Here is a 124,740-nt window from a genome sequence, read left to right as displayed (position 1 = left end):
TACATGTATTGTTGTAGGGACAAATGAGGCAAGGCACCAAAGATAGCAGGAAACAGTTTTATTTGGCTGCAGCCAGGTATAGAGGGCACAGCTTTTGCTGTAATCAATTAATCCCCGAACCCCGAGTTCAGGGAGTTTCAGAGTTTTATACCCAGCATGTAAGGGTAGGGGTTCAAAAGTTCACAGTGTGCAAAAGTTCACATAAAAGCAGCTTTTTCTTTCACTGTTTTGGGCAAGTTAATTATTCAAGGACAACACCTGAGAAGGGGAGAGTTTCTTTTCCCCTTTCTTTCCCTGCCAGCTGTTACCAGAGCCCAATTGTAACTTATCTTAAAAATGTAGACATCTCTGTGAAGCCCAGCTCAAGGCCAGAGGCCTTGTTTGCACAGTTCTACAAAGTACTATACTGGATATGTTTGTGAAAAACTAGTAAGGAGGTGTCCAGCACCTGCAGTGTTGGTGTCTTCCCGGCCAGTGGCCAAGTAAAACAGGGAAACATGAAAATAGGAAGTTTATCTACATTGACTCTTTTGCAGAGACTCTTTTGCTGACAGTCCTAAAATCAGCCATGGTGAAGAGGGCTTTTCTGTGGAGAAAGGGGGTGCCACTTCAGTAAAAAGGCATGAATTGGCGTGAATATTCTATATACAAAGATATGAAAAATTGTACTCTATATGTTTAATAAGAACTGTAATGCTTTCCACTGTCGTGTATTTTTTAAAAATCAATAAAATAAAAAAAAAACAATGATTACACATAACAATGATTACCCTTGATGTGATTTGATGAAAATGACACTTTTCCTATGGTCTTTCTCTCCAAAAAAACCCCATAATCCCAGTCTAACCAGGAGAAAAATAGGAAACATATCGCAATGGAAGGATGTTCCACAAAATATCTCACCAGTCCTTATAACCATTGAGGTTATTAGAAACCAGAAAAGAGCTGGTTGTGGTGGTACATGCCTGGAATTGAGGCAGAACTACAAGTTGGAGGCCAGCCTGGGGCACTTCAAGAGACTCTTAGCAACTTGGGGAGATCCTCAGTGGTAAAGCTCCTCTGGGCTCAATCCCTACTACCTAAAGAAAGAAAAAAGAAACCAGAAATCACTGAAAAACTGTCCTGCAGTGTGGTGGCTGGACATTAATGGAAAAAACTGCAGATTGCAAATAAAATTTTTAGCTTAGTTAATAGTTTTGACAGTTTTGTACCATGATTATGTAAGATGGTAACATTAGGAAAAACTGTGTGAAGAATATACTACCATGGGCTTGGGATGTGGCTCAAGTGATAGCGTGCTTGTCTAGCATGCGTGGGGCACTGGGTTCGGTTCTCAGCACTACATAGAAACAAAATAAAGATATTGTGTTCACCTAAAACTAAATATTTTTTTGAAAAAAGAATATACTATCATAATTTTCTATAAGACTATAATTATTCCAAAATGAAAGTGTATCAAAAAAAAAAAAAAGATAATGGGGATGGCGAATATTAGTTTTCCTTATTGCTAAACTTTTAAGAGGCATTGTTAGGTCTCTCAGGATGGGGCAGAAGTATTGTCTAAAAAAAAGATTGAGCCAGCTCAGTGACCCAAGTCTATAAACCCAGAGGCTGAAACAGGAGAATCGCAATTTCAAAGTCAGCCTCAGCAAAAGCAAGGCACTGAGCAACTCAGTGAGACCCTATCTCTAAATAAAATACAAAATAAGACTGGGGATGTGACTTAATGATCCAGTGACCCTGAGTTCAGTCCCCGGTACCAATAAATAAATAAGTGCCCAGCTATTTTACTCTCTTTAGGCCAGCAATTCTACTTTGATATGATTAGTCTATGGTAAACAGAAACCCAAGCCAAAAATAGTTTACAGGGATATACATCATATATGTAAGAAATGGGAGTTAAAACAACCATTTCAAAAGGAACCAATGGCAAAAACTAAGAAGTTTATAGTAAGTATAACAAATATGTGAAACTATCAGAGCTCATCTCTAACTCAGGATATTGTGGCTTGGCAAACACTTTGGAGGACAATTTGGTACTAATAAATTTAAAGGTGCAGGTACCCTATGACCAAGCAATTCTGCTTCCAAGTAAATACCTCAAAGTAATATTTTTAAGCTTTTTTTTTCTTTTCTTTTTTTTTTTTTTTTGGTACCAGGGATTGAACTCGGGGACACTCAACCACTGAGCCACATCACCAGCCCTCTTTTGTATTTTATTTAGAGACAGATCTCACCAAGTTGCTTAGTACCTCACTTTTGCTGAGGCTGGCTTTGAACTAGTTATCCTCCTGTCTTAGCCTCCAGAGCCGCTGGGATTACAGGTGTACGCCACTGCACCCAGCATAGTTTTAAGCTTTTTAACCATCACCTAGGGTATAAGTTTACTTTATAATTTGGTACATAATTATATTAGGGTTCTCCAGAGCAACAGAACCAATAGGATATATATGGGTTACAGAAAGAGATTTAATATGGAATTGACGCATGATTATGGAGGCCCAAAGTCCCACAATATGCTGCCTGCAAGAAAGGCCAGTGGTTAGTTTCAACATAAACCCATAAGCCTGAGAACCAAGAGAGACAATGAGGTAAGTCCCAATCCAAGTCTGACCAGAAGCTCTGATGTCCGAGAATAGATGATAGCTGTTGGAGCTAAAAGAGAGCAAATTCACACTATTGTAGGGACAGACAAGGCAAGGCACCGAAGATAACAGAAAACAGTTTTATTTGGCTGCAGCCAGGTTCAGAGGGCACAGCTTTTGCTGTAATTAATCCCCAGAACCCCAAGTTCAGGGAGTTTCAGAGCATGTAAGGGGAAGGGCTCAGAAGTTCACAGTCTGCAGAAGTTCACATAAAAATAGCTTTTTCTTTCACTGTTTTGGGCAAGTTAACCCTTCAAGGACAATACCTGTGAAGGGGAGAGCTTCTTCTCTCCTTTCTTTCCTCCTCCTGCCAGTTGTTAACATAGAGCCCAGTTGGTAACTTATCTTAAAAATATGGACATCTCTGTGAAGCCCCAGCTCAAGGCCAGAGGCCTTGTTTGGTACATTTCTACAAAGTACTATACTGGATATGTTTGTGAAAAACTAGTAAGGGAGTGTCCAGCACCTGGAATGCTGGTATTTTCTCGGCCAGTGGCCAAGTAAAATAGGGCAACACGAAAATAGGAAGTTTATCTATGTTGAACTTTTTTGCAGAGACTCTTTTGCTGACTGTCCTAAAATCAGCCATGGTGAAGATTTCTGGGGAAGCCCAGTTAAGACTTTTCTGTGGAGAAAGGGGCTGCCACTACAACACTTCCTCACATTTTTGTTCTGTTTAGACTCACAAAAGACTGGATGATGCCCACCCACAACAGAGAGAGATCTTCTTTACATAGCCTAACAATTCAAGTACTAACATTTCCTAGAAACCCTTCACAGACATATCATATAAATACTGTCTTATCAGATATTTGGGCATACTATAGCCCAGTTAATTTGGTAGATAAAATTAATCATTTTAATTATGTAAATAATATTCTTTAAAACTGTTATAAAGCCAGGCACTGTAGCACATGTGTATAATCCCAGAAACTCTGGAGGCCGAGGCAGGAGGATTGCAAGTTAAAAGCTAGCCTCAGCAATTTAGCAAGGCCCTAAGAAACTTAGTAAGACTCTGTGTCAAAATGAAAAATAAAAAGGCCTGGGGATTTAGCTAAGTGGTAAAGCACCTCTGGGTTCACTCAGTAACAAAAATAAATAAACAAATAAAACAAATACTTACCCTTACTCTGTGCCATGCAGTACATTTTCTTATTCTGCAGTATAGTTCACTTATTTAAATGCAGACAATGAGCACAGTTGACTGGGAAGGTTGAAGCAGGATGATTGCAAGTTTAAAGCTGGCCTCAGAAACTTACTGAGATCCTATTTTGATCAATTTATCAATTGATGCAGACAATAACTCAGTAGTTTGATTTCATGACCTGGGACTGGTAGTTGGATTCTTACCCAAGACAGGCATGCTCTGACTATTATCACAAGCTGATGAAACCTCTAATTAGTGGAGTATAAGAACAGTTTATTATTAACATAACCTCCTAGTTCTCTGGGTTATTTGACATGAATATTGACTGATATTTTCATTTATGTTAACTGGTAATATTAAAGAGAAATAACTAGGTTGGGACCTCACTTGTCTGTTGAGGACATCAATGACTTCTTTGGGAATTGGGTAATAGTTTTTGAATATTATAGGAATATTTCCTAAATCATTTTTACTATTTATAATGTGATGGCTATAGACACTAGCCACTTCTAAGTTTAATGTACTTCACTAATATTCTCCCATCACATTCTTGACTCTAGAAAATCAACAAACAATAAATCAAGCTCTGATCAGTGTTTCTGATAAATTCCATGGGAATAAATATTCCTACATGGCCAATTTCAGGTTTTCAATATGGTATCACTAAGAGAGACCAGAAGATCAGCTGTACAAGCCTATACAACATGTTCACAGGTAGATGCAATAGATGCAGGCTGCCTTAAGGTACAGGTAATAAAATAATTAGGAAGGGATGAATTGTGAATATATATTTCCTTTGTTTTTAGTGTTAACTTTAAACAATCAAATTTCTGATAATGGCTGAGCTTGACATTTGTCTTGCATTTTGCCTTGCAAAATTCCTGGAAATTTGTCCTTAGGCTTTTACCAACAGTCCGGCATACCCCTGAGTTCATTTTAATTGTTCTTTTGATGATAGATGCATGGATGCATTCCAATTTGAGTCTATTATCAATAAAACTGATATGGACAGTTCTGTAAAAGTCTTTGCATGAAAATACTATTTCATTTTTTTTGGTGCAATTTTCAGGATAAGAGGTTAGATGTATTTTTATTAAAAAATGACCATATATATATTTTTGAAAGTTCTTAAACCATGTTGTGCTTTCTAAAAATATATATGAGCCAGGTGTGGTAGGGCATGCCTGTAATTCCAGCTACTTGGGAGAATGAGGCAAGAGAATCACAAGTTCAATGCCAGCCTGGGCAACTAACCAAGACAATGTCTCAAAATAAAAAAATAAAAAGGGTGGTAGAGCACTTGCCTAACATGTGTGAAGCCCTTGGGTTCAATCCCCAGTACTATAAGGAAAAAAAAGATTTATATTCATATCAAATTTCATTTTATAATGGGTAATACATTTACATGGTTTGAAAATTATGTGGAAATTATCTTTCTCATCTCTGTCTCCTATCTGCTCTGTACCATGGAGCATAGATGGGTGGGTTCTTTGTCTTACGAATTCAAAGAATGAAATCAACAGACACAAGGATGAGACCAAAGTAACAGAATTTATTAGAGAAAGAAAGAAAGTATAATTCCCAAAGAGGGTGGGGATCCGAAGAGAGGGGTGCCAACTGGTGCCTGTTGTCTAGGTGATTTTATGGGCTTGATTGGTCCCTGTAGGTGATTGGTGGGATATAAGATTTCTTCAGCAAATCTGGACAAAAGTGATTTTTAAGCTTTAATCAGCATAAGGGTGGGGGTGAGGGTCTGTTGGCATAAGAGGAAGTACCTCTTATAGTTGGTCAAAAGTCTAAAGGCTGTTAAGTAACTGTTCTTGAGGTTAGGAACATCTGGGGTCAGGAGCTCGATTTCCTAATCCTCTCTTCCTCCTTTCCTTCTCTGAGACCCTTTTTCTGGTTGCCTATAGGAGGTCTGTCTTACCACTGTCCCAGACTTATCACAGGTAATCATTGCAGTTAGTTTTTTTTAAAAATATATATATTTTAAGTATTTCTGTAAATATTACATATATGATGGTACTATATGTGTGTGTGTGTTACATATATGATGATACTATACGTGTGTGTGTGTAACTGGGAATTTAAACCACGAGTGCTTTTCCACTGAGCTACATTCCCATCACTTTTTTTTTATTTTGAGACAGGGTCTCACTAAGTTGCTTAGGGCCTCATTAAATTGATGAGGTGAGCCCCAAACTTGCGATCCTTCTGCCTCAGCTTCCTGAGCTGCTGTGATTACAAGCATGTGTCACCATGCCCAGCTAAACATTATATAGTCTGTAAATACAAATTAATACAAATTTCTTGTATTCATTTTTCAAACTTTTCATTCTTTACTTTCATTTTCTTTTCTTTTTTTTTTTAAAAAAAATATACAATGTTCTTTAACAAGAATCCTATCTCTTGATGTTTTCTATAAAACTGCCTACTTTGGAGATATTTTCATTTCAATATATACAAAAATTCCTCCTTCCACCACCCCTACCCCTGTGATTATAGAGTATTTCACTGTATGGATGAACAGATTTTTTCATTCGTTTGCCTAGTGATGGTCACTGGGGTTGTTTCCAATATTTTGCAACTATAAGCAATGCTTCAATGAATAAGTGTTCCATTTTATACATCTACAAGTATCTATAGAAAAACTCATGGAAGTGGAGTTGATGGGTCAAAGTTTTGTGTAGAATGCCCCCTTCCTGGTAGTGGCACCAATAGAGTGCCCAGTCAATTTTGTGGATGCTTGCTAATCATTGGTGAAAAAATTTTATTTCAAAATTTTAACTTGCATTTTTCTTTATACAGAAGAGGTTGAAGGCCATGTGGGGGCACACACCTATAATCCTAGTGGCTGGGGAGACTGAGGAAAGAGGATCATGAGTTCAAAGCCAATCTCAGCAACTTAGTGAGGCCTTAGCAACTCATGGAGATCCTGTCTCTAATTAAAAAAAAATATGTATATATATATATATATATATGTATATATATATATATATGTGTGTATATATATATATATATATATATATATATATATATTTATTTATTTATATTTAAAAGAGCTGGGGATATGGCTCAGTGGTTAAGCACCCCTGGGTTCAATCCCCAGAACCAAAAAGAAGAAGTTGAACTTTTTTTTTCAAAACATTTTTGTCAGCTTTAATTAATTAATTATTTTTTATGTGGTTCTGAGTATTGAACACTAGGTTCGATATGCTAGGCAATCGCTCTACCACTGACCCACAACACCAGCCCCTTGAACTTTTTTTTTCTTATGATTAAGAGTCATTTGTATTTCCTTTTGTATGAACTCCCCTTATTTTTCTGTTAAGATTTAGAATTTCTAATTGCTAAGAGTTATCTCTTTAATATTCTCTCTCAGAATATTCAAGCGATAACTCTTTCTCCATGATATGTGTTGGGGCTATTTCTTCCTTATTGATTATTTGTCTTCTGATTTTGCTTATCATGCCTTTTTTTTTTTCGAGGTGCTAAGGGATTGAACCCTGGGCCTAGTGCATGTAAGGCAAGCACTCTACCAACTGAGCTATATCCCCAGCCCAGGTTTGTTTGTTTGTTTGTTTGCTTATCATGCTTTTAGCCAAACTTTTTTATAGTCATGTCTTCCGGATTTTGAGTATTACGAAGACCTTCTTGACTCTAGGATTAAAAAGAAATGTCCTGGGGCTGGGGCTGGGGCTGTAGCTCAGTGGTAGAGCACTTACCTTGCATGTGTGAGGCACTGGGTTTGATCCTCAGCACCACATAAAAATAAACAAATAAAATAAAGGCATGCTGTCCATCTACAACTACAAAATAAATACATACAAAGAAATGTCCTCATTTTCTTCTTGTTCTTTTTTTTCAATTTTTTACAACTTTCAAAATATTTATTTATTTTTAGTTGACAGACCTTTATTTTATTCATTTATTTGTAGGTGGTGCTGAGAATTGAACCCAGTGTCTCACACATGCAAAGCAAGTGTTCTACCACTGAGCCACAACCCCAGGCTCTCTTCTTGTTCTTTTATGATTGTATGGAATATATTTATACCGTTTTAGTTTGGAGTTTATCTTTGTATATGGGATGAGACATACACCCAATTTTATATTTTTTCAGATGGCTATGTTTCAGTGCCAATACATTTATGGAATAGTTCCATCTTAATCTCAGTGATTTGAAATGCTCTACCCCCCCCACATTTTTTATTGGTGCATTTTAGTTGTATATAATAATAGAATTTGTTGTTACATATTCATACATGCATACAGCATAACACTGTAATTTGGACAATTTGGATCCCAAGCACTTGCTCCCTACAACCCCTCCTCTCACCCCCTGGTCTCCCTACTTTATTCTTCTGATCTCTCTTTGGAGATGTTGTCAGACACCAAATTCCTCAAATTGTTGGGTACAGTGGGGCACGCCTATAATCCCAGCAGCCCAGGAGGCTGAGGCAGGAGGACTGAAAATTCACAGCCAGTCTCAGCAAATTACCGAGTCCCTAAGCAACTCAGTGAAACCCTGTCCCTCAATAAAATATAAAAAAGGATTGGGGATGTGGCTCAGTGGTTAAGTGCCCCTGGGTTCAATTCCCAGTACACACACACAAAAGAGGAAAATAAAAACCAAAACTGTCTCTAAATTCCTCAAATTACTCCAGTGTATTTCAGAATTTTCTATTATATTTCGTTGGACTATGCATGCACTAGCAATATAGTTTCTCATTAATTAAGGCTGGTAAGTCTAGTGTTCTTGACACTTTTTTTTTTTTTTTTTTGGAGCTGGGGATTGAACCCAGTGTGCTTTACCACTGAACTGCATTTCCAGCCCCTTTGTTATGCTTTATTTTCAAAGTTTTCCTAGAATATACACTTGCCTTTTATATTTCTTGTTGATTTCCCCCATTCATACATTAGAATCATTTCATCTGGCATGGTGGCTTACACCTATGATTCCAGTGACTCAGGAGGGTTCAGTAACTTAGTGAAATCCTGTCTTAAAATAAAAAATAAAAAAAGAATTGGAAGGGGCTGGGGTTGTGGCTCAGCGGCAGAGCGCTCGCCTAGCATGAGTGGGACCCAGTTCGATTCTCAGCACCACATAAAAATAAAGGCATTGTGTTGTGTTCATTTACACCAAAAAAATAAAAAATAAATAAAATAAATATTTGAAAAAAAAAAGAGTTGGGAATGTAGCTTAGTGATAGCCTTTGAGTTCAATCCTTAGTTTAAAAAAATCACTTATCTAGTTAAAAAGTTATCAGTATTTTATGCAATTCATAAACGAATTTTCTGCACATAGATCTTTTTCCAATTATATTCACTTACTCAAGAATGTGATGTTTTCCTCTATGTGTGATGTTTTCCTCTATGTATGTAAGTGTTCTTTTGTGTTCACTTTTTAAATTCATATAGGACTTACATAAATATTATTAAAAAGTTTATTGATAAGAATGATAATTTTATTTTTTGTACCATGGATTTTACCCAGGGGTGCTAAGCCACTGAGCCACATCCCAAGTCTTTTATATTTTTTTATTTTGAGACAGCATCTCACAAAATTGCTTAGGGCCACACTGTTACTGAAGCTAGCCTTAAACTTGGAATCCTCCTGCCTCAGCCTCCTGAGTTATTAAAAGTACAAGAACAAAAAGGAATGATTAAATTCTGTTATAGAACTTATTCATGTATTGTTAAGCTGGCAAACAGTGGGAATCAAATCACCATGCTGTTTATATTTCAATGGATATATTTAAAAGTGTATTGTCTTAATTTTGTTTATAATGATCAATATTTGCATACTCTAGAAGTTGTATCAAACTACAGGTTGAACATTCCTAATTTGAAAATTTGAAATCCAAAGTACTCCAAAATTCAGAACTTTTTGAACATGACACTAGAAATGGCATATTCCATAATATTTTGTTTCATGTACAAAACTACTTATAAATTGTATACAAAATATGTATAAGGCACTTAGGAAACATAAAGAAATTTGTGCTTAAAGGAAAAGATAAATGAATTTATGCTTAAACTTGGGCCCCATTCCCAAGATATCTCATTATGTATATGCAAATATTCCAAAAAAACATATATATCCAAATCCTAAAACATTTCTGGTCCCAAGCAGTTTAGATTAGCGAGATTCAACCTGTATTTTAATCCCCACTGAAATTCAATAGATGTCAGCTCAAGAACCTTTAGTTGGAAATGCAGCTGATGCTGCTCAAGAGTAGAACTGCCCTCTGCTTGGACAGTGTTGGGTAGCCTGATAGGGCTCTTTCTGCTAAGTAGAGGCCCATGAGGTGGTTCTGCTCTGCCTGGCACAATGGGACTAACCCCTCCATCCTCTACTCAGCACCCTATCATTTGTGACCAAGGTAAGCTCTTGATCTCTGGCTCTCAGTTCAGGCAGGGAACTTGTTTGTGGGTATTATTCATGTTAGAGAAGGGAAAGTAACTCTGAGGAAGATGAAAGCCAGGATTTCCCAGTTGATCAAACACAATGAAGCCAGAGCTTGGGGGTTTTGAATGACGCGTTCCTCTCTTAGGAGTTGTGTGTTTTGTTACTTTATTTGTGCAGTGCTGGGCCTCAAGCATGCTAAGCAAGTGCTCCACTACTGAGCTCCACCCCAGGTACGTTCTTAAAGTCAGTCAATCTCGGTGCAGATTCCTCATCCTGACCTAAAGGGAAGCAGGGCTTTCAAAGCAGTGCTTGGCAGAGTGCGTACCACACCCACGGGGCCCACGCCACGTGAGGAGGGCCCACCAGCAGAGGAAACGGAGGACGCCCGCCCCGATTGCCGGGATAGCGTCGTTAGCGAGGAGACCTGGGCAGCGGACGGCCGAAGAAGGTGGTGATCCAGGACTGTCACTCTCTCGCCGCAGGGGCTGTTTCATTTAGGCGAACCCAAGCACACTTCCTTCACAAGAAGTTAACAAATACTATAACTATGTCCCGGCACGTTCTTTTCTCTGTTCTGTATTAACCTGTGCAACTCGACCGCCGCCTACAAAGGGAAGCCCTCAGAGCCAGCTAGGGTCTCCGGATTCCGCGCGTTCAGGCGTGTCAGCCCATCCGGGCGCCTCGCGCACGCAGGCAGGAGCGCGCACGCCGTCGCGTCACGCGCCACGCGCGTCCCCTCTCCGGCGCGCTCCGGGCGGAAGTGAGGTTTGTGGCTCCGGTGCTGCGCAGCGTCGGAGTGGAGCGCGGGCTGCGGAGAGGCGGGTCGGGCGGAGCAGAGCAAACGCGAGTGCGGCCCCCGAGCGGCGGTGGAGACGCGGGCCGAGCGGCTCAGTCCGCATCGGAACAGGCCTCCGTGGCGCTAACCCTCGCTTTGACCCACGGCCCATCCCGCCCAGGCGGGCGAGCGCTGGTTACCCAGGCCCAGGCCGCCTCGCGCGGCTCGGTGAGTGGGGCTGCTTGGCGGGGGCGGCACGCACGCCCTCCCCAGCCCCGGCCGGCGGGCGGGCCGGGGCGGTGGCGCGGACGGAAGTGCAGTGCTTTGTGCGACCAGCTCGGGGCGGCGCCAAGGTCGGGCCGGTGGCTGGGGGTCGCTGGGCGCCAGACTGGGCCCTGCTGCGCTTTGTCCGCTGGCCGGGCTGGGGCCCGGGCGCGGGCAGGTGCGGTCTGTGTGGCTGGGGGCTGCGGCCCAGGTGGCCAGCCAGCGGGGTATTCATGGCGCAGGGATGTCCTCTCGGCCTTTTAAAGGTCGCAGTCACCAGAGCAAGAGAGTATGGAAAACAGGGGAACATTGGGGTGGCGTTTCTGTAAGTCAGGTTTGGTATTCTTGGGTTTAATCATTTCGAATTATTCACTTTATCTACAAAGTAAGATTCATTTGCTTTGTGGAAATTGAGCGTCCTCCCCTTGCTTGAAAAGGCACGATTTAAATTAAGCTTTTAAGATTTTCTTCAGAAAGGACATTTTGTGGCACAGTGTGGGTAAACTTTGAAAAAACAAAGTGCACCTTTCCAGTGTCTACAAACAGGGTGTTTCTCCTTTGTAGTGTGTGCGAACGTGCATCCAGTGGATTGTATGAGTTAATGTTTAATCATTAAAGTCACTCTTAAACATGTTTTGGAGTGTTTTGGCATGCACAGAAGCTTTAAAGAAGATTTATGTAGTTCATTTTCCTTAAAATTTCCAGTCATCCTTGTATAATTTCAGATTACTTTCTCAAATATTATGAAAGGTTTTAGGTTTTTAAATTTGGCTTTGGCAATTATAAGGCATTTAAACTTTTGTAGGTGAAGAAGTTAGTGGGTTGTTTTTGCTTGTCAGTCAAGACTTCAGCAGTCTAAGGTTACATTTTGTAATGTTAACTACTGTGGTGGAAATTATGAAAATTTTACCTTTCCTGGTCCTTATAAAGTGCACTGACTTTGGTAGAGTGCGTTCTCATGCAGTATTTTCAGGTTACCAGTATTTTCAGCTTGGCATGCAAGCTTTCAAATAAGTTAAAATTAGTTGTGATTTTGACTAAAGGAAAGTTTAGGTCTGGTGGGAGGCGCTGCAGGCTTCTAGTTGGAGACTGCTGACTTATAAGGTTCTCCTGGGTGTTCACTTTGCAGCAGTCACTGAAAATGCCCAAGCAGATAGTGTCCTTTTTCTGCCTCCTGCCTTTCAGAATAGTAAAAGGATTTAGGCTGTGCCCTAAGGCAAGTGCCTGAAACTCCAAAGGAAGGAGGGAGCAGCATGTGCTGTTACTGCCCAAACCTTCTTATTAGAACCTAATATGTTAAGATTTACTGTAAACTAGTTTTTAACCCATATTCATTTTAAGATTAAACAGAATTGTAACTTGAAAATTATTTGAATTCCAAACACTGGGAAATTAAGAAAAGCATAATGCTGTAAAAGTAGATGAGAATTTTGGGGAAAAAAATCTGAAGTGCATTTAAAATATTTTAATTTTTTACAGGCTCTGTGGTTTAAAGGGAAATTTTTGTCTTTCTAGCTTGTCTTATATAGACAGTTTCTTTTCCTGCACCAATTGGAACAGTTTTTAAACAGCAGTATACCAGCACAATAGACTAATTCTTCACTCATGTCTATGTTTCCCTGAAGTCTGTCCAAGTGTATTGTGCAGAAATTTGTGAATTTCTCCCAGTAGACTGCATATGTTGGTAGTGAAAGTAGACTGGGGAGAGTGGAGAACTTTCTTTTATTATGTGCTTTTCTGGATGATGTCAGATGTTACTGAGAAGTTCCAGTGTTGATTAAAGAGTATTGTATGTTGTATATTGGAGTCTCTGAAAGAGAGTTTAAGCCCCATAAAATCAGGGTTGTTGATAGGAAATCTAAAATATCAGGCTTTAAAAAATTTTTTAATATAATATTTAGTTGTAGATGGGCACAAAACCTTTTTTTTTTTAAAGGGGGGGAGAGAGAGAGAGAGAGAGAGATTTTTAATATTTATTTTTCAGTTCTCGGCGGACACAACAACATCTTTGTTTGTATGTGGTGCTGAGGATTGAACCCAGGCCGCACGCATGCCAGGCGAGCGCGCTACCACTTGAGCCACATCCCCAGCCCACAAAACCTTTTTTTTAAAAAATTTATTTTTATGTGGTGCTGAGGATTGAACCCAGTGCTTCACAAGTGGTAAGACAAGTGCTCTACCACTGAGCCACAACCCCAGCCCCTAAAATTTTATTATTACTATTTTGTGTAGGAGCTTTGTTTATTTATTTAGATCATGATATACTTTAAAACTAGAGATGATGCAGTGATGGCTTTTTAATTTTAAAGATTCCTGATTGTTCTGATTGGGATTTTCAGGTTGAGGAATTTTTGCTGTCATCAAATCTAAGATTTTTCTTTTCTTGTGTAGGTGTCAAACCGCCCGTAGTAATTCTGACAGTTGAATCATTTCAAGTGGAAAACTTTAAAGAAGTGGTACCCTGTGGTTCCAGCCTTGCGATTGGGTTCCTTGGTCTAAGCCAAGTCAGAACTAGGAAACTGGTGGTTTCTGGATAACTAGTGGCCTTAGATTCCAGGCAGGTTGGTGATGGTTTTTTTCCTTTTGTTTTTCATTATGCAACTGAAAAAAGTACAATATACTATAATGCCATGTATGCAACATCCTGATGTAAAGATTATTAGCATTTTACTGTATTTGCCCATTTTGGTTGAAGTGTTTTAAATTAAAGACATGTCTTTATGTACTTTAACATGTATCTCTAAAAAATTATGTATACATGCAACCTCAAATGTACTACACATAGCGTATCATCTGATACTAATTTAGGTTTTGTTCCAAATATCCTTAAATTTTTTTTTTTTTTTTTTTTACGGTTTTTAAACTCTAAATCAGAATCCATACAAAATCTGTTTGTTTCCTTTATGTCTAATATTATTTTTTTTTAAATTTTTTTTGTAGTTGTAGATGGACAGAATGCCTTTATTTTATTTTTATGTGGTGCTGAGGATCAACCCAGTGCCTCACACATGCTAGGCAAGTGCTCTGCCACTGAGCTACAGCCCCAGCCCATAATCTATTTTAATCTAATACTGCCCCCACCCCTGTGCCTTTTTTTCAGATGAATGACTTATTGAAGAAACTGGGTCATTTGTCCTCCAGAATGCCCCATCTTTTGGTTTTGCCTGATTCCTCCATACCTCCAACTCCTTGACTTTTCCCCAGAACTGGAAGTTAGAGGCATAAAAATATATTTGACTTTTGCAGCAATACATCTTTGATGATACATAGTAATTCATATTTCATCATGTAAGGATGCAGATAGTTAAGTAATTTGACTCTTAGTGATGTTAGGTTTGATCTTTAGGTTCAGGTTTCAAGTCTACTAATCAGTAAACAGATTATGTTTCAGTAACTCTGAATTCAAGTTAATATTACTATGATAAATCCCATATGTTCTGTTGAATAATTCTTCAGTTATTCTTGCACATTCAAAAAATACTTAAGAACTTCACTTTGTGAGATGGAGAGAGGCCATGTGGATCAAGGAATTTCCTCAGTTCTTTGGGATTATAGTATTGGGGGAATGAACAAATAACTTGAGCTTTTTGGTGTTTGTTCAGAGAGATGTGTCTGTTATAAGTTATTTTTTGCCTCTGTCAAATTGTTACAAAACTGCAACACTTTCATTAATCCTGTAATATTTTATCTACATGTAACTTTTAATTCATTAAAATGTTTTAATAACTTTAGAAAATATATATTATCAGCTTCTGAGGAAGTAGAAATTCTTTCAGGAAATGTAATCTCAGTTCAGACGTGGTTCTGTGAAATTTTTAGTGGCACGTGGGTTAAACTGTATCATTAGAGGTCTAGACTGTAAGGCTATGGAAGGGGAGCCTCCTGGTTTCCAGTGTATTTGAGGTTTTTTTTTTTGCAATTTTTGGCTATCACAGCACAGTAATAATTTGTGTAGTTTTTGATGTATAGTTTTCATTTTGTATACCTAGGAATGTAGTTTTCATTTTGTATACATAGGAATGGTATATACCCAGGGAATGGGAACTCTTGTTTAGTTGTGCTGTTTATGAGCTTCATTGCCTGTCATACGATAGCTGCTTGCTCAGCCCACATTTAAGGGTCTCCACCTGCTTGTAATCTAACCTGTTTCTCCATAGTCACTTATTGCTGATTCCTACTTGTAACCTAAGCTCCAGATATACCCAGTCTTCTAATATTTGCAATGTGGGTCTTGAATTTTCTCATTCCTGTGGCTAGTTGTGAAATTTGGAAATGCTGCCTCTTGAATCATGTTTCCTGATTATTCGTCCCTCCCCTATTGAATTTTTGCTCTCTCCATTCAGCTCTTAGAACAATTTATTCACTTGTGACTCTTAATACTCTGCCCTGTATCACAATTATTCATGATTTTTGTTTTAATTCTTATAGGCCTGTGCTGTTCAGAATAATAGCTGTAACTTACATCTGATTATTTAAGCTGAAAATTCAGTTACCATATTTGGACAGCACAGACATAGTTTCCAACTTTGCAGAAAATTCTGTTGGACAGCGCTTTTTCTAGATTGTAAATTCAGAAGGGAGGTACTGTGACTTCCTCCTTTCTCCATGGCTTTTGCATAGTGTTTTGCTAATCTCATGTTCAGTTAAGAAAATAAAATTAGGTTTTGGCACAGAATGCAGAAAACTAGAGTTTGGGAAATATTTATTTCTTGAGAAATGATAGTTAAACCTGAGAAGTTAATGAAGTATTTGAGGACCTTCATGATTCCTATGTTGTAGATCTCCAAGAGTAGGTTAAAAGTGTAGAGGAATTGGATTTGGCAATTGCCAGTTTGGGGGATAAAACACAATTGATCCTTCTGCTTACCTGCTTCCTTTCTTGTTTTTTCTTTATTTTGTAGGTCTGTGCTGTCCAATGTGGTAGTCCTGGACATATGTGACTAAGTTGAAGTTAAATAAAGATGAAACATGAGATCTTGCACCAGCCACATTTTTTCAGGTGTTCATAGTCACTCTAGGCAAGTGGCTGCCATAATGAACATCAGGAAGGGGAGAACATTCTGATTAAGATATCATTTAACTGTAGTTTTGGATGTAGCAAATCTAGCTTTGGTTTAAAAGTCTTAAAAAAAAAAATAATTGTTCTGTTGATAAATGCCCTTATCTCTGATGCTGTCAATTTATTCTTACTGAATTTGTTACAGAGGCTAAGGTTGTGAGCTAGTTTATTCTGTATACTGAACTGCTTAGCTGTGACTTATGAGTTAGGTGAGCTGAAAATTTGAAGTGCTTCATTTTTGTGTTTTGTCTTTATTTTTATTTATTTATTTATTTATTTATTTATTTTTTTTTTGTGGTGCTGGGGATTGAACCCAGGGTCTTGTGCATGCTAGGCAAGCACTCTGCCAACTGAGCTATATCCCCAGCCCTGTGTTTTGTCTTTAATGGAATTAAAAAACTAGAGTTTTAAAGTGTGTGTGTGTTTTTAAGAAAGTGAGTAGGTATTTGAACCTATTTTGTATTAGACATTGTTATTGGTGAATTAGAGACATCAAAGAAAATAGCACCAAGTGTATGTTCTCTGCTTTTGTGGGCCTGTATTCTAATTGGGCATGTGGAGAAGGCATACACTGAAAAAGTAAACTAATGTACATGTAATGTGTGGGTTGTCCTATCCCCCCACCCCTGCCCCGAATTAAAAAACAGAACTTTTAGCCAGGAGTCATGGGCTCACCTGTAGACTCACCTACTTGAGAGTCTGAGATAGGAGAATCAGTTGAGCCCAAGAGTTTGCTTGAACAACATAGACCCCCATCTCAAAAACAAACATCAAAAAAAAAAAAAAAAAAAAAAAAAAGGAAAAAGAAGTGTGGGGAACTTTTTCAGAGCAGTTTCAGATTCACAGCAATATTCAGCAAAAAAATTCAGAGTGCCATAGATACTTCTTTCCTCACACAGTTTTTATGTAAATTAAAGATCATCTTGCTCTTTTCAGTCACATAATCCCTGGGGCCAAAAAAGAGTGACTTACTGGATGAGGACTAGGGAAAGCTCATACTTAAGTTGAGAATCTTATTTTAGTTAGGGAAGGAACAGAATCATAACTAAATGTTTGAACTTTTCAGGAAAAAAAAAAGATTAGTGAGTTTTAGAAAATTGAGTGGGTTAATGAATAGCCGGGCTGTAAGCTAATTTTTCTTTTTTTAGGAAAAAAATCAAGTTATTTTTAAAAATGCAGAAAAGTGAGGAGGAACACTAAACCCAACTCATGTAGAGATAATTACCTTAATGTTTTTGTTTTCTTCCACACTTATTTCCATGTGTTGGAGGTGCCAATGACCATAAGTTGATGTAAATTTGGGCTCAGTATTGTACCCTACTCTTTTCACTTAACATTGTATCAATCTTGTGCTTTTTTGTGGACCCAGGATCAAGCCCAGGGCCTAGTGGCTTGCCAAGCAAGCTCTCTTAACACTAAGGTATACCTCCATTTTACTTAAATGCTTTTTTAAAAGCACCTGCATATTTCATGGCTTGGATATATCTTAACTGTTCTTTATTAAAAGGACATTTAGGTTATTTGTAGAATGTTTTTTCTTATATAGCGAATACTTTTTCCTGTTAGTTTCTGATGGACTGAAGAGAGTTGTAAAGAACTGTTTATAACATCCTGGTTGGGCATTAATTAAAACATTTGGCGTTCATTTTGTGTTGTCTGCTAGTTGGGAGAAGCATGAAACACCTTTTAGATAGGCTAGAGAAAGATTCTTAGTACCTGCTCTTTTGGGGACTGATACTGGAGAAAAATCTTGAGAACAAAAATACTTGGCTAAATCACTTTTTTTTTCCTTTTAGTTCTTGAAATCATGAATCCCGTTTATAGCCCTGGATCTTCTGGGGTTCCCTATGCAAATGCCAAAGGAATTGGTTATCCAGGTAAGTGAGTAGAATTTTTCATTTTTGATTACTTGGTATATTTCCATAGCATTGAAAATATTTAGAGTGGACAAGGAAGAAGATAAATGAAAATGAAAAATTAAGAGAGAAGACTGGCTTTGATCAAAGTTTAATTTAGTAGTTTCAGCAGTTGGGACCAGGATCTTGTTTATCTAAGTTGGTCTGGTAAGCCTCACTTCCTCATCTTAGCTTAATATTAATTAGTCACAGGTCCTGTTTGTTCCTCCCCATTGTGGCTCAGCCCTCATAACAATCTTTCACTTTATCTCTACCCTGTAAGAAAGCCCAAAAGGCTTTTTATTTCCTATTTATATCATATCTGATGGAACTTTAGTTTCATCCCTGGGTCAGAGAGGACATACTTCTAACTAAGGCCTGAACAGTACCGAGTCAGCAATGGTTGTCCTGAGTGGTGACTTTGAATAAAGGATAACTATTTGCAATGTTATGATTTCTTTGTGGATTTTAATAATATGGTTGATAACCCTAAAACCTTGTTGCTACAAAATCCTTAGAAAATGAGCTGGGAACCGTGATGCATGCCTGTAATCCCAGTGGCTCTGGAGGCTGAGGCAGGAGGACTGTGAGTTCAAAGCCATTCTGAGCAATTTAGCAAGTTCCCAAGCAACTCAGTAAGACCCTGTCTCTAAATAAAATATTTTTTAAAAGTATTGGGCAGGGATAAGGTTGTGGCTCAGTGGTAGAGCGCTTGCCTAGCATGTGCGAGGTGCTGGGTTTGATCCTCAACACTATATAAAAATAAATAAAATAAAGATATTGTGTCCTACTACAAATACAAAAATATTAAAAAAAATAGTGCTGGAGATGGGCTTAGTGCCCCTGGGTTTAATCCCTGGGGTCAAAAAAGAAAAGAAAATGGAATAAAACATTTGAAAATGTATACCTGAACTTGCAGGAGGGAAAAGGATTGTCTAGGGTCAAATATGGGAGTGGTGTGAAACCCATTTTATTTGACCATTAAGGTAAGGTGTCTGTCCAAGAGGTATTTGTTGTTTGTGGGTTGTAACAATCCACATGGGAATAGGCTTCAGATCTTGTGAGACAAGGAGTAGGAGTGGGCTCTCATCAATTAGTCTGATTTCTAGAGAGTTGATCTCCCAGGAAAGAGGTGGTCCCACCCAGAAGCTTGAGTCTGCATGGGCTCTGAGAAGGAGGGATGGCTTTCCTAAGATTTTGTAGCCATTTCAGGGATGTTTAGAACACTGATTTGCATTACTGTGCATTTCCTAGGGGCTCCAGAAGTTTAGAAACCAACATAAAAAATATTCTTCAACTTGCATTTCCCCTAGAGCCCCTGACAGAAGAGAATGCATAAGTGCTGTGGAGGCATTTGTCCTCAACCCAGCTTGCGTGGGCTTCCCACAGACAAAATTCTGCCTGCTTGCATGAAAAATCATAAGACACAGGGTGCTGTCAGGTGAAAGTCACCAGTCATGACTGTTTGCTGTGTCACACCGACAATTTTAGAATAATTACAAATGGAAAAGAAAGAATCAAAAACATAAGAGGGGAACAGTATGCTGGGAGAGAAAAAGTAACCAATCAGAACTTAAAAATGACAAAAAAAAAAAAAAAAAAAATTTGGACAAAATTCAGGTTAATTTGCTTGTAGAACACTGCTAAAGTGAGAACCAGAAAGCAGTATTAGGATTGGAGGACGGGGGGAATAGACTGGCTAAGAAGTTTGAGGAGAATGAAGTGCTCCAGGAAGCATAAACACCAGCTCTGTATAGTGGTATTAATGCTGAAATGTGTATATTTGTTCTTCCTCTTTGGTTGGCCATTGACAGGGATTGGTAAACTCTACATGAAGGTCCAGGTAGTAAATATTTTAGAATTGTATAGCTACTCAGCTCTGTCTCTGTAGCACAAAAGCAGCCTTTGGCAATATTCAGTGTGGTGTGTTCCAGTACAACTGTAAAAATGGGTGGTGGGCCCTGTGGGCTGTTGCTGACACTTGGTTAAGAGAATTTTTGGAGTAAGCTGCTTTTTTTTACCCCCTCTCACATTTTTTATTTTATTTTGGGGTCTAAAAATTACATTTAAAAGAAAATTTCTGTAATTTTAAAGATATTTAAAATTTTGTATCTTTTTACATAGTTTTTGCCTTCATTTCCTTATACTTATTTTCTATTTTCTTGGTTTTGAGATTTTTATGTCTCTCTTACTTCTATACAACTTTATGAGAGGGACTGGAGTTGTAGCTCAGCGGTAGAGTGCTTGCCTAAGCTACATACGAGCCCCAGGGTTCAATCCCCAGCACCACATAAAAACAAAATAAAGTAAAGGTATTATGTCCAACTACAACTAAAAAATAAATTAAACAAAAACTTTATGAGTGAGGTTTCAATGCAGGACCAATAATCACTCTAGGTCATTTAAATCAGGGAGTCAAAAATATGGGAAGATGTGCCTGCAGGATGTGACGGCCAGCATAATTTCAACCAAAAGCTGACAAGACATTTTAATATAGGAAAGTACTTTTGTGCTCTTTTTTAAAAAAAAAAAAAAAAAAAAAATATTTATTTTTTTTATTGTAGTTGGACACAATAACTTTATTCCATTCATTTATTTTTATGTGGTACTAAGGATTGAATCCAGGGCTCTGCGCATGCTAGGCTAGCGCTGTACTGCTGAGCCACAATCCCAGCCCCCTTTTGTGCTCTTTTATACTCTTACTGACAAATGGAGAGACTGGTTCTATTACTGTTATTTTTATTTACACTTAAATAGGAAACTCTTCTCAGAAATGTTTTATATTTTGTTATAATTACTGATATAATTGATTTATATCCAGAATTTTGTTTTCTTTGCTCATTTTTCTCTTGCCATCATTTGGATTAATCAAATATTTTTATTTAATTCTTCTATTAGTTTTTTTTTTTCACTATTCTCTTAATGGTTACTATAATACAACATTTTAAAAATTCTCTTTTTCTCCTTTTGTATTATTGTTGCCATGCCTTAAGACATTACTGTTTTTATTTTGTGCAGTCAACAGCTATTAACTCAGTTATTTGTAGTGCTCTTTATTGCTTTCTTTGTTGACACGTTTCTGTCTGGGTCTTTTGTTCTTTATCTGAATAACTCCCTTTAACACCCCCTCCCAATCCACAAACTTTAATTTTTTTTTTTAAGTTATAGGTGGACACAATATACTTATTTATTTTTTTAATGTGGTGCTGAGAATCGAACCCGGTGCCTCACACATGGTAGGTGAGTGCTCTACCTCTGAGCCACAACCCCAGCCCTGTAAATAATGTTTTTTTTGTTGTTGTTGTTATTGTTGTGCTGGGGATTGAACCCATGGCCTTGTGCATGCCAGGCAAGCACTTACCAACTGAGTTATATCCCCAGTCTCACAAGCTTTTAATAGATTAAAATAGAAATTTTATTCTCTCACGGATACAGAAGTTTGAAATTAAGATATGGGTAGGGCTACAGTCTTTGCCTTTTCTAGTTTCTGGCATTGCAGGTCATCCTACACTGTAGCCCTGGGGCCACATCAATCCCATTTCTGCTTCCATAGTCAAAACCTCTGCTTCTCTTTTGTGTGTATTCTTTAAAGTCACTTGTCATTGGATTTAGGGCTCACCTGAGCAGTCAAGGATGATCTCATTTCAAGATCCTGAGTCATATTTGCTAAGTCTTATTTCAAATAAGTTCATAGTCATTTTCCTGGGGATCTAATGTGATATCTTTTGGGGAGCCTTTGTTTTTGTTTATAATGGTGAATATAGATTTTTTAGGTTGGCAGTTACTCTCTCTCAGACATTAAGGATGTAATTCCATTGTCTTCAGTTTTGCATTGCCTTTGGGAATCAATTTTTGCTTCTCCCTTGCCATCCGTTGTGCTCTCTGTTTTTTTTTTTTTTTTTAATATTTATTTTTAAGTTGTAGTTGGACACAATACCTTTATTTTATTTATTTTTATGTGGTGGTGAGGATCGAACCCAGGGCCTCACATGTTCTAGGCGAGTGCTCTACCATTGAGCTGCAACCCTAGCCCCTCCCTATGGCTTTTAAAATATCTTTAAAAAAAAAAAAATCTTTCTTCTTTCTTTTCTTTTCCTTTCTTTTTTCTTTTCCTCCCTCCCTTCCTTCCTTCTTTCCTTCCTTCCTCAAACCCAGTGACTCAAACGTGCTACAGCCCTAGCCCCTAAAATATCTTTGTTTTTACCATCATGTAACTAGATATCATTTTCTTGGTTTTTGTCTTGCTTAGCATTTAGTGAACTTTTTGGTCCTTGGTTTGTTTCTTCCTAGCCGTTGCAGTATCTGTGCAAGTATTTTTCTGTTCCTTACTCTTTCCTGGGACTTCATTAACAAGTATATGAATGTACCCCTTTTCTTTTGTATTTTCCAGTTTTTTACCTCAATTAATTTAAAATATGGATAGCTTCTACTGATCTGTTTTCATTTCACTAATCCTGATTGTGCTCAAATTTGTTGTAAAATCATACATTGAATCAAGACTTTTTATCTTCTCCAATATATTACTCAGTTATTTGAAAGATCTTTGGGCTGACTGCAGACTCTGGATTCGCTGTGGGTCTATTTCTGTTGTTAGTTTGTTTTTCAGTCATTTCTCTCGGGTTGTCTGGGATTTTTCTTTGGTTGTCACACATGTTATATTAGAAATTGTGGGTGGTCCTGATGAGGTCTTCCTTTGCCAGGTAGATAACTTACTGATTGATCTTAATCAACTCAGGGAATGAGGAACTTTTGCCCATGCTGAGTTGACAAGTGTCCCAGGCCAACAAGTCATGTATTCTAATTTCTCCTTTGGTGCACAGAAAGTAGTGGACTCTTGAGTTGGAGTTAGCAACAGATACATTTTGGTGGGGGCGAGGGTGGTGGGATAACACTTGTGGAAAATCAATGGGGAGGAAGCAGAATTGGATAGGAAGAGCCTCAGACTGGAGTGCTTAATCGAGGAAGTCTCAGCCAGGCTATTGGGTTTCCTGGGGAAAGGATTGGCAGTTGCAGGAGGCTTGTGTTAGGCTGCTACTGCTGGAGGTCATCAGCCCGCGTATGTCTTCACTGTTGGAACAGCAGGTTAGTTTTGGGAAAGTGATGCAGCAAGTGTCTCACACTTTGCTTTGTTAACTTAAATTATTCTAGAAATCACTCCCATATAATTTCACAGAGATTTTTTTCTTCTTTTTTTAAAACATAATACTATTGAATAAACCCTCCATTTTGTGAGGTTTTCTTTTTTTATATTTATTTTTTATTTTATTTTTTAAATGTTTATTTTTTAGTTGTAGGTGGACATACAATCTTTATTTCATTTTTACGTGTTGTTGAGGATCAGACCCGGTGCCTCAGTGTGCTAGGTGACATGCTACCACTGAGCCACAACCACAGCCCCTTGTAGGGTTTCCTTTTGAAGGGTGTTAGGGTTGTTTGAATTGTTTGCTGTTTGAATGATGCTTCAGAGTAAATGACCTTGTGCTTATATTTGTTGTGGAAATTAAAATTCAAGGTGAATGTTAGAGGTAGAGTTGTGTATCAAAGAGTAAATATGTTTACATTTGATATTTTTGGATACAGCATCTTTCTGTTTTGCCCAGGCTGGGGTTGAACTCAGGATCCTTTAGCTTCAGCCTCCCATATATACATGTGCAGCTTTTTTTTTTTTAAAGAGAGAGAGAATTTTTTTAATATTTAATTTTTAGTTTTCGGCAGACACAACATCTTTATTTTTGTATGTGGTACTGAGGATTGAACCCAGTGCCGCGCGCATGCCAGGCGAGCACACTACCGCTTGAGCCACATCCCCAGCCCTACATGTGCAGTTTTTAAGATAATGCCAAGTTCACTTCCATAGAGCTTTTCCTGTTTTATCCTTCTGCTAGAAGATCATTTTTCCACAGCCTTGCTGACAAAATGTCGTCTAATTTTCAGGTGGTTGCTATTCCGGTGTGAGATGGTATCAGTGTAGTTGTAGTTTGCAGTTCTAACAGTCCATGTCTATTTTTTTTTTCTTGGGTTTTTGTTCTTCTAGTTTACAAGTTATAGACAGATGTGGTGGTATAGGTTTATAATCCCAGCTACTTGGAAGTCTGAGGCAGGAGGATTAGAAGTTTGAGGCCAGTCCAAGTAACATTAGTGAAAACCTGTCTCAAAGTAAGAAGGGCTGGAGATGTAGCTCAGTGGTACCTAGAGGATGTGAAGTACTATATTCAATTCTCTGAACTTCCCAAAAAGAAACAAACGTTAAGTATGTCAACCCTTTATCTAAGTAATTGGTAAATATTTTCTCCTAATTTGTCTTTTTTCCCCTGTTTTGATGGTATTACCATAAAGTGATCAAGCACATAAAAATGGCTATAGTTGAAGTTCATCATTCCATTCTCTTGCTGTGGGGAGTCTGGCCTTTCCAAAGCCTCTGCATGCCAGAAAAGAATGAGAGTAGTTGTTGAAGGAGACACTTCTTGTTGTCCACTGGGGGACATTTTTAGGAAGCTGCTAGGGCTAGAAAAATCCTAAGGGTAGAGAAACAGTTCTTCTCAACAAAATTCTGGAGAGAATAAGAGAAAGAGTTTGGTGTTACACCCACAGCCAGCAAAGTAGCATGCCAGTAGGGTCTTTTCAGACTACCCCTGTGGGGTTATATGTAACCCAAGTGGAAACGGTTGAAGTAGAAATAGTGAGGTGAGCTATGTTCAGCTCTGGTCATGATGGTGGCAGAGCAGATGGAATGTGGCTGATGGAATGGAGAGAGTGAGGGCATGGAAGGAGCAGAGGCTCCCATACCAGAGGCCAGTTGTATAATGACCCTCTGTTGGTTATTCACTAGCTATTTTAAATATGCTTTGTGATCTGTTTGATTTTAGAGCACATTAACTCATTGTTAGATGGTTGTGAAGGGAAGGGCCAAACAAACATAACAGTAAGACCCTTGAAGCAAATACCAAACAGATGATTCTCAGAGAATTTACTAGTGGATTTTATGGAGAGAGATAAAGAAAATTGGATTTTGTGGGAATTCCTGCACATGCCTACAGCATATTCTCTAGGTCAGTGGTATTTCCTTTTCTGACTGACTCCCTGGTGTATAAGCTATATACCATTAGCTCCTATGGGTGAATTGAGGCAGCTCCAGAGCTTACTTGGCTCTCCTTGCATTTGGGCCTCTGGGGAACCTCTCCAGGTCAGTCTACAGAATGCTGATGGAAATTTCTGCCCTGCTGTTTTTACAATGGCCACTTGAAGTCTGTTTCAAGTGAAATCCTCCCTTGATGTCCAGAATGAGTGAAGTTGATAAAACATTTTACCACTGCACATTATTCTCTGACTAGGGGGCAAGTGGGAAAGTGAGAATCTAGAGATAAACCCAAAATAGTTTCTACTGAGATAGAGGAGGATCAGTTTCAGGATCAAGGAAAAAAAAAAAACAAAACAAAACACATTCATGTAAGAGATGAGATCTGGCCACTTGTAGGAATTCCTGTGGGCCATTGTCTTACTTTTCTTATTGAAACTTGTTGGACTGCTTGGAAAGGTGGGATAGCAAAGCAAGGGCATCCCGGCTGAGGAGGGGTGCTACAGGGATTCTAGAAAGGGACTTTATATGTAACCTTCAGATAAAACCTACTGAGGGACTTAGGGGTGTAGCTCAGTTTAGGGCATTCGCTGAGCATGCAGGAGGCCTTGGGGTCTATCTCCAGTGCTTCAAAAGAAACCAAAAACCAAACCTATCCATAATGACTGAACCCTTTGGAAGTTCACTTAGACCACCAATTCCTGCCCCTAGTTTTCACCTCATTCCAAAGGTTTTCATCACTTTGTTTACTGTTACATCTGTTCCTTAAAGGGTCATGATGCCACCCTAAATGTCCCAGTCTAAGTGCCCTAGCAAACAAACACCTTTCTCTGAGCCTCTTCAGCACAGTTTCTTTCGAAGGCTGCTGTTTTGTTTCTTTCTTTTTTGGTACCAGGGATTGAACCCAAGGGCTCTTAATCACTGAGCCATATCTCCAGCCCTTTTTATGTTTTATTTTGACACAGGTTCTTGTTAAGTTGCTTAGGGCTTCACTAGGTTGCTGAGGCAACTTGTGATCCTCCTACATCAGCCTCCCAAGTTGCTGCCCCATGCCAAGGAGCCTAACTGTTGTTTTGTTTCATCAGGTTAGGGAAGAGAGGACTAAAGTACAGTTTTTCACAACTGTACTAGCTAGTTAGGGCTAGCAAACATGGGTCCTCTCAGTGGCACTCTTCCCCTTGTATGAAAAAGAATTTCTAATGCCCTGGCTGTCACATCTTTCTGCACTATGAACCAGGGAGTCAATCAAGGGGATCAGGGGCCTCATGGGTCCCTGGGCTCTGAGAAAGGCTGGGGAGATGACTGAGGCCTCCTCTGCTAATAGACATCTGGGTAGGGGGCAGGATTCTGACTTTCATACTAAATGTCTTGGTGTTTTCTTTGTGTTCATGTTTGGAATTATTACTGGCTATTAGTTTAGTCTTCTAAGAATTTCTCATTTAATAAAGAACAGCTTGCTTCCATAAGTTTCTTTTCTTTTTTTTAATATTTATTTTTTAGTTTTAGGTGGACACAATATCTTCATTCCATTTCTATGTGGTATCCAGGATCGAACCTAGCGCCCCGTACATATCAGGCGAGCGCTCTACCGCTTGAGCCACATCCCCAGCCCCATCTTTTCTTTTTTCTTTTTTTTTTTTTAATTATTATTTTAGTTGTTGATGGACCTTTATTTTTATTACTTATACGCAGTGCTGAGATGTAAACCCAGTTCTTCACACATGCTAGGCAGCTACTCTTAACACTGAGTTACAACCTCAGCCCCCATATGGTTCGGTTCGGTTCTTTTCTTTTCTCTCTCTCTCTCTCTCTTTCAGAATTTCTTTTTTAGTTGTAGATGGACACAGTACCTTTATTTTGTTTGTTTGTTTTTTTTATGTGAGGCTGAGGATAGAACCCAGTGCCTCACACATGCTAGGGGAGCCCTCTACCCCTGAGCTACAACCCCAGCCTCCCCATATGGTTCTTGATTGGACTTTTTCCACTTCCTGGTGCTTGCAGGGCCAGTTGGAGCCTCTTCAGTAAGAAGACTGACATGTAATGATATTGACAGCCTGGGGTCATGATTGGCCACCCTGAACTGGGAAAGTTGTTGGGGATTAGAGTATGAAAAAGTCTGAAATGAATTTAGGAGTTTTAAATAGTGCCTAAGAACAATAACACAAAATAGCTTTTAAATGAAAATATGCAATAATGTGGCTATGTCTTTGGAGTCACTGAGAATATATGTCCTTAAAACACCTTTTGTTGCTCACTGGTCGCAGCAAAAATAGACTCTTAGCTCCAAGAATCATGGTTCTTTCATACTTTATGCAGTGAAGACAGATGAAGGTAACTGGACCTACCATACTATATATACCCTTAGCACACTGATTACTCTTGGTAAGAAATTATGTGAGTAGGATCAGGACCAAAACTTTTGTAAGTGTTGGAGATTTGCTTATTATAGCTTGGGGTTTAAAAATATTTGGTTTTTGGTATTATGATTTAGCTATTCATATTTATTTTGGTCCTGGAAATTGAACCCAGAGCCTCACACATACCAAGCAGGGACTGACTCTACCACTGAGCTATAATACCTTGCCCTTTGATTTAGTTTTTCTTCAGAGTAGATTCTAACTCTCTTTATGCCAAATTTTTCCATTTGTAAAAAGTTGTAAACATTTAATCATAGATTTAGAACATATGATTATGGTTCTTACCCATTAAAATTTTGAAGAAAAACAACTTATAGACAAACTGTTGGACACTTAGTGCTATTGGTGTTTGTGAGTCATCGTGTGGAGTTTTGGAGTTGAGGGTAAGAATAACGGGTTTGTAGGAGCTCTGATTATAAGAGTCTCTTACTTCTTCTTTGATGACATCACATTGTGCTGTATATGTTTTCTTTCAGCTGGTTTCCCCATGGGCTATGCAGCCGCAGCTCCTGCCTATTCTCCTAACATGTACCCTGGAGCGAATCCTACCTTCCAAACAGGTATGTCCTGGGTGATGAAATGCATTGTACATGCAGTAGGGGAGAAAGAAAAGGGGCTGGGCTTTAAGAAGAGAGGGGACAGAGTTAGGATTTGGGATTAAGTGGTTTTATTTCTGAGTTTATAAAATTAGCCTTTTGGTGTCTGTATTATAAGTTTTAGATATTGCCAGGTCCTCTCAGCATACAAATCTTCATTATAATCACTCAGTTGTTAAAGGTAACTTCTTATGCCAGAGCCTCTCTGTTTAAGGAGTAGGAGCTTACTACTAGAAACTGAAAACCATCTTGCCATTGGTTTCTTTATGGTACTTTAGCACTTTGCTTATTTGGTTATATTTTTGTAATTCTTTTTCTGGGGGTGGGGGGTGTTGGTACTGGGTTGGAACCCAGTGGCAAGTGCTCTAGCATTGAACTACATCCCTAGCCCAGTCTTTGTTTAAAAGAAAGTCTTGTCTTCCGTGTAAAGTGCATCAGAATATTTTTGTTTTAAAAGTCACTGTAAGGGTCTGGGGATGTAGCTCAAGCGGTAGCGCGCTCGCCTGGCATGCATGTGGCCCGGGTTCAATCCTCAGCACCACATACAAACAAAGATGTTGTGTCCGCCGAAAACTAAAAAATAAATATTAAAAAAAAAATTCTCTCTCTCTCTTTAAAAAAAAAAAAAAAAAGTCACTGTGAAAAATGCAGTTGGACTGGGCACCATGGTGCATGCCTGTAATCCCAGTGTCTCAGGAGGCTGAGACAGAGATCATGAGTTCAAAGCTAACCTCAGCAATGGCGAGGCACTGAGCAACTCAGTGAGACCCTGTCTGTAAATAAAATAAAAAATAGGGTTGGGGATGTGGCTTAGTGGTTGAGTATCCCCAAGTCCAATCCTTAGTAAACCCCCCCCCCCCCCCAAAAAAAAAAAAATGCAGTTGGTTTCATCTGAGTCTTTTAAAGGTTGTTTATTGAGTGGAATTTTCCTCCTGTGATCCTGCATCCTCTGATGTTGACTCCTTTCCGGCATTAATACTCAGGACTCGGTGATTCTTTTGCAACAGTGGTGGCCTGTGTTTTGACATGAGGGCTTGGCTTGTCCTCCACGGGAAGCACCTTCCAAGATTGCTGGGGCAATTCTTTGTGGCTTAGAACACTAGCCTCACATAGTTCATTTTGATGAAAGATGGCAATGGTGTCCTTCTCCCAAATTCTTCTTATTTTATGATTCATAAAATTTTGCCTTTATATTCTATTCATATGTCCATTTCTTTTCTGTCTCCACTATGTCAACCTCTCTTCAGTCCCTAGTTCATATCAAGAGAAAAATCTTGTCTTGGTCTTCCTGCTCCCAGTTTTTCTGTCCTGGGTTTATGTTCTTGCTCACTTAAGCCAGAGTAATGTTTCCAGGTGAAATTTTACTTAATAGTTTTCCCTATCACTATAGGATAAGCCAACAATCTCTATTTTAAACCCCTAATTCTTTCCTACAATGGCCTTGTTTTTATCTTTTTTTTCAGATGACTTTTTTTTTTTTTTTTTTTTTTTGGTGATGCTGGGGATTGAACCCAGGGCCTTGCTCATGTGAGGCAAGCACTCTACCAACTGAGCTATATCCCCAGCCCTAGATGACTTCTTTGTTCCTGTCTTTTGAGACTGTTGTGGAACATATGTTCCCTGGGTTCAATAATTGTTATAATGCTGTTACTCATTGCTGCTTTTTTTTTTTTTGGTGGTGGTGTCAGGGATTGAACCCAGAGCCTGTGCATTCGAGGCAAGCATTCCACCAACTGAGCTATGTTCCCAGCCCCTCATTGCTGCTTTAATGGTGACCAGCACCCATCTTTTTTTGCAAGACATCTCCCATTGTTTAACTCCTTTTTTTTTTTTAAACAGCTCTCTTGAGATATATACATGACATAATAAATGGGACATATTTGAAATGTACCATTTCATAACTTTTGCTGTATAGTTTATTTCTATCATAGATGGGAATAAACACATCCATCATTGCCAAATGTTTTCTTCTACCCATTTTTAAGTCTCCCAGGCTCCAGGAAGTAATTGGGCTGTTTTCTCTTAACAGTTGGTGAGTTTTCATTTTTTAAAAGTTTTGTGTAAATGAATTCACATAGAAAAAACATTTTATTTTTTTTGATTGTTTTTTGTTGGCAAATTTCTTTGACTTCCTTATTGTAGTGTGTATCAGTATTTGAGTCCTTTTTATTGTTAGGTAGTATTCTGTTGTATAGAAATACCATAAGTTTGCTTATCTGTTTGCCAGGAATGAACATTTGGGGTATTTGCAGTTTTGAGATATTATAAATGAAATTGCTATGATTATTAATGTACAAGTCTTTATGGACATAAGTTTTCATTACTTTTTGAATAAACACAAAAATGGAATGGCTGGTTCTTATGGCAGGTGTATATTTAACTTTGGAAGAAACTGCAGAACTGTCTTCCAGATTGGTTGTACATTTTGTATTCCCTTCAGTAGTGTATGAGAGTTCCAGTTCCTCTCCATCCTCAGCAACACTGGTATGACCAATCTTTTTAATTTTAGCTAATCTAGTGGATAGATCTCATTGTATTTTTAACTCTCGTGACAAAAATAATATCAGTAATCTTTTTGTGTGCTTATTTGCCATCCACATGTCTTAGATAAAAAGTTTGTACATATATCTTACTGTGTGTGACTGTTTTCTTTCTGTTTTTAAGGCAGTTGGTAAATTATTATTTTTTTTGGTACTGGGTATTGAACCCAGGGGCCCTTGAACACTGAGTTACATCCATAGCTCTTTTTATTTTTTATTTGAGACAGGGTCATACTAAATTGCTTATGGATTCTTTGGGATTATATAAGTGCACCACTGTACCTGCTTATTTTTATCATTTTAAGTCTTTACTTTTTTTTTTTTTTAGAGAGAGAATTTTTTAATATTTATTTTTTAGTTCTCAGAGGACACAACATCTTTGTATGTGGTGCTGAGGATCAAACCCGGGCCGCACGCATGCCAGGCGAGCTACCGCTTGAGCCACATCCCCAGCCCAATTCTTTACATATTTTAAAGAGATGGGGTCTTGCTATGTTGCCAGTGCATTGAACTCCTAGTCTCAAGGAATCCTCCTGCCTCAGCTTCCAGGTAGCCAGGACCGTGGTTACACACTACTATACCCAACTTGAAAGCACTTTTTTTTTTTAACCTTATTTATTATTAAACATTTATAAATGTACAGAACAGTTGAGAAAACAGTACAGTGAATGCCCATTATACCTTTTGCCTAGGTCTGCCAGTTTGGACTTTGCCCTATTTCCTTTATCTATAAAAGGATGAACATGTCTTTTTTCTTTTTCTGCTGAACTAATTTAGAATTATATTTAGCCTTTGTGGCTCTTGTTTTGTGGACTTCAGAAATTCCCCTTCCTTCCTGGCTTGGTGACTGAGACAGGAGGATTGCAAGTTCAAGGCCAGCTCAGCAACTTAGTGAGAACCTGACTCAAATTAAAAAAAAAAAAAAAAAAGAGCCGGGGTTAGAAAGCTCAGTGGTAAAGTGCCCCTCAGTTCAATCCCCAACACCAAAAACCAAAACCAGAATGCTCCTTTCTAACAAAACAATAAGCATTCATTCTTTAACATTATTACATTTAGAAATGGTAGTTTTCTAATGTGATTTAATTGCTCATATTCACATTTGTCCACTTATGTCAGATTTTAAAAAATAATTGGAAATAAGATCCACTTAACACAAGTTGAATTTAAGGTTGAATGTATGTCTTTTGTCTCTTAATTCATAACAGTATGCCTAAACTCTAAAACAAATACACTTTATAATAAAGAGGCTTTATTAGGAACAATTTTAAATATATACACAAGTTTTAAGAGTATAATCTCTACTTACCTGTCACTTGACTTTTTAGCAGTTACCAGCTCAGAGCTTATGTTTTTCATCTATATGCTAACCACATTCCCATTTATTATTATTATTATTATTTTATTTTGGTACTAGGAGTTGAATCCACTGAGCCACATTCCTGGCCCTTTTTATTTTTAATTTTGAGAAATGGTCTTGATAGGTTGGTTAGGGTATTGCTAAGTTGCTGAGGGTGGCTTTGAACTTGATCCTTCTGCCTTAGCCTCCTGAGTCTCTGGGATTACAGGCATGCACCGCTGCACCAGGCTCTCCCTTTTATTATTTTGAAGTAACTTTCAGACATCCTGTTCATGTTTTTTTTTTTTTTCCCTTCTACTCATGTTTTTTAATATTATCTTTAAAAGACAAAATGTATAACTATAATATATATCATTTTTACATCCAAAAAATAATTCTTTAATAATACTCAAAATCACAATCAGTGTTCATATTTCTAGTTGCCCCATCTATGTCATGAATTTTAAAAAACTGCACCAAGATGAAAGGGGGCCATATTCGTTTGAAAATCAGGTAGTGCTAGAAATTATGAATGTGATTCTCAGACTTAAAAGTCTAGCATTTGATATCAAATTGTGACACAGAAAGTATAATTCTATGAATATTTTGATTGTGATACTTTTTAAAGAAATGGTTAACATTTTGGTCAGCTATGAGTTTGGTGATTCCTAGGAGGACTATTGATGGAGGCCATGGAAACAATAGGGGAGAAACTGGATTTAAGCTATGTAGGAGTCATATTAGTGTTGTTCACCTATGAGTTAACCAGCATTGAGTTTTTCCTGCTATAGTGTGATTGTGGTCCTGAGAAATAAGTAAGGAGGAGTGATTTGGGGAAGAGGAGGATATATAGGATGAGACTCTCTCTTTCCCTGCCTCCCTATCCCAGATCTGGTTTTCCCCTTCTCTTTCTCCCCACCCCTCTCTTTCTCTCTCTTTTGTGATACTTAGGATTCAACTCAGAGCCTCACACATGCTAGGCAAGTACTCTACCACTGACTGAGCTTTGTCCCCAGCCCTTTTTATTTTGAGACAGGATCTCCCCAAGTTGCTTAGGGCCTTCCTACGCTGCTGAGGCTGGCCTCAAACTTGTGCTCCTACTGTCTTAGCCTTCTGAACAGCTGGGATTATAGGTATATGCCATCTTGCCCAGCCCTATTATTCCTTTCTTTGGAGATAGCCCTGCCCTCCACCCTGAGCTGCCTTCTTCTTGCCTGCCAAGACTGCATAAATCTGTGTTGGTGGTCTTTTTGTTTTTTAATGGCTTTCCTCCTTGTGGAGAGGGCTGGATCTTTTCTGGTGACAGGTTCTGGCTCTGTGTTGACACACAGCTTGTGTAATGTTCCCTTGGTCATGTCTAGTCACAGGTGTTCCCACATTGTGCTGTTCCTTGTTTCCTTCTCTGAGCAAACCAGTCTCTTTCTCTTTTTTTTATATTTATTTTTTAGGTGTAGTTGGACACAATGCCTTTATTTACTTATTTTTATGTGGTGCTGAGGATCGAATCCAGAGCCTTGCACGTGTTAGATGAGCGTTCTACCACTGAGCTCAACCCCAGCCCAGCAAGCCAGTCTCTTGTGAGGAATTTCATAAAGCTGTCCTGGGCCACCTCCTGGGAGTGTCTTTGAGTAGCTGGGACTTGATAGCTCCCATACTGCTTTTTTCTTTATAATCAAAATGTTGTGTGGCGGTATATTTGGCATTCAATAAAGTGCACATATTTAAAGTTTTGATGAGTTTTAACATACATAGACCTGTGATGCTATCACTTTTTTTTCTTCTTAGGATGAGCAGTTAGAGAAAGGACTGTTTTTGTCAGTTTTCAGTAACTGTAAATGCCTGATAGTTAGCTTTCTAAGAGAAAAGACTCATGTTTTTTGAACCCAACAGTGTTCTATCACTGAATTACATATCTGACCCTTATTTATTTAGACAGGTTCTTCTAAGTTGCCAAGGCTGGCTTTGAACTTGAAATCCTCCTCCTGTGCCTCCCAGGTCGCTGGGATTACAGGTGTTTGACACCACACCTGGCTTAGCTTGGTTTATAGGGGTTTCGTTTTTGTTTTTGGTGGTAGTTTTTTTTTTTTTTTTTTTTTTGTTTGTTTGTTTGTGTTTTTTTTGTTTTTGTGTGTGTGCCAGGAATTGAACCCAGGGATGGTAACCATTGAGGTTAACCACTAAGGTACATCCCCAATTCTTTTTATTTTTTATTTTGAGACAAGGTCTTGTTATGTTGCTTAGGGCCTTTCTAAGTTGCTGAGGCCAGCCTCGAACTTGTGATCCTCCTGCCACAGCCTCCTCAGTCTTTGGGATTGCAAATATGCACCACTGTACCCCACTTGTTTACAATTTTGAAGATCTTAGTCTGTGAAGGATTAGCTCCATTACTCGGGTTTTGAGGTGAAGCAGCACATTATTGCAGAACCAGATGGGCAGAATTCTCCCAGTTGGGAAGCAAAAGAGATGGAGGAGGAGGAGAGGGACAGGATTCTAAAATCTCCGTGGGGAAGGAGGGCTTGTCCCCAGTGACCTGGACATTTCCGGCCAAAGGCCCAGTTTTTCCAGTACCTTCCAGTAGCACCAAACTGGGGACCAAGCCTTTTGGGGATATTGAAATTCTAAATTAAAGCAGAAACTCTTTAAGTGCTCTTATAGTTGGACTTGCTTTTCTAAATTCTGGAGGAAAATTTGTGTATTTGGTTTTTAACCAAGTTTAAAAGTTGATATATTCAAATTTTGGTACTGTTTATACTTAGAGTTAACATAGCAATTAATGAACTTCAAAAATAATTAGGGAGATCTGGGAGGATCTTTTCTCTCCAGATAGACTAGCTGAGGTTGGGAATCACCTGGTTTGGATGAAGAGATTAAGAATCTGGATGCAGATGGATCTTGTTGGAGTACAACTCATCTCTGGGCCACCTATTGGGTGCACTGAAGGGATAGCAGTGTGAACACGCCCTGGGGAATGCATGAGAAAAACTGACATTACAGTCATGAAGAGCCTGGGCACATACATGGAGATTCTGATGAGGATACTATTGTCATGTGGCTATAGCCACAGTTGACTAGGACTTACCTGGCCCCATGGAGGGAAGCAGAATTTCTTGTGGTTAAAAAGGCCATTTAAAACTGAATTTCCAGGGAGTCTTTCATTCTCTCTCTTTAAAATTAAAAATAAAATGTGTTACATTACTTAATACAATCCAGTAGTGTAATTAAAATGAAAAAATTTTAACTAGATTATGCACAAAAAACCTACATACTAAGTGTGCAGTGGGTGAATTTTGAGTTGCACATTCTTGTGGAACCACTGCCCAAACAATATACTCAATCCTTTTATCATCCCAGGTTTTCTTCACCCTTTCCTCTTTTCTGATTTGTCAAATAGTTGGATTTACTTAGTGTTTGATATATAAGTGGAATAATTTCTGGTGTTCTTTTTGAGGTCTGGCTTTTTTGGAAAGCTTGACATGGTTTGAAATTCATCTTTGATTGCTAAGTAGTGTTTACATGGATGTATCACAGTGTATTTTTTTTCCCTATTGATGAGCATTTGGATTATTTTCCATTTTAGGAATTAGATTGGTGAATGTGTTTTACAAGTCCCATTGTGGACCTGTGTTTTCATTTTCTAGGGGAAATATCTGGAGGTGGAGTTGCTGGGTGCTGTGGTAAGTGTGTTTGTGGTTTGAGATTTTATACTTTGTGACAGTGTGATTGCTCCCTGCCTCACATTACACTGATGGGAATGTGAATGTCATTAGGGTCATGTTAGAAATAGCTTCTGCAGAGATAGTGTTTACCTGTACTGGAAGTTGTCCTTTCTACTGTGTACCTTGGTGTGTTTGGATAGTTGTATAGGGTTTTACATCACCACTATAGTTGGGTGACTACACGGTTCCGAAAGGTACATGTGCCCCTCTGCCCCTGGCCACAACTGGTGGGTTTTCTATTATTGTGGATTTTGATTTATCTTTCTTGGTGCTTACTATCAGATGCATATAACATGTATTCTTATTTTGGCTTCTTTTGCTTAATATAGTGATATTAAGACTCATCTATGTTGTCTGTTTTCAGTAGTTTGTTCCTTTTGGTTGCTGAGCAGTGTCTTGATGTGTGGATGTATCAGTTTGTCTGTATGCTGGTGGACATGTGGGCTATTTATAGCGTCCTGGCAGTTGAATAAAGCTGCTGTGAGCATAGTAAGCCAGAGGCCCTCTCCGCCAGACCTGAGAGCAAATCTGTTGGGGTAGAGGATCAGGAGGGGAGCCAGACACCTAATGGTCACTCAGTAGATTCACAGCCCTTCTTCCCCATTAGAGGCCTTCACCAGCTTCTGGAAACAAGTTGGTGTCCTGCAGTTCCCAGGACAGGTGGTGTCCTATGATCAGACTATTCTCAATACTGATGGAGTGTAGCTTTTTAGATTTAAACGCTTTCTTCACTTCCATTCTTTTTTTTAGTGGGCGGGGGTGGTGGTGGTACCTGGGATTGAACTCGGGCAGATCAGTGAGCCGTGTCCCCAACCCTTTTTTGTATTTTATTTATAGACAGGGTCTCACTGAGTTGCTTATTGCCTTGCTTTTGCTGAGGCAGGCTTTGAACTCGTGATCCTCCTGCCTCAGCCTCCCAAGCTGCTGGGATTACAGGCGTGTGCCACCACGCCCAGCCTTTACTTTCATTCTTGGTCTGTCTTTTTATTCCTTAATCTGTTTTATAATCATTTTCATGTCATTTTGGGTGGGAACAAGTAAGTGTGTGTGTTCAATCTGTTCCTTTGATCCAAAAGTTTTTCTACTGTAGGGTGCTAAGCCAATCCCTGATGTTTGATAAATTTCTCCTTTTGTTTTTGCTGTAATACCAGAGATTAGTGTGCTTTCTAAGTTATGTCTTTGTGTATATGTGCTTATTTCTTTATGGTAGATTTATACAGCTAATTGTGGGATTAAAATACATATGTACTTTAAATGCCAAATTGAGTGGCCAGGAAGGCTGTACTAATTTATATTCTGGTGGGTCAGGACAGTATTTAATTTCCTGTTCTTGTGTGAGTATATGCTCTATAGAACTTTCTCCTCTTCAGCAACCCCCCCCCCCCTCCACTTCAGTTGCACACAAAGCCAAAAAATGGAGCTTGGTGTCAGTAGAGAAGAGAGGGGACTGTAGTGGTGTTGAATCTTGACTGTGTTACACTGTTCGTGGTTGAGATGACACCTGCCTCCACCCTACACATGTCCTTCCCCCATGCCTGGCATGGTCCCACATGAACTCAGGCATGGGCTTTTTTGTTACAGGTTACACTCCTGGCACACCTTACAAAGTGTCCTGTTCCCCCACCAGCGGGGCCGTGCCGCCATACTCTTCTTCCCCCAACCCCTACCAGACTGCCGTGTACCCCGTGCGAAGTGCCTATCCCCAGCAGAGCCCTTACGCACAGGTATGCTTGGACATGCCCTGCATGGTGGGAAGGATTGGTTCCATTAGGTCCCAAAATTATGGGACCTTGTGGCAGTTGTCTTCCTTATCCCCACAGCAAGGCACGTACTATACACAGCCACTGTATGCAGCACCTCCTCACGTCATCCATCACACCACGGTGGTGCAGCCCAATGGCATGCCGGCAACAGTGTACCCTGCTCCCATCCCTCCTCCTAGAGGCAATGGGGTCACCATGGGCATGGTTGCTGGAACCACGATGGCCATGTCAGCAGGTGAGTCCTTATTCCTAGTGTGTGTGCTATGGTGCCATAAGGCTGGGGTAAGGTGTGGGAAAGCTAATGAATACTCTGACTCTTGGTTCTAGTTTTTCATGGCTGCAGTTGTGTGAAGTACATGTGATTCTTTGAAGAAGTGACAGTTACCTTTGACTTTAACTCCTTTCCTTTCCTTCCCCTTCTTTCAGTTGAGAGGATACTGGAGTATGGGGTGTAAGAGTTGATGAACCAACTGGCTTCCCTTGTGGAGCATAACTGAACAACACTTTCTGAATTTGACTAAGTCATTTTGTTGGTGAGCTGGATAGTCCATTTGGCAGTAGGGATGTGGAGTGAGTGACCAGACACTCTTCCCTCCACCACTGTGAGCATATAAAACTTGAGGAGGAACACTTTGTGGGCTGGCCCTCTTCATATTTCCCTTTAGTGTGATCTGGCTTCATAGGTCAAGTTAAGTTAATGGGCAAGATTTCAGTGTATCTAGGAATGCTGGTCTGGTGTTAATAGAAGTAACAGCTACTTGCACAGATCTTTCGGCTTATCTGCTTTACTTCCCCAGTCCTCTTCTAAGTCAGGAGAACAAACCAAGGGCAGAAGAGACCACTAGGCTAGAGTAGGCATGTCTCTGTGGACCCATGGAAGCCCTGGGGCTTGATTTGCTATTTAGGGATTAAGTTACCTGCTGGTCTTTAAGGGTTGATGGCCCATGATTGGAATTTCACTTCTCTACCTTCCAACTTCAGTATAAGGAAATTCTACCAAAGAGAAGGCTTTTTGGGATACTGTGTATTTCTGACCTTAATGTCCATTTTATTTGGCTTTCCTGTACTTTTCTGTCAAAGCAGAGAAGACTGTGACATAGACAGAAGCTGTGTCCTGGAGGCCATGGTGGGCAGGGTGAGCACAGGCAACAGGGAGTAATGGCATTAGGTTTGAGGAGTGTTGACCTCAAAAGAATTCAGATAGTCCCTGAATTTTTTTGTAGTTATAGGAAAAATACATTTTCGAAATGTACTCAGAAGCTCATGTAGTTTGGAAATCCCACTTCACATTTCTCTTTTTTTTCACCCTTTTAATAATTTTTCCATAATTTTATATATTAAGTCTATTCACATTGGTATTCGTCTTGCAAATCTGAATATCCTGTATGTGTTAAATACCTATACTCCATTAAACTGCTGTACACCTGCTCTCTAGCTCTGTTAGCTACCATTTTGTTTTGTCTCTGAGTTTGATAACTCTTAAATACTCTCATCTTAATGGGACTATCTACAATATTTGTCCTTTTGTCACGTAACATAATGTTCTTAATTAAGGTTCACCTGTGTTGTATATATGAGAATTTTCTGTTTAAGTCTGATAATACTATTTAAAATGTTTGTAAAAGCCTGGGGCAGTTGCGTGCACACCTGTTCTCAGTGACTTGGGAGGATCACAACTTTGCGAGGCCCTGTCTCAAAATATAAAAAGAACTGGATGTGGGTTGGAGATATATCAGTTAGTAGAGTGCTTGCCTTTCATGCACATGCTCCTGGGTTCAATCCCCAGCGCCACAAAAACAAAACTGGATGTATCTTTGTGGTAAAGCACTCCTGGGTTCAATCTGCAGAACCAAAAAAATGGGTGGGGGTTCTTCTGACCCACGAAAAGTTTTCTGAATGTTCTGTAAAGATAGACCCAAAGCCTTTTTATATATTCTTTTAAATTTTTTTGGCAGTACTGAAGCACTCTTAACACAGAGCTATATCTCCAGCCCTTTTAATTTAATTTTGAGACAGGGTCTCACCAAGTTGCCCATTCTAGTCTTGAACTTGTGATCCTCCTTGCATTAGCCTCCTAAGTAGCAGGGATTACAAGTATGCACCACCACAGTTGGTGGCACAAGCCCTTTTACAGACATGTTATCAAATATCTTTCAGCTCTTTTGGGGGTGATCTGATTAGGGTTCTGACTTTATTCTGAGTCAGGACTGTGCCCTCTTCCAAGGTGCCTGTCTCTTCACAAAGGCCTACATGCCTACATGTCAGTGACAGTGTGAAGTCACACTGGAGTTGGTATATAGCATGTAGACCTGCTTTTTGGGTGATGTGCTGCTCTTTCTTCCAGGTACCCTTCTGACTGCCCATTCCCCAACTCCTGTTGCCCCTCACCCAGTCACTGTGCCCACGTATCGGGCTCCAGGAACACCCACCTACAGCTATGTGCCCCCTCAGTGGTGATCACCCTGCAAATAAATGTAAGTGATCAGTGAAGGCTCACTGGGCCCTGGCAATAGTGCATTTCTCTGTGGAGGATGACAAACCTACCTCATGTTTTAAGCACAAAGGAAAAAAATGCACCTGACCTTTGATCTAAGAGCAATTGTAGTGTTTTTTTTTTTTTTAATTTGCAGATGGACACAATACCTTTATTTCATGTTTTATCTGGTGCTGAAGATCAAACCCAGTGCCTCTTACATGCTAGGCAAGCGCTCTATACTGAGCCACAACCCCATTATGTTTTTGATCTTCCTGGAACTCCATAAAGAGAAGGAAACCATTTGAGTAGTTACTATTTACACTGCATCTATATTCTTACCTGGAATATGCTTGCATCCCCCTCTTGCCTGTTGCAGGAGATAGAGTTCTGGTTGTAACTGGGGGGGTCTCTGTGAGGTGGGTGGGAATCAGGTCCAGCACCTTTGTGCCCTGCTGCCCTTTTTGACCCTATTGGATCTTGTCCTTTTGTAGTTTTTAGAACAGTGGTGGCAGAAGAACTCTGTATGACTGTGTACCTTTCATTCTTTCTAGGTTTGCGGATGGAGCTGTGCAGTCACATCATTGAGGTTCCACAGCTGGTGCTGCAGGCCTTGTGCCTCCAACCAGGACTTTCTTCTTAATGCTCTCACACTTAGCTAAATACGACTGTCCCGGTCCAGCAGGTCCCAGCGCCGTTAGTCTCCAGCTAACTCCGTGGGTTGGTCTTAAAGCAAATCCTGTTTTGTGGACTTGCCTGGCAATTTTTTAGCTAACTGTAATGATAAAAAGGGAGTATTAATCTATTCTGAATCATATCTAGTTGAATGCATGTTTAAAAAAAAAACAAACACAAAAACAAAGCTTGCTCAATCTACCTGCAGTGACTGATGCAAAACCATCTTACGCAAAACCCAAAGGAATGGAAACATATTTTACAACTGTTTCACTAATGCACTGTTGTATGCAAAGTCTTAAAGTTATAAGTGTTAAAGTGAATATGTTCATAGAGCATACCTGAAATACCTTAGGTGATTCTTCAACCTTTTGGGGTTGATGTAGGTTGCCGCTTCTGGATGTGGACTTTAGTTTTCAGCGATCTGTTTCTTTGGCACTGACTGCATGGGAGGGAGCTGCAGGGATGGGGAGAGAGTGGGCGGGCCACTGTGGTTTGGGATTAGCCAATTAGTGGGCATCCCTTTCTTTCTGTGTAGGCTTGGCAGGGTCCAGGGAAAGGGGACATGCTTCAAGACCATCATGGAAGATTAGAGTTGTGTGGTCAGTATAGTTAGGGGCAAAGGGGTTTTCTACATATCAGCAAAACAATTTTCCTTGCCATCTAAATTTCCATTACACTGTTCTCTTACAGAGAAGGAAGATTTTTTGTATATCTTTATTGAAAAAGTCCTGAGTAGAACTAAATTGTCTTCCTAGGATGGAAGATATGTGAAACACTTGGATGAGGTATTGCCTTCTGGTTTATTTAGCTTAGAAAATCATTCCAATCGCCCCCTTCCCCAGAAATGTTTGAAGTCAGTTGAAAACTTATAGGCATTGGTCCCCACACCCTGCTCCCAAGGAATGGCAAAGACTTCAGCTGTATGTTATAGAGAAAGTTGTATATTTAAGAATGATTTAAAGGGAACAAAACTTTATTTAAAATTCCTCATGTTTCTTGTAGAGAGGCAAGGCTGTGGGTATGTCTGATAATGTAGAATCATGTAGCTTGTCTTGGAGTAGTCCACCTGATTGTGACCAGCTGGAGGAGATTTATAGGGTTGGTGTCCGTGGTCTGTGAGCCTCTTCTGCCATCTCATCTCTTCTTGGAGCTAAAGGCACTCAGCACCGAGTGAGTGTGGATGGCAGAAAGGGCCCGGTAGCAGTGGAATGATTTGCCTGCCAGGATCTATTATGGGAAGATTTTTAGTTTAAAATCTGAATATTGTACATAAGAAATCATGAGGACTCCCCCCCCCCTCCCCCAAATGCCCAACTTCCATCAGTAGGAGTGCATGTCTGTTTTCAGTGAGGGTCAGAAGGGTGGAGGTATGAAGACTTGCTCTTTTTCAGGGGTCTGTCAGGCAGAGATGGAAGTTCATCCTTTTCCCACCCCATCCTTGTTTGGAATGCTGTGGACTTTGATTGAGAGAGGATTCTGTGCTGCTTCTCAGGCAGCTAGGTCAGGGCTCTGGCACTCGGGTGGAGGTCACTGTTAGCGGTCAGCCTGGCTGGTAGGTGGAATACCTGACCACTGAGCCTTTGGTAATCTTATTTTTTATAGTGCGTACTCTTCATTTTCTTTTTCCACATTTATTTTGTAAGAAGTTTAGGAATATTTTTGCATGGATCATTGTAAACAGAAGATTCCTTATTCCTAATGTCTATTAACATAGAATGTTTACTGATAAGTACTTTAAATCGCTTTGTGAGCACTTAACGTGTGTGTGTGTGTGTGTGTGTGTGTGTGAGAGAGAGAGAGAGAGAGAGAGAGAGACATGTACCCCAGGCACATAATTTGTGTCCATTTCCACAAATATGTGTTGGTAATTGTATTGGTTTGCAATATCAGTAGGGTTTCAGGGACTTAACTGACAGAGAAGGCAGTTTTCCCAAATTGAGTGGTAATATATGAGTAGAACAGTATTCATAACTTTAGTGTATGCTTTAACAAAGCCCCACACAAAAATGGAAACATGTACATTCCCTGTGCCTATAAGGGGCAGAGTCATATGCATTCTGGAGGAAGTCCTAAGAAGTTACATGAACTATCTCCAGACCTGTGTGAGGCCGGCAAACACAGGGTGTTTCCACAAGCAGTAAGGTGAAGGGTAAAGAAAAGTGGGTTGCATCCCCTTCCCCTGTGTACATCAGCTTAATAAACATTTTGCTTCTCTAAAATTATTTTAAAATCTTTTTTTCCCTTTTGTGAAGTTGAACTAAGAGACTATCAGATACTTTGGCATTATATATCTAGTAGAAATCTTTCCCATTTTGACACTATCATTTCATCAGTTTATGAAATATGTTGTTAAAGAGAGTTTATCTGTCAGATAAGAATCTGAATTTGAGTAGTACCAAAACTGTCATAGGTTGTAATTTTTAAAACATTCAGTTCTAGTAAAATTAATTAAGGGCTAGAACCTGGGTCAGTATTCTGTTACAGAGCTGTATAATTTGTTATCGCAAGCATATTGTGGAACATTCCCTGAAATTTTGCTTTTTGTGTATGTGACATTCCTTATTTGAGTGTTCTTCAGCTGAATTATTGTTCTTTTTTAGTAACTGAAACAGGCAAACAAAGGACCTAATTCCTGTAAACATGGATGTCATTATGAATATAAAAAAATGTTTATTCTTTTCTCCCCTGAGGTGTGGAAGATGTGTTCATCAGCTTTGTAGCTGCTGTTCCTCTCTGCTCATAGAAATCTAGTTTGGATGTGGTCTGGAAGCTGAGTGTTTAGAATTGAGTTATCTATGAGCTTCTTGATTCTGAGGTGAGGACACCTTTGGGGCCCGAGCCAATCATGGTAACAGGCACATAAGCTCTTCCAGAACCTTTTATGTCTCTTGTGGTCCATCTTTCAAGAACATTCTTGATGATGTGGTTATTAGGCCTATGAATTGCTATTGGGTGACATTTCTTGTGTGCTATGCAAATGTAGTATTCATAGGAGGTAGAGAGGTCCCCAGCCCTGAGCTGGGTCCCTGGCCTCTAGAGTGTCCTGCCCTTCCCCAGCAAGGCATCTATGCTTTGCTTCATCTGGTAGCTTTATCCTGCTGTGACAGAGGAGGTCTAGGAAGTAATTTGCATGTTTATTGGGGGACATGTCAGTGATAGGAAATACATTGGAATGCCCTGGCATCTGGCAGTGTTGTCCCAACGTGGGCTTCGTGTACCCATGGGCTTCATGTGCCATTGGGGAGTGGTAAAAAGCTGCCATGCACCAGCTGTGTAAATATTGGAACTCCTTTACAGAGGGAGCTCAAATGTCACCTCTCCTTTACGAACATTTGAAAACAGTATTACTCTGATTAGTTGGGCCACCTTTTTATCCGGCAGCATTCGCTGCTCTAGCTGTTGTTGGCCTAGCACTGCCCACACAGCCTAGGGTCTCTCATGGGTGCAGTGGCAGGAGGGACAGCAGCTGGTCCTTCTCTCTGGTGCTTTCTAAAAGGATCTCTAAAGTTTAGGAGTGAGGTTGGCTTCAGGGAGAGCAGAGTTCAGCTCTTCTGCCTAGCACATCTCCCAGGTTTATGTCTGTTTTCTCTGAGCTGCTTACTCCACCTGAGCTTACTGAAGGGTGGCTGACCTTCAGATACACTGCAAATGACACTCTGAGGTGGATGTGGCTTTGGTGGAAACTGCAAAGTTGGTCTTGCATGGTTTAGAGGGTTTGTCTCTTTTCCCCGCTCCCAATCATTTGAAAAATGAAAAACATATAGGATAAGCAGGATTAAATAAAGTGTAGTCAGTTGGGACCGGGAGAAGAGTGACATCTCTGTCAGGGAGTCCTGATATACTTCAGGCAGGGTGAGATGTCCCAGAGTGGTGCAGCAGGCAGCTCCTTGGCTAGGGTGGCACTATGGGTTCTGGTGCAGAGCGGTGGGCCGTAGAATAAACTAGTTGGGCCAGATCTGAGACTGCTCTTAACAGGGTTGCTGTGATGACCACTTGAAGGAAAGGCCCCAAGGAGGCTCATGGACTGTAACTGAATAGGAAACTGTCCCGCACCCCCTTTTTTTTAAATGATTTTTAAATACTGTTTTTTACACTGTTCTCTTGGTACTTTTTTTAAGCTTAAGTCAGCATTGTCTTCCAGTGTTAAGGCATCCCTCGCCTCTGCATTGAACTTACGTGTCAATAAAAAGGAATGGACCATCCATTCTGAGCCAGTTCAATTAGGTGTAAATTCATACTATTTTAATTTTTTATGCAATCTGATGAGTAGATGAGCTCAGATTTAAAATTCTTAAAGCACGTTTATTGTAACAAGAATTGTTATGTATTAATACTGCAGTTTTCAATAAAGATTGACTTGTGTTGCATATTTTGGTTTTCATGATTCTTTTCATTGTAGGTTTTGTTTAGAGGTAGCTTGGCCTAATAGAGAGGTGCTGTATCTTTCCACAAGTTAGGAGACTGCTAGGGGTTTTGGGAAGGTCATGTGGTCTTCAACCCCTTGGAGGCAGTGGATTGAGGGACTGTTACCAGGTGGTTTGGGAAGGAGGCAGTTCGGGCTCCTCTTCTGGCTTCTGTAGCCAGGGTCCACCTGGGAAGTCATTCATATCCTTCCCCATTTCAGCAGGGAGAATGCTGAGGCCCAGAAAGATGGTGGACCTCAGTCCCTCAAAGTCATATATGCCAGCTCCAGCTGAGCAGTCAGGGAAGGAATGGACCTCCAGGTCTTGCAGACTGTCCTCCCAGCAATCCTTGGCCTCTGCAGCATTGACCCCAGTCTTCAATAGAGCCACCCCTACCCCATACCTCTGGAATTTCTTGGCTCATGGTATTCCTTTTTTTTTTAATATCAGGGTTTGAACTCCGGGGTTTCACCACTGAGTCACATCCCCATCCCTTTTTATGCTTTTATTTTGAGACAATGTCTAAGTTGCTTAAGGCCTTGCTAAGTTGCTGAGGCTAGTCTTGAACTTGCAATCCTTCTGCCTCAGCCTCCTGAGCTGCTGGATTATTATAGGCACGCGCCACCATGCCCCCAGCTCATTCTTTGTCTCTGGGGAAAGGCCAGGCACAGAAAGAACAGGTGCACACACACACGAGAAAACGCACACACCAACAGAACGCAATGGCTGGAGCCAGATTACTTTTCACAAGTTTCTTTATGAAATTAAATGTGGCTTCTGGCTTGGAGAAGGTATAGTGCAAGAGTGACTGTCCATGCTGCTGAATCCTGTAGGGTTCCACACTGACATGCCAGGCCTGGCTGTGCTCCTGGCGCCCTTGGGCAGGATGTGGGTGCCCTCGCCACATGTCCATTGCCTGGAGTGGTCGGGTCAGTCTGGATGCTGTTGGCCCCAGAATTCAGTCCTTATGGCTTCTCACGCTCACTAGGGTAAGGCAATCTTTCTGTGTCACAACGATTAACTGTTTTTCTTCATTGTTAGAAAAACAAGAGGACAAAACCCCAACAAAAACAGGAACCAGGTGGTTCTGCAGCAACCCCACAGCTACAGATGGAATGGTCACAAAACCCCGACCAAAGTATGTGGCTGACTATATGTTTTTGTTCTTCCCACTACACAACATCACGAGTGAAGAGGGTGACCAACAATGTCTAGAGGGGCTGGGAGGTAAAAGGGCAGGTCTGGGCCAGATATTTGGGTAGAGAATTTCTGGTTCCTGTACTCCAAGGTTGCAAGTGGCCTGAAGGGACACAGCCCAGCTTTGTAGGTGGCCACTGGCCATAGAGTAGGTCTCTCCTGCCTGGAGGAAACAGGAGTGGGGATGATTAGATTTCCAAAGAAGCGGGTCCAAAGCAGCTAGTGCCTTCTGCACCCCGGCCTGGTAAGTGGTTCTGAGCGGTGGCTTCCCGGCTCCTGGTTAGTGAAGGCCTCACACAGGTCCATAGTGTGGACAGAAGGGGAGAGGGTCAGAGGTCAGGCTGCAGGAGGGGCTTGTATGTGCCAGGGCCCTGCCTCTCCCAGCTGGTCACTTCATTCACCAGCAGCAGGGAAGAAACCAAGCATGGGAGCACAAACCTGGTGTGCCCTGGGGGCACCAACACCTGCACACTTCCAGTTTGCAAGACAGGCAGAGAAGGATGGCCAGATGGAGTGGTCCTCAAGGAGGAAAAGCTGGGGGCTGAGGATGGGCAGGTCCACAAAGTGCTGTCAGGTGGGTACTGGCTCACTTGCGGAAGGGTGCCAGCCGGCTAATGCTGTGCCAGAAGGTGGACGGCTTCCGCCTGGGCTCTGCCAGCACCAAGACCTGCTGTTGGGGCCGACTGGCAGGCAGTAATGGGTGCTTCTGGCGTGTCAGATAACAGGGCCGGCCTACGCCTAGGCAAAGAGAAACAGCAGGGTCATGGGTGCCCCAGCGTCAGGTGGCACAGGGTGGAAGGCAGAAGGGCCTGTTCCAGAACCTCAGTTCTGCCACATAGGATTTGTTTCCCAAGGGGTTGACCACATCCTGGGGCCCAGTCTGCCTGGAGCCTCTGGCCTGGCCCTGACCTACTGCAGCCTTCAGAGATGATAGATGACCAGGGGCCCTTCTAAGGCATGTGATGTTGGCTCTTTCTATAGCAAGGGGGAAGGTAGCTGTGAGGGTGCCTGTCAGCAGCCTAGGGAAGAAAAGCACTGACATTAACGGTGCCACAATGCTGAGGTCAGAGGGGTCAAGATAAAGAACAATGTACTGACCCAAGCTTCCCCTTATCACCAACCTTTGGGAACATAATACCTACAAAGGGCAGTGGGCACCTCTGGGAACCTGGTATTTAGGTGGCTTTGCTTTTGGGGGCCAGACAAAGATGTAATCAATGACAGAGCTGTCCATAGGTGGGTCTACTGTCCACTTACCTTTGGGCTTCCCTGTGGCTTGCTGCTTGCTGGCATTCAGCATGGCCTGCTTTCTCTGTAGTTCAGTGATGGAGAAGCCTGGGGGGAGGTATACATAAGGACCCATATCCTCCTCCTCCCCTGCCTGGGTGCAGTCTTCCTAGTGTTCTGCTCCCATATGCCTCAGGGTTTGTGCCCTTAATATAGCAAGGGCTGTTCCTTGTCCTGCTCAGTCAGCTGGCCCTGCCAACTATGGCAGAGAATGAAGATCCCCGAGTCCTCCCACTGTGCCCCACATCTCTTGCCTTTACCTGATGTCTGGCCCTCACTTTGCGCAGTGTCTAGGTGGATGCTCTTTCTTCTACCAAGAGCAACCTGGCCACTGAGTGAATAGGAGGGGGAGAAGCTTATTCTCATGGGGCAGGGGAGGATTCTGGAGGCTATTACCCACCTTCCCCTCCATGTTTCCTCAGGGTTCCAGCTGGCTTTAGAGCATGTTCATGGGTACATGTGCAAGTCTGTGCAGTGAAGCAACATCCACTCTACCCCATGCAGGCCAGCAGACCCGTGTTCTGGGGCCGTCTACTGAGAAAGGGCCACTCCTGCCAGTAGAGTGAGGGTGGCCTTGCTTACTACTAGGACCAAGAGATTCCTGGAGCCCTGAAACTCCTGGATGAAACACACTGCCTCACTTTATCAAGGTGATTCTGACTGCCAGGCAGCTAGGCCAGGCAAAAGGGCCAGGTCGGCCCTAGAGGTGGGGCAAGGCCCAGCAGGGTCTCGCACCTGTCTCCTGGTCCAGCCGCACCTGCTCCCTCTCCCTGGCAAAGGCCTTGAGCCAGCGCTGCTTCTGCTCAGGCTTCCTGGCACATAGTAGGTGGCTGACCCCTGAGGCATTGCAGTGCAGCCGGAAGGCGTTCTTGATGCTCACGTGGAGGTCTCTGTCTTTCCCATCCTCCAGGTCCACCACCTCCAGGCCATCCATGTCCAGCCGGCCCTTGTAGTATAGCACGTCCCGGCGAAGCAGGTCCTGCCAGATGCTGCCCTGAGCTTTGGCTGCCCACCTGTTCACCTGCCCATGTCCCTTGTCTGCCCCCAGCCACCTCCCCAGCAGATGGTGAGCACCTAAAGGCAGAGGGGGCCTTTTGTGACCTATGACTGCTGAACCACCAGTGGAGGAGCCTGCCCTTTCAATGCCCAGCTACTAACTGGGCAGGGGGCAGCCCTGTCTTTGAACTGTATAGTCTGGTGGGAAGACAGATAGACATAGAAACTAAGACAGTGGCCTATAGGGCACAGTACAGTGGACAAGGAGAACTGCATGGATGGGGGCTTCTAGGCCAGCAGTGCAGAGGAGGCCGGGAGGAGGATACCGCAAAGGACCTCTGGGGTCACAAGGAGAAGCAGAGATTTATAGTAGGAGAATAAATAGGTGACTTGAGGATCAGGCAGGGGCCAGGTCAGGAGGAGGGCATTCTTAACAGTACTGGGTGGGCCCTGACTGGACTGAGAGCCATCCTGTGGTCTCACCATCTCCCAGCCCTATGGGCCTGACCATTCCTCCCAGGAATGAGGAATGGCCAGTGTAGGATCTGCCAGTCTCCCTTTCTCGGGGTAGTTGCTCCCAGCCCTTGGCTTTAGTCTCTCCACCTGCTCTGTGGGGCCAATCCAGCAGGGCAGAGTGATGCCGGTACCTTCTTACAGTAGATGAGCTGGTGGTCGAAGAGAAAAAACATTCTCTGCTGGCTCTTGGCTTGGGGCTGTGTAACACGAGTCAGCTCCCCCGAGTAGATGAGTTCTGAGCTTCGGACCAAAAGATCTTCCCCCTGGGGGTCCCCAAGGAGAGGCATGAGAAGAGCACACTCAACCTTGGGCTCTATTTCCTGCCTCTGTAGTGGGTGGGTGGGTGTATTCCCACTATAGTTTCCACTGGGCCAGGTCAAGGGAGGCTGGGTGCTCTTGAAGCCTAAGAAGTATTCTGGTCCCAAAGGTGGGGACTATTGAAGGGGAATGAAAAAGGCGGAAGGATCTAACCTGAGCTGGCTATCCTTGCAAAATAGTGGTTTCATGTGGCTCTTCAGCACTGAAAATGTGGCTAATTCATATTGAGATGTCAGTATAAAATACACACTGAGTTTTAAGACTAATATGAAACAATGTACAATATCTCAATGATATTTTGTGTTGATTACAAGTGGAAATGCTCTTTTGGATATACTGAGTTAAACAACATTGAAATCAGTTTCTTCTGTTTCTTTTTTAAGATGGCTACTAGAAAGTGTAAAATTACACATGTGGCTCACACTTTTGATTAGATGGTTCTGCCCTAGTGAAAAAATTAGGCTGGCTGGAATTCACCTCTGTAGCTAGTCTTTAGGAGTCTAAAGAAGGTCCTTTTCTCAGCTATGTGTATTTAGTACCTGAAATTCCATCACTGGAACTTTCAACTTTCTACGTCCTGTCCCTTTCCAATTCTATGAGAGTACAAATCCCAGCCAGCTGTTGGCAACCATTCAGTTTGGGATGACTGAACTTGTATGGGTCCTTAGCCAAGGCTGGGCCTCTGAACCACTAGACCACATTGCCCAGCTGCTCCTTAGGGATTTGCATTCAGTAGGTCAAGGGTGGGGCCCAGAAATCTATCTTATAACGTTCTGTGGCTGATTTATATTGATTTTCAGATAATTCCTTTGACAGCTGGCACAGTGCCACTGTGTGGACAGGAGCAGAGCCTCCGGATGAGGTAGAGTGGCTGGTGGTGGAAGGGCAAAACCCTCCACGGCTCTGGGGAGCAGGAATGTTATCAGTTCAGGCCTTCCTGTTCCCTTAGAAGGCAAGGCTGGCAGTTACCTGGGGAATATGCAAGTCATAAAAATGGAACTAGGGAACCCTGATAGGTAGTGATCCATTTCTGGTCACACTTTGGGGCCTAAATCCAACTGTTGGGAGCCCCAAAAGTTCAATAAAACTCAGTGATGTAATCTGTCCCCTGAGGAATAGATATAGTTTAGAAAAAACATGCTTCTTCTGTTAGGGCTTCTCCTGGCTGGTGGTGGCTTTTGGGAGGATTGTCTTACCTCACAGGAAGGGGGCCACCAGGTGTTAAAGCTTGGCTCCGGGCAGCACCAAAGACCCTGTGTCTGTACAAGAGAACCTGCTTTTCTGCCATGAGTGCTTGCTTTCAAGAGCCTGGCTCTCTGATTCTGCTCCCAGACTTTTCAGGGATTAGCACAATTTTCAAGCAAAGACCCAGCAGTGTTTTCTGGGCCCTGGGGCCCTCACCTCCCAGTCCTCTATGGAGCTCTGCCACTGAGCAATCTTGTCGATGTTTTCAAGTCTCCGTTTCCGCTCGTTGATGAGCTGGGCCACATTCCTCATGGCATGCAGAGCAGCTTCCACATCCTTGAAGTCCCTGTGGCAGAACACAGATGGAAGGGCACTGCAGGCTGGAGAGCAGAGAGATGTAGGAGTCTCCCACAGCCCCCTGGGTGGAGCTGACTCTTCCTGGGGCTGTTCCTCTTGCCATGTCTGACTGGTCAAATGCACAATCTCTCTCCTCCTGAATATTAAGCTTAATATCCTCTTTTTAAAAAGAATTATTTTTTTAGTTGTAGATGGACACAATATGTGTGGTGCTGAGGATTGAACCCAGTGCCCCACATAGGCGAGGCAAGTGCTCTACCACTGAGCTACAGCCCCTTAATATCCTCTTGATGATTCTCTTCCCCCCACTGCGGTGGTGGTAGCTCTTTGAGGACATTGCTTGTTTTATTTGGTGTGTTGTCCAGTACCTACAGCAGAACCCAGCACACCCCAAGTGCTTAACAAACTGACTGGTGCATAACCTCAGGCTACCTCCCTGCTTCATGCCTCCTACCTGTGCTGAGGGTGGGTGTACTTGAGCAGCTCAGCCAGCTGCAGTGGATACTTGCAGATCTTCTGCACTGGAGTCAGCAAGAAGCCATCCAGGGAGATGTCGATCATCTTTTGTAGCAGCCGGCAGGCCTCAAAGAAGTACACATATTTGCTGAGTTTGGTGAGCCGGGACAGCTCCACGCAGGCGTTGGGGTGGTTGTTGCAGTACTCGGAGTAGATCTGGAAGTCTGCTTGCTGTAAGGGCACAGCTGGAGATTAGGATGGCTGTCTTCCTGCTCCCCCAGGCAATCAGCCAAAGCCCCAGGTCCCTGAGAGTAAAGAGCCTCTGATTTATTTTAGGAGTCGGGTCTCAGGGGACACCAGGCACTCTCCACTTACTTAACTGGGCACAGGTATGTGGAATCACATCCAAGGATGGGAAGATCCCGAGAGGACTTGCGTGCTCCTGCCTGCTGCCACCCAGCTTTCTCAGCAAAGCCCTCAGTAGAAACTTCAACTTTTTTTTTTTTTTTTAATGAAATCAGTGGTGCTAATAAGGAAGGGCTATTATTAAGGCCAAAAGATGAGTGGGGCAGAGGCTGGAAGGTAGAGAGACAGACATCCTTTGCTTAACCCTGTGAGTTTGCCCAGGACAGGGATAAAACAAATTTCTGTGCTTTCAGGTGAGGCTGGAATCTTTCCAGACCAAGTCAATGAACCTTTGGGCATCTGGCATCTACACTGGATGTGGGCCACACAAATTCTAGATTACCCACTATCTGAGGAACCCCAAAACTTTCCCTGGGGCACTAAATAGGTGGCTGGACACATCTTTGCCTTCCTGTCTGGCCCAAGCAAATTCTTCCTGACTGATGCCTGAGACTCCCCTTTGATGACAGTGATTTCCCCCCACCCAAAAGCAGAGACCCTTCTAAGACTGTTGTAGAGCAAGAGGAGCAGGTTGGGGCCTGGTGTACAGATGTTTGGAAGCTTCTGGGAGAACAGCAATAGCAGGTTGCCTGGGCTGGAGAAGGGAGCCAGGTGCAAAGAGAGGTGAAAATAAAAGGCCAGGGTGTGTGGGGAGAGGAAGCGTCCCTGGCAGAGAGAGAGGTGCTAGACAGGCAGGGCTTAGGGATCCAGATGGAGAATCCAGGGCTTGCTCACGTGCTCCAAGAAGCAGGCGCCCAGCTCGCTTAGGTGTGGGCGCTCCCTATTGAATTTCTGCTCCAGGGCCTTCACAAATGCCTTCTGGCAGCGGTAGATGTCCTCGATGTTCCCAAAGATGGTGCGCAGCTGCTCCTCACTGAACATGTCTGCACGCTTGCGGCACTGCCTGATGTAGCCCTTGTGGGGGTGGGGACAGGGGTGGTCAGAGCTCTGTCTCCGTCCTTCTTCCCTCCCTGCCTCACTCACAAGCTGGGTCCCTGCTCACCTCACAGATGTCACGCAAGTGCTTGATGTAGTCCCGCTCGGTGCTGAGAATCTCATTGATGACGTTTGTCCGCATCTGGTCTTTGCTGCTCTGTGCCTCTGTCCCACCATCTTCAGCCTTGCCGTCGCCAGTCTGTGGGGCCTCCTCATCTGTGGGCTCATCCTGGTTCACCCGTAGCTGCAGGCAACCCGAAGTCAGTCAGTGCCCTGTGGTGGCTCTAGGAGTCAGTCTCTGTACACTGCACAGTGGCAGTGGGGAACTGAGACTCAGAGGACCTGCGATGGTCCTGAGCTAGCTCGGAATCTCCTATAACTGCTGTACAAGGCCAGGATGGGGACAGCAGGTCTAACTGCAGCAGATGGGAGATGGGAAGTGAGGCCACCTGGGACCCCAGAGCTGTTTTGGGTTTGGGGTTTTTGTTTGCTTTGTTTTGCACCAAGGGGCACCGATATTATCCCAAGACCACTGGGGCAGCCTTGGCAGACCCTATGTTCCCCCTGAAGCCTCCCACCCCAACTTGGTGCTTAGCACAGTGCTTGAAAATGTGCCAGGGGTTTCTGAACCAGCACTTGCCATACTAGGCCGTGTGGGGGCTGACTACACTGGGTAGGTGGTGTGGTCTTGCTCGTTCAAACCTGTAACTTAAGGAAAGACTTGGGGCTCAGAGTAGACAGTTTACCTGAGAGTCCTGGGCAGGAAGACACACCTGAACACCAGGGCATGAGGTCTCCCTTCTGGCTGCCCTCAGCCTGGCCCTTTGGAGATCGCACCTGGATTTTTCCCTTGGAGACCAGAGGTCACCTTAGGTGGGACCTGTGTCCCCTCCCTGTGACCTCTTAGCGACTTCATGCCTTGGTTTCCTCAGGTCCCTACCTCCCAGAGCTAGATAAGTGTTAAGTGAGATGATCCATGTAAATGTTCTGTAGTGCTTCATAAAGGCCTGGTAAATCAAGTTCTTCCTGGTGATGGGATTCTACCATGCACATTCCCCTTGTGAGTCATATACTATCATCACACTGTTCTCTCTGGCCTGAGGGCTCGGCAGGAAAGCATTAGCAGCAGGGGACAGAGGAGGTAGTGGCTCTGTAGGAGGAGCAGGGCTGTGTCACAGCTCTCTGACACCCACCCATCCAGCCCAAGGCACCAGGTACCAACAAACTGGAGAGGGGGACCCCAGAGCTATTTTGAGCTTGGATGATAATGATTTTGGTAATGGGACTTGAACCAGGGGCACTCTACGACTAAGCTACATCCCCAGCCCTTTTTAAAAAGTTTTATTTTGAGACAGAGTCTTGCTAGGTTTCCCAGGCTTATCTCAAACTTGTGATCCTCTTGCCTCAGCCTCCTGAGTAGTTGAGATTATAAGCATGAGCTACCATATCCAGAGCCAAGTAGTTCCTCACGAGTCAGGCAGAAGCACAGGCTGGAACCATACCCGCACAAAGCTGGCTGGAAACCACCCCTCGCCGTCGGCAACGCGGCCCCACCACCACTCTCTGTTGGTGGCATCCATCACTTCGATGACGTCCCCAGCTTTGAAGCCCAGTTCCTGGTCGTCCATGGTGACATGGTCCCAGAGTGCTTCAGCACAGACCACACTGCCATCACTGATGAGCTGTGGAGAGAGCCATGGCAGGTGGGTCAGTGGGGCAAAGCTACCCTGGGCCTCATGGGGTTAGGGCCAGGCTCAGCGCTCCTGTTGTCTATCCTCACCCTCAACTGCCCTGGGAAAAAGAGATCCTGACCTCCCAGCCGGCAGCTCTTTGACAGCAGGGTTGTGCCCTGAGCAAGTTGAGGCTATCAGGGCTCAATAGTAGAGCCAAAAGTGAACTTGAACACACCCCTGCTGAGCAGGTGCTGGAGCAGTTGCCTCTCCGCTTCCAACCCACCTTCAACCACAGTTCAGACACCCACATCAGCTGAGCAGCACCTCTCCTCAGAGTCCTACGCATCCACATTTTACTCATTCCAACCGTTTTCCTTTATTTCCTAGCTTTAGAAGTAGGTATGTGGGGGCTGGGGTTGTGGCTCAGTGGTAGAGCGCTCGCCTAGCACATGCCAAGCCCTGGGTTTGATCCTCAGCACCACATAAAAATAAATAAATACAATAAAGGTGCTGACAACTAAAAACTAATTAAAAAAAAAAAAGTAGGTGTGTGTTGCAGCTGCTATCATAGATGTCTCTGGTGTTCTTGTGTGCTTTGTCACCAAGTCAACCACTTTTACCCGGTTGACAATTCTCTGCGTTGGTTATTCTCTGCTCAATAACCTATGATATTTTTCTCCTAAGTGGTTGTGGACTGATACATCACAACCAGGCAGCCCTTGCCTGTGGATTTGTTTCCCATTGGGCTGATACCTGCTTTTCTGTAATGTGGACCCTGTTTGTACTCCATGAATGATGAATGGCTCCAGTAGTATTAGGGCAGTAGAGGAGGGGTGGGCTGGGAATTGCATAGAACTGAGGACTGCCACTGTACAGCTAAACAATCAAGGAAGAATTGGAGCATCCCCAGATTGGCCTTCTGCACCAAGCACTCCCGCTTAGCTGCTCTCCACCCACGGTGAGCCCTCCCTTGGCTTCCCTAGGTGCATCCAGGGCTGTGTGCATGCTAATCCTCCCATGGTCATGGGAACCAAGAGCAGGGTTACACCTTTCAGCTGGACTGCCGGTACATCCACCCCAGTTCCAGTCACTGTCCAAGAGGCATCTGTGCCTATGTGGGTAGGGTGAGTGGTAGGCTGCCACTGCAGCACAGAAGCCCACTCAGGCTAGGAGCTGCCTTCCAGGGGAGGTCCTGAGCAGGCAAGTTCAGGGAAGGCCCCACCACTGGTTCTTACTCTTTCTTGAAGGTGACACCTGCACACTTGATGACACCTCTCCTCAGAATAATCTGCAAGCCCATGTGCAAATGTACCCTCACAATGCAGTGACCGTTCCCAAGGCCTATGTGGGGACCCCAGGCATACAGCACTGGGTTATTCCTGGGAGCAGCAGTCTTTAGACCTTTACCCTCATGCCCAGCTATAATGACCTGCACGTGGGCCTGGCTGCAACACAGATGGGATGAAACAGGGACTCGGCGCAACCATATGAAAGCCAGCTGGCTGCACGTGTAGAGCCAGTGTACCTTTGACAAGCAGGCTTTTATGCAAGGTCTAGAAGGATGTGGCTCAAGAGAAAGGAGGAAGTGGACACCCCCGGTGATATAGGTGAGTCTTGTGAGAATGCAGGTGAATGGGCCTGACCTGGGGGAGTAACCCAGACACTCAATGCAACCCAATTCCCACTGATTCTTCTACTAGGTGGTTCCTGCTTTGTCTTAACTGGATGAGGTGTCTCCCTCTGTCCCCAGATCCCTTCAAATGAGCCCTGAGCAAAAGCCAGTCTGGTCCTTTCCTCTATTCAGCAGTCCTTGCAGACCGGTGTGGATATTACATGGGCTGTTTCCTTCATAACTCCTGGGGAAGCTATGGAAGGAGTTGGGGATCTAAAGAGGCAAGGCTTCACAGCGAGAACCGGGTGACAGGTACCAACAGGGGCATGTCCCCATGCCTATCCTGCCCAGAAGTGGGGGTAGGGAGGTGTTAGCCACCTTTGTTGCTTCCTTGTCTTAGAACTGTGTACACAGGGCACCTGAAAGACACATGGTTGTGAACAAGTTCTCCAACCTCCCCACGCCTCCTGTCAGTGGCCCAAAACCAGAAGTACTCTAACAAGTTATAGTACTGACATTAGCAATTTCTGCGATTTCACCAAGACACAATGTGATTCAAAGAGGTCAGAGACATGTTTCCTAGGACATCAGATGTGCCTCACCTGCAGGCAGAGGATGGTTTCTGGGCACAGACCTTTTCCGGTGCTCTATCCTAGGTGCAGTTGTCCCTGAAGCTAACACTCCAGCCTGGCAGGACCCAGGGGATAGGACTCCAGGCTGGCCCCCACCTGGCAGGAGAATGCAGAGGTAGACTTTGAGGCACAGGGATGTTTATGTGGAGGGGCAAGTTCAAGACTAAGGCAAGCCAGGGCAGGAGCAGGATCCCTTCCTATATTTTTGAGGTTCTGACTGGCCCTGGGATGAGCAATATTGCCAGGCTCTGCCTAATATTGCCCCCCCCCCCTGACCATTGTCACCCTTCCCATCCTGCCTCCTGTCTATTTCTCTTGCAAGGTGGTGGTGGCTTTACAATGTATAGTCTGGGAGTGACAGTCTGGACTCCCCTGCACTGGTATTCCTGTTCAATGTCTACCTGAACAGGAATGTCTACATCTCAAGAAGAGTAGCAGGGGCCCTGCCCCTAGGGAGGTTGACTGGCACTACTTATTTTAAGGCCTAAAACGGGAACAGCAACTGCAGGTTGCTGAAGTATCCAGGTATCTTTCACAAAGCTCTCAAAGCGCGCGCGCGCACACACACACACACACACACACAGTACATGCCCAGTTCTGCTCATCCAGTGGTCTAATGCACACAGTTTCCTGACAACTATAGCCAGCCCTGCTACAGCTGTGTCCATACCTACCCCCAGTTATTCACAGAGATGCGCCATTTTAGCTCCCCCACGCCGCATCACAGCACAGAGGACAGACTGGACCCCCGCCCCCCATGGATGTGTGCCACCATGCCCCTGTCACCCACATGGTGGCACTACCGGTACCACCCAAAACCAGGCCTTGTTATTGAGCACATGGGTGGCCGAAGGCCTTATCTCCCCAGATCCCGGTGCGGAGGCTAGGGGTGACAGCTGCTGGCATGCAAACCCGGAGCCACTCACCACAGCGCGGTCCCCCACGGCACGGCACGGCACCGGGTGGGCTGCTTGGCTCAGCGGAAGGCCAGCAGGAATATCAGCACAACATTGATGAGGACGAGGAACACCAGCACAGCGGAAACCACCACGCGCTGGGCGCCGGGGGGCAGGTTGCAGCGTAGCAGGGCGCGCAGGGCGCCCCCGGGCGTCGCGGGGCCGCGCCGGGACTGCGGGCCCCTGGCCATTGCGCCCGGCCTCCTCTCTCTGTGCGGCCCGGAGATCCCGCCGCGCAGGGCCGGAGCAGACGGCCCGCAGCGCCCGGGGAGGGGGCGGAGCTGCCGGCTCTAGAGGGCCGGGGCTCCTCCCGCGCCGCCGGCGCCTTGCGCGGCGCTTCCCAGGTCCTGGAGTCAGGGCAACCGCACCGAGTGAGCTGGCGAGGATGGCTGGGTGGGAGGACAGCCGAGGGAGACGAAGGACGGGGGACCGGTTAAGGAAGCTGCGAGGGGTCTCGGAGCTCCAGCGTGCGCTGCGCTCTGCCCTTGGCGCCTCCTTGTGGTAGCCAGGAGCCCTCAACACCCGCACAGCTGTCCTGGCACAGATGGCTCAGGGATGCTCTGGGACCTCACAGACGTAGGGAGAGGATGTAGAGGCCAAAATGCCGATCACCGACCCTTCGGGGAGGAATGGATCAGGAGTTCTGTTCACTAATAAGGCTGCCTTCTGGTCCCCACTTTTCAGATGAGTAAATGCGGCTCCGAAAGATCCCGTAATTTGCTTAGTCATAAAATCACCCAGGACTGGGGATAGCGGAGCCAGGATCTGAACCCTGGCCAGGCCGATTCATGCTAAGGGCTTTTTTCCTCATGACCTCAACCACCAGAGAAACATTGCTCCTTTGGGCAAATAATTGGTACCTTCAGCTGATGTGTAAAAAAAAAAAAATCCTTTGTCAACTAACCAGGGGTTCCATTTCCTTCACCAGACAGAGCCCATTATCTTAACTGGGAAGGTTTCAAAACTCTCATGCTTGAGTCTTTCCTGTCCACAACAGAGTTCAGTCAAGGTCAATGTCTCTCTCCAGAATAAAACTGTAGTTGAGAGGGTTGAACATACAGGTCTGAGGTGGGCAGATTCCTAGGCACCAAACTCAGTGCTCTGACTCTGGGATAGGAAGAGTCCCTCCCAAGAGCAAGGGGAAGGCACACAGATGAAATGGTGGAGAGGCTGTGTTTTCACATATGGGTGATTGTCTGTGTTCAGGTTTCTATGTGTATGTGGGTCAGTATACATGTACGCCCTTATAGGAGAGTGTGCCTTCATCCTTCTGAAGACTCCAGGGAAGCTCGTGCCCAGTTCTTGGGTGCCAGTTTGCTCCCCCAAGCTTTCAAGGACTTATGGGGAATCAGAGGGCATCAAAAGTCCCCCAGGCACCGCCAAATCCCAGTGCTCCTCTAAAAACTGTGGGACATACCATTTAATGGGTTGTGGTTTGGAATCCTTGACTTAGAGATGTTTCGTTGTGAATCTGTGCACAGTCTATGTATCCTTGGGCTCCTGGGCACAGCAGGGCTGGGAACTTGCAAGCCATTGTGGCCCTGAGCCCTGCAGGGTCTGCAGCTTCCTACTGTACCATGCACAGCAAGGCTTGTTTTAATACGTTAGTCCAGATCCAAATGTGGGCATGGCCTCTGTCCATGCACAGCAGGTCAGCCTGGGAACATGGAATGTGGTAGAAGGACCTTTGCTCTAAGCCAGACTGACAGGGCCCACCCCTCTGACTGGGAGCCCCTAGCCTTTTGGTCCTAAAGGGTTCAGTGTGCAGCAGGAACAATAGCAGCAATAGCTTTTTTGGTGTGAATTGTTCTTTCTTTCTTTCTTCTTCTTCTTCTTTTTTTTTTTTATGTGTAAATTTCATCTAAAACAAAAAAAAGGCTTGAAGACAGAAGAAAATGTCCCCATCCCCTTGCGGCTGCTGGTCAGGGACTTGAGGTGGCAGGACAGATGTAGAAGTGAAGGGGAGACAGGTATCTGATGCAGGTAAGGGCTTAGCCTTACCTGTGGCTTCATGATGACAGTAGAGGGAAGAATGCTTATTTTGGAGGTGCTGGTCAGTAGGTGGCCTTGTGGCCCTGGACTGACATGGTAGTGTTAGTTCCAAGGGACTTCAAGGTGCTCCTGCCCCTTTTAAAGAACACCTGAGCCAGGTGGTTGTGTGAGGATAAATGTATCTGGGATACCTACAGGCATTGGACACCTCCCCCTGGGGCTGGAGTGTGTGTGACATACAGATCAGGCCATGGAATGGTCATAGGGAGCTTGGAAATGACAGAGATACTTTGAGCCAGAGGATCAGACTGAGTCCATGGAGGAGTGGCCAAAAGCTGGCCCCAGGTCCTGTAGCATCCCCCATGTGTTCCATGAAGTGCCATAAGACAAGGATAATGAGATACCTTCTATCCTCGAGTGACCCAATGTCCAAGTTACTGGAATGATCTCACTACCTACTGTTGTGCTGGCTTCATGACAATGGGTGTTCTCTTTTATATTTTAAGCCCTGTTTAAATGAAACATATGTCTTGCATGTCTGTCTGTCTACCTTCTAGTTTGGGCTTAATCTTCGTTCACTGGGATGATTCAGAAGCAGCCTGTTGGTACCCACCCCTACCAGCATCCTGGAGTGAGGAGTAGCTGTATGTGCTACATCTCCATGACCCTTGGAGATGCAGCCTAGAGGAAGCTCCAACTGTTCCCAGGCAGTGAGGTGGTTGGTCCAGACCTTCCCCAACAACTCCAGAGCCACGCCTGTCTCTCCCTGATCACAGTATGTACCAGAACCACAAACATCATGGAAGGGCCACTGCTGGGTGGCTTTGGAAAGGGAATGTCTTATGGCAGATGTGATGGCCCAGCCCAGTGGGGTGAAGCAGGAAGGGGAAAATGGACAGGCCTAGTGCTAAGCCACAGATATCTAGGGAAGGCTCTAGAAGGGACAAAGCTGAAAGGAGACAGGAACACTTGTGGGCGCTGAGGACACTCAATTTCTACATTCATTGATTTATCTTGCAGGATCTGGATAGTCATAAAGGGCCAGACACAAATATGAGCAAGGAATACAGAATGAAAACTCTGGGCCTTCTGTATGTCCTGAGGGCACACACACAGAGAAAAATAAATGCCCTCACACAGCTCTGTTCCTGGACGGCCACCTCTTGGCAGGCAGGATTGTGCCTTCTGTATATCTGCCTCCTAGGGCTGCAGACACTGTTTGGCACACGGTAAGTACTCAGCATACACATGTTACATGCATACCACATGCACAAATATACATCACACCCATAACAGTCCTTAAATACCCAGAATGCAGACTGCCTCTCAGCTCTCCCCTGTCTACCGCTCTCTAGGCCAGATGACTTAGGTTTCCCTTTCTTAGGAAATTAAGAATTGCTTTCCTCTTCTAAGGCCAATATGAATAAGAAATTGCCACAATTTGGAACAAGACACCCATGTATTCTTAAAAAATACAAGTAAATATGTAATTTTAGAGCAAACCAAATATTACTGAGTCTGGACTTTTCTCTGACACCAGTTGCCTCAAAAATTTCCAAGTGTGAGACTTATTAACCCCAAGCCAAGCTTTGTTTTGGAGCTTGCAGGGTCAGCAGCAAGTGCCTAGGTGCACCTTACACAACTCCCCTGGCCTCTCATCAGACAATCACTGTTTATATCCTTTCAAAGAGTTTCTGACGAGAGTCTGTTTCATGCCTTCAGAGGACTGTGGCCAACACTACCTGGCCCAGTGAAATCTCCTATATCCCTGCAGTAAGCACAAGCACGACATCCATGTCATGATGACATAGGGCTGATTGGCTGCAGGTTCTCTTGTGCACCAAGGAGATGGCCTCCACAGCTGGCCTGCTTTCCTCTGCTCTCTTTCAGGGCCCTGCACAGCCTGCTGGGTCGGTCAGAGGGGTCCCTCAGTCCAGCTGTTGTTTCCTCTGGGTTGTAACATTTCTTCCCCTTCAGGAAATGGCCAGAGTCCAGGAGGACAGTACCCTAGGAAGCACTGGTTATTCTAAACATAATGTATACCCAGGAACCTCCAACACCAAGAAAGACCTTGAGCCAAACAGGAAAACAAATTCGTTAAGCAATGCAAACAGCCACTTATAAAATTCCTATCTACACTGCTTGCATTTCCCTCCTTAAGGTGCCTCTCTGCCAAAGACTATATATTCTTTTAGAGCAGTTCCAGCTCTTGGTCTTTCTTGGTCAAAGCATCTTAGAATAAATGATTTGTCAAGGACCGGAGGGCCCCCCAAAAGTACCTCCTCACTAGTAACAAGATGTGACAGTTCAAAATTTTACCACCAAGACCCAGACATGGGAACTCAACCAGTGTAATACTGAAGGCCAGTCAAATAACTCCACTTCTTTGGGACCACTTTTTCATCGCTTTTGGTTACCATTTCTTCCTCCTATCCTTTCCCTGGAGACTTGTATTGAGGCCCTGCCATGAGCTAGGTCAAGTTCATTAGATTCATTATTCCAGTTAGTCCTCACGCAGCTCCGTGATCATTCTGTTTTATAGCCAAGTGAACTGATGCTCAGTCCTTTGCACACTCACATGTGACAGGCTCCAACTCAGGGGCTTCCCCTCCTAGGAATGAGCCTGATACTGTGGCAGGCAACTTGCATTTTCAAGGCAAAGCACAACCATCATCTGTGAATTCTGCTTACAATGAAGATGTGACTTCAGAACAGCTTCCACCCAAAATAGCTCATAAGAGGCAATTAAAAGGAATGGTTGGAAGCTGGAGGTATAGCTTGGTGGTAGAGCATATATTTGCATGCCTTAGGCTCTGGCTCCAATCCCCAGCAGCAAGAAAAAATAAGAGAGAGATAGGTTTTATTAGCACGTTTATGTTCTATGCTTCATGGATATTTGATGAACAATTTTAAATCATTTTCCAGAGGGGCTGGAGATGTAGCTCAGTGATAGAGCATTTGCCTCACACATTTGGGGCCCTGGGTTCCATTCCCAATACTGCCAAAAGAAAAAAAAAATCATTATCTAGAGCCAGGCTTCTAAGAAGAGTTCATCACCATTTATTATTTAGTCATGGGGACACTGGGGCACTGCACTCTGCACTGGTTTCTGAGAAGCCCACCAGACCGTTCATTCAAGAAATGTAAAAGGGCAATTGTAAATGGATCCTTTTCTGAGGAAAAATTGAAGTGCTGCAAGATTCTGGTTCTAATAAAGCAGAAACACAACAGAATCTACAGCCAAGGGAACATGGTGTTGCTAGGGGCATGTGCTTGTGCTGAATGTTTGGTTAACTACCATTATGTTCCACCACCCACTCCACTTTTAGATAAAAGAGGGCAAGAAAACAGGAGCACAAGTGAGAAAAATGAGGAGAATCAAAGTTTCAAAGTTTCTCTTTGCTAAGAAAGGATGGTTAATGGATGCTGTGGTGCAGCTGGACAGGATGAATCATTTCTAGTCTTGTACAGCATAGCAAGATAATGCTGCTTAACAACAATTAAGAATAGTTCAAAATAGCTACTAGAGAGGATTTTTTATTGCTTCCAACACAAAGAAATGATTAATGTTTGAGGTGATGGATATGCCAGTTTTCCTGATCTGATCATTACACATTGTATGCATTTATTGAAATGTCATACTGTGCCCCATGTACAATTATTATGTGCACCAAACAAAAATTAAAAATATTTTTAAATGTCTCTTTTTTTTGGAGAATGCAAAAAGAGAACTAGGGATGGGAACCAGTTCTGCTCAGATGAGGTTTCTCACTAATTTCTTCGGCTTAGGTAAGAACAGGGGCACATAGTTGTCATAGCAACAGCAATACTTGGAGCTCTTGGTGTCCACAGGTAAGAAATCAGTTTTCCCTGCCTTGACCCCAGTCTTCCTATGCTAATGGCTTGTTGGAGGGTGGGGGCTGGAGTGACTGGGGGCCCCTGACTGCTTCTGTCGGGCAGTGCTCCACCCACCAGGACATATTTGCAAAAGGCTTCCTTCTCCTAGGAGAGCAGTGTCAGGAGGACGGGAACACTCACATGTGCCTACTCTTCTGATCCTCTGTGGGTCCCAGAAGGGAACAACGGAGCCCTATGTCTGGACATCCTGCTCTAAACACCTCACCCTAGAGTGAGAGCCACAGGCTATAACATGCTGTGTGCACTCAGTGCCACATCATGTGTTTGAACAGGACTGTGCTCATCCGGCCTGTGGGAGTCTGTTGAATTGCCCTGGCAGCCAGGCCCACATCTGCCAAGCTTGGGTCCAGCCCTGTCCCTCCCTCCACCCACACAGTCTTGACCCTACCTCGTTGATGGCCAGCTGCTCGCCGCCCCCTCCAGGGTGGCTGTAGTGGTGGCCAGAGCTGTGCAGGTCTTCATACAGGTCCTCCTCACTCCCCGCCTCCTCAGCGCGGACAGTCGTGTCCAGAACTCCATCCGGCATGGCTGGAAGCAGAGATAGCAGCTGGCAAAGGGGAGTGGGCTTGAAGGGCAGAAGGTGGACATGCAGAAAAGGAGCCAGATGATTTAGGACCAATGCTCCTTTTGTGAGAGGACAGACAAGGTCCAGGAGCTAATTTTTCAAACCATCCTTACTGCAGAACTGTGGACTGGTTGAAGGCACACACTGGCTGGATCACACATCGCTGCCAGTCACCTGCCACTCAACCCACAGCAACCTGGCAGACAGGGAGACATGGGGTTTCCCCATGGTCAGTGCTCAAGAGCTCCTCCCGCTGAACTCAATTAAAAACCATTTACCAGTATGTCCGCCATAGAAGACCTTTAGGAAAAATGTGTTCAAATGTTGTTATGTTGTACAGTTGGCTCTCTGTATGTGTGGGTTCTTCATCAGAGGATTTAACCAACCTCAGACTGAAAATATATATTTTTAATTGTGTCTACACAGACCATGTCCAGACTTTTTTTTTTGTCATTTTCTTCTGAACATAACAGTTTAACAACTATTTACATAATATTTACATTGTATTAGGTATTGTAAGTAGTGGTCATCTAGAAGTGATTATGTAGGCGTGCTAGAAGTGTAGGTCCAGCTCACCATGCACCAGGTCCTGGGACCAATCCTCATCACCCAAAACAAACAAAAAGTATACAGCAAGCTCTGTGTAAGTTCTATGCAAATACTGCACCATTTATACAAAGAACTTGGGAGCATCAGTGGATTTTGGTATCCATAGGGTGTCCTGGAACCAGTCCCCTGTGGATATAGAGGAATACCTATCTATATGTTTATGTGTCTAGTCAAAGAAAATATATAGCAAACACATGCAAATATAGTTTGAAATTTAAAAGGGTGCATCTATTGATATGCTTAACACTGTAATTCTAGAATTTACCTCCTGTTTGCATCACTCCAATCCCATTTTCTGTCTCTTTTAGAGATATCCAATAGTTTGAAATTTTTTTTTTTCAGACTATTCCCATTGAAGGTTGTGCACACATGTAGTCCCAACGACTGGGGAGGCTGAGGAGGGAGGAACTCAAATTCAAGGCCAATCTCTGAAACTTGGAGAGAACTTATATCAAAAATTAAAAAAAAAAAAAATCACTCCTACACCTTTGTGTTAGCATGTTTTTGTTGAGTTTTGCCTGTTTTTTTTTTTTTTAACCAACCTCAGACTGAAAATATATATTTTAAATTGTGTCTATACAGACCATGTCCAGACTTTTTTTTGGTCATTTTCCCCTGAACATAACAGTATAACAACTATTTACATAATATTTACATTGTATTAGGTATTGTAAGTAGTGGTCATCTAGAAGTGATTTTGCCTGGTTTTGACTTTATATAAATGGAACTATCCATCAGCTATTCCCTGGCTTGCTCTTCTCACTCCTCTGCCTGTGTAGCTGTGATGGATTCACATTTACTGAGGCACAGGCTTGGGTTTTATGAATATTTCATGTATTGTGTATCCGCTGTACTGCTGGGGAAAGACAGGTTGTTTCCTGTGTTGTTGCTGATGTGTATGATGCTGCTGTTAGACACATTTACACACCTCCTGGGCACATGACCAGGACTTTTTCTAGGACAGTGTTTCTCAACCTTGTTTTCATTATTGCCCCCTAATGAGCCTTTAACACAGTTTTCTTAATCCCATCCTGCCTCCCATGAAATATCAATACCATAGGTATACTGTGTATTGCTCACATTATGTGGCTCTTTTGAGGGCCACGGGCCATTGTAAATAGCTGTTTTTTGCTCACTTTTGGAGAAATCAGCCCACCTAGTGTGAATACATGCTCTACGGTAAAGACACCTAGGTGTGGCTTCTCTGGGTCCTGGGTAACTTAAGCAATTTCCTGAAGCTATTGTACCAACTTAGACTCTCAGCAGTGGAATATTAATATTCAGATTGCTCTACATCCTGGCCAACTCTTGGGATGGGCAATATCAAGCAGCTTTTGAGAGACTAATGGGTATGAAATGATATCTTACTGTGGTTTTAATTTACATTTCTGATCACTAATGAGTTGAGCATTTTATCTACACTTTATGTCATTTGTTTCCTTTAATGTTTAAACACCTATGAATTTTACTCATTTTTCATTGCACTATCTTTAATATATATACATATGTATATGTATATGTATATGTGTATATCTATATCTATATCTATCTATATCTCCATCTATATCCTCCCATTTTGGATGGGATGCAAAAACAAATGGATTTTGTGTCACAACCATTCTCCCCTGATTTGTGGCTTATCTTTTTTTTTTCCCTTAATTTCCTTAAATTAATACTGGGAATTGAACCAGGGGTGCTTTACCATTGAGCTACATTGCAGCTCTTTTTAAGACAGGGTCTTGCTAAGTTGCTGAGGCTGGTCTTGAACTTGTGATTCTCCTGCCTCAGCCTCCAGAGTCACTGGGATTACAGGCGTGCAATACTGAGCCCAACTGTGGCTTGTCTTCGTCAGTCTCCTTTTTTTTTTTTTAACTTTTGATGAGCTGAAATGCTGAAATTTTGATATAGACAAACCTGTCAGTCATGTCCTATGTGATTTGTATTTTTTGTATGTTTAGGAAATTTTTCCCTATCTCAAAGTCATACAGATGTTATCTTTCCATGTTTTGTAGGGTTTTTTGTTTTTTTTTACATGTAAGTTTTAAGTCTACCTGCAAATGATTTCTATGTATGGTCTGAGGTAGGAATCCGATTTCATTTTTTTTCTGTAAGAATAATTAATAGTCTCTGCACCATTTGCCAAATAGGTGAACCTTTCCAACGAATCTATTTCTGTTCTTGTTTTAAATCATGTTTCATGTGGATGGGTCTGTATCTGGGCTCTGTTCTTGTGATAGGCAGAATAATGCTCTCTACAATATGAAAAATATCTTATTCGGAGCCTGTGATTATGTTATGTTACGTGACAACAAGGAATTAAGGTTTCAGATGGAATTACGGCACTATCAGCTGACCTTGAAATAGGGAGATTATCCTGGATTATTTACATGGGCCCAACAAAGGTGACAGTATTAAGACTGTCTTCTGACATATTTGCTCCCTTGTGCAAGCCTTATCTGATCCCTTCCTCCGGGAACTAATGCTGCCTCTAATTTACTCTTTTCTGCATTGTGTTAGCTTCTCTCCCCACCTAGATTGTGAATTATTTGAAGGCAGTAGCCATGCCCTTTTCCCTGATGTTGACATTCAGTCAATGTTAGATAAATAAAAAAGTGAACAGATGGAAGGATGGTGGCTAGATAGAGACTAAATATAGGAATCATAGGAATCAAAAAATGGAGAGACGAGACTGGACATGATGGCATTTGCCTATTATCCCAGTGACTGGGAAAGCTGAGGCAGGAGGATTGTAAATTCCAGGCCAACATGGGCAACTTAATGAGGCCCTAAGCAACTTAACAAGACTCAAAATAAAAAAATGAAATGAGCTACTGGCTGTAGCTCAGTGGTAAAGCATCCCTGTCTCAAAATAAAAGGGGAATGTAGGTCCATGGTACAGTGTCCCTGAGCTCAATCCCCAGTCCCCTTAGGAAAGATGGATGTGTGGATGCAAGAACAAATGGAAAGCTAGAGCACGAGTGGCCTGGCAGAGCTAATGCCAAGAACACTGAAGCTTCATGCATGTAGCTGCATATGGACAAAAGTATGGTGAAAGGGTACCCAGGAAGCCCTCTTTCTCTAGCCTGGCAGCTGTGGCTGAGCTCAGTTTGCAAGAAGAAGTCAAGGACCTTGCTCCTGACCTTGTACACAGTCAAAAGTACCAAGTCCACCCCCATAATTTTTATTTCATTTATGTTTTAAAGTTGTTTCATTATGGAATGCCTCTACTATATACAAAGGGAGAAAAACAGTACAAGGAATCTTGTATAACCAGTGTCCAATTTCAACAATTCTCAACATGAATTTTGTTTCATCATCTAATTGTCCTCCCCACTGGATGATTTTTCCCCCCACTGGATGATTTTTTAAAGCACATTCAAGACATGGCATGATTCCATCTGTAAACACTAAAGTATATGTTTCTAAGAGAGAAATATTCTATCTCTGTTTTTTTTTTTGAAAAAAAAAACGTAATCTCAGACACATCTAAAACAGCAATCTATCAAAGATTGTCAAAGTGCCATGTAATCTCTTTTAGGGTGTTTAAAAACTTTACTTGAAATAAAGATTTTGGGTTATAAGGTAGTACAACTAGTACAGAGAGATTCTATGTATCCTTTACTCAGTTTCCCCCAATGGATATTGCATGTAAGTCAAGTACAATATCACAGCCAAGAAAAGGACTCTGGGGAAATGTGTGTGTAAAGTCCTATGTCATTTTATCAACTATCTGGATGTGTGTATCCATCAGAGCAACCTTTTTTTTTTGGTACCAGGGATTGAACTCACAGACACTCGACCACTGAGACACCTCCCAGCCCTATTTTGTATTTTATTTAGAGACAGGGTCTCACTCAGTTGCTAAGCACCTCACCGTTGCTGAGGCTGGCTTTGAACTCGAGATCCTCCTGCCTCCTGAGCTGTTGGGATTACAGGTATGCGCCACGACACTCGCCTGTATGTAAGCTTTTGAGGTTGGCCTTTATCACTCAGTCACTTCCCTTGATATCCATTCAACTTGTTGTATTATAGTTTCATTTATTGCTGATTAGTATTTCATGATATATCACAGTTTAACCATTCACCTGTTTAAGGATAGATTGGTCGGTCATTTCTAATTGTTGGCTATTATGAATATAGCTGCTATGCATATTCATGTGCAGGGTTTTGTGTGAACATAAGTTTTCATTTATCTGTGATAAATGCCCAGGAGTGAATTGCTGGGTCCTATGGTAGTGAATACTTAGCTTTTAAGAAGTAAAATCATTTTTCCAGACTGTACCATTTTACATTCTAACCAGCAATGTATGAGAGACAGTTTCTTTGAAACTGTACCAGGATTTGGTATGGTCATTATTTTATATATTAGACATTCTGATGGATGTGTAGTGATATCAGATCATGGTTTCAGTTTTCACCTCCTAAAAAGCTGGTGATGTTCAACATCTTTTCATATGGTTATTTACCATATCAACTCTTTGGTGAAATATCTTTTCATGGCTTTTGCCTATTTTCCAACTGGATTTTTTTGTTATTTTTATAAATACATCAAGATCTGAGAGTTTTTCATATATTCCAGATATGAATTCTTTGTCAGATATATGATTTGCTAATATTTTCTCCATCTATAGACTATCTGTTCATCTCCTTAATAGGGGCTTTTGTAGAGCAAGCAAAAGTTTTAAATTTTTATGATGCTCAGTTTATCACTTATCCTTTATGAGTCATATTTTTGGTGTCATGTCTAAGAAATCTTCACCAAACCCTACTTCCCAATTATATTCATTATATTTGCTTCTAAAGGTTTGTGTGTGTGTGTGTGTGTGTGTGTAAATCCCTTTCAATGTTGGAGGCTGAACCTAGGGCCTGAACCAAGCCATTCTACCACTGAAATATACCCACAAGCCCTAAAAGCTTCACAGCTTTACTTTTTGTACTTAAATATGTTATTTGAGGTTTTTCTTTTTAATAACATGTAGGTGTAGGTAAGGTTTCATTTTCATTGCTTATAGATCGTCTAATTACTCCAGCATCACTTGCATAAAGACTATCTTTTTTTTTTTTTTGCACTGAATGGCTTTTGTACCTTTGTAGAAAATTAATTGGCAAAGTGGGACATTGCTGCCAATTGACAGGAAATTGAAATGCTTATAAAAGAATACCAACAAATGAGATAAACTAGATGAACGGAAGATTTCTAGAAACACATGATTTACCAAGACTGACTCAAGAAGATATAAAAAAAATCTGAATAGGCCCATAGTCAGTAAGTAATCAAAACCTCCAAACAAAGCAAAGTCCAGGACCAGATAGCTACTACCATCTGATAGTGAATCCTACCAAAGAATAATTGATACCAATTCTTCTCAGATTCTTCAAAAATCTGAAGAGGAAGGAATACTTCCTAACTCATTACAGAAAATTCTGATAACAAAATCAAAGACACTACAAGAAAAAAAATTTAGACTAACAATTACCCTTTATGAATACAGATGCAAAGATTCTCAAAAATATTAGTAAATTGAATTCAACAGCATATTGGAAGGATTATGTATTATGACCAAATTGGAATTATTTCTGGAATGCAAGGATGTTTCAACATATCAAAATGAACAAGTATAATATACCACATTAATATACTGGAGGAAAGAAATATATGGCTACCTCAACTGATACTGAAAAAAACCCCGACAAGACACAACATCTTTTCCTTTTATAAAGACCCAGTAAATTAGTAACAGAAGGGAAGGTCCTTCATGTGATAAAGAGCATATATGAAAAACTTATTAGTCAATATCATATTAAATGGTGAAAGACTGAAATTATTCTTTTCCTTGAGATCGGGAACAAGACAAAGATGCTCACTTTTCCACTTCTATATTGAACAGATGTCTTAGTAAGAATAAATAAGCAAGAAGAAACAAAAGGCATCCACGGCCGGGCATGGTGGCACATGCGTGTAATCCCAGAGGCTTGGGAGGCTGAGGCAGGAGGATCGCGAGTTCAAAGCTAGGCTCAGCAAAAGCAAGGCTCTAAGCAATTCTGAGACCCTGTCGGTAAATAAAATACAAAATAGGGCTGGGGATGTGGCTCAGTGGTCAAATGGCCCGAGTTCAATTCCTGGTACCACCCCCCCAAAAAAAAAAGCATTCATGTTGAAAAATAAAGAAAGCTATCTGTGCTTGCAGGTGATATGATCTTATATATGGAAAAGTCTAAGGAGTCCACAATAAATAGTTATATCTGATAAATAAAATTCAGCAAAGTTAAAGAATATAAATTAACATGCAAAACCCAGTTTTATTTCTGTATATCTGTAATGCACAACATAAAACAAATTTTTAAAAAATCCACTGTAGTAGCAAATACTTAGGAATAAATTTAACCAAGGAGGCAAAATATTTGTACACTGACAACTGCAAAACATCATTGGAAGAAATGAAAGAAAACTTAAATAAATGGAAAGACATACCATGTTTATGAATAAAAGATTTAATATTTTAAAGATGACAGTACTATCAGATTAAGTGCATTCCCATCAAAATCCCAATAGTGTGTTTATACAAATAAAAAAGCTTATCCTAAAATTCACATGCAATCTGAAGTGACACTGAATAGTCAAAATTACCTTAAAAACAAAGAACAAAATTGGAGGACCCAAATTTTTGGATTTCAAAGCCTACTACAAACTGCTGGAATGTACTGGCATAAGGATAGATATACAATCCAATGAAAAATGATGAAGAAACTAGAAATAAACTCTCCCTGTATAATTAATTGATTTCAACAAAGGTGCCATGACATTCAGTGAAGGAAAAGTATCTTTTTCACTAATGGTGTTGGGAAACTGGATATCCAAATGCAAAAGGAATGAACTTGGCCTCTGACACATGTAAAAATTAACTCAAAATGGACAAAAACCTAAACATAAGAGCTAAAACTATAAAATTCTCAGAAGAAATACTAGGGGAAACCTTGATACATTGTAATTGAAAATGATTTCTTGTATATGACATCACAAGCACAGGCAACCAAAAAAAAAAAAAACCAATAAATTGTACTACATTAAAATTTAAAACTTTTGTGCATCAAAAGAGGAAAACATAACTCAATGAATGAGAGAAAATACTTGCAAATGATGCATCTGATAAAAGATTAATATCCAGAATATATAAAGAACTTACTTAACTAAAAAAAAGGACACAATCTGCAATGCCCCCTACCCCCCCAAAAAAAAATTAAAAAATAAGCAAGCCACATACAGTGCTGCATATCTGTAATCCCAACCACTCAGGATGCTGAGACAGGAGGATGACAAGTATGAGACCCTGTTTCAAAATTCAAAAAAAGGGGCTTGAGGATGTAGCTCAGTGGTAGAGAGCTCCTGGGTTCAATCCCAGTACAAAATAAATAAGTGAATAAACAAGAAATAGTGAACTATCCTGATTCTATCATTACACATTGTATATATTCACCGAATTATCATACTCTACAATATATCACACTGTATAATTATAATAATAATTAAAAATAAAAATGAGCAGTGGAGTTGAACAAATATTTTTCTAAAGAAGATATGCAAACAGCCATATAAATATGAATAGCACGAAAAAGAATGCTCAACATTGCTAATCATTGGGAAGTGTAAATTCAAACCACAAGGAGATGCCACTTCACATCTTTAGGGTGGTTGTCATATCAACAACAAAGGATTGAAAATAACAAATGTTGAGGAGGATGTGAGAAACTGGAACCCTATGCACTGCTGATGGGAATTTAAAATTGTATAGTTGCTGTGGAAGACAGTTTGGCAGTTTCTCAAAAAGCACAACATAAAATTACCATATGATTCAGGATATCCACTCCTAGGTATACATGTTAGGTCAGATTTTTGTCGCTGTGACCAAAATATCTGACAAGAATAATTCAGAGGAGGAGAAGTTTGTTTGGATCATGGTTTCAGAGGTTTCAATCCATGGTTAGCTGACTTCATTGCTCTGGGCCTAAGGGGAGGCAGAACATGGTGGAAGGGCATGACAGGGGGAGGGGAGGGAGCTGGGGGAGAGAGAGAGAGAGAGAGAGAGAGAGAGAGAGAGAGAGAGAGAGACAGACGGAGGGAGGGAGGGGGAGTCAGGGGAAGGGGAGTCAGGGGAGAGAGAGGACACATGCACACATACAGGAGGAACCAGGGACACCTTCAGCCACACCCCACCTGCCTATGGTTACTAAGCAGTTCTTTCAAATTATTAATCTATCAAATAGATTAAGCCATTGATGAGACTGAAGCTTTCATAATCTAACAACGTCATTCTAACCATTCCTGCACTCTCTCACATGAGTCTTCTGCAGTGACACCTCATATCCAAACCATAACATTATATATCTCCAAAAACTGACATCAGGGACTCAAACAGATATCTCTATAACAATAGCTGGAGCAGCTTTTTTCACAATAGCCAAAAGGTGGAAACAACTCTAGTGTCCATTAATAGTCGAAAGGATAAGGAAGATGTAGTATATACATACAATGGAATATTGTTTTTAATTTTACTTATTTATTTTTATGTGGTGCTGAGGATCGAACCCAGGGCCTTGCACGTGCTAGGGGAGCACTCTACTGCTGAGCCATAACCCCAGCCCCACAATGGAATATCATGCTGCTATAAAAATGAGTGACATTCTGGTACAAACTGCAACAGGAATGAACCTTGAAAATTTTATGCTAAGTAAAATAAGATACAAAAGGACTGTTTATATGAGGTTATCTAGAATAGGCAAATTCTTAGCAAGAGAAAATACTAGAGATTATCAGGTGGTGTGGGGTGAAGGATTATGGTTACCTACCTGTCCTCCCACCCTACCCTAAATGATCCCACCACCAAAACTCCTCCCATGACCTGGCCCTGCCCCCTGCCAGCCAAAAGCAATTAACTTCTCCTATGGCCTGGCTCTGCTAAGGCTGCATCTAAAACCCAGACTCTCCTGGTGGCCCAAGGCCATTTTGCTCCTGAAGATGTGTCCCTCTGGTGCTGAATAAAACATTGCTGGTCCATGAGGTTTGCCTCCATTTTTTCTTTTTGTATTCCCTTCCAGGTGCTTTCAACTATATCATGCCATTTCCGGATTTTCTATTCTGTCCCATTGATCTCTGTGTTTATCCTTCATTCCAGTCGTGTTTTCTGGGAGCATGTAGTAATGATTGACATTTGATAGAGTGATTTCTCCTATTTCATTTCTCTTTTTCAGAATTGTTTTAGCTATTTTTTTTTGTACCAGGAATTGAACCTAGGGGTACTTAATCAGCCTTGTTTTAGCTATTCATATATATATATATATATATATATATATATACATTTTTTTTGCCTTTCTATATGAATTTTAGAATAATTTTGTGTATACTAACAAAATATCTTGCTGGGATTTTGACAAAAATTAAAACTGTATATTAATTAGGAGACAGCTGACTAATCTTTACCCTGTTGATTTCTCTAATTCATTAACATAAAGTATCTCTCCATATTTAGATCCTATTTGATTTTTAAAATATTCCACTATTTTAATGCAATCCCAGACATTATACAATTTAACTTGTAAATATTAAAGAGATCTGGTCCCCCGCCCTTACTTACTTCTCTGGGGTATTTATTTTTTTAAATTTATTTATCATTGGCACGTTATAATCACATAGAAGAGTGGGATTCATTATGCCACGTGTGTACATGCACATAATCTTTGGGGGTATTTTAAAAGCAATGGCCTCTCTGGGGAAATAAAACTGATTTCTTCTAAAAGTCACTACTTTTCTCAGTCTTTTACTTATCCATTCTCAAGTGGGGACTCAGCAACTTACAAAATGATTGCTCATCTAAGCAAACCTTAAAAGCCAATTTCAACATGAAATTCCCTGTACTCTTACTTGTCATCTTCTCTCCAGCCTCCAGCAGAGGGTGTGGAATCCAGGAGGTGTTTCCTGAGAGTCTCACGACTTGCATAAGTGGTGCGGGGAAGAGGAGGCACACATGAAGTGGAGGTGGCAGTGGGTGAAGAACCCCAGGACGGAAGCCACCTGTCTGCCAAGACTCCTCAAGCTCCTTTCATACAAATGCACTTCTTTGGAGGTTCACACACAGCTAACTTACAAGAAGGCATTAAAAAGAATTACCATGGGCTCCACAGTACTTGCAGGTGAATAAATTAGTGAACACCACGTGGTCTGGTCAATGCAAAAGTCAGTCTTGATACTGGATTTTTAATTCTTTTGTAGGAAGACAGGTTGGCTGTCTCTGATCTATTCTGAAATTCTAACAATGTTCAGACAGTAGCACAGACATGAATTCTGGATTCTAGTAAAAAAAAAAAATCAGTGGGGATGCCTTTACCCCTGAATAACAGCAGCTAAACAATTCTATTAACATTCATAAGAGAAGGTGGGCAGTTCTGTCCATGAAGTTATACAATCCCTTGGGAATCTCCTCAGTTCCTCATTCTTTCCTGTGCTGACCTATAGCTGGAAGTCAGTGGCTCTCAAAGTGTGGTCCCTAGACCAGTAGCATTTGGGAACAGGTTAGAGATGCAAATTCTCTGGATCTCCACCAAGGATTGCCAAATGGGAGACTTTGGAGTGAGTCATGATAGTGCAGGTGAGGGCAGTTTTGAGCTGTAGAATTAGGGTCCATTTTCAGGATGGGCCATTGCATGGACTTCTCACTACACGTTTTTGATGGGAGCAGAGGATGAAATGACATGCATATTCTACAGATGAGGAAGCTGGGCCCCAGAGAGGTAAAGCTCCTTCCCTCAAATTACACAGCTCACAAGGAAACAAATGTCGAGGGCCAGCCAGAACTCTGGACTGTTATGGATAGATGGTTTACACAGTTTGTCTTCTGAAAGCAGGACTGCTGATGGTGAATCCAACAGTCACATCTGACGAAAGCTTGTGCTTACTGCTAGAGGAACAGGCAGCCCAGGCAGCGGCCAATCATCCATTCATACCTCCAGCTGGAACCCAACACAGCACCAACCTCCAGCTCTGAGCCCTTACAGCCTGGTCCTAAAGCGAGCAGTGAGTCCCCAGAAAGGAGGGAGAGGGTGTCCTGTGTTGTGGGGCCTACCCACACCGTCCTCAATGCCAGTCCATCCTTAGGACTAGCCTCTCCTCACTTGCTCTTGTTGGCCCTGGGGTCTTCGCTGATGAGTTCGCATGCCCCTTCTGCTCTATCTAAATCCTTTCCAGTGTTTGGTGTGTTTTTTTTACTAATGGATTTTATCTTTAGGACAATTTTAGATTTACAGAACAATGCAGCAAGACAGCACAATGTCCATATACCCTGTACCCTGTTTCCCATATTATTAAGTTCTGACATCAGTATGGTACATTTGTCACAATGAATGAGTGGATACTGACAAATAATTATTAACTGATGTCCAATGTTCTCTCTCTCTTTTTTTTTTTTTGTTCCAGGATCCCATCCAAGATTCCATATTACATGTAGCTCAAGATTTTTGATTTTGGTTGCTCAAAAGTTTTGCCTATGTAAGCTTTTGAGAGCTTTGGTCATTTGTCAACTAAAACTCTATGGTCTCCATATCACCAAAGTGGAATCCCTCCATACCTCAAGGCTTGACTTGAGGCTTTGAACTTTGCTCAGCCTTGCTTGGCTCCCAGTTGTCTCAGTGGTGGGAGGAAGATATTTTTCCTGAGAATTTACAATATTACTATTGCACATACCTGATTCAAGCCTACCTGAGAAGGAGATGTTAGTAGGCCCAGAACATTGATAAGGGCCCTAAGGCTCATATGATAAAGTCTCTCAGACAATCAGCAGCAAAAACAGGATGAAAACTGTCCTAGGCTGCCCAGTCCTTGTGGGCCAACTCCCTCATCCAAATACTCACATGGCCTCAGCCTCCCTCCTGCTTTGAGGGTCTCTAGCTGTCCTGGTTTGTTTCCCCTGACCTTCCCTCTCATGCTTATCCCTGTGCACCTGCTTGTTTGGTGATGTGGTGCCACATTATTAAAAGCATGAAGTCCCTGGGAAATCAAAGTGCAGGTCTTCGTGTATAAAAGAGGCTATAGTCCCAACTACTTCAAAGAGCAATTACCTAAGAAAGGTGAGTTATAGTTTGAATCTTTAATGTTCTCAGAAAAATTTGTGTTAACAGTGCAGAAATGTTCAGAAGCGAAATGTTAGATTATGACAGCTGTAACCACATCAGAGGATTAATCCATTTGATGAATTAATAATTTGAACAGACTACAGAGGTGGTGGTAACTGTTGGCGAGTGGGGTGCAGCTGAAGAAAGTAGGTCACTGGGGGCATGGCCTTGGACTATAACTTGTCCCTGGCTCTTCTTGTGCTCACTTGCGTGTGCGCATGCTCACGCTCTCTCTCTGTCTCTCTCTCTCTCTCTCTCTCTCCTTCCTGACTGCCATAAGTTGAGCAGTTACTATTGCACATACCTGATTCACCATGCTCTTCTGCCATGATGTTCTGCCTCACTTTTGGCCCAGAGCAATGGAGTTGGCCAGTCATGGACTGAGACCTCTAAAACCATGAGCCCCAATAAATTGATTCTTCCTCTAAATTGTTCTTATCAGGTATTTTGGTCACAGCAATGAAAAGTTAACTAACACAATGTAATACATCATGCTTTAGAGTAAGTGAAGCATGATTTTTTTTAAAGTATTTATTTTTTAGTTGTAGTTGGACACATTACCTTTATTCTATTCATCTATTTTTATGTGGTACTGAGGATGGAACCCAGGGCCTCATGCGTGCTAGGTGAGCGCTCTATCACTGAGCCACAATCCCCGCCCTGAAGCATGATTTTTGACATGTGGTAATTTTGTTAGTGAACAGGGTCTGCCAGAGATGTGAACAGCTGTGTGCCTAAGTTTATGCTGCTGCAAAATTCAGGTAATGACTATGATTTTTTTTCACTGAGTAGAACCAGGCTGAAGCAGTATTCTAGATCACAGACTTTTGGAATACAAATCCAAGGAAGGGAATATCTTACCAAATTACACATTTGGCCAAATCAATACAACTCTCTATAATATAATTAAATTATGTCACATCTTGCTTTAATGAACATTTTCAGTATTTCACCTGAATGTTTTACAGTACAATAAATCATGCCATAACTACTTTTTTAAAAAAAATTTTTTTTAGTTGTAGATGAACATAATAATTTTAATATTTATTTATTTGTATGTGGTGCTGAGGATCAAACCCAGTGCCTCACACATGTAAGGCAAGCATTCTGCCACCGAGCCACAATCCTAGCCCAATGTCATAACTACTTTAATGATAATTTCATCACAAAATTACTTAAACGCCAAATAAAACACCATGATTGTTCAAGGTAGATTATACAGCTGAGCCAATACTTAAAACAAATTAGGTTTTGAGAAAGATGCTGTTAAATGCAATAGGATGATGTACTGTGTCTATGTGTTCCTTTTTTTCCCCCCTTTGAGGTGCTGGGGATAGAACCCAGGACTTCAGGCATATGAGGTAAATGCTCTACTACTAAGCTTATACCTCCATTTCTTAAAGTTGACTCTGCTTCATTCTAAGTTAGGAGCATGCATAAAAAACTTTGAATTTTCACAGTTTAGCTATTAGAATTGTGCTGCTATGAACATTGATATGGCTGTGTCATGTAGTATGCTGTTTTTAAGTTCTTTGGGTATAGACCGAGGAGAGGGATAGCTGGGTCAAATGGTGGTTCCATTCAAAGTTTTCCAAGGTATCTCCATACTGCTTTCCATATTGGCTGCACCAATTTGCAGTCCCACCAGCAATGTATGAGTGTGCCTTTTTCCCCACATCCTCGCCAACACTTATTGCCCTTCAGTAGATGAATGGATTAAAAAATGTGGCATATAAACACAATGGAATATTACTCAGCAATAAAAGAGAATAAAATCATGGCATTTTCAGGTAAATGAATGCAGTTGGAGAAGATAATGCTAAGTGAAGTTAGCCAATCCCCAAAAAACAAATGGCGAATGTTTTCTCTGATATAAGGTGACTGACTCAAAGTGGAATAGGGAGAGGGAGCATGGGAGGAATAGGCGAACTCTAGATAGGGCAGAGGGGTGGGAGGGGAAGGGAGGGGGCAGGGGGTTAGTAATGATGGTTGAATGTGATGGATATCATTATCCAAAGTACATGTATGAAGACATGAATTGGTGTGACTATACTTTATATACAGATATGAAAAATTGTGTTCTAATGTGTAATAAGAATTGTGATGCATTCTGCTGTAATGTATTTAAAAAATAAAAGCAATTAAAAAACAATTTTGAATTTTCAGCTTGGAGGCTGACCTTGCCAATACCAGTTTCAAGATGAAGTTGCTTTCCAAATAGTGTTTAGTCTTCACATGCACAGCAGAGCAATCAATGTTAGCTGGTCTCTAAATCCAACACTAGTTCTTGCTGACCTCTTGTTTGGAAGATCTGCGCTTCCCTTCAGTTTGAATAAAAAGTCATACAGCCTTTCTACAGCCTATTATAAAAAAATACCTGTCTAAAATATACTTACATATTTTAAATAACAAGTACAAATAAATATACAGGCTCTGCTTCCATGGATTCAACCAACTGCAGATGAAAAACATTTTGGGAAAAAAAAAATTACATCCTTGTCATGATTCCCTAAGCAAACAGTAAAATAACTATTTATATAGTGTTTACATTACATCAGGTACTATAAATCCATCTAAAGGTGATTTGGAGTATACAGGAGGATGTGTGCAGGTTATATGCAAATACTACAGCATTTTATTTAAAGGATTTGAACATGAATGAGTTTTGGTATTACAGGGGTCCTGGAATCAATCCCATGCTGATACTGAGAGACAACTGTATTGCAAATTGGAGAGTGTTGGGGTAACTCTGCTTTATAGTACTCTATTTTTTTGTGGGTGGGTTACTGGGGATTGAATTCAGGAGTGCTCTATCACTGAGCTACCCCCTCCCCCAGCCCTTTTTATTTATTTTCCTTTTTATTTTTTAGAGTCAGGGTCTTGCTAAGTTGCACAGGTTGGACTGAGTAGCTGGGATCTGCCATTGCACCCATAGAAACTACAGAAGATGACTTCTGAAAACACTTTTATGATGGACAGATACTCTGGTGCTTCCTGCCTCTGAACTGTTTTTCCATTTATGCATTTAATATTTGAATATATCCTATTTTTCATTAGTCCCTGGTAACTGCTCAGGTGATTCCTTTCATACTGATTATGGTCTCTTGAATCAAAACATTTTTTTTTCCTGCATCTTGAAGACATTGGTTTGTGTATCCATCTCTCATGCTGTACGTGGAAATGAAATATGGGTAGACCTCATTTGTATCATCCTCCCTGCAGTCATTGCATGTGAGTTGTAGCTCTTGCTGCAGGAATACATGAGTTCACAGTGAAAAGCATCCCATTTTTCAGGATTTGTGACTGCCTGTATGACCTACATTTTGTCTGGAAAAGCCAGGCTTGGAGCTACGTTTGGATATTTGGACATTTTTGCCTTGCAGTTGTTGTAATGACTTCCCATGGATGCTCTGAAGCCCTTAACTATTACGTGCCTGCAGTCTGCTATTAGGGTAGCCTAGGTGACCATGAAACAATACCCGCCCCTGCTACTCCAGGTGATTTTGCAGTCCAACTTCCAGCTAGATTCTTCTGCTGAGATGTGTGTTAGGCTAACTCATCTCAGGCCAAGCTCCTGACTTCCCTCCAAAGCTGCTCAGTTTATAGCATTGTGATCTCAAAAACTGTGAACTGTGTTCTTTTACTTGCTTAGAACAAAAATTTTTGGAATTATCTTTGATTCCTCTCTTTTGCAGTTCACATCCATTTCAACCTGCCTTTGCTTTATTATACAGAATCAAGCCAAATCTCATGTTTCTTTAAAATATTTTTTTAGTTGTAGGTGGACACAATAACCTTTATTTTATTTATTTATACGTGGTGCTGAGGATTGAACCCAGAGCCTCACTCACACTAGGTGGATGCTCAACTGGATTTGTGACTGCCTGTATGATCTACATTTTGTCTGGCAAAAAAACAGGTGTGCTAGTGACTGGACCAATTTGTTTTACTATCAAGAAAATAAAATCAAAATCTTTCAGGTTCAGATTTCACAAGTATTTAAACATTTACAACCCTAGACCCTATCTCATGCCTCTACCACCAACCACTGGTGCAGGTCATATGACTGCCCCCTCCTCCATGGAGTGGCACAGAGCCTCTGAGCTGATCTCCCTGTTTTGAGCCTTTGTCCTCCTCTGCATAAGAGCAAGAGCAGTCCTTAGTTAAATAAAATCAGATCACGTTGGAAGATCTCTGCCTCAGATCCGCAAAGGCCCCCATTCAATTGAGTGAGTCACAGTCCTTACCACGGCATCCCAAGCTTGTTTCCTATATGGCCTCATTTCCCCTTTCTGCTCCTGCTCATTCTACTTCAGCTCTGCTGGGCTCCTGACTAATGTGAGTTAACTAATTTTGATGGAAGCTGTAGGAACCATCATTGTGAATATTAATAGCATGCAGTACTGTCCAAAGTGGTTGATACTGAGGCACGTGCTAAAGGGCCTGACATGCAGAGAGCTCCAGTCCTGAGCTATTGCTGGAAATGTGGACTTTCCAGAAATGGCACTTTGTTTTTCTTCTGCTACCATCCCTTTCCTTATCAACACTGACACTGTCATTTTAATAAAATGCACATATCCTTTAAGACAGATGCAACAAATTTGCTCAAGGCTACTTTTCTCTCCTTGTCAAATACTTTCCATAAATTTCCAGGGCATGGGCTTGAACAATTGTGGGACTTAGAATATAATTTAGGGGTGAGTTAGAGGGTTTTAAATTGGGAAAAGAGTGTTGAAAAAACAGGTGTGCTGGGCTGGGGTTGTGGCTCAGCGGGAGAGCGCTTGCCTCACATGTGTAAGGCACTGGGTTCAATCCTCAGCACCACATAAAAATAAAATAAAGATATTGTGTCCATCTACAACTAAAATTAAAAAAAAAAAACAGGTGTGCTAATGACTGGACCAATTTGTTTTACTATCAAGAAAATGAAATCGAAATCTTTCAGGTTCAGATTTCACAAGTATTTAAATTTGTTCCTTTGTCTTTATAAAAAAGAAACCTCAGCTTGGAAAGCCTTTACTAGATCATAGAGAAAATGGCAACAGAATGGAGATACAAACCTGTGTCTTAGGCCTGTGTAAATTCCAACACACATACCTCTGCTTTACCAATTCTCCCCCACACCCTCTTGTTCTGTAGACAGGTCCAGAATTAACTTGAAAATACTATCCTCTCTGTAAGGATGTGGTTTTTGCTTTCATTCACAGTATACCAAAATGTACAAATAAACAGACCTCAATTATAAAAGTAACACTCCGTCTTACCTATCCTTAACCACACTACCTAGAGGTCAACCAATTCTTAATTTCTCTTGTCAGGGAATGTAAAACAAAAAATAACCCTCTATCACTTAATAAGTAAAATATTTATTTTATTAAGTGTTTCTGGTCATAACGGGATGGCTACTGTAAAACAAATTCTGCACAGATAATTATACCCACTAAATAAATAATATTATATATATAAAATATACATTTATAGACACATTTATAATGTTTGTTATATATACTAAATTTATTTTTTATATCAGATAGTTGGGTATATATATAAATATATTACTGTAACTCTCTTTTTGGTCCAAACATTGATAATAATATTACAAAATCAGAGACAAACTAAATGTATATTATTAAAGGACTAGGAAAATAAAATTAAGAGTCATTCACATAATGAAGTCCAGGCAGCCAATTCAAAATGGTAATTTAGACTTCTATTTATTAAAACAGAAAGTCACTAAAAACATACTATTGAATAAAAAGTAGGTTACAAACCAGTGTGTAGGGTGTGACTATTTGTAAGCCATATCAGTACAATATCTGATTATACTGGAGAATGACCTAAGGTGGGCAGAAAGAGGAGGTAATCTAACACTTAGGAAAAATAACCACCACTGAGTGATTTCCCTGTTTTTACAGCCTTCTGTCTGAGTGCAGGTGCCAGGGGGTGACTAAAAGTCAAATAGGAACCTATTTGATCTCATTGACTGAACAATCGAAAACAGATTCTAGGGTGATTGTAGAAGTTAAATGAGGAGGACAATTCCAGAAAACAGAGCTGCAGGGGGAGAGCTGCAGACAAAAAATTTTCTGTAAAACTGCCCAAATCTCTGGCTGACTCATAAATTCCACGTGTTCTTAGCAAAGGATAAAAATCTGAACATAGAATGTGAAATTTTGACTCAGAAACACTAACTTCCTGCTGAGAAAATAAACTCTTCAGAGAAACATAATTAGAGACTGTACAATCTAAATGACTAAGATATAATCCAAATTTATTAATCATATAAAAAAAGAGAAAATGTGACTGGTACTCAAGAATAAAATCAATATTTAGATAATACAAGTGCAAGAAATAATAGGTAAACTATTATAACCAATACTCCAAAATCTATAGATAAACACGCCTCTAATGCATGACGAGATGAAAATGGCAAGGAAATGGAAACCATAACAAAGAATCAAATGGAAATTCTAGAACTGGAAAATGCATAATCTGAAATAAAACATTCATCAGGTAAGTTTAATGGCAGATTGGAGATATCTGAAGAAAGAAAGCCAGCAAATTTGATAGTACCTTATTAACAACAGAGACTCAAAACAGAGACTGCTGTGATGGGAATGTTCTATTTCTTGATCTGGGTATTGGTTGCATAGCATGTTTTACTTTGTGAAAGTCTACCAAGCCATATATTTATTATTGGCACACTGTTATGTATGTAAGCAAATTATACTTCAAGAAAAGTTTTTAAAAGCATAAATATGTTGATCCATTTTTTTCTACCTTTAGAACATCATTGTAAGTAAACAAATACTAATAAAATATAAAACCATGTATTTGTAAATATATCAGTCCAAACATTGATGATATATTAAAAAATTAGAGACAAACTAAATGTACATTATTAAAGGATTAGGAAAATAAAATTAAGGGTTATTTATATAATGAAGTCCAGGCAGCCAATTCAAAATGATGATTTAGCTCTCTATTAAAACAGAAAGTCACTAAAAACATACTATTGAATAAAAAATAGGTTACAAACCAGTGTGCAGAGTGTGACTATTTGTTAAAAAAAAAAAAAAAAAAAAAAAAGACAAGACAAAGGATGAAAGAATACATGCATAGAAGGCTATGTATCAACTTGCTAACAATGTTAGTTTTGGTTGGTGGGATTTTAGTTCAATTTTAAATTTAATTTGAATTTGCTCCTTGGCTTAGGATGTTATATCTTGATAAACCCATTTACAATAATTTGAAAATATTATAAATTAAAAATGTTCAGTTGGTAGAGTGCTTGCCTCACATGCACAAGGCCCTGGGTTCAATCCCCAGCACCACACACACACACAAAATGTACTTAGTGCACCTAACCTTCCCAATATCCTAGTTTAGCAATATATTATACTAGTATATTAGTTGTTTACCCTCATGGATGACTGGAAACTACACTTACTGCCTCTGTCTAGAATCACCAAAGAGGACTGCACTACTATCTGTGGAAAAGATCAAAATCCAAAATTCAAAATATAGTTCCAACTGAATAAGTATTGCATGTGTACTATCTCTTTTCTTTTTGCTAGGGATTGAACCTAAGGCCTCATGCATGCTAGGTAAGCATTCTACCACTGAGCTGTACCTCCAACCCACAACTGCACTATCTTAAAGTTGAAAAAATTTAAGTTGCACCATCACAAGTCAGGGACTATTTGTGTTATGTCACAACCAGAAAAAGTAATAACCATATTTATATTTTAAAATAAATATTTGTGAAGAAATAGTAAAAAAATTGAAAAAAATACCCTAGCTTTTAAAAAGTAGAAAGAACAGCTTTAAAAGTTTAATTAAAAGTAATAAATATCTGTTTGTCCCATCCCACTTACTTCCCTGTGCCCTTCTCCTTATTCTGAGGGAAAAAAAAGGCAAAGTGCAGAGATATTTCAGTATGTAGTCAAAGACTAATAATAAAAGATTTGGTTACTTTTTTGAGGTGTTCCATTAAGTTGCTTGAGATGTTTCTATATTTTATGTAGACATTAATTGCTATAAACTTCCCTGTTATGGCTTTTGCTACATCCTATAGGGTTTTTTAAAATATTATTTTTAGCTGTAGATGGACACAATACCTTTATTTTATTTTTATGTGGTGCTGAAGATCAGACCCAGTACTTTACACCTTTAAAAACTAAAAATGAACAACAAATATACCACTTATGGTATGTTTGAAATAATCAATTGAAAACTTGGAACTAAATGGGTTAAGCAGATGGGAAACTGCAGGGCTAAGATCTAGAAGAAATACTAGGGAGGTATATTCAACATCCCAACCATTTTCTCTTTCAGGCCTTTGCTGATTTCCAACACAGGGACTGAGAAGCAGAGCAGAACAGACCTCGTTGGGCAGGGGGACAATAAGGATTAATAATGTTGCCTACCTTATAGTTTTGTGAGGGCTGAATGACAAGTTCCATGTAAAGGACTAAGAAACTCACATTCCATAGTAATTCGTCCATAAATGTTACCTATCATTCATGTTATTAGTCACCATGACAAACGCATTTAGTCTTTGTTGAATCCTTTCAATCAGAATTTATTCTGCAAGTTTATAGCATTCAGTACATTGCATATCTTGTAATTTAGTGTTAGATGTGTGTCATTGATTCCCTTTCTTGGCTGTGAGATCCCCAAGTGCCTGGACAACCCTGCCTTGGTCCCTAAAACACTTGAAGACCAATTTCACGCCCCATGTTTGAACTCCTTACAAGCAACTCAGTTCTTCTCAGCAGGACCAACTGGCTTACTTTGGCACCTCTTTACATCACAGATTAGCCACTTTTTAGCGGTCCCACCTTTGTTAACATACAGATACCTCACCGATGGATCTCTGACTCAAGTAAATGACTCCTAAAAGTGACGTCATCATAGAATAAGGCTACAGCTCTACCCATGTGGGAAAAAGTGGGGGCTCACAGGAGAGGAAGGAGGAGCTGTTCTGCTGTGAGTGTGGGATTCCAAATGAACACTGTCCACACCATTGATCGTTCTCAGTGCCTCACTCTGAGCTGCCCTTCTCCATGATTCCTACCTGGCCATAATGGAAACGACCAAAGTCCCAAAGCTCTTTTCAGGCTGGTGGCTACATGGCATAGTACCCCCCACAGGGCAACCACAAAACAATACAGAATCCTTTTGCTGATACTGGACTAAATGAAAAGGTGGAGACATTAAGCTAGAGGACCTCAACTAGAATGTGCATGTCCTCCGGTACACGAGACTTTTCTTCATTCTCCCACTAACACAGAGACCCCGATCTGGGTTCTGTAAGGGTCTGATTGGGATTGAAATGCTGTACACCCTTGGGGGAAGGGCAGAGGTGGTATGTGCATATGGTCTAGGACACATACCAGGAAGGCAGAGACCAAAAAGAGGCTTGGAAGGACAATCAAGGCCAGACTTGAGGGCATGACAAGAAGGAGTGAATTTTGCCACTGAATGGGCTTGGCTATCCCACTTATTTCCCTGTTGCCCTCTACTTATTCTGAGGAAAAAAATGGCAAAGGGCAGAGATGCTTCTGAATGTAGTAAAAGACTAATAAAGATTTGGTTACTTCTTTGAGGTGTTCCATTAAGTTGCTTGAGATGTTTCCATATTTAATGTACACATTAATTGCTATAAACTTCCCTCTTATGGCTTTTGCTACATCCATAGGGTTTTTAAAAGAATATTCCTTTCGTTGTAGATGGACACACTACCTTTATTTTACTTTTATGTGGTGCTGAGGATCGAACCCAGTGCTTTACACGTTTGAGGCAGGCGGTCTATCACTGAGCCACAGCCTCAGTCCCTACATCCCATAGGTTTTGATATGTTGTGTTGCCATTATCATTTGTCTCAAGAAAAATTTAAATTTCTTCTTATTTCTTCATTGACCCTTTGGTTGTTCAGGAACATGTTGTTCAATTTCCATGGGTTTATGGGTTTCTTCTTGTTATTGATCTCTAGATTTACTGTATTGTGGTCAGAAAAGACATTCGGTATGATTTCAATTTTTAAAAATTCATTGGAACTTGCTTTGTGGACTACTGTATAAGCTACACAGGAGAATATGCAAAGCATTGTTAAGAATAATGTGTATTCTGTACCTATTGGGTGAAATGTTTTGTAGATGTCTCTTAGGTCTATGTGGCCCCTGGGTCAATGGGTACCAAGGCACAGTTAGAAGGAGTAATAGATTCTGGTGTTCTATTGCAGAGGATGACAATGATAGTTAATAATAATAATGTATATTTGAAACTAGCTAGAAGAGAGAATTTTCAATTTTTTTGTATATTTTTTTTTAGTTGTAGTTGGACACAATACCTTTATTTTATTTATTTACTTTTATGTGGTGCTGAGGATTGAACTCAGGGCCTCACATGTGCTACATGAGCACTCTACTGATAAGCCACAACCCCAGCCCCAGAATTTTGAATGTTTCACCATAAAGAAAAGATAAATGTTTGAGAAGATATATTAATTACTCTAATTTGATCATTACCAAACATATACATGTATTGAAATATTACATTATATCCAATAAATGTATACAATTATCATATATTAATTAAAAGAAAACTGCTGGGTGTGGTGGTGGTGCACAACTGTAATCCCAGTGACTTGTGAGGCTGAGGCAGGAGGATTCCAAGTTTGAGGTCAGCCTCAGCAACTTAGTTAGTCCCTGACTCAAAATGAAAAATGAAAAATAAAAAGGACTGGAGAAGTAGCTCAGTGGTAAAACATCCTTGGGTTCCATCCAAGGAAGGAAGGAAGGAAGGAAGGAAGGAAGGAGGAAGGAAGGAAAGAGAGAGAGCAGAAATACTTTGATTACAAAGGTGTGCCAGAACTTGAACTACACTGGGCCCTTGTTTCCCCGAGTGGTGAGTCTGGCCCTCCAAAGGATATTTGCCAACTCCGTGGGGTGAAGATCCCCTCCCCACTGGCCCTCCACCAAAGTTGCTCTTTTGGGGTTGTTGAAGGCTTTGGGATTTTAAAAAAATTCTATTTTGGTGAAAACTTCCTGTGAGGGACTCCAGAAATACTTCCAAATTATTATCGCCCAGGTATCCTAGTTTATTTTTAATTAAGCCCATCAATTTCAAAAATGCCTGCTTCCCAGAAGACTGATCTGGAAGCCATCAGCTGACGGAGCTGTGCTGATTTGAACAGCTATGCGAGGCTGTCAGATAGTATTCTTCATCAATGTTAGTGCATTTTGGTATTGTTCCAGCAACTGCTGTCACATACCATCCAAAGCAAGACAAACTGCTAGAGCAAAAATCAGAAAAGGTTATCCCATCATGAGGGCCTCCAGGGCAGTCAGGCCTCACAGGCTAGCGGGCCATCTTCTTTCTCATTGGCCCAGGATGTCTGGACAGAGTGGCTTCTAGAGTGTTTTCATTCACCCCACTGTGGCAACTCAGCCTAGCACTTCTGGGGACCTAGTGAACTGTGTGTTCCCATCAACCAGTGCTTACTGAGTAACTGCCATGGCCGGAACTCTTCTTAAAGGAGCTGCAGAGAATACTGTAGAAATGATGAGACATGGCTCTTATGCTCAAAAAGGGAGAAAGTGGCACCTACTGAGAGGACATGATGCACCAGGAATTTCATGTGTATCATTTCACTTAAAAGAAAGACAGTTTGAAACAGCAGTTGCCGTTGTTGTGTAAATCAGACATGGAGCTCAGAGCGGTCCTGTTTGATAGTACAACCTGGACCCTGGATACAGAGTGCTGTGCATGACAGTCCTTAGCTCCCCGGCCTCCCCATCTTCCCATGCTTCAGGCAATTGATGCTTAAGGAAGAACAACAAATGTTTATCATCAAGGCCATTGTTACCAGCACTGCCTAAACCCTAAACCCTGCAGGACCTCTGAAAGCAGAGACCTCAGCTTGTTGCTCTCTGGCCTCCTACGGCCCCAATCTAGTGTCTTGCACACAGCTGGAGTCATTAGAATGCAGACAGCAAATGCAGTCTTTGGAAGCCATATTTATTCATTCATTAAAATAGTTCTCCATGGGCAACTAGCTACAAAACTTTAGAGCTAAAATGCTCATTCTACCAACTTAGATATGTAAACCGATAATGCTGAAAATCTAATGAGAGGTGTTATAACTGTTTTTTCAGACTGTCCATTCCATCATCCAAGGATGATTTTACAAAGAGCAGAGAACCTTCTCCATAGCTTTATAAGCACCCAATTCCAGGAATAAAGAGACATGAAATGGGGATGGTGTAATCAGAGATGTATAGATGGCATAGTTCCCAAAGTAATTCTCTCAAAAACTTACATTAAGCATTAAAATTTTAAATGTTGAAACATTTTAAGCTCTACTAGCTCTGTGAGGACAGAGGATCATATAAACCTTTTTCACTACTGCATTCCAAGCATCCAGAACAGAGTCTAACAGAGAGTAGATGCTCAGTAAAATAAACAAAACACAAAAGGGTAGAAACTAGAACAGAATGGCTGGGGATGTGGCTCAAGCGGTAGCGCGCTCGCCTGGCATGCGTGCGGCCCGGGTTCGATCCTCAGCACCACATACAAACAAAGATGTTGTATCCGCCGATAACTAAAAATAAATATTAAAAAAAAAAAAAAAAAGAAACTAGAACAGAAGGGTAGACATCATAAAAATTAAGCAAGTGCCAACATTTTCCATATTTGCTACTGACCTCCCAAGACATTCTTACCAGCTCCTTAGTTGCCTCTTTGAAGGCAAATCACTGAGCTATTAAATTGTTCTGTACCATTATCATGCATTTCCTATAATCTTACTAAATATGTATTTATTGAAAGGTATATTGTTACAAATAGTGTTATTTGTTTTGTAGATTTCATAACTAACACCATACTACGTGCATCCTCCTGAAGTCTATTTTTCCCACATTTCTTGATTATAAACAGACTCATTTATAGATGGAATAGTTCCCAAACATCAATTGGTACACAGCTGACCCTTCACACACTCCCTGAAGAGTTCATCTAGGATACACAATCATCTTCAGTTTTACGAGGCATTGCCAAATTCATCTCCCAAATGTCTTCATCAATTTATACTACCCACATTTTATAAGAATTCCTGATCCTAAAGTCCACACTTAAAGTATCTGCCCATTTCAATCATTAAGAATACAAGTAACAATAAATACTGGCAAGGATGTGGGGGAAAAGAGATTCATACATTGTTGGTGGGACTGCAAATTGGTACAACCACTTTGGAAAGCAGTATGGAGATTCCTCAGAAAACTTGGAATGGAACCACCATTTGACCCAGTTATCCTACTCCTCGGCAATATAAAGGACTTAAAATCAGCATACTATAGTGATGCAGTCACATCAATGTTTACAGCAGCTCAATTCACAATAGCTAAGCTATGGAACCAACCTCGATGCCTTTCAACAGATGAATGGATAAAGAAAATGTGGTACATATATACAATGAAGTATTACTCTGCAATAAAGAAGAATGAAATTATGGCATTTGCCAGTAAATGGATGGAACTGGAGATTATAATGCTAAGTGAAATAAGCCAGTCCCCTAAAACCAAAGGTCAAACGTTCTCTCTGATATATGAATGCTGACTCACAACAGGTAGGGGTCGGGGGAGTGGAGGTTCACCAGATTGGAAAGCGGGGTGAGGGGGAAGGGAGGGGGATGGGAAGGGAAAGACAGTAGAATGAATCAGACATAACTTTCCTATGTTCATATATGAATACACAATCAGTGTAACTCCACATCATGTATGACCACAAAAATGGGAAGTTATACTCCATGTATTTTTGTCAAAATACATTCTACTGTATGTGTAGTTAAAAAGAACAAATAAAGTATTTTTTAAAAGTATCTGCTAATTTGAAGGGTGTGGAATGGTCTCTTTTGTTTCTTTTAATTAACAGTGAGGCTGAGCATTTACCCATATATGTATTATTTCGGGTTCTCTTCTAAGATTAGCCTATTCACATCATATGCCCATTTGTTTTTTCCTTCTTGGTCCTTGAACCCAGGGGTGCTTTGAACTACATCCCCAGTCCTTTTCATCTTTTATTTTGAGATAGGATCTTACTAAGTTGCTGAGGGTTTCACTATGTTACTGAGGCTGACCTCAAACTTTCAATCCTCCTGCCTTAGTCTCCTGAGTTGCTGGAATTACAGGCATGCACCACCATGCCTGATCCACGTGCACATTTTTTATGTTATCTGTCTTCCTCTTATTCATCTTTAGAAGTTCTTTATTTATAATCTTTATACTAATGGCTGGTTTGAATGTGTCCTCCAACGTCCCTGTGTTAGAGACTCAGTTCCCAATGAAACAGTATTGAAAAGTGGGACCTCGAAGAGGGGATTCAGTCCTCCATTAGTCCTGCCCTCATGATAACAGCTATGGTCTGTTGTCACAGGAGCGGGCTAGTTGTTGTGGTTGTGGGTTCTTGATAAAAGGATGAGTTGGCTCCCTTTGTCTCTCTTGTGTGTGCTCTCTTGCCCTGCTGTCTTCTGCCAGGATGACGCAGCAAGAAGGTCCTTGCCAGATAAGAGCCCGTGACCTTGGATGTCCCAGCCTCCGACCGTAGGAAACAGATCTCTGTTCTTTATAAATTACCCATCTCAAGCATTCCCTTACAGCAGTATAAAACCAACTTAGACACTAATCTTTTGCCATTTATGAGACATTATAAATCTATTTCCTAGTCTGTGACTTAGTACACTGAGTCCACTGAAGCCACTAATGCTTTACATTCTGTGAGAAGACCCACCGCTTAGAGAGCCTTTTGAAGAATAGATTTAAATTTAAATGTTTTCAAGCTTATCAATCATTTTTCTTTATATTATCAGGCCTCTTTTCTTTTTTTTTTTTTTGCAGAGGGGGGTGTTTGCCTTTCCCTACCCAGTTAGCTTATGTATATTAAGGCTAACATTCAATTCTAAATTTAAAAGCTAGATAAAATGAATTAACTTCTGAAAGTGTACATTAAATGGCAAAATTGGCATAAGAGAAAATTGGCATAAGAGAAAATCAACAAAGACTTGGGGTGGATGGAATCACAATGGTGGGAGTGCCTGAAAGAGCCATCACATGGAAAAACAGGAAGCCACAGAGTGGAGAAGGGTTAGTCTTGCTCTTTCAGAGCAACTTGCTCTCATGGGAACTAACAGAGTCCCAAAAGAACTCCCTTCATCTCTTTGGAGAGCACATCCTTAGTGACCTAACTACCTCCCATTAAGTCACACCTCTTGAAGTTCCCACCACTTCAACATCACCACTCTGAAGAACAAGGCCCCAACACATAAGTCCTTGGGGGACAAGCCACATTCAAACCTTAACACATATTAAAAAAATGAAAAGAAAGATAAACTGGGAGGGAAGATTCTCAAAACTCATATATGATAAAGGCAGAATCCAGAAAGATACAAAGTTGTAAAGTTCAATAATAAGAAAACAACCTAATTAAGAAATAGGCAAAAGATCCAAACAGACTCCTCACCAAAAAGATATACAGATGACATATAAGCATATGAAATGACCACATCCTCTGACATTAGTGAAATGCAAGTCAAAACAATGAGATACTACTCTACACCTATTAGAATTAACTCCCAAACACTCCAAATGCTGTCAAAAATGTAGAGGAATAGGGACTCACATTTATTGCTGTTGGGAATGCAAAATGGCACAACCACTTCAAAAGACAGTTTAACAAGTTTCTTACAGAACTCCACATACTCTCATATACCATTCAACAATCACACTCTATGGCACTTACCCAGATGAGTTAAAAACATGTCCATAGAAAAATCTGTATACAAATGTATCAAATCTGTATCAGTTTAATTCATAATTATCCAAACTTGGACACAACCAAGATGTCTTTCAACAGGTGAACTGATAAATGAATCATGGTACCTCCAGAAATAAAAAATTATTCAGCAATATAAATAAATTGGGGGACTGGGGTTGTGGCTCATGGTAGAGTGCATGTCTAGCATGTGTCAGGCATTGGGTTCAATTCTCAGCACTGTATATAAATAAAGATCCATTGACAACTAAAAAATATTAAAAAATTGGTTATGCAGCCATGAAAAGGCATGGAAGAAACTCAAATGCACACTGGTAAGTGAAAGAAGTCAATCTAGGGGCTGGGGTTATGGCTCAGCAGTAGAGCACTCACCTAGCATGTACGAGGCCCTGGGTTCAATCCTCAGCACCACATTAAAAAATAAAATAAAATAAAACAAATAAAATAAAGATGTGTGTGTGTGTGTGTGTGTGTGTGTGTGTGTGTGTGTATGAGAGAGAGAGAGAGAGATAGAGAGAGAGAGAGAGAGAGAAATCTGAAAAGGGTATGTCCCACATGATTCCAAATACATGATATTATCAAAAAGGAAAACTATGGAGACCTGTAAAAATCTTAGTGGTTGTTGAAGATTCAGGATGAACAAGTGGAGTCCATGGAAATTTTAGGGCATTGAAACTCCTTGGTTTGATACAATATTGGTGCACAAATGTCATTATATATTGATCAAGTCCAAAAAATGTACAACACAAAGAATAAACACTAATGTAAACTATGGACTTTGTTTAATAACAAGGTATCAATATTAATTCATCAACTGTAACTAGTGCATCACCCTAATGCACAATACTAATAAAAGGGGAAACTGGGTAGGAAGTGTATAGGAACTCTATACTTCGTACTCAGTTTTTCTGTAAACCTAAAACTGCTCAAAAATTAAATTCTATTAATTTAAAAAACAGTAACAATTTTTTCACGTTAAACAGGAAATACACAAACACTGCAATAAATATGGCCTCTACTATGAAAAAGACCTATGATTTGCTTGTATAAGTAGATGTCAGAAGGGCTGTAGCTTATAAGTTACTGTGAAGTGAAAGAAGAAAGCCTCTCTGAAACCAGAGGGGAGTTATAACTCCATATGTGGATGACGTAGCTCATAGCACATGCAAAGAACTGAGGTAGCTGGTTGCTGAGGTGTGTGCCTGTGCATTCTCATTCATCTCTGTTTACATTGAATAGCTTTCTTCATTTGTCTAGTATTCCTTGTGTATGAAACTTCCCTTAAGCAAACATGGAATCTGCATGACAAACTATTCCTGAATATAGCAATCATTTTGCAACAGATTTGAGTTTCCAAAACAAGCATGAAAGCAGACTAGACCTTTATAAAAACAGAGAATAAGGCATATGTGCACATTACTTAGCTTTGAACTTGTAAAGTTAGGACTAGAACTGATCAATCTGGAAAGAAACTTTCTTTCTTTTTTTAAAGAATATGTTTTTAATCATTGATGGACCTTAATTTAATTTATTTATTTGTACGTGGTGCTAAGAATTGGACCCAGGGCCTCACACATGCCAGGCAAACACTCTACCACTGAGCCACAACCTCAGCCCCAAGAAACTTTCTTAACTTAGTAAAGGTTATCTGCCCAAATTTATAGCACACTCGGATAGAGAAAGTTTAGATGTGTTTACTTTAAACAGGAAACAAGACAAGGATGCTAGTTATCCTTGAGACTGTTTACCAGGGAGCTGGAGATTCTAGTTAGAAAAGGAAAAAAAGATCATAACCTAGAAAGGATCTAATCACCTACCTAGTAAAAATACATAATAGAAGCATGACACAAGCTTTAAGAATAAGATAGTTCAGCAAGATGGTGGAAAACAAAGCTTTTCTACACTAGTACTAATACCTTGCTAGAAAATATGATAAAAAGTCAGCATACATAATATCAAAACAAGCCAATCGACAACAAACCCTTACAATAACTAGAATTTTTAAAAAATGATCAAATACCTCTACAGATAATTCAAAACTCTAATAAAAGTAAACAGAAGATGTTGTGAATATCAGAGAATCCATGCTCTCAGATGAAATAACTTAAGGACATTAATCATCTACCAATAAATCTGCACGTTCAATGAAAGTCTAACAAAAATTTTAGAGTCTTTGAGAAATGTAAAATCTTACTCTACAACGAATAAAGAAAAGATAAAGGGCCAAAAATGGGTAAATTAAAAAAAAAAGATGTCAAACAAAGAGTGGACTCCATAGAATTTAAGAACTTATGAAACAAATGGAAAAAAGTACATAATGTAAGAAAAATAAAAGCAGTGAATGATTTATTAAGTGGTAGCATACAGCACAAGCCATAAACCAACAATATTGATTGATGACTAATTTTTATTTAGTAAAAGTTATTATGAGTGAGATTGCAGCTAGATGACAGACTGTGAGAATACATTTGCAAAATTTATATCCAACACGGGAAAATATTTAAAATATAAAAGGAAATGTTTCAAATCAGCAAGAGAAAAGACAGACACCCAAATTTGAATTAGAGAAATGCAAATTAAAATTATGACACATATATATTGGACCTGAGGAAAATTAGAAAGCTGGAATATTCCAGGATTTGGTGATGGTGTGGAGCATAGGAAGTGTTACACTGTTGGTGGCAGGAATACAATTCAATCATTTTGGGAAACTTACCTGGTGGTATTTAATTAAATAAATACAGGTATCCCCCATGGCCCAATCTCTTCCTAAACATGTGTCCCCCAATATCCTCACAGTTCATAGAGGGCCATTCACAGCAGTACATTTTTATTGTTGTTGTTGTAGTAATTGTGAAGTAGACAGTTGAAAACATTCTAGGTATTTATCACCAGAATTAAGGGTAAGATGTGGTAGGTGCACATCACAGACTACTCTGAGAATCAAAGGACTGAAAAATATACAGCAACACAGGAAGATCTTAAAAATGTAAAGATATCAGACTTATGCTTCTGGTAATGGCAGCCAATAATTTAAAAAATTCCCTCAATTAGAAGAACAATTAGAAGAAGTAGACAAAGTATAAAACACATGTGCTTGAAGACACCAGAGAGCTGTGAAGATTCAAAGAACCAGGTTGGGCTATAGAGGAACAGAACCTCAGGTGTTTAAACCAAGTGTTTATAGCTATCTTACTTATAAAAGAGAGATAGGCTGACAGCATGAATAATAATAATACTTTTGATATCTCCAAGGGGCTGTAGGGAAAGGAACTGTATGCAAGAGCTCCGAAAGGGGAAGGCATCCCTTTGTGAGGACTCTAAAGGCTACAAGCTGGGAGTATGGATAGATTATAAATAGATAGGCCCTTGGCTCAGCTTTGAGTAATTTGAAATTAGACAGAAGTAACCCTAATTGCCTGTTCCCAGAGTAACTTGGCAGAAGCAAATACAAATCCTCTCTGGAGAAAGAAAATGTCATCCTAAGCCAAAAACTTCTATAAAGTATTCTGCAAATACTCTGTTCATCACTAAATAAAATACAACCAGGCACATGTGGAAGAGAGGTAACATGAACAAAATAAATAACTTCAGTACTTATGGATGCACAGGAATGCCAGATTATGGAGTTACTAGGTACAGATCTTAAAATTAATATGCTTTTAGGTTCAAGAGGTAAAAGACAAACGAGCTATTTTAGTAGAGAAGTGAAAACTATAAAAAGAAACAAATAGAAGCATTAGAGCTGAAAAAAATCAGTAACTGGAATCAAGACCGCAGTGTGTTCAATGACAAACTGGATACGGTTGAATAGAGAAGACAGGTCAGACAAAAAAATGTTCAGAGTAAAATGCAGAGAGAAAAAATGGCAAGCACAGAGGAGAAGGTGAGAGACACTACAAATTCCCTGAGAAGGTCTACAAATAATTATAGTCTCAAAAGATGAGAGAGGTGGAATTTTCTGGAAGCAATATGTGAAGAAAACAGCTGGGAAATCTCTGAAATAGGTGATATTCAAGCCTGAAGCTCTATGAATCATAAGCTGAGAAAATTAAACCAAATCCACATGTGATCACATTCCCTAACGCTGCTGGAAACCAAACAAGAAGGTATATTACAAATAATCTGAGGAAAAGACAGACTGACATTAAAGGTGCAGAAATGAGAAGAACAACTGATTTTTCAACAGAAACAATGCAAATCAGAACACAATACAGTGACCCTGCTGTACTTTGGATCTTAAAGCTGTGGCACAGTGGGGAGGTGGTAGGACCTTCAGGAGGTAGGGTCTAGCGGAAGGAAGTTAGGTCACTGGTGGTGTCCCTTGAAAGGAATACTGGGACCTCTCCTCCTAATTGCTTTTTTGCCGATGAGCTGAGCAGCTTCCTCTGTCCACACATTCCCACCATGATGTGGTACCTTATCACAGGCCCCCAAACAGGCCAACCAACCATGGGATGAAACCTCTGAAACTGTGAGCCAAATGAATCTTTCCTTTTTAAGTTGATTACCTCAAGTATTTTTATAGCAACGGCTCAGTAACAAGATATCTTCAGAGAGATGGCTAAATTCCCCTAAATGAAGGAATTTAGATAAAAGAAAGGCATTTTTCAGACAAAGAAAAACTGGGAAAACTGCAAGAATTCATCACCAGCAGATAAACCTTAAAGGAATTCCTGGGCATGCTTATTCTGGCAGAAAAAGATAAGGATCACAGATAGGAAGGTAGGGATTCTGGAAGAAATGAGAGGAAATAAGAAGGCAAATATATATGAAAATATAAATGAACACTGACTTTACAAAAAAAAAAAAAAATGTCCGGTTAACAGTTAGAAGTGGGTAAATGCGGGCTGGGATTGTGGCTCAGCAGTAGAGTGCTAGCCTAGCAGGGGCGGGACCCAGGTTCGGTTCTCAGCACCACATAAAAATAAAGGCATTGTGTTGTGTCCAACTACACCTAAAGAACAAATATAATATAAATAAATATATAACAAAAGAAGTGGGTAAATGCACTGTCCATGAGGACAGGAAAAGCACCAATTTGCATTTATAAGACAGGGCTCACTGTACAGTATAATCTTTAGGATAAAATAATAGTAACAGTGTAAAATTTTCAAGCTAGCAGAAGATAAAATAATAAAAAGCAAAAAAAAAAAGAGTCAGTCCCAAAAAAGGCAAAAAAGTGAAAAAAAATTCAAAATAGGTGGAAAATTGATTGTTAATATGATAGATTTTTTTTTTAAAGACAGAGAGAAAGAGAGAATTTTTTAATATTTATTTTTTAGTTTTCGGTGGACACAACATCTTTATTTTGTTTTTATGTGGTGCTGAGGATCGAACTCAGCGCCCCGCGCATGCCAGGTGAGCGCGCCACCACTTGAGCCACATCCCCAGCCCTTTGTTGTTGTTTTTTAAATATTTTTTTAGTTGTCAATGGACCTTTATTTTATTTATTTACATGCGGTGCTGAGACTCAAACCCAGTGCCTCACCCATGCTAGGCCAGCGCTCTACCACTGAGCCACCACACCCCAGCCCAGTATGGTAGATTATTAATGGTAGACATAATACATTACTAATTATATTACTAATTACACTGAACATAAATGGACCAAATATCCCAATTAAAAGACAAATGTCATCATTTAAAAATCCACTTACTTGCTACTTATGAGACACATCTAAAGCCACAGAAAAGCTAAAAAAGATGTCTAAATAAAAGAAAGCAAGAGCAGTTTTAGGGCTGGGATGTAGCTCAGCAGCAAGGCCCTAGGATTGATCCCCAGTTCCAAAAACGAAAAGACCCCCCCCCCAAAAAAAAGAACTCCACCCAAAAACAAACAAACAAACAAAAAAGAGCAGTTTTATTCATAACAAGGTAGACAAATGCCAGAGATGAAGATGAACATTAAATAATAACAAATGGTTAATATATAAGAAAGATATAACTTTAAATTTGTATGCCCCTAATAATATAGCCTATAAATACATAATGTAAATAGAAAAATTTTAAATCCTACTGGAATATTTAGGCATATGTCCCCCCTTCAACATGAATAAAATACACATTGTTTGAAAGTATATATGAAACACTGAAAATATTATGGAAGTCAAATATATTTGAACAAATTTTATAGAATTTTTCCATGGCTTAACAAAAATAAGCCCCAAATTAAGAACAAGAAATTAATTAGAAAATCTCTATGTGTATTTGGATATTAATAAACTTCTCAATAATTATTGGATCAAAAGATAAATTTCAATAGAAATTAGAATTTGTGTGTGTGCACGTGCATGTGTGTGTACATGCTAGGGATTAAACCTAGGTCCATGCACATTCTAAGCATTTTTGCTACCACTGAAGTAACTAATTAGAAAATATATTTTTAAATTTTTATTTGTTAAAATACTTTATTTAAACATTGATGGACCTTTATTTTATTAATTTATTTATATGTGGTGCTGACAATCGAACCCAGTGCCTCACACATTAGGCAAGCACTCTCCCACTGAGTCACAACCCCAGCACTAATTGTAAATTTTTTATTGGTGCATTGTAGCTGTACATAATGATAGAATTTGTTATTACATATTCATACATGTACATGATGTAACAATATAATTTGGCCAATGTCCTTCCCCAGTATTTGTCAACCCTCTCCCCTTCTCCTTTTGAATTTCATGAGACTCCCCCTATCTTTTCTTTTTCCTCTCTAGCTTCCACATCTGAGAGAAAACACGACCGTTGACAGTCTAGCTTATTTCACCCAACACAATGGTCTCCGATTCCACCTGTTTTTCCTGCAAATGACATAATTTTATTTTTCTTTATAGCTGAATAAAACTCCATTTTGTATATATACTACATTTTCTTCATCCATTCATCCACTGATGGACACCTAGGCTGGTTCCATAGTTTGGCTATGTGAATTGCACTGCTGTAAACACGGGTATGCATGAATCACTACAGAATGATGACTTAAAACTTCCGGGTAAATACCAAGGAGTGGTATAGCTGGGTCCTATGGTGGTTCCATGCTGAGTTTTTTTTTTGTTTTTTTTCCGCGGGGGGAGAAGGAGGGTGTGCTGGGGATGGAACTCAGGGGTACTGGACCACTAGCCATATTCCCAGCCCTATTTTGCATTTTGTTTAGATATATTTTGTTTAGATACAGAGTTTCACTGAGTTACTTTGTGCCTCACTTTTGCTGAGGCTGTCTTTGAACTTGTGATCCGCCTGCCTCAGCCTCCCAAGCAGCAGGGATTACAGATGTGTGCCAACACGCCCGGCCCATGCTTATCAGTCTTTTGAGGAGACTCCATACTGATTTCCATAGTGATTGCATTAAGTCACAATCTCACCAACAGTATAAAATTGCTCCTTTTTCTCCACATCCTCTCCAGAATTTATTTTTGTTTCTATTCTTGATGGCTGCCATTCTGACTGGTGTGAGATGAAATCTCAGTGTAGTTTTGGTTTCCATTTCCCTAATTGTTAGTGATGTTGAACATTTTTCATATATTTGTTGGCCATTTGTATTTCTTCTGAGAAGTGTCTGTTTTATTCATTTGACCATTTATTAATTGGGTTATTTGTTTTTTTGAGTTCTTTAGGTATTCTAGATATTAATCCTCTGTCAGAAGAGTAGCTAGCAAAAATTTTTCTCCCATTCTGTAGGTTCTCTTTTCACATTCCTAATTGTTTCTTTGATGTGCAGAAGAAGCTTTATAATTCGATGCCATCCCATTTATTAACTCTTGGCGTTATTTCCTGAACTTTAGGGGTCCTGTCGAGAAAGTCATTACCAGTGCCTATACACTGGAGTGTTGTTAACCCTAGGTTTTCTCCTAGGAGTTGCATAGTTTCTGGTCGAATTCCTAGGTCTTTAATCTATTTTGAGTTGGTTTTGGTTCAGGGTGAGAGATAAGGGTCTAGTTTCATTCTTCTACATATGGATGGATAAACAGTTGTCCCAGCACCATTTGTTAAAAAGGCTATCTTTTGCCAAAGTATGTTTTTGGCACCATTGTCAAGGATCAGATGACAGTACCTATATGGGTTTGTCTCTGTATCTTCTATTCTGTACCCTTGGTCAATATCTGTTTTTATGCTAGACAATTTGTTACTGTAGCTCTGTAATATAAGTCAAGTATTGTGATCCCTCTAGGATTGCTTTTTTTTTTTTGGCTTAGAATTGTTTTGGCTATTCTGGGTCTTTTATTCTTCCAAATTAATTTTAGTACTGTTTTTTCTAGTTCTGTGAACAATGCTATTGGTATTTTGATGGGGATTGTATTGAATCTGTAATTACTTTTGGTAGCATGGTCACATTAGAAAATATTTTGCACTAAATGATAACTTTAAAAACTTCTAAAATGAAAATATATGCTTTAAGTTTGTGTTACAAAAGAGAAAGGGCCTGAATATCTTTATTTTTATCTTATTCTTGAATGATAACTTTTTTGGATAGAGAATTATTATTATAAAGTTGTTATCCCATTATCTCTGACTTCCACTGATACTACCAATAAGTAGCTCTTCAGTCTAATTATTCCCTGTCTCTCTTGCTTTTAATATCTCCACTTTTTTTTTTGTTGGAGGTAAAAGGGATCATAAATCCACTTTTCTACTGACAGTACAACCCTCACAGGGTTTCTGTCTTCTGTATAAGACCTTTAGTGCCATCTACAAGCCTTGGACAGACCCAGACCTAATCTTCTCTCCCCAACTGGATGACAATAACTTTAACTGCTGTTTCCCAAGCTAAATACGCATCTCTTCCCTACCCATGGATTCTGCACCTGCAGATTCAACCAGCTAAGGATCAAAGGGATTTAGGGAAAAACTGCATCTGTATTGAAGAAGGACAATATTTTTTTCTTACCATCATTCCCTAAACAATACAGTATAACAAGTAATTACTTTGCATTTACACTATATTTGGTATTATAAGTAATTTGGAGATGATTCCAGGTATATGGGAAGATGTGCATAGGTTCTATGCAAATACTATACCACTTGATATAAAGGACTTGGGCATCTGCAGATTTTAATCCAAATTAATTTTAGTACTGTTTTATTTCCAGGGGTCCTGGAAATAATTTCCTTGGATACTTAAGGATGATTGTATGTGATCAACTCCAATCTTCAGAACCTCCTAGTACTGTACTTGGGACTTATCTTCCATTTCTATGAATTGAACTATGCAATTAAGGTAATTTTGCTGTACTTTATCTAGCAGGGGAGTTTTTAAAGTTATCTCAGTTTACCATCTTGTAAAACTGGAAGTTGTAATTTTGTCTTTTCCAATGCACAAAATGCAGTTGAACTACAGCTCCTGGGGCTGTAAACTTATCAAGAAGCTAATGAGAGAAATTAATTCTTAATTTTTAACAGATAACTCATGGAATCCTTCTCTGTTAAATGTCAGACTGATGAATTTTTACTTCTTTTTCCCTTTATACCAATACCCAAAACACCTCTATCCACAAATGTTTTACACACATTTAAACAGTTTCCAATACATTTTCACCACAGAGATTTAAAAAAAAAAAAACAGAATTGGGCTAACTCTAAATTTTGGATACAGTCCATTTTTATTAGAAAAAATATAGAAAATAAAACTGAACTGCTATAAAAAATTTGCTAAAAACCTTCACTTCAGTTACAATCCCAGGATCATTAAGTAATGTGAGCTAATTTACTACACCTTTTCCACCCACAGCTCTGTCATTACAGTTAATGACATGGAATGATGACCTCAGTCTTAGGTTATAACCATCAGTGATGGTCCTTGGGGACAGCCAGAGAAAAGATTAAGCACTGATTAAGCATCCACTAGGTGCCAAATATTAGAAACTCATATTCATAGCTCAGTTAATGGGAGTTATCATTAGTCCTGCTTCACAGATGAGAAAATTAAGACTCTAGATTAGACAACCACTAGAGACTACACTCCATGGCTGTTCACCAGGGCTAGAGCCAAGACTTGATCTCAGCTGAACCGACTTTGAAATGAGGCCACATTGACTACATTACAAAACCTCTTTAAGAATCTGCTGATATTCAATCAGTGAAGAACAAAAGATTAAATCAATGTCTTTAGATATAATTAAAAACTGAGGTGGTGTGGGAAGAAATGATTCAAAGGGTTTAGGATGAAAATACAAAAATATTAAAGCAAGGGGCTGGGGTTGTGGCTCAGCGGTAGAGCGCTCTCCTAGCACATGCGAGGCCCTGGGTTCGATCCTCAGCACCACAAATAAATAAATAAACAAAAATATTATGTCCAACTACAACTAAAAAGTAAATATTTTAAAAAATATATTACAGCAAAATGGTTCACCATTTAATCCTTGGCAATTCAAAATACTTTTCTCAAAAGAATTTTTCAATTCTCCCGCTTGTGTTTGTAGGACCCCAGCTCATTTCATGTATAAAATTTTCTACTGAATCTGCCAAACTTCCAAAGCTCTGGAAACCCAAAGAACTTTTTGTTTGGTTTGGTTTGGTACTGGGAATTTTATTTGGTTTGGTACTCAGGGGCACTCAACCACTGAGCCACATCCCCACCCCTATTTTGTATTTTATTTAGAGACAGGGTCTCACTGAGTTGCTGAGGCTGGCTTTGAACTCACGATCCTCCTGTCTCAGCCTCCTGAGCTGCTGGGATTACAGGTGTGCATGACCATGCCTGGAGGTGCACTTTGGATCCCAACCTGCTCTAGAGGTCAGGAAGCCCCAGGAAGAGGTGTGTGAGAGTGTGCAGGGGAAGAGAATTACCATCCAGGTGGAGTTTGCAAGGCAAGAGCTGTGTTCATGAACTGTCTTTGCCCTGCCCTCAGAGGAGCTGCAGTAGGAGTTACACCCTGGAAATGCATGGCTGTCTCTAGGGCCCAGGACAGACTTGGCTACAGAGTGATCACTCCCCGCCCAGGGGGCCATAAAATTGCTTTCTCCTTTGCTTTTCCTGACTCTCACATCCTTTCAGAGGTCGATAAAGAGCAAACATCTGGTGCTCATGCCAGTGCTCTATGACACTGGGACACAAGGAGGGAAGCCTGTCATAAAAAAGCAGACAGATAAGCCTAGCACACTGCACTGCACACAAATCACATCAGTCGAAGTACCAAATGAAAGTGATAGGAAGGTCTCAGCTGTGTCTATATGCACAGAAAAAAATGTACCTAGAGGGCTATATAGTTGGCCTGCCATATCTGTGGGCTCCGCACTGACAGATTCAATCAATCACAGATCAAAAATATTTGAGAAAAAAAAAACTCCTTCTCTACTGAACATGTTCAAACCTGTTTTCTTGTCATTATTCCCTAAACAATGCAGTACAGTGAAGATTTATATCACATTTATGTTATAATGGATGTTATACTAGATGTGATTTAAAATACATGTGATTTTAAAACACATGGGAATATATGTGTAGGTTCTGTGCAAATACTACACCATTTTATGTAAGGGACTTGAGCATCTGAGGATTTGGTATCCTTAGGGGTCCAGGAACCAACCTCTGGCACATAATGAGTGCCAACTGTATGCTAAAATTGTAAGAATGGCTCTAATTGGAAAGAGGAAAGATAGGTAGTTTTTTCCTATTCTTTAATACTTATTCATTCCTCTCCAATTTTTTAACTATAGTCATACTGTTCAATGCTAAAATACAATGTGCTTCTATTAAATGTTTTATAAAATATACTATTTATTATATAGTATATATTACTAACATAAACATACCAAGCTCTAATATGTTATTGAAGACACAATACAAGATAATCCTATTCTACAAAACTATTATCAAAATCTCATTCTGGGATTGGGGCTGTAGCTCAGTGGTAGAGTCATGTATTGGGTATGCATCAAGCCGTGAGTTCAACCCCAGAACAAACAAACAGACAATACGTGTGGGGAGCCATTCTGACACGTGACTGGGTGGCTCCCGTTAAGGGTCTGAGGCGTTCTGGCTGTGTCGGAACTTTCCCGGCCCTTTCCTGATGAAAGAACCCGTCCGTGTGGGGGTGTGACTGACCACTGACCCCGGGGGCCCAATCACTGACCCTGACCTTGGAGTGCGGCCCCCCCTCAACCTTCATTGGATAGAATTATCCCCTGAATTTCTTGTTCCCCAATAAAAGGCTACTCCCTGGCGTGCTCGCTCTCTCTCTCCTGCTAGCCCTGAGTAATCCTTGTTGCCCTACGGGTGGTTCGAGGTTGGAGCCAGAGAGGGGAGCCGTCTGGGACCTGGTCATAGAAAAAGGTAACTGAGTCTGTTTATTTCCATCTCTGCTAGCTAACTTTTATGCCAAGAACCTCATTAATGAAACCAATGCGCAGGCCACTTGGTGGAAATACGTAAGCAAAAAACTCACTCAAACTTGTCAGAAACCTTCAAATTTTATATGCATCTTGACTCAGCAAATGCATTTCCAGAAGTTAAGAAAATAATCATGGAAGAGTACAAATAAGTATGGAGAAAGGACACTCATTACAATGTTGTTTAAAATAGTAAAAAAAAAAAAAAAATGTAAACAGCAGCCTAGGTGCTCAGCAACAGAATGTCAAATATCAAATAAAAATATTATGACATTTCCACCAAATGAACTTTCAGGTAGTCCTGAAAGTAATATTGTTGAGGAATATTTAGTGACATCCAGAGAATCCCTCAGTGTATTACTGTGGTGGAGACAGGCCACGAAACCAAACATATGCTGTGAGCTCCATTTGTTAATAAAGTACATACGAACAGAATGAAGATTGTCTAAATATTTACCAAAATGTCAATAGCAATTGTTTTTGAATTGTCAGATTTCAAGTGATATTTTTATTCTAAAATTTCTATAATGAGCAGACATTACTTTTGTAATACTAAAAATTCATAAAAATGAGTTCTTCACATCTCCTAAACATCAGATCCAATCTCATTCTTTGTATCTACATAGGACCACTTCAGAGGTGATCCTAATTTCTAGATGCTCAGACAGGGCCTGAGATGCTTCCAAGAAGGAAACCCTGCCTACTAAAATGTAGCTCTGGAACCGCGAGTTCTGGTCTTCCAAGGTCAGCAGGGAGCTTCCCCTCTGGGCTCTTCCTACAAGAGCCTCCTCAGAGATGCAGGGAGAGGGGCTTTCGGTCTCTACTGTGTGAGACTGGCAGCTGTGTTGGCAGATGGCTAGGTTCCATGGGTGCTCACTGGGCAGTCAGAGCTACTCTTCCACAGCAAACTTCATCTGACTTGTTTCTCTATCAGAGATTAATCCATTCATTCAATAAATTTATTATCTACTATGTGCCAGGTAGTAAATTAGGTGCCTTACACACATGGATTCCTCTAATCCTCATTAAAACCCTCATAATCATATCATAATTCTGACTTCACAGATGAGGAATCTGAGTGCAGAAAATTAGGTCACTTGTCAGTTTGTCACAGTAAGAGGCATGGCTGGGATCCAAACCCAGTGTCTGTGTAGCTGTCAAGTCCAAATTTATCTTCGATAACGCTCCATTATCTCCTGCACGGTTATGGTTTGGATATGAGGTGTCCCCCAAAAGTTCCCGTGCTAGTTTGGGAGGTGAAATTATTAGATTATGAAACCTATATCCTAATCAGTGGATTAATCCATTTGATGGATTAGTAATTTGAAAGGACCATGGTATTGAGTGGTAATTGCAGGCAGGTGGGACACAGCTGGAGAAGGTGGGTAGCTGGAGACATGCCCTTGGGCCTCTTGTCCCCCTGGCTCATCTTTCTCTCTGCTTCCTGTATGCCATGAACTGAACAGCTTTCCTCTGCCACACCATTTGACCATGATGTTCTTCAGGCCCAGATCAATGGAGTTGGCTGACCATGCACTGAACCTCTGAAACTGAGTCCAAATAACCTTTTTCTCCTCTAAGTTGTTCTCATCAGGTATTTTGGTCACAGTGATGAAAAACTAACTAATATATGCTTTCAAAAAATTTAAAAATCAGATTTGATGCTTAGAACATGAATCCATGTCTTCCTCTACATTTCTCAAACTGCTTTTGCATTAAAAGCCCACAGCCAATGTGGCCTTCACAGTTCATAGTGCCCAGGACCCCTCTGAGAAGCAACATTGGAAAGAGGTCGTCATTGAAGAGCGGACAGTATTCATCATCATTTCCACCCCTTTGAGGAGACCCTTCCCTAACCTGGGAATGTTAGGAAGCTCTCTGATTTTGCAAAGCTCTCTTCCTGAGATTTGCACAGATGTGTGTGTGGGGGGGGGGCTGGGTAGTGCAGCATGGCCCACAGGCTCTCTGCTTCTTGGGGAGGTACACGGGCTCTAGCATAAAATGAGTTCAGTCCCTGCAATGGGCCACTCTTGGGATCACACAAACAGCTGTGTTCTCAGTCACTGGCATACCATGGTGGAAAAATAAAAATCAAGTAGGAAGTACAAGTGTTGGGTTAGGAGAGGAATGATAATGTGTTCAATGATTCTCAACCCCAGCTGCATTTCAGTACTGAGAATATGCTTCCCCACAATTTCATCTCTCCTGCCCGTGCAGACCACCTAAAGCCCTGTGAGCCAGGGCACTTTTGATGATATAGGGAGTAAAGAGAAGAAAATGCTTCAAGGCCTGTTGAATGCTAAAGGCAGCAAAAAGGGAAGTCCTTGGAGGGCAGGGAATTGCAAACTAAGATTAAGCCACTTAGTTCCCAAAATTTCCTCTGTATCTCACATGTAGCCCCTTTAAAATCCTACACTATCTTGGGGAGATGGTTGCCATGTGAAATGAAGCAGAGGTGTGAATGAAGTGGAGGCATGGATCTAATTTAGCATATCCTGCTGGTGAGATCTCTGTGCTTTTTGTTGGGCTCCACGTGGTTGCTGGTGGAGGGTCCTAGGCTCTGTCCTGTGGCCCCCTGCTGTCTCCTGTTGATAGAACAGCTGCTCTTCCATAGGCGTGTAGTTCAAATCCCAGTCAACTTTCAGCACAGGAGCCTCTTCCCTTTCAAGGCCTCAGCACCCTGTCTGGGCTATGCTTTCTAGCAATCTGTATCTTCTCTGCTTCACATGTATAAATAGCATTTTTAAATGAGACTAGAAGCATTTGAAAATGAAACTAGCTAGACTCACTAAAATGAGAGGAGACGCCTCTAGGAGTGCCATCTGTCTAGCTCACAAAGGGCCTCACACTGTGCAGGATTCAGGTGATTATACATGTTAAGGCAGCCAGGATCCTCCCCCAGGGTCTGGAATTGAGAATGAGAGAGACTTGGCCTCTCTATGTGGAAAGACTGTCATATCTGACCTTGGACTCTGTGGCTGCCTCAGGTGACTGGGGAAGTTATTGCTTTCCAATGCAGATGAAGGAGGCTGATGCAGAGAAAGGAAAAGACACCCATGTACAACATACACATCCAACACACACATGGACATTGCCCTCTCCCCGCCACCAACACACATTTCTCTGGTCAGATGAATTTTGAGAGCTCTGTAATGCATATAAGAATATCATAGGCTCTGTGAGACTTAACTTGTACTCTTCAAGCTTATTGGACCCATTAATTCCTTTTTCTACTCAACATCCCTGCTAAGGTTTGGATATGATTCAGATGTGTCCCTGAAGGGCCCACTGTGGTCAAAATGTTGGTTTGCAGGGTGGCACTGTTGGAAGGTGGTAGAAGGCCCTTAGGTCACTGGGGATGTGCCTGTGGCAGAGAGTGTGTGATCTTGGTCTCTCTCTGACTTCCTGCTTGGAGATGTAAGCTCTTCCTGCCATGAGCATTCTTGTCATGACGTGCTGCCATCTGCTGCCTTTCCGGGGCCAAATAAATGGGACCACTGACCTTGGGCCTTGAACTACCAAAACTGTAAGCTAAATAAACCTTTTTTCTTTATAAAGTTACCTGCCTTTAGTGTTCACTGTAGTAAAACAAGGCTCCCTACTATAGCCCCTCAAGACTAATGCTCTGGGTTACACACCTAGGATATGCTGGAGCATGACTCTAGTTTCATTTTCACTCATTGCCTTGGGCAACCACTTCATGCATCAACTTGTCATTGTTCTCTGGAGACCTCAGATCAGGGGCTGACAGAATAGAACAAACACCAAAATCAAGCAGACCTGAAATCAAACCTAAGCTACTTAATCAACCAACAGATGAAGTAACCATCACTTGCCAGGCACTTCACTTCTGTGAACTGCCATTTTTCTTACCCATAAAATAAAACTTTAATGAGGATTAAACAGAACAGTCCTCAGTTAAAATGGCAGTTGCCTTGTACCCCTCCCCTTATCCACTTAGCAGTGTCCTCCCACTCCTGACTGCTGAGGGCGCTCTGGTGGGGAAAGAGTTGCCTACATACCAGCATGGAAAGCCAAGACCACTTGAGTAATTACTCCCAAGGCTTTTAAATGTACCCAAGGTGTGTTTTAATCAGGGATGCTAAGACACACAGAGTCAGAAATGACTGTCATGAAGGTCAAAGTTTACACTCAGATCTCTACCAACCAGAGACATGGCCTACATGCAGGATCATACGGGGGAGCAACAGGGTTGATCAGAAGGCAAAAAGAGTCAAGAAGAATGTAGGTGAGAGTCTTTATTGTGGATGCTGTGGGAAGGAAAGGTGAGGTAGGGAACAGTGTAAGATGGGCTAATCTGAATTTCACTGAGCTCTGGGCTGTAGGAGCTGTCCCCAGTGGTGGTTCCCTGGGAGGATTAGGGCAGAGGAACAGTGGCTGAGCACATGAGAGATCTACAGAGAAGGTGGCTTGCATTTGAGATGCACTCTGGGAAAATGACTGCCATCTACAGGAATTAGCTAGCCCTGGGAGGGGCAGTCTCTCCAGAGACGGCAAGGCCCCACATTACCAAAGCATCATAAAATACAGGGAAAAAAAATGATGAGCACAAGTAGCTTCCTGTGCCCTCGGAAGAAGGGGACCTGATCTTCACTGTTGATGAAGTCCCAAGTTACCATTGTGTCCCAAAGTGAACAGGGAACCTTCTTCCCCCAGCCTATCTGTCCTGGACTATGTACCTCAGTGAACATCTCCATTCCCAGGCACTCAAGTTAACCTCTTGGATGTGGCAGATGCCTCTCTTCTGCTCCTTGGTACAACACTCAGATCCTCTCTTAGGAGGGCTTATTGCCTGGTGCTACAATGCTGTGACAGACAGGCTTCACTGCTGCCTATTCACTGAGTGGCCTACGTCCAATGGCAGGCTGACAGGGAAGGATAGAGACGGCTGACTGTCTTGGTCCAAACTGAGGCAACTTTGAAGGGCAATTCTAGCTCACTGGTACCCCGAGAAGTTGGTGAAGGCTGCCACTGGGTCTGCATTGTGGATGAAGAGACTTGTCCCCGGGCCCTCTGTTACTTCCTTCCCCTCCCTCTCATAGCCATGCTGCACTTTAAATTCTGTCTGCGTCTGCTTCCAAGGAACCCCAAACTATGGAACTAATCTGTTACACCAGTGCTGGAAACACCACTTCCTCATCATCTTTGAAGTCAATCTGCTTATCTTTCCCCATTGATAGTGTTTTAGTTTATGGCCACCACTATGTCTGCTTAGGTAACCAAAAAGAATAAGGAGTCCAGCTCCTGGCTCACAATCGTTGTGTGTTATTTTAGGCTTCACCATACGCAGTGTAGATAGATAGATAGATAGATAGATAGATAGATAGATAAATCATACACACACACACACACACATATGATACATATAAAGCAAAAGCTTTACTTCCCCAGAACAGATTTGGTGCTCATCCATTGCACTGCAGTCCCTTGGGAAGCTTTGCATGAGGGTTGGGCCTCTGGTTCAGTCAGACTTTTACACAGATCTGCAACTCCTAGTACAGGTGCTGCCTCCATGAAGAGGCCTCTTTGTCCAGGGTGTTTGGTCAAGGGCTACTTTCCCCAGGTGACTCTGCAGAGACCTTACCCAGGAGAAGAAAGGAGCTTCAAAGATATTCTTCCCCCCCAAATCTCCAGTGCTTTTCCATTTCCATCCCTTCCCCTGCTCGCCACCCAGGACCCTGGGTCCCAGAAACAGCAGGGGCCTTTTGTTCAGAACTTCCTTAGCAGTGCTACAATGCCACTGTCTGTACTGATACATCAGCCCCTGGACTGGTACTGCTTCACTGAGTGGGGGGACAACATTGGGGGAACTGGTGCCTCTTGCTTGCAGTGTTACAGTAAGTGATTAAAGGTGTGGCTGTTACCAGTCATGAACTGAATAATCATAAGCACATATACAATGGGAGTCCCATAAAGATTATAATGGAGCTGAAAAATTCCCATCATACAGTAATGTCATTGTTGTAGTGACATCACAATGTGATGTATCAGTCATGTGTTTATGGTGATGCTGATGTAAACAAACCAGCTGCATGAAAGTCTAGCAACATAATTATGTACAGTGCGTATTGCTTGACACTGATGATAAATGACCAAGTACTGGTTTATGTATTTACCACGCTGTGCTCTTTATCATTATTTCAGAGCATACTCTTTCTACTTATCTATATGTATACAGGTATACTACATATGACTATAAAACAGTGTGCTGTGTTATGTGGCTGCCATATCATATATTTTGTGTTTACCACATTTCTTGAACGCAACATTTTCTCCAGTGCTTGACTTAATCTTATTGTTTTGCTCATTGTGGCCCTAGGAGTTATGTGAGATATGCATGTATATACATATATGTGTGTGTGTGTGTGTGTGTGTGTATGTATATATATCTGGTATAGCCTAGGCATAGAGCCTAGATTTTGTAAGGACACACTATGATGTTCACACAACCATGTAATCATCTAACAATGTACTTCTCAGAATGCATCCCTGTCATTAAGTGACACATGACTACTCTTTCATTTTGGCTTGTTGTCTTAAAAGATCACTTCAACACTTGGCAGCTCTGCTCTCTCCAGCTCAGCTCAGTTCAGCTCAGTTCTTGATGGACTCATAATTATTCTCCTAATACAGAAGGGACAATGACCTTTGAAAATGAAATTGGTATCCAACATTAACCAAGATTAACTATATTCTGGGCTAAAAAGTTAAGCTTAACAAATTTAAAGCTACTAAATCATATAAAATATGTTCTCTGACTATATTCAAATAAAACTGTTAATCAATGAAAGACGTGGAAAATCTTGAATATTTGGAAATCTAAAAACACATTTAAAAGGGCTGGGGTTATAGCTCAGTGGTGGAGTGCTTGCCAAGTACATGTGAGGTACTGAGTTTGAGTCTCAGCACTACTTATAATAAGTAAAATAAAGTCCATTGACAAGTAAAAAAATACTTTTAAAACAAAACAAAACAAAAAACATATTTAAACATATCTTTAGAGCTGAGGATATGGTCTTGTGGTCAAGTGCTTACCATGCTTAAGGCCCAGGTTCAGTCCCAGCACTGTTAAGAAATAAAAATTACTAAATAAATAAAAGTAATCTATAGATAAAAAGGAAATCACAAAGAAAATTAAAGTATTTTTAATTGAATAAAAATAAAAATACAACATATCCAAATTTGTAAAATACAGCTAAAGCAATGCATAGAGGAAGATTTATAGCTTTAAATGCTTCTATTACAAAAGAAGAAAGATCTGGAATCAATCATCTATACTTGCACCTTAAGAAAATAGAAGTACAGCAAAAGAAGCCTAAAGAAAGCAGAATATAAGAAGTCATAATGATAAAAGGACTCAGTGAAAAAAAAGAAAAAGAAAAACAATAGAGAAAAAAGTCAATGCAACCAAAGGCTAGTTCTTTGCAAAGTCCAATAAAATTGATAAACTTGTCAGACTAATTTAAAAAAATAGGAAATAAAGAAGGCCCAAATTATGAATAATAGTAATAACAAAACAGACTTTAAGTACTTTAAAGGCATAATACTCTGCATGATCTTATGCTCATAAATTTGATGACTTGGATGAAATGGACAATTTCTTGAAAACTCGACTAATCAATAATCCATAACCTGGATAATTCTATGTATATTAAAGTAACTAAATTCATAGTAAAATATTTCCTAACAACATTTGGGTCTGTCAGGGCAAAAAAAAAAAAAAAAAATTCCCAAATCTATAGAAGTGGATGGAAGAGTTCTGACAACATGGACTTCATGTAAGCCCTATGCTGCCAGGAAGCAGAGAAATTCCTTCTTGGGTTCTGAGAGAGGGTTAGCCACAAAGGACTACCTGCCTTCCCAAGTCCTGAGACAGCATGCATTTCTAACCATCTTCAATGACTCCCCCTTAAAAGAAAATGAAATTCTGGGCTGGGGATGTGGCTCAAGCCGTAGCGCGCTCACCTGGCATGAGCATGGCGCTGAGTTCGATCCTTAGCACCACATACAAATAAAGATGCTGTGTCCGCCAAAAACTAAAAAATGAATATTAAAAAATTCTCTCTCTCTCTCTTTAAAAAGAAAAATGAAATTCCAGTTTTCTCCCTACGTTGTTCTTCATTAATGAACATTATTCCTATAGCAATACCCTGAATAAAATCATCTCCTTAATTTTCCAGTTCATTTTGTCCTTCACAGTCTTGATATGTGGACTTGCATAGGACTGGAGCTCACCTTTGGATCCCTGTTTGCTCCCCTCAGATAAGGGCTGCTCCATTTCTGACTGGGACCTGGGAACAGCACTATGTCCCACTTTTGGCCCTGTGCTCTAGACTCTGATCCAAGAGAATATTTGGTTTTGATTTCTTCATCTGAGTTCTTGGGAAGGCTTCTTTTATTTCATGCTGTGACCATTTGGTGATCTATGTGAACAGATTAATGGTTTATAGAGACCTTTTTCTGTCAAGTGGTTGATAATAGAGAATCTGATTCGTTAGTCTTTTCTATTTGTCTCTTAGTCTATCTTGAGCTCAAATCAATAACTAATTTCATTCCCACTGGGAAGCAGATATCCAGACTGGTGAGTTTTATATTTCTATTTCTGTTTGACCCATGATTGAGATTTTATAACTGAAGCTATAAGCTCTCTCTCTGTGTGACTGCAGGTCTGTAATTCAGAAAAGCCTTTCCCTCTCATTATGTGTGCAATAATGTCCAGATAGTATTACCAAATTTGATACAGTCTCTTAAAGAAGCTCTATTCTGATTGGCTTTGATGTAAGCAAGTGCTTGGACAAACTGAATATTCGTAAAATTACCACAAGTTAAGGACACTGAACCTCAAAATGCTCTCAATGTGAAAGAAAGTTTTTTTTTGGGGGGGTGGGGGTGGAGGGTACTGGACAAAAGGGATACCGTGCCACTGACATTCCCAGCCCTTGTTTATTTTTGAGACAAAGTCTTGCTAAATTGCTGAGGTCTAGCCTCCCACTGGATTAAGGTGTGCACCACTGCACCCAGCTTAATGGGTTTTCTAATTGAATAAGCTAGCATTTCTTCTACTAAATGTTTAAGATGATAAAGAAATGTTTAATTAAATTGAATCACTATTTTGATGAACTTTAAATAGGTTAAATAAATAACTTGAAAGATAATTTTCAAGTAACTTAAAACCTTGGGGTTAATTAATAGATATTGAATAGATAACCTAAATCATTTCAAAGACAAAATACTGAATCTCTGATTACTAAACATACTTTGCTATATATATTTTAAATTTCTATATGATACAGAGAGGGAGAGGCTATACATTGAGTCTATTAATTAATATGTTTATTTTGTCTGTAATCCCAGAAACTTGGGAGAATGAGGCAGGAGGACTGAAGTTCTGAGCCAGCCTCAGCAACTTAGGGGGCCTTTAGCAACTTAGTGAGACTCTGTCTTAAAAAAATATATTAAAAAAAAAATAAAAAGGGCTAGGGATGTGGCTCAGTGGCAAAGCACCTCTCAATTTAATCCCCAGTCCAAAAAAATTTAAAAAGGAAATTTTGTCATGCTCAAAGCTGTTTAGCTTGAATTAACAATTAAAAAAAAACCAACCATACATTTAAGGCTGGGCCTAAGAGTACACACCTATAATCTCAGCTGTGTGGGAAAAATTGAGGCAGGAGGATCTCAACCTAGAGGTCAGTCTGGGAATCTGATTGGGACTCTGTCTCAAAATAAATTAAAAAGGGGCTGGGGTGTAGCTCAGTAGAAGAGCACTTGTCTAGCAAGTGCAAGGCCCTGGGTTCAACCCCTAGTACTACAACAGAATAGAGGGGGCTATTTTCAAGTATTATACTGTTGTAAAAAGATAGAATTTGGTTTTCTCTGTGTTAAAATGGAAAAAATTCCTAGGATTATTCACCAGCTCTTGAAAAGAGGTTGTAAAAGGTTATCTGTTGCTTTCTGTGTAATTGGTCTAGATATCGGAAATTCTGTGTATTATCAGAACCATTTCCTATGCTTTATGTTGACTTTGTAATATCCTTGATTATTTTTTTAAAAAGTTTCTTACTTAGGAAAGAGCCAAGGATTTTACAATCATGTTAACTTAAAAATACATTATTGTCACTTTGGTTAAATATGTAGCCATGTACTATTCTGTATAACTCACAATCCTACCTAAATTGATGTTCAAATCTCCCAACAACTTTTGATATTCCGCCTTTCAAAGATCAAATACTACATGATAACTTTTGCAAAAAGACCACCTTTGAAATTTCCCAGAAGGCTCCTGGAAAATCCTAATGCATTTGTTCTTTTCACTTTGTAAAAAAATACAAGTGCTACGAATGGTGTGACTCTACTTCGTGTACAACCAGAGAAGTGAAAAATTGTGCTCTATTTGTGTACAATGAATCGAAGAGCATTCTGTCATGTATAACTGATTAGAATAAATAAAAAAATTAAATATAAATAAAAAAAAAAAGTGCTTAGATATTTTGAGATTTACTTGATTATGCTACTACTGATGAATTGAATGGGAAGAGTTGTCAAATGGGAAGAGATATTCAGCTTTCCCTCGGTTAAATCTGTACGTGTAAAATGTTTATATAAATATTTCAGAAATCATATGCTAGGTGGAAAGTGGACATTCCTGGAGAAATGCTCATGCCACCCTTGTGTGTGATGTATTTCCATTTATCAGAGTCCTTGTGCTGTTCTGCCTGGTATTATACGACAACATGACAGTGTTATCGGTCATAATTTCAATTATTTAAAAAATGTACACTTTACAACTTGAATCTAGCTTTTTGTAGGCTAGTGGTATTCAATTAAAAGTTCACATCACTTACCTATGAAGTTTTATTAATATACATATGTTTAGGCCTCACTCTAAACTTACTCAACCTCCTTACAGATTTGTTTGTTATATTAATAATATAATTTTGTCAGGATTATTATATGTGATATCTGAAGATGTCTTGCTCTATGCAGATTATGTTCATCTATTTTTATAAATTAAATAAAATACTAATTGTCTTCTTTAAAAAGAGGACTAATCATTGTGTTGATACTGTCTAGAACCTTTTTGGTTGGCTTTATTATCTTGTTCGTTATACTGCAGAAACAAACCAGTTTAGAGTATTTTTATTATAAGCTCAAAATTGTTAGTGACAATATTCTTGTTATGGGCTTCATCAATTTTTTGAAATGATCAGTAATAAATTAATTACAGCTACTTTATACATAATTTTTTTTGTTTGGTTTCATTTTATTCTGATGCTTCAGCTATCAGCTTGAATGCTTTGTCTTCACCAAAAAAAAAAAAAAAAAGACAGTCTCAAGAGCCACACAAAAAGTCAATGCCAGGTACTTTTGAGTGCAGGCTTTGATGACAATGCATAAAAATCTTTGAGACCACAATGACAAGCTAAATCCAGAGTTTCAGAATGAGATGGGCTCAAGAGACTGCTAATCCAAGATGAAGCTGAGCAAAAATTAATTAATTAAAGCCCAATGAACTTTGGTAGGATAATTGTGGCTTTTATTTGGAATATGTTGATATTTTAATGTACCATTTTCTAGATACTTAAGGAACACCTTTTTCTTTTTTTTTGGGGGGGGGTTTATATATATTTAGTATACCATGCTTTTATAAACTAAAACAAAACATTTGAAAATAAAATCTTTTCCCCTGCTTGACCACTCCAGAATATGGAAACTTTTACTATGTATTCTCAGTTTCATAGCAATATAATTATTTTCATAGATTCAATAAGAATCTGTCCTCCTTGTTAAGATATCTATTGGAAATACTGGTTATGTAAACAGGCCTTGCCTGTTCATATTCATATTTGAAAAAGATGCTCATTTAAGCAGAATATGAATGGACACTTTTAAGGACCTAAGGTTGACTCCATAGAGCCAACACTTAAAAAGCCCTCTTGGAAAAACTGCCTAGTACCTGGCTTATGGTGTTCCCAGCTTATAAAAGGAACATTACTTTCTGGCAAGCCCAGCAACTTTAAGATATTTAGGAGGGCTGGGGCTGTAGCTCAGGGGTAAACCTCGCATACATGAGGCACTGGGTTCGATTCTCAACACCACATAAAAATAAATAAAGATATTTTGTGTGTCCATCTATAACTAAAAAAATTTTTTTAAAAAAGATATTTTGGAAATCTCAGGATTAAAGGAATTCATGAAAATCTGTAGGCACTGAAGGTGATATCTGGTGAGGACTTTTTGGTTTGGCTTCTTAGCTTCTGATGAACAGTGTCTATGATCTGGAAGATCCCACATTGTTAAGATTTCAATTCTCCCAAACGAGATATATAGATTCAAAACAATCTATACCAAAATTGCAAGAGGACATTCTGTAGATATTGACAAGCTAATTATAAAATATACATGGAAAGGTTAAAAAATAGAATAAATAAAACATTACTGAAAAAGAAATTTGGAGGGCTTGCATACCTGCTTTAAAGTTACAATATGGACTTTAAATAGAGTCCAGAAATACACCCATAATATAGGGTTTTTAACAAAGGTACAAAGACGATCAAGGATGTCTTTTAATAATGTCAAGGACGGATGGTCTTTTCAAGAAATGGTGCTGCAAAGCGGGAAATGTACATACAAAAATGAACTGTGACCCTTTCCTCAAACCATACAAAATTAACTCCAAATAGATAAAACAAATCTAAGTATAAAATATAAAACTACTAAGACTTTCAGGGGAAAACACACCAGAAAATCTCTGTAACCTCAGATTAAGTAAAGAGTTCCGAGATGCCACACCAAAAGTATGTCCAAAAGAGGAAAATGATGAATTGGATTCAGTTTTGAAACGATAACCTTTATGCTGCAAAATATACCATTAGAGAATTAAAATACAAGATACACACTAGAAAAAAGGTTTGAAAATTGTTTACATGTCTGGAAAAGCACTTATACTCAGAATATATAAAGAACTCTCAAAATGCAACAATAAGAAAATAAGCAATCCAATAACGAAGATTTAGACATTTTAGCAATAAAGATGTACATATGACAAATAAGAAAAAAAGATGCTCAATATCAGAAGTCACTAAGGAAACACAAACTAAAACCAAATGAGATATTACACACTTAATAGAATGGCTTACAAAATCTGGCAATACTGAGCTAATGAGAATATAGGCCAATGGGAACTGTTGTACTTTGTTAGTAGGAATGCAAAACGTACAGCTACTTTGAAAATGAGTTTGTTAGTTTCTTATATAGTTAAGCATACACTTACCATATGACCAGCAATGCACTTCTCCCAAGAGAAATAAAACTTATGTCCAGGGGCTGGGGTTGTAGCTCAGTTGGTAGAGTGCTTGCCTTGTATGCACAAGGCCCTGGGTTCAATCCCCAGCACCACCAAAAAAAATAAAATTAAAACTTATGTCCATATAAAGTTTTGTGCACTATTGGTCATAGCAGCATTATTTGCAATAGCGATAGCCAAAAACTGGAAACCATCCTTCAACTAGTGAATGGATAAACTGTGGTACATCTATTTAACAGAATACTATTCAGTAATTAAAAGGAAAAGAAAACTACTGATAAAGGCAAAAACATGGATGAAAGTTCAATGCATTACACTAGGTAAAAGAAGCCAGATTCAAAAGGCAACACATGATGAAATTCCATTACTATGACCTTTTGGAATAGTCAAGTCCACAGGGATGGAGAATAGATTAGCAAGGAACTGGAGGGGGAGGAAAGGAGTTCATTACAAAGAGCGGCACTCACTTTCTGCAGTTATGAATCTATTTTGTAGTTTGAGATGGTTGTAGTTAACATGACTACATATCATCTGTCAAAACTTTTAGAATTTTACACCCCAAAGTGTGCCTTTTGCTTATATAACATTGAAAATAAATCATTATAAAGAAAGAGCAAGCAAGCAATGTGCCACATCAACTTTCTGCTTAGAAAACCTTTCCGTGGCTCCTAGGATCATGATTAGTCTGAGTTACTGGGTATGGAGGTGTAGCCTGATCTTCCTTTGTGATGTTTCCCCTTTCACTGTGCTCATTTTACCATGCTACCTGCAACTGCTATACCCCCAAATCACCTGTGATACCCTAGCACCGGTGCTCAGCACCACAGGCTTCTTTCCTCTGTAATCCTTATGCATCTGTATACATCGGTCTTCTCTCTTAAAGTGCTCTCTACTCCTTAATACAGCAAAATGCATCCCTAGGCCATACCTCCTTCTGCCAAAGTGTTTCTCTGGACTAGCCCCATAATAGATTCTATGCAGGGAAGTTTTGGGAATAGTCAAACCCTACACATTCCAAGAACTGACCCTTGACCAAATCATAGGAGATTACTTTGGAGTCCTTGGGATATCTTGTTTTTGTACAGCTGGGTCCTTGGGCCCTGCCAGATACTTTATGCAAACAATGTGGTTTATGGTGGGGGCCTTGAGCTACCCTGTTTCAGTGTGACGTCTTGAGGGATGGAGACTGAGTCAGTCTGGTGGGTGCTACATGCTTAAATAACTATCCTCCAATAAAAAACCTGGTTACCTAAGCTTGGGGAACTTTTCTGGGTGGCAATTCTTCACATGTTGTCACAAGGTATTGCTATGTGAATTAAGCATAGTTTGTGTGAATGCAGGGGAGGGGCACGCCTACAAGTTTGGGCCTGGTATCTCCCAAATCCTGCCCTTCATGCCTTTTCCCTTTCCTGATTTTTAATCTGTATCTTTTCACTGTAATAAAGCAGAACCAAGAGGGTGACAGCATTGTCAAGCTCTGTGAGTCCTTCTAGCAAACCATAGGGTGAAAGTGGCTTGAGCACCCCTGACACATCATCCTGCTGGGTTTACCTCCATCAGAACACTTGTCATAATGGATTGTCACTGCCTGTTTCTCACCGTGCTGTGATTTCTTTAACGACAAGAAACCTGTATAATTCATTTATCACTAGTGCCTAGGACTGTGCCTAGAACAGGTATTAAATAAACATCTGAATGAAAGACAGACCTCGTCTGCTCATAAGCCTGATGCCCACCTGAGCCAGATACTTGCCTCAGGGTCTTGTGGAAGAATGTGGAGGTAGCTTGGGTTCTCTCCCAAGAAGAAATCCTAAGACTTTGGCCAGGTAGTGAAAACCATCAACCCCAGAAAGCCCAGACTAGAAATTAAGATTGTCAGATGAAACACCCACAACAGAAATTTTAAAAGCCTTAGCCAAGTAACAGCAGTAACAGCAGGGTGCTAGCTGAGGATTCTGAAGGCTACCATGCTTGGGGGAAAATGAGAACAGTGAGGCAGAAAGAAGGGCCATGGAAATTCCACCCTGTCAACTACATCTCATTTTCTAATTCTGCCTTTCAGGGAAGTTGTCTCCACAGCAGAATGAATGACATTTCAGTGGAAAATGTTGACATTTAAAATTCAAGAAGTCTGTGGGAAATGAGGAGCCTATGGGTCCTACCTGGTTTCCCTGCCTAATTCCCTGCCCTGCCTGTAAACTGCCACCTCAGACCTCAGACCCTTTGTGTTCTTGCTGGGAGCTCCAAAAACGTTTAGCAATAGGCTCCACCACAAAAATCACACAACAATAATTAAGTTTTTCTAAGGATCCCTTACTGGTAATTTTCAGTCTTCCTTAAGAGATAAACACAGTTCAATTAAACACACAGGTGCTTCGTCATAGAGCCTGAAGTCCACTCAAACAGGAAAACAATACGCCACAAATGCCAACTCAGTGGGGAGTGCCCAGCCCAAATCAATACCTTGGACTAGAGTCATGGGATTTTAGGTTATTGGAAAAGACGTCAGACCATTGATTTTAATTTCCTTGCTTTGCAAATGGAGAAACTGGCACATCCCCATTTGTGACTGCTGAATAACAACAGTGAGCATGTGATTAGCCACAACACTATTTCTGTATGACAACCAAACCAGCACACTGACCTTCCTCACTAGACCTGGAATAGCCACTCCACACCTAGCAACATGCCCCCATCAAGTCACATCAAGCCTGGCTTGAAGCTTTCTTCAAACATGGTCTCATGGGCAATCGTAAGCGAGTTACAGCCCCTCTCAATCTGTTTTCATATGTAGATTATCAGTCCTGTACCTGGCATATAGAAAATGCTCAGTAAATGTTCATTTCCCTTTCCTCTTCCCACTAAGTTTTCCTCTCTAGTAGCCTTTTCCAACCAGACCTCCTCATTTGAACCACAAATCCAGAGAGAATTATTGGAGTGCTTTTCTCAATGCCTCCCAATGATGGCAAAAAGCTCGTAGCACTGTAGAAGAGAAGAAAGTAATTTGTTGTTTTCTATGGCTGTCTTAGGGCATCAGGGTTAATTCTGTTCAGGAATCCAACTGAGAAAGGTGATGGCTTCGTGGACTTACACGGTTCTACAGCAAACTTGCCAGTATCCTTTTACACATCTAGTACTGATCACTGTTCTTGAGAGTCCAACCAACAGGCAAGGAGGGGTTAGTGAGATGGGAGTAGGGCAGAGAAGATGAGGAGGTGATTTAAAAGGCCTCCTCCTTGTGCTTCCATAGCTGGTTGCTGCCCAACACTCCTGGAGCACAGTGTGCTGCCTACACACCTAGTAATATTGAGCCCATCTGGAGTAATCCTGTGAGGAGCATGCCATTCACTACCAGGTCTCACACCGTGTTGCTTTAAACCTTGCCCTGTGGTTAAAGGGTCAGCTCTTAGGCTCTTAAGGAACAGACTTCTAGACTTCATTACTCACCTACTACCCCCACCAACCCTCAACAAACGCATACCCTAAATATTCATGAGAATGTCCCTGATATATTTGAAGATCATTCAGGCTGCCTCAGTGCCCCTGGGCTGGTATGAGGAGTTCCTGGATTCCAGGGTTGCTCAATAAACCTGAATCTCTGCCATCTTCAACTGTCTCACTGATACACATTCCCTGGGACCTAAAGAAAAAATGCAAGGGCACTCATTGAGACCCTTTGGGCTGGGTTTACAGTTGCTGAGATGGTATCACACAGGTCTTCTAACTCTAGAAGTCAAAGGAAAACCTTTGGGGCAAAAGATAGGGATAGGTAACTTTGTTGGTTCTATTTAAGCACCTGAGGGGCGAGAAAGGAGTTTCTAGGGAAGTCCCAAGAGATGAGAAGGAATCACAGCTGTGGAACAATGAAAGACTTTTAAGTTGGAGACAAGAGCCAGATTACTCAACTTTTCTGAATTTTATGTGTCTGCTTTGGAAGAAAGAAGATGGGAGTCATGTAACACTCAATGCAGAAGTGAGCATGTCTTTTTCTTTCTTTTTCCAAACCCTGTATTCAAGGTACTCTCAAAACCCTGCCACAGCTCTCTTTCAACATGCCTGTGTTCCATCCTGAGCCCACCTGCATGCCCCTCCTCTCCTCTCTGGCTTTTAAGTTCTGATCTAACACACTATCTCACCCGCATACCTGTGTGGGGCCCTGCAACTTTTATAGGCTGGATCCCTAACTCCATACAGAAGCACTACAGGTGCACCACCTCCCTGATTTCTGGGCAACAACTGTCTTCTCAGCACCCAATGCAAAGGCTCAAAATGTTTGTAGATTGTTTGCAAAAAGTGCAGCAACTAATCAAGGGTAGCTGATCACTGCTCATAAGACCACTCTGGACTATCTCACTCTTTATTTAAGGCTGAAGTCTTGTCTCCAACAGCACCCAGATTTGGTCCTCCTGGCAGACAGAGGAGCAAGCATATGGTTCCAGGAGACACCCAAGCAATTCCATCTCAGAAAACCACTCCTGTTCCAAGGGCACAAGATGAACCCCTTCTGGGCTGGGCCACTCCATCCTGGGGCCAGGACCAGGCACACTCCAGCTAGAAGGTGCAGTCTAACCCTTCGCTGTTAGATTCTCTCTCATCTTCCCACCCTTAGAGAGGTCAAATTGCTGCAGTTCACAAAACCAGATATGTGCCTAGTCAAGAACGGTTTAGGCAAGGGAAACTGCCTATCCAGGGACCAAATGCTAGTCTCGCCTTAAAAACTCAGTTTCCCAGTTAACCACAGGCCTGCTACCAGAGCCAGCAGGGTCCCCGCTGTAACAAGTGCTCCACCTCTGGAAGTGAGTCAAAGGGGCAGGTGGGAGGGATGGTTAAGACAACTAGGAAAAAGAGAAATCAGAAGGGCAAAGCAATGGAAAGGGAGGGACCAGGTGGCAGAAAGGAGAAATAGAGAAAGCAAGGGAGGAAAAGAGACAGTCGCGGGGGCGGGGTAGGGAAGGACGAGGGAGCTCAAGAGGACCGACGCCCGGAGCAGAGGGCGCCGACGGCGCGGAGGGCGGCGGCGCCCTTACCGGCGGTGGCGGAGCGCAGGCTCTCCAAGCTCCAGGAGCGGGACAGGGCGCCGCGCATGCCCCCGCTGCCGCCGCGGCCGCCGCACACCACGCCGCTGCTGTCTGAGTCGGAACCTGGGGACAGCCCAGCGCTGCTGCTGCTGCTAGTGCCGAGATCGCCGCTTGTCTGCCCGCTGGACTCGCTGGGGCATTGCTGCGCCCTCGTGCAGGTGGGCCCGAGCTCCAACCAAAGGCTCGGAGGAGGCTGGGCTGGGGGCGGCGGCGCGGCAGCGGCGGCGGGGCTGCCGGGCGAAGGGGCACGCGAACCCCGGCCAGGGCCAAGGCCGGCGCCGCCGTCGGAGGGCGAGGGGCGTGCAGGCAGCCGCGCGGCGTCCTCGGCCCCATCCCCGCCGCCGCGCGGTCGCTGCTCCGGGCCGGCTGACATCATGGGGCTCCGCTAAGGAGGTTCCCGGCCGGCCGCTGCCCGCTTGGGCTCTGCGGCCGCGGCGGCCGGGACCCTCTGCAAGCGCGGGGCGCGCGGCTCGAGGAACGGTGAGGCGCCCACCCGGCAGGGCGAGGCGCATCCGTTCGCCGCCCGCTCCTGGCCGGCCCCGCGGGCGCTGAGCCGCGGCTGCGACCCCTGCGCGGGTCGCGGGCCCGGGCGGCACGCGCTCACGCACGCGCGCACGCAGACCAGGAGCGGCGGCGGGCGCGGGCGCGGCGCACCGGGACCCAGAGCGGCCCTGGGTCCCCACGGGGTTGCGCAGCTGCCGCCAGGATTGACGTGCGTGTGTTAGGACACGGTCATTCTCAAGAGTGGACACGTGGTGGTGAGTAGAGCTGGAGGTTTTCTCCGCAAGAATTACATCTCCGTTTTGGTGAGAGGCGCAGGCAGGAGGCCGCGCTCAGTCCCAGGCAGAGACTTCGGCCGCCAGCACCGCACTCTGGGACCGGGAAAACACGCTCCGCCCCGCCCCTAGCCCGGCTGGCACCCGGTCAGTGGGGACTATCACCCTTGATCTCCCTAACAGCTGGTGGCCAGGGTCGTGCCCTACCCAGAGAATATGGGCTGGCAGGTTGGTTTGCGTGTTTATGGGGTTGTAAAAAGTAGAGTCAAAGCACACGTTACAATATGCATGGAAAAGTCCAGTGCCAGGAACAAAAATTTGGGGGCCTAAAGGCTCATGACAAGGTGTCACAGATTACAGGTGTTTCTTTTGGGAGGGGAGGAAAGCTTCACCGATGTTCCCTTGACTATCCCAGACACTCCTGAGCCTTCTGTAGGTTCGTCGTGC

At 41.2% G+C, this 124,740-nt stretch overlaps 2 protein-coding genes and 2 non-coding genes across 12 annotated transcripts; 2 read left to right on the top strand and 2 right to left on the bottom strand.

The window, feature by feature from the left end:
- The first annotated feature begins 10,971 nt into the window (after nt 1-10,971).
- On the top strand, nt 10,972-45,155 carry Fam168b (family with sequence similarity 168 member B). 7 transcript variants are annotated; one of them, XM_071619236.1, is made up of 10 exons: nt 10,972-11,204; nt 13,632-13,801; nt 16,142-16,239; nt 18,096-18,176; nt 28,163-28,246; nt 35,797-35,832; nt 37,456-37,598; nt 37,695-37,872; nt 39,982-40,111; nt 40,665-45,155. In XM_071619236.1, exons 3-9 carry the CDS (start codon nt 16,209-16,211, stop codon nt 40,092-40,094), a joined length of 666 nt encoding a protein of 221 aa, XP_071475337.1. In that variant the 5' UTR covers nt 10,972-11,204; nt 13,632-13,801; nt 16,142-16,208; the 3' UTR covers nt 40,095-40,111; nt 40,665-45,155. The 7 variants fall into 7 exon arrangements, with proteins under 7 accessions (XP_071475337.1, XP_027792579.1, XP_071475336.1 ...); XM_071619235.1 differs by lacking the exon at nt 10,972-11,204 and adding an exon at nt 11,298-11,565; XM_027936777.2 differs by lacking the exons at nt 10,972-11,204; nt 16,142-16,239 and adding an exon at nt 11,298-11,565.
- Nucleotides 29,773-29,845, bottom strand: Trnav-cac (transfer RNA valine (anticodon CAC)). Its single transcript has one exon. It is a non-coding gene; the product is annotated as a tRNA-Val (tRNA).
- Nucleotides 45,156-45,928: 773 nt separating the features above from the next.
- Nucleotides 45,929-123,526, bottom strand: Arhgef4 (Rho guanine nucleotide exchange factor 4). Of its 3 annotated transcripts, XM_071619234.1 has the most exons (11): nt 123,467-123,526; nt 64,016-64,155; nt 54,347-54,526; nt 52,912-53,088; nt 52,644-52,823; nt 51,502-51,734; nt 50,907-51,036; nt 49,319-49,450; nt 48,411-48,654; nt 47,646-47,723; nt 45,929-47,126 (listed from the first exon to the last, which is right to left on the bottom strand). In XM_071619234.1, exons 1-11 carry the CDS (start codon nt 123,522-123,524, stop codon nt 46,975-46,977), a joined length of 1,704 nt encoding a protein of 567 aa, XP_071475335.1. In that variant the 5' UTR covers nt 123,525-123,526; the 3' UTR covers nt 45,929-46,974. The 3 variants fall into 3 exon arrangements, with proteins under 3 accessions (XP_071475335.1, XP_034492127.1, XP_034492126.1); XM_034636236.2 differs by lacking the exons at nt 64,016-64,155; nt 123,467-123,526 and adding an exon at nt 57,688-57,768; XM_034636235.2 differs by lacking the exons at nt 64,016-64,155; nt 123,467-123,526 and adding an exon at nt 56,732-56,851.
- Nucleotides 118,462-118,534, top strand: Trnat-ugu (transfer RNA threonine (anticodon UGU)). Its single transcript has one exon. It is a non-coding gene; the product is annotated as a tRNA-Thr (tRNA).
- Nucleotides 123,527-124,740: the final 1,214 nt, after the last annotated feature.

The sequence above is a fragment of the Marmota flaviventris genome, chromosome 11 (genome assembly GCF_047511675.1).
Source record: "Marmota flaviventris isolate mMarFla1 chromosome 11, mMarFla1.hap1, whole genome shotgun sequence".
Lineage (NCBI taxonomy): Eukaryota > Metazoa > Chordata > Mammalia > Rodentia > Sciuridae > Marmota > Marmota flaviventris.
Note: the sequence above shows the minus strand (reverse complement) of the source record. Positions and strands in the feature narration are given on the sequence as shown.

Excerpts from the sequence above, each read along its gene's own strand:
- Arhgef4 (XM_071619234.1), bottom strand. The coding sequence starts at position 123,524 with ATGCGCGGCGCCCTGTCCCGCTCCTGGAGCTTGGAGAGCCTGCGCTCC. Across the intron at positions 49,451-50,906 it reads GCTCCATAGAGGACTGGGAG|GGGGAAGATCTTTTGGTCCG; the intron begins GTGAGGGCCCCA and ends GGGGACCCCCAG. Across the intron at positions 47,127-47,645 it reads AGCCACAGGGAAGCCCAAAG|GCGTAGGCCGGCCCTGTTAT; the intron begins GTAAGTGGACAG and ends CTCTTTGCCTAG.
- Fam168b (XM_027936773.2), top strand. The coding sequence starts at position 11,532 with ATGGAAAACAGGGGAACATTGGGGTGGCGTTTCT. Across the intron at positions 11,566-18,095 it reads AACATTGGGGTGGCGTTTCT|TTCTTGAAATCATGAATCCC; the intron begins GTAAGTCAGGTT and ends TTTTCCTTTTAG. Across the intron at positions 18,177-28,162 it reads CAAAGGAATTGGTTATCCAG|CTGGTTTCCCCATGGGCTAT; the intron begins GTAAGTGAGTAG and ends GTTTTCTTTCAG.